General features: G+C 44.1%; 2 protein-coding genes across 8 annotated transcripts in view; both read left to right on the top strand.

The window, feature by feature from the left end:
• Nucleotides 1–6,904: 6,904 nt before the first annotated feature.
• Golga4 (golgin A4) lies at nucleotides 6,905–95,345 on the top strand. 7 transcript variants are annotated; one of them, XM_028862375.2, is made up of 26 exons: nucleotides 6,905–7,195; nucleotides 19,905–19,994; nucleotides 29,046–29,144; nucleotides 33,401–33,466; nucleotides 38,108–38,413; nucleotides 41,781–41,828; nucleotides 43,409–43,465; nucleotides 46,257–46,355; nucleotides 46,876–47,008; nucleotides 48,202–48,386; nucleotides 48,690–48,773; nucleotides 50,970–51,117; nucleotides 61,103–61,281; nucleotides 66,345–66,476; nucleotides 68,213–68,368; nucleotides 70,073–74,271; nucleotides 74,805–74,926; nucleotides 75,238–75,368; nucleotides 78,992–79,102; nucleotides 81,145–81,165; nucleotides 81,369–81,437; nucleotides 82,305–82,380; nucleotides 84,640–84,743; nucleotides 89,028–89,114; nucleotides 91,218–91,278; nucleotides 94,572–95,345. In XM_028862375.2, exons 1-25 carry the CDS (start codon nucleotides 7,124–7,126, stop codon nucleotides 91,245–91,247), a joined length of 6,804 nt encoding a protein of 2,267 aa, XP_028718208.1. In that variant the 5' UTR covers nucleotides 6,905–7,123; the 3' UTR covers nucleotides 91,248–91,278; nucleotides 94,572–95,345. The 7 variants fall into 7 exon arrangements, with proteins under 7 accessions (XP_028718208.1, XP_028718209.1, XP_037063912.1 ...); XM_028862376.2 differs by having other exon boundaries at nucleotides 66,348–66,476; XM_037208017.1 differs by lacking the exon at nucleotides 91,218–91,278.
• Nucleotides 95,346–125,493: 30,148 nt separating this feature from the next.
• Nucleotides 125,494–144,179, top strand: part of Itga9 (integrin subunit alpha 9) — a 279,440-nt gene continuing 260,754 nt past the window's right edge. The window contains exon 1 of the mRNA XM_037208241.1: nucleotides 125,494–125,916. Within this exon, the coding sequence (XP_037064136.1) occupies nucleotides 125,729–125,916 (188 nt within the window). The 5' untranslated portion in view covers nucleotides 125,494–125,728. The remainder of the gene's footprint in view (nucleotides 125,917–144,179) is intronic.

Below are 144,179 nucleotides of genomic sequence, written 5' to 3' on the forward strand. Positions count from 1 at the left end.
GATCACAGTTTGAGGACACAGTCCATTATGGGTGTAGACATGGCATCCACAGAAAGCAGAGACAAACATTGGTGCTCAGCCCGCTTTCAACTTTTCATTTAACCTCGGAGCCCAGCCCATGGGAAGGCTGCCCACATTCAGGGTGGGTCTCCCTCCTCTGTTAAACTGACCTAGAAATGTCCTCACAGACACATCCAGAGGTGTACTTCCCAGGTGACTCCAAATCCCAGCATGTTGGAAATTAGAGAATGCAATATATATTTTCAGCCAAGCCCTTTTTCCAAAGGACAATCTAGAGTTTAGAAATTCTACACTCTACTGTAAAATATTTTGAGTTTATTTCCTTTTGCAGATTCTGCAAAAGTTCTGAAATTCCCTATTCCTATTCCAAGGGCGAGGCAGGAAAGAGGCCCTGTTTTCCCCTGTTCAGCTCCATGTCTTTATAAACACTCAAAGTGTGCAGAAACACACAAAATGGATATTAAGCAGGCTTCAGTTCCCTGTTTAATTACACCATTTAAGGTTAGCACATCTGACATCACTTTATGATTTTTCTCTAAGCATTTATGGACACACACATACTTATTAGTTGGTGGAAAATGAATTCAAGGGGTCAAAATAATTTCCATATTTTCTTCTTCAACATGTTAAAATAAATTTTGGAGGAGGTAATACATGCTTAGAGTGTAAATTTAATATGTGTAAGGGATATAAAAGTAGTTACCATTACTGACCCAGCCCATCTAGTCCCTTTGCTGGGGACAAACACCATTACTAGTTTCTTCCTCATCTTTCCAGATATATTCTGTAATATGTATGTTAAGCCATATAAAATTAACATTCTGAAGTAAAAAATAAAACTCTTCAAGAGTCATATATTTATGTGCATATATATACATTTTTACTTTAATAATGGTATCACACCATATATATTGCAGTATGTATATATGTGTTTTGTGTGTATGTGTGTGTATATTGGCATGACTAAGTAGTAAACTTTGTGTGTGTGTGTGTGTGTGTGTGTGTGTGTGTGTGTGTGTGTGTGTACTGGCATGACTAAGTAGTAAACCTTGTGTGTGTGTGTGTGTGTGTGTGTGTGTGTGTGCTGGCATGACTAAGTGTTTTTTAAGTCAGGGTTTTGCTAAATTGCTCAAGATGCCCTTGAATTGTAATACTGTTTCTGTTCCCTGAGTGTTTGGGATTACAGGTCTTAGTCATCAGATCTGGATTCTAGAAAGTCCTTTAAGACTACTTTGAATTTGTCTATAATACTAGAGATTGAACACAAGGCATAGAACAGGTGAGGCAAGCATTCTACCCCAAGCTACATCTCCAGCCTTCAGTACTTTAATAATTTCATTTCTAAAAGTAGGGAATGAATCTTCTAAGACAATTTATAATCACAATAATCATTTTATTCTCATAGGAACTTTGTGATGGGTCACCATTTTAGAGTTAAAAAACCAAAAACAAAAACAGAAAGTCAAGTAAAGTAGTGTATGTCTGTCTGGAGTCCCAGCTATTCTGAAGGCTGAGCCCAAACTTTTGGCATCAAGCTGGGCAATGGGGTGCAATATCATTTTTTTTTTAAGAAGAAAGACAGGAAGAAAAAAAAGAGAGGGTGGAGGTTGAGCGCTTTCTTCCACTACAGGTAATAAGTAGCAAGCTTGTGTCTTCAGACCCATTCAGTTGACATTTCTGTCAATATGGTCATGCATTATACCCTCTCTCTTTCTAAATGATTTTGTATGTATGTGCACCATATGTGTGTCTGGTGCCCCAAAGACCAGAAGAGAGTGTCAGATGTGCTGGAACTGGAGTTACTTCCAGACTGCTAGCAGCAGCCATGTGGGTGCTGGGAACTGAACCCAGGTCCTCTGTAAGAACAGTGAGTGCTCCTAACCACTGAGCCATCATCTCTCCGACCCCACACTCGGTCTCTGTATAGAATCTAACATCAGTATAAAGCCAGTTTTTGCTTCTTTTTAAATAACACACAGGAGTGAATCTGTGTGCTTTAGGGTTGGCTAACAAGTGTTTACAAAGAGACAGAGGACCTGGTTCTTTCTTACCTCACTTCATCCCATCAACCCTAGTTAGCAAAATATGTCACTCTTTTTAATTTGGGGGGGGGTGGTTGGGATTTTTGTTTGTTTGTTTTTTGTGTTTTCAAGACAGGGTTTCTCTGTGTAGTCCTGGCTGTCCTGGAACTCCTGTAGACCAGGCTGGCCTTGAACTCAGAGAGCCGCCTGCCTCTGCCTCCTAAGTGCTGGTTTTAAAGGCGTAAGTCACCATAGCCTGGCTTAGACCTCATACCTCATTCTTAAAATAAGTCTTGTATCTCAGCCCTGAGGGTCGGATTTCCCCCTTTGAATGGCTATTATAACTGAATTTTTGCATCATTAGCTTTACAACTATTTTTGGATATAGCTAAATACAAAACCATTAATAACCGAATAGCTTTAAAAAATCCAAGCGTATCTCAAAGAAGATGAGAAAGTCCTAAGCCTATGCCTGTTACAGTCGAGGACCATATAAATAGTAAGGAATGGCACTGGCTCTCCAGCTGTGTGTAATCAGAAGCCTCTGGGTGATTGGGCTGTTGCTCCACCCCCTCCCTTAACTCTGTGCCTATTCATAAAATGGAGACAATAATGGTAATAGCATCAGCCCTCATTTCTCCTAGTTAGTCCACTTTTGGTCTACAATGATAATTAAATTAAAAAATGAAGAGGAAAAAAATAATCTTCTAAAGCGAAGTAACTCCAGGCCAAAAAGTTGGTCAAATGCCACGTTGAGTCACCATCTAAGTTTAGACTCTGATGCAGAGGCCTGGCTCCTGAGGGAGGTTTTCCAAGGTTTTATAGCAATGATTTTGATAGCCTTACTAAGACATCCAAAAGTAAATGTTCACAGGAATGTTCAAATGAGAAATATTCAAACAGTGTAGAAATACTAGTATTTTGATCTCCCAATCTCTGTCACCGACTCTAATAAACACAGGACAGTGAGTGCTATAGCTCAGTGTCTATGGTGCTCACCTAGTATGTGCAAGGCCCTGGAGTCATCCCTAGTGTATACACACACACACACACACACACACACACACACACACACACTCCAAGTCGTTTCCATCTGCCCTGTTCTAACATATATATGCATGTGAATTTCTTCCCTGATACCAGTGTCAGGGAATCTGGTATGGAAAGGAAATGCAGTGAATACACGTTACATCTGAGGATACTTGTCTGAATGTACAAGTTTAACACTGAAACACAAAGACCTACTACACTGATAGGGGAAATGGAACATTAATCACTCCATCATTTTGGAACAGAGCTGGAGAGTTTAGAGAAACAGTGTCAGTGGGAGACTGTGGGACAACGGCAAAGGATACAGAGGTAATGTGAGTGGTGGTGTGGGCATGGGCTTCACAGGAATGAAAACTCGAGTATTCGGTTGCTGCCTCAATCATGTGTAAGCTGTGTTACCTTGGGTAAGACGTTTAATTTCTCTCTGAGTCTTGGGCTTTACATTTTGATTTTTATCACATCTACATGTATATGTATTTTAAGAGATTAAAATTTACATTATGTATGTTTGCCTGCATAACATGTGTGTGCACTGACCATTTTCACAATTTTAACTGTGCTGATCCATGGGGAGGAAGGGCTTGCTGTCTCCTAGGATCCTTTTCATTTCTCTTTGCAGGGTTTTTAGTTTTTGCAGGCATCTCTTGCCTCTTTGATTAGCTATCCTCCAAGGTGGTCTGTTTGTTTTGTTTTGCGTGGTTACTTTAAAGGGAATCTTTTTCAGATTTCTTCCTCTTAAAGTTCATTATTGGTATATAGAAAACTACTGATTGTTGATGTTTATTTTGTATCCTATGACTTGACTGAAAGTATTTCTTCAATCTAAGAGTTCAGATGGAGTCTTTAGGGTCTCCAGTATGGGATCCTATCATCTGCACATAGGGGGAAATTGACTTCTTCCTTTCCTTTCTGAATCCCTTTTATTTCTCTTCTCTTAGTGCCCTGCTGCACAGAAGTGGATGGCGTGTACTCCCCACCCCCACCCCACCACGTGCCACTGCACAGAAGTGGATGCAGTGTGGCCCCATGCGGCATAGAAGTGGAGTGTGTGCCCCCTTGCCACATAGAAATGGAGTGCTCCCCCACCCCCTCTGCCCCTACCCCCCATCCCTCCCATCCCACCCCCACTGCGGCATGGAAGTGGAGTGTGCCCCCATGCTCTACTCCTGACTGCAGGAAATGTGTCTTGTTTTTCTCCACTTAGAATAATATTGTTTAGGTGTTTGTAGGATATAGCTTTCGCCTGCATTTCTGACTGTGCATTATGTGCATAACTGCTGTCCTTAGAGGTCACAAAGCAGTGTTAGAGCCCTTGGAACTGGACTTACAGAGAGTTGTGAATCACCATGTGGGTGCTGGGAACAAAACCAGGGGCCTGTGTAAAAGCAACAAGTGCTCTTCACTGTTGGACCATCTCCAGCCCCCTGGTCTACAAGTATTTGAGAATTTTTGTGCCTAGTTCATCAGGGAAATTGGCATATAGTTTTCTTTGTGTGTGTGTCTTTATCTGGTTGGATATTAGTATAATATTATCTTCATAGAATGAGTTGTTTTCCTTCCAGATTGTCAAGATTGCTAATTCTTCTTTAAAAGTACGGTAGAATTTGGCAGTTAATCTGTTCAGTCCTGAGCTTTTCTTTGTTGGAGACTCTTTACTACGGCCTGTGATGGCAAATCGTGATTATCAACTCCATCCAGACAGCCATTCTTGGGCTACCCAGGCCACATTCTGTCAGTCAACCTAATATAGTACCTTTTAGTGTGTGTGTGTGTGTGTGTGTGTGTGTGTGTGTGTGTGTGTGTTCATTCCATAAGTCTGTTCCTTTAGAGAGCCCTGAGTAAACACTGTCCTAATCTCATGCTCATGTTAGACATATTTAAGTTGTTAATATCCCTTTAAGTTTTGTAGGTTATATATGTTTAGAAATCATCCATTTCTTATATATTTTGCTTCTTTTTAGAACAGAAGTCTTCAAAGTTTTCCCCAATGATCCTCTGTATTTCATTTGTGTCTACTGTAATGCTCTCCTTTTCATCTCTGATTTTATTCATTAGATTCACCCCATTGGTTATTTTGGTTAATGGTTTGTTATTTTTATCTTTTCAAAGAACCAACTCTTAGCTTCATTGATTTCTTTGTATTCTTTCAATTCTCCGTTTCATCAATGTCTGTCCTCATCCTTATTATTTCCGTCTGCTGATTTTGGGTTTGATCTGTTGCTGTTTTCCTAAGACCTTGAGGTATTTTATTGGTGTGTTTCTGAGTCCTCTATGACTTTTAAATGTAAGCACTCATAACCTTTCCTGTATGCAAGTCTGTAGACGCACTGTCTTGCTTAATGATTGATGGTGGGAGGGCCCTGCCCACTGTGGATGTTTCCATCCCTAGACAGGTGGTCCTGTGTTGTACAGAAAAATAAACTGAGTGACAAGTGAGCAGCATGGTCTCTTGTCCATGGTCTCTGCTTCAGTTCATGCCTCCAGGTTCCTGCCTTGAATGCCTGCAAATAAACTATGACAAGGTAGTATATGCTCAGACAGGTTTCCTTCCCTCTGGTGTTTGGCTATGGATCTCCTCATCTGTATTCTTTGTCATACCCTTTTACGGAATTGGTAAATGTAAGCAAATCTACCAAATATCAGTAGGGAACCCCAGGAGCCTCCATAATAGCCAGAAACTCGAGTCACACAACCTGGGCTTGGGATTGGCATTGAGAATTGGGAGTACACTTATAGTACTGAGGCCTCAACCTGTGGGATCTGGCATATTCTCTCTCTCTCTCTCTCTCTCTCTCTCTCTCTCTCTCTCTCTCTCTCTCTCTCTCTCGTCTGCTTGAGTCAGGATCTCACTATGTAGTGCAGCCCTGGCTGGCCTGAAACTCACAGAGATCAAACAGCCCCAGCTTTCCAAGTGCTGGGATTAAAGGTGTGTGTCACCATGCCCAGATCTTAATGTACTATCTAAAGTATCAGAACTGAATGGGTGTCATTCAGGTAGTAACTGGTACAGAACCCAGAGTATTTAGAAATTTCACATGGGTCATGACAAGCAGAGGTCACAGAGATATTTTGTGTGTGCAAGTGTTGGAATCTATCTAGCAGATGGAAAAGCCCATGTGGGGGATGATGGCTTCTCTGGAGTGCAGTCACAAATATTAAGCACTAAAGGCTGGTATTTCTGACCAGGTAGAAAATGGTGCACCTGTAGACCTCGGCTACTCTGGAGACAGGCAAATCACTTTAGCTTAGAAATTCAGTCTACGCAACACGGTCAAATTGTTTATTTTTGAAGCAGGGTCTCATTGTAGCTCAAACTGGCATTTAAAGTCGTTAAGTAGCCAAGGAATGACCTTGAATTTATGGTCCTATTGCCTCTACCTCTGGATGTGGGGTTTATAGGTATACACCACTACACCCAGTTTATGCGGTGCTGAGGATAGAACCCAAACTCTCCTGAATATGTTAGGCAAGCACTCTACATCCTCAGCCCCATATCTTCTTTTAAAACCAACCAACCAACCAACCAACCAACCAACCAACTAGAAACCCTTAAAGAGAATTCTAAGAATAATTGTGCCAACCTACACTGAACACACTCCTGGCTCCCTAGGGCCATCCTTTCTCACCCTAGCCTTCTTCGCTTTGGTGCTCAAGGGTGGGATGCAAAAGATCCCAGCAAGCATGAGTGCCTGCCGGAGTCGCTGTGCGCGCGCGTTCACCCACACCGCATCCATCTTGTCCACCGCCGCGCTCCGTAGCAAGCTCTTGGCAAGCTCCACGTCGGCCGCGCAGGCGCCCTGGGCGCGTTCACCTGCTAGCCGTTGTCGCCGCCGCCGCCGCCGCCGCCGCTGACGGGGCTGGATGGGGGGCCGAGGCCAGCCAGTGGCACCCAGAAAGGAGAGACGCGGCGGCGGCGACGCCGACACGCGCAGGACGAGCGCCCCGACGTGCCCGCGAGCTCCACGGGAAGGCGGCGAGGCCCGGGCCCGGCCGTCCCGCGGGTAGAGACGCCGCCGGCCCCTCGCCGCGCCATGTTCAAGAAGCTGAAGCAGAAGATCAGCGAGGAGCAGCAGCAGCTGCAGCAGGCGCCAGCCCCTGCCCAGGTACGCCGTCCCTGTGCGCCGAGGCCCGGGGGCGCGGGGGAAAGTTCTGCCGTGACCTTTGAACTCCGGCCCAGGACTTCTCCCCAAACCGGAGCCGAGGATGGGCTTTGGACCGTCCTGGTGCTGTAGGGACCCTGGCCCGGTTACTCCCAAACTCCGTCCCCGTGCAAGGTGGCGGGACCCATCGTGACATCTGACCTCGGGGTGTTCCCCCTAAGGACCCCCCGGGCCTGAGGATGGGTGCGATGGGGTCGGGTCCTGTGTGGGGACCTTCCCCCGCCCGTGCCAGACCCCGACACTGGGGTGATGACGGGGGTGGGGCAACCCAGGTCCAGATATCTTGTGATCTCTGATCTCTGACCTCTGACCTCTGGCCGAGGTCCCCTCGGTGTCCCGTGGACATTGAGCTTGGAATGCCGGGCTCCTGTAAGTGTCCGGCTTCCGAACCCTGATGGAGAAACGAGGCCAGAGAGAGGGTCGAGCCGTCCCGGGCCAGGCTGCCTGCAGGAGCCCCGGGCCGCGTTCCAGCGTCCAAGGCGGTCACGAGTTAGTCTCTTCGCGTAACTTGGGTGGTGGCGGACAGGGCGGAGGGGCGGACACTGAGCCGGACAGATACGGAGCTTGCCCGCAACCCTGCTCTGGCTTTTCAGGAAGGTCGTTGCTTTTACGAGAATGTTTCCAGGGAGAAGGGGGCGTGTTCGTGCTAGACACACACTAAACCTCTGGCGCACTCAGGGTTTTGGTGCTGATGACGAGAAACTCTCTCCCCAGCTTTTCTGAGTCTCAGCGGCTTGAGCACTGATTTCTTCCCTCCTTTTAGGATTCCTAGAAAACTAGAGAGTCCGTGCTTCAGGAAAGGCCGCGTTTTGGCTAATCGGGGAGCAATTGGGTGTTTAACGATCCAGCATTCTGTTCCTAGAAACTTACTCTGAGAAGATTTAGGATGCAAAAAAGATTTAGTTATATAGTTTTCATTTTAATATTTTTTGTGTGTATTTGTCTGTGTGGGTGCTTGTGTACATGTGGAGGCCAGAGGACAACCTTGGTGTCATTCCTCAGGCATTGTCCTTTTAATTTTACTATTAAAAAAAAATTTTTTTTTGATTTATTTATTTTATGTGTGAGTGTTTTACCTGTATGTCTGTAAACCATGTGCATGCCTAGTGCTCACAGAGGCCAGCCAGAAGAGGGTGTGGATCTCAGGGAGCTTGGGTAATGCGTGGTTGTGAGCCATCGTGTGAGTTCTGGGAACTGAACCTTGGTTGGCCCTCTGCAAGAGCAGCAAGTTCTTTTAGCCTCTGAGCCATCACTCCAGCACCACCACCACCCCGCCTGGGACTCATCAAGTCCAGCGAGTCTCTGCCACCTGAGCAGTGGGAGTACAAGCATGTGCCACCACACCTATCTTTTATTATTTTTAATAATTTATTTTTATTTTATGTGCTTTGGTGTTTTGCCTGCATGTATGCTTGTGTAAAGATTCCCTGGAACTGGAGTTACAGACAGATGTGAGCTTCCCCTGGGTCTTGGGAATTGAACCCGGGTCCTCTGAAAAAAAGAGCAGCCAGTGCTCTTGACTGTTGAGCCGTCTCTCCAGCCCCCAAACCTGTCTGTTTTAACCTGGATTCTGAACTGGAACATTTTACCATCTGAGCTGTCTTTGCCAGCCTGGATGCTGTTTTAGTGCTAACACTGGGGCGGGTGAAGAATTGGCTGAATAAACTCTTATCAGGCAGCATTAAAAACAAACATCATTGGTTTGAGTCCCTGATGGGCATCTTAGTTAGCCGTTAACATAGGTTATTTTAGTATCACATACACCTATGAGGGAGATAGTATTCCTCCTGTAGATGAAGATGTGAGGCCCAAAGATAACCTAATTGCTACACAAAGACAGGTATTGTTTACATAGAATGATAGATGTTGCAAGAGACAAATGCAGCACGTAAATTCTGACCCACTTTTTGTGACAAAAAGAAATGTATGTGTTTTTATAAGTGGCATGGTGGCTCACACCTGTAATCCCAGCATTTGGGAGGTATGAAGGATTTCATATTTAAATCTAGCCTGGGCTACATGTCAAGCTCATATTCCCCAAAACCAAACCAATAAATGAGTGTATACATGTGTGTGTATGTGTATGTAGTGAAAATACAAGTTTAAAAGGATATGCTATGAGATATTAATAGGATAAAGTATTGATAAGGTATTTAATATACTTTCTCATATTTAACGTTGACCTTTTCTCTAAAAGTGAACTGCACTTGTTCAGTAGCCGGGGTGGGGGTGGGGGTGGGAGGGTGGGGAGAGGGAGTTGGGGGGTGAGTAATAACAACAAAAGCTTGTTGCAAGCTCAGCTATTAGAGCTTGCAGTTTCTGTAGCTTAATCCTGTTAGAGAAGTGTCTGGGTCAGACAGAATCCTATGTGTAAGACCTAAGAGAGTCTTTGGGTAGAAGTATCTCCATCCAGAACGGAAAAGTAAATGGCCAGTGTCTACTGCCATTAGAAGCTTGAGCTGCTTCTGCTTTCAGATCTGCTACTCAGAAAGGAGAAATATTCTGGGTTATTGTTTTCAAAGAGTTAAATGTATTTCAGTCAGAGGTCAGCAGGCCCTTTTGATGGCCTCCCTTATGCAGTAGGTTACACATCCTTGTTTTTAAAGCAAGGTGTCTTCAATTTGTGTTTAATCTTGGTTCAAGATTACCATTTTGGGATATAGATTGCTTTTTCTTGAGGAAATTGCCGAGCCTCGTAGGATTTTGTGGGGGTGGGTTTACCCCAGATAGGGTCTCACTATCACTCTGTAGATCAGGCTGGCCTCAAACTCACAGAGGTCCGCCTGCCTCTCCTCCTGAGTGCTGGGATTAAAGAAGTGCCTACCACCTGCCAGCTGCCTTGAAGGATTTCTTGAGCTTTGAAAGGCTCTATTTTGCACACTTCAGTTTGTTCTTGTCCACGCCTGCCCTCTACACCTCCAGTGCCTGCTTATCTTGGTTACATTTTGTATTTTGTAATGTTTCTCATGATGTGCTATCAGTTTTCTCCCTGCTTTCTGAACTATTGTGAACTTTGAAATAATACACATAAACTTAGTAGAATTTAAAGGTAATTATATGAAGGGTTCTCTAAGTGCATTTTAGTGCAATAACCTACATTTGGACATTCAGTTTGTTAGTTTCTCTCGAGGCCTTTGTGTGCATGCTTTCTGGTTGTTAGCTTGCTTTCCATAAGAGATACTGTCTGGTATGTTTGTTTTCAGTAGAGTGCCTGTCAGGTGCTGGTAGTTCTGGGGAAATATTTGCAGAACTTCCATACAGTAGCAATAGTGATATTGTATAGAGTGAACCAGCCTGCCTGCCTGCCTGCATTCCTTTCTTCTAAGGCTTCAAAATAAATGAACATGATAGCCATCTAATTCCTAGTAATTTCTCTTTGGTTGATGTTAGGTTATTTAAATCTTTTTGTGGCTATTATTTTAAGTAATCATTTGCTCATTAAATCCGATTCTCTATATGGTCATTATTATTATAAGCATGAATTAAAATAAAGTTAAAATGTTTCAAATCAGGGTTTGCTTGATTTTTTTTTTAAAGCAACACTTATTTTAGATTTTTTTTTTAACTCTGTATGATTAACTTACTAAAAGAAAAATTAAACAGGTGGGGCTATGGATGTAGCTCAGTGATAGAGTGCTTGCCTGGCATTCACAAGGCCCTGTGTTCATTCCCCAGCTGTGTGTGTGTGTGTGTGTGTGTGTGTGTGTGTGTGTGTGTGTGTGACATAAGTAAAAACATTTCAGCATTTTTATTCTCATACTAAGTATTATGAAAACTTACTTAAACATTGTGAAAATTAAGATATGAAAGGACAAATATTTTGAGTCTACTTATATGAAGTATATAAGGATAGCCAGATTCATCAGGCTAGAGAACAGAACCTGGCCCAGGCACTGGGGTAGGTGTCACTGTTTAATGGTTTGCAGATGTCAGTGGGAAAATGAAGCAGCTTTGAGATGAATGCTGTGCTGTTCTCATGGAGTATGAATGTGCTTGGAATACTGTATGCCTACACATGTTCAGAATGGTAAATTATATGGTACGCATGTTTTATCACAATTAAAACATTTTTAAAAAGCAACATATAAGCCCTACTTGAACCTGCAGACTTGTTTATTTTTCTTAAGTAGGGCCCTAAAATAATAGTTAGTGCAGTAGAAATTTTAAAAACAAATATAAAATTCCATCAAGGTGTCTCACAGATGGCAGAGGAGTCCCTTCCTGAAGGGGCATAGCCTTATTGTAAATTTGAGTTTATAGAGTGTCCCTGTCTTAAATTCCCAAAGAGAGCACAGAGATGGGAAGAATCCAAGTGTATCCTGGTTGTTTATTTTATTGTATCTGATTTGATTTTTGAGACAGGTCTCTCTGTGTAGCCTTGGCTTTCCTAGAACTTGCTCTGTAGACCACGAACTCAGAGATCCACCTGCCTCTGCCTCCCAAGTGCTGGGATTAAAGGCATGTGCCACCACTGCCTAGCTGTCCTGATTGTTTATAATCTGTGTTCCTACCAAAGAGGATTCAGTGCCCATTGATAATGCTTTATATAGAAATATAGTGTTATATAAATTTTATTTTTATGTACTTTTCTTTTAGGTTTGCAGGCTCTGTCTGCATGTTTACTTGCATGCCAGAAGAGGGCATCAGATCCCACTATAGGTGGTTGTGAGCCACCATGTGGTTGCTGGGAATTGAACTCAGAACCTCTAAGAACAGCCAGTGCTCTTAACCTCTGAATCATCTCTCGAGCCCCATTATTACTGTTTTTTGAATTCTCTATTTTGGTGAGGGGACTCTTATTAGTATTTTTGGGTAAACCTTTTTTTACATTTTAGTTTTGTTTATATATTTCCCTTCTTTAATGTTTATTCTGTTGCTTAGAGAGGTAGCTTCAGAATTTTAACCTAGCTGCTTCTGCTGATCTTATTCTAAAATTGTATTTTACAACTAATAGTGATATCAGGCAGCAGTGATTAGGTGCATAAGTTTAGTCTTATATATTAATTCAGTGTATGTGTCATCTAAACTAGTACACTAACTTAACGTGGGTTTATGGCACCTCTGTATGGAGCCCAGCACCCACATGGCAGCTTACAAGTATCTGTAATTCCAGTTTTAGGGGATCCAATGCCCCGCTTTGGCCTCCAAGGTTAACAGGCATGTATGTGATGCACAGATATATATGTAGGCAAAACACCTGCAACACATAAAATAAAATAATAATAATTTAAAAAACTATAGCTGAAATATGAATCTGGGCAATAACCATTGTTTTAACTATCGTGCTGTTTTTGTTTTTAGCTTATGATTGCTTTGTGGATTCAACTCAGCATTCAAGATCATAAGCAGTACATTACTCACACACTGACATGTATGGGCAGCTGTATTTAGGTTAGATATAAGCATGTAAACATTGTATTTTTTGATTTACTAGATTTTTTTCTGGGTCTTCATTCATGCTGATCATTTTGTTGGGGGGGTTATTTGTTTGTTTTTTTTTTAAGGAAGTCTCATGTTTTTGGTGGTTCATTTCTGTTCATGAAATCCTGAAGATTGATTTCCTTAGCTGACATGTTTTTTTTTTTTTTTTCTACTGTTACCTGTTAGTAGTGTGTAGAGAGCTAGAAATTGTGGTCTGTATAGGGATAGGGATAGGAACTAGCCAAGCTAGAATTCCTCACTGGCAGCCAAAACAGCCTGTCGCTACTTGGAAAGGTGACTCTACAATTACTGTGTCATCTAAATATTCTCTCTGTGTGTGTATATGAGTGTGGATGTGAGTGTGTGTGTGTTGCTGGCCATCAAATCCAGGGACTCGGTGTGCTAGGCACCGTGCTCCACACTGAGCTACACCCTCCAGATGGAAAGGAAACTGAAGGACTATGGTACTTACCTTGGAATCTGAACTGGAGTGTGCTAGGACAGAGATTGCCATGGGAGACTGGGCCACATTGTCTTCCTGTGTCACCGCTCCAACTAGTGACGCTCTTAGAAGGTCACTCATTGTACTGTTCTCTCTGGGGATGTGCTTGCGTTGGGGGCTGCTGACCTGAGCACCTATTTGTTGTATAAATCCTAAGTCTTCTGAAAGCAGTGATGGAGCAACAATCTTCCATTCTAGACCTATAACTCTTCCCTCCCCCTCCAGATGTTATCCTCAGGGAGTGTGAGCAGACAGTTCCACTATACATGCAGGCTTTGGCCTTATCTGCATACTCTACCCTTCTCCCCATCTCACTGTCCCAGAAAAGAAACCTGGTGTTCACTGGCTGTGGAGAGACAGGAGAGCTGAGGGAAGGCTTGTGAGCAAATCAGCCTGGTTTTGATCATGCCTCTGTATTTCCACAGCTTGCATATAACTTTTACTTTCAGCCCTAAAGCTCTCTGAGATTCTGGGGCATGCATATTGCTTTACCTCTTCATGTCAGCATTCCCTTCTGTGGATCCTGGGGTTTTGGTGCCTCAGCTGTCCCGGGTCTTCAGCTCTTTCTTACTTACCTCCAGTCTTCTGAAAATGGCTTGAGATTTCAGAACTCTCTGGGAAGGGCAGTGTATGTGTCTCATATTGCCATGTTTAACTGGAAGTTGCCTTAAATTATTTTTGATGAGTGAATTTCGTGTATTAAAAGATCATGTTCTGGAACTACTACTTTAGATTGCAGAATGACAAAGATGGTTGATTAAGGGCATGCTGAAAAGCTCCAACTAGTGACTGAAACATAAATGTTATGTGAACAATAAGCTCATGATAGGTAACCCTTCTTAACTGGAATGTCAAGTTGATTTGTAGTTACTAGAGCAGTGTAGTAATACAGAAAGGTCTAGTGGCCCTGTCCCCACCCTCATTGTGTGGGAGGAGTTAATGAGCAGGTGCTTTGTATGCTGGGGCAGCCTAACATCACATCTGTTTCTGACATTGCATCTGCTTGGGGCAAAACTTGAGAAGCAGGAGCTAAGTCAAAAGGCCTGTGAGCAGCCAAACACACTAATGGTTGCATAGCTGATGTAATCACTCATGAGAAGACACTGAGCACTCCCCCCACCCCCATTTCGAGCTTTCGAGCACTTGTTTTGTCTTCAGCCAATAATTAGAGCAGTCCAGTTCCTGGTAGCAGACTGGAGGGGTGAGAGAATGAGAGGACTTCTGTAAGTGACTAGCTGACCAAAAAAAAAAAAAAAAAGTTGTTTCATTTTTTTCTTAGAAAGCTGGAATTAGTTGATTTTTGATTTCAGAAGGTTACAGATTCATTAAATTGAACCTCACTGATACCTAAAGAGATTTGTATGTATAGCATTGTACCTGTGTTTCTATCAGTTCTACTGTCTTGAGTGGCCTTGAAACTCCCAGGTAATACAGCCTCTAGTAGAGTAAATTTAAATATAGCACATCCTACTAATATGAATATCCAAACTTTTTGCTTTTGCTATCCTTAAATCATGTGGATCAACCTGGGATTAATGCTAATTCCTTTTTAAAAGTCATAGTGAAAACCACAAAATCCATTGAAGTGTATAGATTTGAGAGTTGGTGACCAGATACAGGAGCTTTGAGCCTACAGAGATGACATGGTGTCATGAAGGTGCTCCAGGTGGCTTGTGAGCTGTAGCTGGAAGTCTCCTCTTGTGTTTAATGAAAATACAGTTAGAAGGCAGAGCTCATTAGGGAGGTTCTCTCCCGACCTTAGTGAGCAGAGTTGGCAGTTGACAGCTGCTGGGGGGGGGGGAGTCAGTGCACAGTCTTACTTACAGGTCAGTGGGGTTCTTACTGCTGGGTTCTCATGCTCTGAGATGCCTCATATCCATCCACAGATGGGCAGCACTAGTTCAGTTTAGAGGGTGTGGGGGGGAGGTTGGAGGAGGGAATGGATGGTGAGTATAATCATGTTTCATTGTATATGTATATGATTCGAGAACAACCAAAAGAAAATGCATCTCATGATATAAAGTTTACATGCTTGTAAAGACTGGGTGTGCACTCAGCAGTGGGGTGATTGGCTAGATGGTGAAGACGTGGGTTTGAGGCTTAGCTGCTATACCCTGCGCTAATTAAAAGTTCTGTGGAACTTTTGTTTTGGGGGTGTCTCTGAAGTGGGTAGAAGTATGATGGCATTATTATTTTTGCTGTGAGTCCCAAAGAAATTCGAGAACTAGTTATCTGAAGAGAACTGATGAGGCAGACAAGAGAGTTAGACGGCCTGTGTGCTAACCTAGTTCTTGGAGGTCTAACTTGGGTAAGCCATGTAAGCATGCTGAGTATCTATCTAATCTTACCAGGAGATTGGATACAATATCATGTGCCCTTTGTACCTTTCAGATTGATGTGAGGACCCAAAGAGACAAAATGTAAGACATTTGTTGTTGTCAAGGATGTTTTTGCTGAACAAGGCCTACAAGGTGCTGTGCTGGGTGTGACATTTGCCGTGACGAGCACATGTAGTCCCTGTATAGCCAATAGACAGGCATTTCCAGTATCATGGCGGCGTGCATGTAGAAAAATATTTTCAAGGAGGGTTAGGGCAGCACCCAAGGAGCCTCTGGTGGGTGATGAAAAGCCAAGGAGTAGAGACAGGGCCTAAAGCAGATCATTCCCCAAGTTACTGTTGGTCTTCACCCAGTGGTGGTGCTTCTCAGCCTGGAGACGCCACGGTTCTGTAGGTCAGCAGTCTGGGATGGCAGAACTGGGTCTCTGTTTTATGCTGTCAAGGTGTTGTCCAGGTTGGCTTCTTACCTAGAGTTCAGTCAGTGCTTGTAGGTCTTGGTCTCTGTGGGCTGTTGAAGAGGTCTCTTTCCTGGAGACTGCCAACACTTGCCATGTGCCCTGTAGGCATTTTGCTTTTATTCAGCATAGCAAAAGTACTCATTTTAGCTTCGGTCTCTGTCCTCTAGATCCAGATTTGAAGGATTTATGTAGCTAGGTTAAATTTATCTGGGTAGTTGTTTTTTGTTGTTGATTTTAATTTAGAGTAAACTCATTTTCAGCTAAAATCATGCTTTCAGAATCCCCCTTTCCATCTATGGTAATACAGTTGTGAGCATAATATGTCATTCACAGGGCAAGGGTCATGTGGGACCTACCACAGTGCTAGACTGGTTCTTCTTCTCCTCCTTTCCCCTCCTTCCCCCTCTTTCCCCCTCCCTTCCCCTCCCTTCTCTTCCTTTCTTCTCCTTTCTCCTCTGTAGACCAGGCTGGCCTCAAACTCACAGAGCTCCACCTGCCTCTGCTTCCCAAGTGCTGGGATAAAGGTGTGCGCCACCACCACCTGGCTAGACTGGTTTTTCTTTATACTGAAGTTGAAGCCTCTAGTCAGCTAGTAAGAACTTGGCAGGCAATGAATTATGAATGTGAGCCTAGATAGTACCACCGGTTTTTCTTAGCAAATAGTGCGCGCGCGCATGCGCGCGCGCGCGCGCGCACACACACACACACACGGAATTTAGGGCCTTTCCCATGTTAGGCAAGTGCTCTACCACTGAGCCCTTTAAATTCATACCTGTCTTTTATTGTGAGAGCCCATTAAAGATCATGCCCCAGGAGACCAATGTTTCCCTCATGATTCTTCTCTTGTAGCTCCATAGAAGATCAGTCAGCCCTTAGGTTGGATGTTGCCAGGTGCTATTTTACTATTCTGGTCACAGGGTGTTTTAGAGCTCACTATTCATCTTTATATACTTTCAAAACTTGAAGTCACTTTGTTTTACATTTATCCACAGTTGATGAGTCCTTCTGATCAGGCCCACAGGAGGCTGAGATGTAAGGGCGGTTTTAAAATTCACATTGAGGTAGTTTTTCAAGTGAGTAAAAGTCTCTATGTAGGGTGTCCTTTCCTGGCATCTGGGTATTTGGAGAGCTGAATTAATAACCCAGAGATTTCTTAGACATTATGGAATCACAGCAGGGAATTTCCTCTAGTCAGTAGTTTCTAGTTGGTTTTTCTAACATTTCATTACCTCTATCCCAAAGGGAGCTCTTCCCTTCTAGTGGCAGCTTCTAGTATCTCAGCCTTTGAGGCTTAGTGTGGAAACTGGCTCTAGGTGTAAGAAGGGCTAAGATGTGTACTGCTGTGCCCACATTTTACATTGGTGCCAGACATCCAGAAACTCGGACTTCATCTTTGTACAGCAAGTGCTTTGCCCAGGGTTCAGTTCCCTCAGCTTTGATGGAAGCTGTCTGTGGAGTAAACAGGGTTTAGTGCCCCCTCCCCACACTTCCAAAACATGGCATGGACTTTTAGTTATGTGTATTCTAGGTGTTAGAGCCATTGATAAAGGTTTATGTCACATTCACCTATTTGTCTGGTTAAACTTTTAAGGCCTAGTCCGTTCATCTCGTTTTGTCTTGGATGGTAGAGGATATCTTATCCCTTAAGGTGACTTGCACATAGCTGGTTTTAGTGGATCATGTGCTGATTTTAAGATCATTTTTAAAAGGAGTGTGTGTTGGAATTGTAACAGAATTCAGTCTGGGCAAGAAGAAAAGAGTTTGTTAAAGAATGTTTGGAACCTGACAGTTTCTAGAGGGTCTGTAGACTGATTTCTGCATCCTGGACGCTTAATGGCACCAGCAGGGCACCTCCCACTGCACTGCGCTCCCTTGGCTGTTTCCAGATCTGTGCCTATGCTTACCAAAGGGTGACCTTTAACTTCGCATTTCTATTTTCTTACCTGTGACTCAGTCTCACGTGGGTGTGTCTGATTGGCAGATCTCAAGTTTGCGGTTGAAGATAAGTAAGTTTTTAAGATTTAACTTAGGGCCTTATAAGATCTGTTTATTGAAGAAAGTTATTGAGCTTAGCTATACAGATGTGTCCCTGCCACTTAAACTCATTCTGCGCTCTGCTCTTGACCTAGACATCATTTCTCTTCAGAGGCTAACGTTTGTATCTTTCCTGGAGTGGATGGCCAATTGTTTCCACACTGTTTACTGAACATCTGCCCTGTGTGTGTAGTGTTTATGTGAACATGTATGTATAGGACTCCGCTCATGACCTCTCTACCCTGGCCATAGCAGTGTGCTCACACCTAGATTAGAGTTCCATCTGTCCACTTGTTCTCTCATGTGGGTGACAGGTATTTATTCAGTGTTTTCTCTGTGAAGCTGCGTAGATATGTGAGTAAGGAAGCAAACGTGCAGGGGAGTTCAGAGGATTTTGTCACAGTACAGAGGAGGCTTAATATTTTGGTTTTATGCTCTCCGGGCTGTTTTTAGCTCACATTAGAGTAGACTTCAGACACCAGGTTTAGTATTTGTGCTCTTGGTTCTCTAGTGAGGAGTCAAGTAATCCAGCTGTTCTTAGCATTTCAGTGTCCAGCTGGGCTGTACATGGAGATTCAAAGAAGTCTTTTGACTAAAGAGGGGAACATGCTATTGGCCTGTAAATTTCATAGTATTGAATGTTTTAAGGACTTCAGAGTTGAAATTGGCAACCTTTTTGTTTGTTTAGTTTTGGTTTTTCAAGACAGTTTCTCTGTATCCTTGGCTGCTCTAGCACTTTGATCTGTAGACCAGGCTGGCCTCAAACTCACAGAGATCCACCTGCCTCTGCCTCCCGAGTGCTGGGATTAAAGGCATGTACCACCACCACCTGGCTCAACCTTTTTGCTTTGGTTTTTAATGAACTTAAAATTTTTGAATCCATTTTGTTTCGTTTTACAGAAAAGTGGCAAAGAGAGCAGAATTTTCATGTACTTCACTTGACCTCAGTTACCTCTAGTATTATCATCCTAAATATAATCACAGCCTTATCTTACTTATATTTTGCTAAAATTGACTGTCAGGTCAGGATCTAGTGGGTGGCTAAGTCTTGTAGTTGATCTACTGTAATTATTTTTTCCTGTTTCTTTGTTTGTTTTTTTATGTCCCTTTCCTTTCTTTGGGTTCCTGGACATGAAGTAAGAAAAGAACTGCAGCAGCGGTGGCACAGCACACATTTAATCCCAGCTCTGGAGAGGCAGAGCCAGGCGGATCTCTGAGAGTTTGAGGCCAGCCTGGTCTACAGAGTGAGATCCAGGACAGGCACCAAAACTGTGCAGAGAAACCCAGTCTTGGAGAGAGAGAGGGGGGGGGGCGGGGAGAGAGAGAAGTGTAGCATGAATTGTTAGAAGTTCTTATTAATAAAAATAAACCCAGGGCCAGGTATTGGGTTAAAGCTGGAAGATCAGAGAGACAGAACAGGTCACAGCTAACCTCATCTCGCCAACTTCTCAGCTGATCCTGTTTCCTCAAACTGGATGCCTCTGAGTCCTCATCCAGAATGGGTCTCAGCTGAACTGCTGCTAAAAGCCTAAAAGTTTAACCAGACTCTAGTTTCTGGTTTTCACACCTTATATACCTTTCTGCTTCCTGCTATCACTTCCTAAGATTAAAGGCGTGTGTCACCATGCCTGGTTGTTTCCAGTGTGGCTTTGAACTCACAGAGATCCAGATGGATCTCTGCCTCCAGAATGCTAGGATTAAAGGTGTGTGTGCCACCATTTTCTGGCCTCTATGCCTCTCTAGCGGCTGTTCTGTTCTCTGACCCCAGATAAGTTTATTAAGGTGCACAATATATTGCGGGGGGGGGGAACGACACTATCACCACAGAAAAGAACCGCTCAGAGAATAATGTACTAGTCAGTGCTGTCTTCTAATTTGTACAATAATTTCTAAATGTAGGCTTCCTCCAGCTCTTCAACACCAACAAGGATTAGAAGCAGGACATCTTCATTTACAGACCAGCTTGATGACGGGACACCCAACAGAGAGGTTAGTGTGGCCTTCTGATGTACTTCCTTTAGGGAGTTCAGCTGTAGTGCTGCTGCTGATGACAATATGGGAAACGATTTTGACAAGTCACTTATTTAATTTCAGGGTACTGAATTTATTAATAACTCAACTGATCTTTTTCTTTTTAAAATACAAGTAGCAGCTAATTCTTGTAAACTGTTTCTTAGAGCAAAATAATTTAAGAAGATAAGTATGTTTATTTAATATTTGGAGCTATTAGAATAATTCAGTAATGTTTTGTTTAAATATGGGGAAAAGCCCTATATTTTCAAGCTGGTGGTTAGAAACTGAAAAGTAACTACCAATTCCATGTAACTAGCAACTGGCATAAAAATTGTTTTTGTTCCTTTTTTTCTGTGAAGTATAACATAAATATAGGAAGTTGTTAAGGGGACTGAAGAAATTGCTCAGTTGAGCATTTGCTGCTCTTATATGGGACTCAGGTTCATTTCCAAGCAACCACATGGGCATGCATATTTCCTTTAACACTCTAGGGGTTCTGATTCCCTAGGGGCACTACCAGAGGGTGATGGATCTGCTGCATCTATAGTAACAGGCAGTTGTGGGTGTTGGGAACTAAATCCAGATTCTTTAGAAGAGTGACAGGTACTCTTAACCACTGAGCCACTTATCCAGCCTAAGAGGTGTCCTGTTCTTTTTAACAATTATTTTATTTTACATTTATGGTTTGTGTCTGTGTGCTACATGTATGCCTGGTACCCACGGAAGCCAGAAGAAGGCATCAGATCTCCAGAACTGAAGTTACAGATGATTGTGAGCCATCGTGTGGGTGCCAGGGATTGAACTTGTATCCCCTGGAAGAGCAGCCAATGCTCTTAGCCTCTGAGCCATGTCTCTACCCACCCACCCCTAAAATACTTACTTATTTTTACTTTATGTATACGAGTGTTTGCTTGCATGTATGTAAGTGCATCATGTGTGGAAATTGCACTTTGCTTATTTGTTGGGATGGTTGTCTCTTCTAGTTTAACATAGAAATTGTCTTGTGAGCTGCTTTCTCTTAAGGGCACAATGCCCAGTATCACTCTGAAATGAGAGAAGAAATTGTTTTTTAGCAACAACTTGGAAGCAAACCAGATAAGGGAATACAAAATCAACTAAAGACAGCTACTATACCGTTTGAGCCCAGGATTTCTGAGACCATCCAGGGCATCAAAGAAAGACCCCTCCTCGAAAACAAACTAAAATGAATGAACTTGAACACATTCCCTCTAAGAACAGGAGAGGCAAGTGTGTGACATTGTATCTGTGGGTGCTGGGCAGGACCTGCAACAAAAGGCACAAGCTAAAGGGGGTGTAAAATCATGTCAGTCTGCAGAGGACTTATATATAGAAAATTGCAAGTTCAGTAAAAAAAAATATTAGAACAAATGAGTCTAGCAAATAAATGCAGATAAGATTGATTTACAAGCATACATTGCATTTCTGTGAATAGTAATTTTAAGAAGCCTCAAAGTGAATTAACACACAGAGGAGGTATTTAGAAAATCCAACTCTGGTTCATGATAAGAACAAAGTAGGAGTGGAAGGGAACTTGCTCACATGATAAAGGAGGTGGATTAAATTACCCACAGCTAGCATCCAGATTGCTAAGATTTAACAGTAAAAAGTTTATTACTTTATCTATTTTGTGGATGTATGTGTGTAGGTATGTGCATCACAGTGTGCATGTGGAAGTCAGAGGACAACTCGGGGGAGTCTATCTCTCCTTTTACCACATGGGTCCAGGGGATTGAACTCAGGTCATCAGGCCTGGTGGCAAGTATCTTGTTCAGTGAGCTGTCTTGTCCCCAAAGACTAAAGCAGCCTAGTGTCACTCCTCTGTGGGCCCACGAAGTCCTTCAGTGTGTATTGAAGTCGACCCATGGTTTTAATGTATTTCTGCAGACTGTGACACTTGTACTAACTGCTATTGATAATTAAATTTACTTCGCTTCCTGCAGGAATCTCATTTGATCATGGCATACTGTTTTCTGTGGTGTGATTGGTTTTGCTTTCATTAGTTTCATTGTCTTGAAGATTCTCACGTGTTCATAAGGGATGTCCATCAGCAGTTTCCCTTATTGTTTTGTGAGTTCTGATTTTGTTACCAGGCCTTATTGACCTCATAGAACAAATTCGTATTCTCCTTTTGTGTATTTTTTGGAAGAGTTTGTGAAGAATTTGATCTGGTCTTGGGCTGTTATAACTCCCTTTATCTCCCCATTTAAAAAAATGTGTTAAAGTGTTTTTATTACTAATTTAATCTCTATAGCTCTATTTAGATTCATTCAGTTTTTTTGTTTCTCCCTATAAATTTTAAAAAGTTGTTTCCATTTCATCTAAATTGAAATTTCATCTAAATGAAAATTCCATTTCATCTGATGTTAACAGTAAGGTTTCATTGTTTTTTCTTCTACCTCAGCTAAAGGTTTGTTGATCTTTTGAAAAATTACTTTTTGCTTACACTTTCTAGTTTAGTGATGGGCATTTTCAGAATTGGAGTGGCACCTTTAATCCCAGCACTCAGGAGGCAGAGGCAGGCAGATCTCTGTGAGTTCAAGGCCAGCCTGGGCTACAGAGTGAGTTCCAGGACGGCCAGGACTGTTATATGGAGAAGAAACCCTGACTCAAGGGAGGGTGGGGGTCGGGAGAAGCAAAGACAGAACTGGAGTGGCAAGTTGATGTTTGCAGTCTTGTTTTTCCTCATGTCTTAGGTACTTGGAGTGAAACCTCTTAAGGTCTATATTGTACCTTCATTCTCCATCCTTTTACGTCTGCGGTGTTTGTGTTGGGCTAGGAGAGTTACAGAAGCTTGCCTTTAGTTCTTTATGAAATGAGGTGGCCACATAGACGTGGTGGACCCTTACCTTAGCCTTGGCCGTGAACTTCAGCACCTGACTCCCTCGCTCACACTGCGCCAGTCTCTGCGGCAGGCAGTTGTGTCGTCACGGTGCTCGCTGAGGTGCACAGTGCTGTGAGGAAGAGTACAGTGCCTCTAGCTGGCCGTGTGGACATTGTGATCTAAGTGAGGTAAGAGCATGCCAGCCGTTGAGGCTCTCAGCTCCTTAGCACGGCTCCTCCACTCCTCTGTATGAGGGATGACAATCAGATTTGTGAAAACAGGAAAAAAGACTGAATCAAAAGAAATTAAACAGTTACTTGGAATTAGCAATGGTATCACAAGGAATTTCAGAGATGCCCTTTAAAAAGCTGCAGGCTGGGGCCTGGAGAGATGTTTCAGTGGTTAAGAGCACTGGCTGCTCTTCCAAAGGTTCTGAGTTCAATTCCCAGTACCCACGTGGTGGCTCACAACCATCTGTAATGAGATCTGGTGCCCTCTTCTGGCCTGCAGAGATACATACAGGCAGAACACTATGCATAATAAATAAATAAATTTTTTAAAAAAGCTGCAGGCTGTTGAAGCGGGCTGTGCACACAGCCAGCTGTGCTGAGCCTTCACCTGGAGGACTTGTGGTCTGATTGCCCTATGCACCCTTTCTGTGCTGGAGTCACAGACATAGAATGAACATTTCCTCTTGTTGAGGGTGTACCTGAGTTCACAAACATGGTAAACATCTCTAGGCCAAGGTGGACTGAAACCATTTCTGAGAGGCTTGGAGTTGAGGCCAAAGGCAGCTGTTTTCAACTGCAGCTGTATAAGAATGAAAACCCCCATGGTACTGTTCTGTCAGTCCTCCAGGGATGGTATTAAGCTGGCACCACATGCACACAGCAGTGAGGTGAACGGGGTGCATGCTTTAGTGTAGGCATTTACTTAAGTCTCTGTGTGGATAGATTGAGCAGAGCTGAGGTGCTCTGTGTCGGTGAGTTAGAGTGGGTTGTGAACGGCAGTGGAGCTGAGATGGCTCTCCTGGCTGCAGGACTTGGCTGCCGCTGCCAGGGTTCTGTGGTTTGTTAGGGGAAGCTTCTGTCCCTGGGGAGCAGCCTCATGATCAAGAACTAAGTCACACCTCTGTTGGGCTTAGTGGCTCAGCTTGCCGTGGTTCTTGCCATAGATTCTGACCTAAGCTGGTGGAGCCTTGGGAATCAGATGAACTGGATGAGAAGGGACGGTCACAGGAGGAATGAAAGACAATACCTTTTTCAAAATGATCCTGTAGAGCAGCGGCTCTCAACCTTCCTAGTGCTTCGACCCTTCAGTACAGTTCCTCATGCTGCGCTGACCCCCAACCAGAACATTATTTGTTTGCAACTTCATAACTGTAACTTTGCTACTGTTATGAATCATAATGTAAATGTCTGTGTTTTCTGATGGTCTTAGGTGACCCCTGTGAAAGGGTTGTTCAAACCCTCAAAGAGGTCATGATCCACAGGTTGAGAACCACTGCTGTAAAGAAATTCTAAAACAAGAAGTCAGCCAGCAAAACTAGACACGAAGGTATGAGTTTATAAAAGATGAGTTTCAAACAGTAGAGTGGTCTACAGTAAGACAAGTGAAGAAATAATTTCTTAAAATCAACAGAGTATTGTGAGAAAAACTTAGTCCAAACAAGACTAGTTTAGGTAGATATGAAAAAGAACTAATTAGAAATTCTGGAGAAGGAAAAAAAAAGATGGAAATGTGTCAATTATAATAAGACTAAGGAAAATAAGTGAATTCAGAAAAAATACTGACTACCCCACCATAGACAGACACAGTTGTGGAGAGATGGCATGCGTGAGATTTGCAGGGTAGGTCAGGATCCTCTGAGATCCTCCAGAGGCTTCAGGTTGACATGAATGCCAGGGCACATAATTCCACTCAGTGTTGTACCGTGATGACACCACTGGGGACCACACAGACCACACTGTTTTTAGCTGTTGTAGATTAAAATTTGAACAGAGTTTGAGACATTGTCTGGCTGGAATCTTGAGTGCTGGAGAAGAGCTGTTTGCTTTCTGTTTGGTGTTGGACCAATGGCCTTGTACCTGCTGTGCAGTTTCTACCGCTGAGCTGCCTGGGTAGCCAGGAGCTGGGGTGCTGAGACCCACAGACATAAAGAAGCAGATAAGGACAGGAGAAGGGCTTCTGAGGTTCTGGGGAGTGGGGTGAAGGGTGGGGTATGTGTGTGTGAAACTGATCTTAGTTGTTTTGCTTTGGTGAGGGGAAGGCTTGGCTCCATACTGTTCATTTCTGTGTGACCACCTTTTGGAATGCTGGTCACCGTTTCTCTATGATGGGCATCAAACTTGGGTGGTGCTCTCTTGAAACTCCACATATACTCCCTTTTAAACTTGCATTTTTTTTTTTTAACTTGCATGGGTAACAGTGTTTTTGTTTTTAAAAAATTGACTTTGGAAGCCTAAGAGAAGTGAATCTGTGTAGCTTTCAACTTCAAGTTAACATTTATTCAAAGCTTTTATATATATATATATATATATGTTATATATATATATATCTTTTATATATATACACATTTATTCAAAGCTTTTATATATATATACATATATACATACATATATATATATATATATATATATATATATATATATCTGATAATAACATTTAGAATTTAGTATAGAAAGTTCTTGGATTCTGTCCTAGAAGTGCTAGTCACCAATATGACAAAAAGAGCTTAAAAAAAAAATCTTGGGTTTGAGAGATGGCTTGCTGTACAAGCATGACGACTCAATTTGGATCCCTAGAACCCATGTAAAAAGCCAGGTGTGATGGCACACACATATAATCCTAGAGCTGAGGAAGCAGAGGCTGGAGGATCCCTGGAGCTCGCTGGTTGGCCAGTCTTGGCAAGATTGGTAAGTTTCAGTTTCAGTGAGAGACCCAGTCTCAAGAAAGTAAGATTGACGAGGCTGGACAGATATCTCAACAGTTAAGAGCACTGGCTGTTCTTCCAGAGGACCTGGGTTCAATTCCCAGCACTCACATGGCAGTTCACAACTGTCTGTAATTCCAGTTGCAGAGGATCTGGCACCCTTGCACAGACATACATGCAGACAAAACACCAATGCACATAAAAATAAATAAGTCTTTAAAAAAAGAAAAGAAGGTTGAGAGCAATAAAGGAAGACACTCAACATGAATTTCTGGCCTTCACATTTACCCACATGCTTATGTGCATACATACACCAATGTGCACATGCATTGTTCTAAAAACTTGTTTAATTTAATCCAGTTTTATTTTGTCTTAGTCTGGTGTAGTGACACCTAACTAATCCAGTTAGGGGGAACAAGAGTCAGGAGAGTCAGTGTTCAAAGTCATCCTTGCTACATAATAATCTGGAGGCCAGCCTGAAGTATATGAGGCCCTGTTTTCAAACGCCAACCAAACCAAATAAAGCAACATTGTGTCTGTCTGTCATTAGGATGTCTCTAGTATAGTGCTGGGTAAAGAATTAGTGTAGATGTAACCAACCGTCTTATTAAATAAGAAACACAGAAACAATGTAAAAGAGAAAGCCGAGAGGTCAGAGCTCAGAGCTAAGATCTCACCCTTCCGCCTGCGGTGTCCCAGCTTCCCGAAAGAGAGCTATATCCTGTCTATTCATTTTTTTTTATAGTATGTTGTTCTGCCTTCTCATTGGTTGTAAACCCAAACACGTGACTGCCTCGTCACTGTCTGAATGTACAGCCCCCTAGGTCTTAAAGGCATATGTCTCCAATGCTGGCTGTATCCCTGAACACACAGAGATCTATGGGATTAAAGGCGTGTGCCACCACCGCCACACTCTGTCTATGGCTCTAATAGCTCTGACCTCCAGGCAACTTTATTTATTAACATACAATCAAAATCACATTTCAGTACAATTAGAATACCACCACAAATTAGTGAGCACTTTTGTCTGTGTCTGTAGCCCTAAAGTCCTGAGGGGAAAGCGTATGTTTTTAAACTTTTGTACATACTTATTTTCAGACATGTCCTTTATAGGATATATGATTTATTGTATATTATGTGCTACATTATTTAGTGTATTATATACCATGGAGTATTATACTTTATTATATAATTTTTCTTAAAACAACTGCCATCAATATTTAACTTGATTTTTTTTAGCATTTTCATTTTGTAATAATTATATATGCAGATTATAGAAAATAGGGGGCAGCTTGTATACCCTCTCTCCAAATAGCAACATTCTGTATAATTGTACCATTGTATCCCCAAAAGCATTTTTTTTTTACCATTGAGAAATCTGTGACACCCACAGAGCTCCTATTCAAATCTCTCCTGTCTTACAAGTACTGATCTTGTGTGCTTGCATATGTCTTAGTAATCTGCAGTTTCACTCACGAATAGGCATGCAGTCTCATGAGGGGTCTGGGGAGGTAGCTCAGTGGGACAACACTTGCTGTACAAGTGTGAGGACTGTAGTGTAGATCCCCAGAACCTACACAAAAGCCAGGCAAGTGTGGTGGCAGCCTGTAATCGTAGCCCTTGGCAGACAGGGGTGGGACCCCTGTGGCCAGCTGGCTAGCTGTAGACTAGCTGGAACTGGCAAGCTCCAAGCTCAGAGAGAGACCCTGCTTCAATAGGTCAAGTGGAAAGCAATCAAGAAAGACAACGGATGTTAACTTATACATGCAGAATGAATCATTTTCAATAAAAATATACACCTAATTCAGGAGTTTGTGTACTGGTATAATAGCTTCTGGAAGAAAAATAAAGCAGAAAAGAATATATATCAGAAGAACTAGTGTTGGCCAGGCAGTGGTGGCGCACACCTTTAATCCTAGCACTTGGGAGGCAGAGCCAGGTGGATTCCTGTGAGTTCAAGACCAGCCTGGTCTACAGAGCGAGATCCAGGACAGGTACCAAAACTACACAGAGAAACCCAGTCTGGGGGGGGGGGAGGAGAAAGAACCAGTGTTATAGATTTTGTTTATTTCAGATGTTCCTTATGTATGTAGCTATGGAGCTGGTTAAGACAGGGTTTCTATGCATATCCCAGGCTGTCCTGGTACTTGCTTCTGTAGACCAGGCTGGCCTCAAACTCAGATCCTCTTGCCTCTGTCACCTGAGTTCTGGGATTAAAGGTGTGTGCCACCGTCGCCTGGCTCTTATGTATATATACTTTTGATAAAAGTAATTTTGCATATAAGTATTAACAAAGGTATTTTTTGTGTTTTATTATTCATGTATACTTTGGTACTGTCTTTTTAAGTATCTAAAGAAATCACCTTAGTATTTATAAAAGTTATGCCAAAGTTGTGTTGTTTACATTTATCTTCAAGCCCCTTGACTGAGAGATGATTGACATGAGTGTTCTCTATAGTTGGTATATATAAGTCAGTGAGTTGAGGATGATTCTATATCTGTAAAGCTGGCATGTTGGGGCTATAGCTGTACCCTAGACCATCACCTCCTGAAGTTTCTCCTGTCAGGATTTTGCTGTTGCTGCTGCTGAGGATGATGATGATGTCCGGTAAGAAGTGTTCATGTCATGTTTAAGATGTAGCCTCCTTAGCCGGGCGGTGGTGGCGCACGCCTTTAATCCCAGCACTCGGGAGGCAGAGGCAGGCGGATCTCTGTGAGTTCGAGGCCAGCCTGGGCTACCAAGTGAGTTCCAGGAAAGGCGCAAAGCTACACAGAGAAACCCTGTCTCGAAAAACCAAAAAAAAAAAAAAAAAAAGATGTAGCCTCCTAGGAAAATTTAAGTATGCAGTCTTGTTAGCTCTGGGTATTATTTTTTGTAGATCTTCAGAGTCTTCTTTGCTTGTCACTGATACGTGGCACTTTTGTGCATTTTTTTATATTGGAATGGACCTTTATATCCAGTTGCCAGATTTGGCACTGGGTGCCAAGATGCCTGCTGCAGACATCTGTATGCCAGTTAGCAAGTGGTGTCCAAGTTGCCCTTAAAAATCCTAAACTCACTAGTTCATCCCATTCCTGATCTTTCCCAGCAACTTGCTGTTTCCTTTTTGGAAGAGGGGGCGATCATTATGACGGTGGCTGTAGTACTGTGATGCTGTAGTGTTGTGCTGTGTGGTCACTTTGGAACATGCCATGATTTGTGTTCATCATTTGTTTGTTTTTGTGCCTCTGCTTATTACACCAACTGAGACAGGTACTAGCCGGGATGGTAGCAGAACCTGCCTTTCTCTCTGAGTATACTATCTTTGCTTTGGATTCCTCCAAACAGCCTAAAACACAGATTGACAGTGTGGTGAGTCCTTCCACCGCTTTCTGCCTTCCCTTGTGGGGAAGCAAATCTCTGGGTAGTTGTAGCAGCAAATCTCATGCGGTTTATCACTTACCTTCCCCCAGAGCATCTTCAGTGTCCGTGTTGCTAACCCTGCCCTAAAACCTTAGAGAACAAGTCGCTGAGGGTGGTAGCTAGCTGCTTCTTGGTAACTCTGCTAGCATCCCAGTAATATTCCCCCTTCCCACTAATGTAGCAAAGGCAACCTTCACTTGCTGGAACTAGCGCTTAAGTGTTACCCCTTGAAAATGTTTGCTTATACCGAAAAAGCCAGTATGCGTGGTTAGAAATCTGTTTTACTATTAGGAGGAAGCCAAGAGTGTTGGAGATGCAACTGGCTTTTTAAGGAAAATAATGCGTTGTGTAAATCAATAACAACACTGGATAGGTAGGTGGATTCTATTATAGCATGTTCATGTCTTTATTTTGAAACTGCAGTTAAGAAGTTGTGTTTTGTAATTATTAGTTTTTAAGTATGAAAGGAAACAGTTGTCTCACTTTAAAAAAAAGAATGAATTCACTTAATTTTAACTATATATGATTTATTTTTGGGAAAGTAGACATTTTTCTATTTGGAGTATCTGGTAAACTGATAATTTAATAAATTAAAATATATCAGTGTTTACTTACTAAGGATAGCTTTTGATGTTCCCTTGGAGGATGGCTGAACTGGGTTTGCAGTTTTTCTAAATGTTGAGAATTGGTTTAGCTTGGTAGCTAATGGTAAAAACAGAATATTTGTTCTTAAACCAGGTACCAGTGAAGGCTTGGTGTGCACATGGTCATCAGTGGTCTTCAGTTCTACTTCAAACTTGAGTCTAGGGAAGAAAACAGCTCAGGGTGGAGACAGGATGTCAAGGGATATTTGGAAAGCTGCTTTCTCTTTGTGGCTACAAGGAACATTTACTGTTTATAAAGATATTTGGGGCTGAGTCGGGAGTCCCAGCTACCTAGATTTACCAGTTTACTTAAGAAAAAAAAAAAAAAGACATGCTGTATTTTGCATATAGGAGTAATAGAAACTTAAAAGGCATAACTTTCATGAATACAGTATATAAAATAATTTCTTTTCAATTCCTATTCTGTTGTCAAAAATGCTATAAAGTAAAAGTGAGTGCTTTAAATTATTTAGAAATAAACTTAAGTAGACTAAAAAACCTAATCATATATACATTTTATATGCTCGTGATTACATTTCTCCATAAGACAAAGGGAAATTAGAATCGTTATTTGGTATCATAACACAAATTTAGTGGGGATGAATACAAGTTCACTAAGTGCTGAGTTTTCCCTATTTTAGTTTTTTTTTTTTTTTTTCTTAAAGGTTTTTATTTATTTACTGGGGGGAGGCAGGGTTTCTCTATTACTAGCTCTGGCTGTCCTGGAACTTACTATGTAGACCATGCTGGCCTCAAACTCACAGAGACCTGCCTGCTTTCCAGTTGCTGGGGTTAAAAGCATGTGGTACCCTGCCAGGGCTTAATTTAGTTTTGAAAACATACTTCTCTCTTTACTCTTAAAAACAACTGTATCCTTAGTGCTCAGCGGTCAAAAAATAGTTATAGAAAGATTGAAACAGATATAATTAGAGAAGATTGTAGAAAAAAATGAAAAGAATATATTTGAAAACAAATTTGGCAGAGAAGAGAAGGTGTATGTAGGAAAATCAGCTGAATGGGTTTTCCTTTTGTCTAAAAATTGCCCCAGTGGAAGGAAGTATTGGTGACTCTGATCATCAGTGTATGTTGAGTGAACCCCTCCACTTCTATGTGAAGGAGGTGTCTAGGCAAGGATTCAACAAGCCTTCATTGAGTGCTTACTGTTAGGATGGGAATATTGGTGTGCCCTGCCCCCGAGGGCTGATAGGTTAATGTGGAGACAAGGATGTCGATGTGCATGTATGCACAAAAGAGTCCAGTGTTGGAGAAGAAAACAAGCATCAGATAGATGTGTTGGGTCTGCAGGGAAGCCAGATGGGGTGTCCCAATGCAGGGACTGCAAAAGTTGAAAACAGAACAAGGCGGAAAGGAGGAGGACTCTACAGACAGTGGCGAAACCTCAAGCTTTGCTTCTCGAGAGCGCTGGTTTAGTCACACGGTCTGTCAGGCCAGGGTGCCCCTAGCTGTACTGTACTTAGTTGGCTGTATAACCCAGTATTTACATTTAAAACTATTTTCAAGGCTGGTCGTGCTTATGCATGCCTGTAATCTCAGCATTCAGGAAGTGAAGGAGGGAAGACCAGGAGTTCAAAGCCAGCCTCAGCAACTTAGTGAATTTAAGACTTTAGACTACGTGATACCCTGTCTCAAACGAACAAAGAGTCCAAAGAAAAGAAAGCTTTAAGAATTGTTTGAAGTATTCTGTGCTGTGAGCATGATTGGTGATGTTTAAATAGCTGTGGAGCGGCTTTCTCATGGGGACCACACTTGTGTGTTAGGTCATGGGACCTTGCCGCCACTCTTTGTCCTGACCTAGTGTATGGAGCCCTTTGAGGCCTTCCTTCATAATTTAAAGGTATTTTTGACCTTACAGTATATTACTATGATATTATGTAAATAACATGTCCCATGTAGTATTACTTTGTCATTGAAATGGTGGTGATCAGGAAGGTAGGTTAACCCTATGTTCTCCCAACATTTTTTCCTATGTAACTATAAAGAAATCTTTTAGACTGGTAAAAATTAAGAACTTATTTCAGAGGGAAGAGAAGGTACTTGAAAGTTTAACTAAGGAAAAATTGAAGCCTATTATAAATTATAAATAGTAATAATGTGACTATTCCCTCTCACCACATAGCTATAATCAACAATGAATAGCTCATATCCATCCTTTGCCATCTGTTATCACCATTTTCATACTTCCATGGCCACATTGTTTCCAACCTCCACATACACTCATTCCCCCACTTTAAATATTTTTAGCAAATTAAATCCTAAAGCTAGGGTGGTGGTACACATTTGTAACCCAGGACTTGAAAAACTGAGGTAGGAGAGGATCCTCTGAACCTAGGACTTTAAGACTAGCCTGGGCAACTTAGTGACACCCCATTTCATAAAACAACAATGCCAAAGAAACCCTCCATTTGTAAATACTTTGCTTTCCTTCCTGAAAAATAAGGTTAAATTATATGACACAATAAATTTATAATACCGAAAGATTACTTTGTTGTTGTTAAATACCTAGTTACCTTGAGAATACTTTGCCAAGTCACCTATTTCCCCTTTGATCCTTCCTTGGGTTAGCTGTAAAGGCAGGAAGGGTAGCATGTAGTTGCCAGACCCCTGGGACAGTGACCACTGCTCTGTGGGGTGCAGCGCTGTTGTGTAGAGCAAGGAAGTGCTTTCTCATGAGCCACTTCTGTAGTGGTGGTGGTCACAGAGGCAGTGTGCTGTGCGTGCTGCACAGAGTTCTGAATCTATCTCTGCAGTCCGTGTGATGAGGTAACCAATGACTGGTCCTGGGAGCACTGAGCTCATCAACAGAAGAAAACAAACAGCCAGTAAATGTGGAAGAAGGGTTCAGTAGAACATTTTTTTTCTGCAAATGTTTACATTGGTTTCATTTAAATTGCTGGATTAGAATGAATGAGGCATTTCAATTTCTTATTACAAGTTTGGTTTTTAAGATTTATTTATTTATTTATTATGTATACAGCATGTATGACTGCAGGCCAGAAGAGAGCACCAGATATCATTACAGATGGTTATGAGCCACTGTGTGGTTGCTGGGAATTGAACTCAGGACCTCTGGAAGAGCAGTCAGTGCTCTTAACCTCTGAGCCATCTCTCCAGCCCCCAAGTTTGGTTTTTAATAGCTTTGCCCAAATAATTTTAATTTGGATGAGGTTTTACTATAGGGAGCAGGTGACATAACTTCTTTTGGGATAGTTTTCTATTGGAGTGAGCTGTGCCGACAGACTCCCTGTAGTTGATTTTTGTCATGGGGACAAAATTAGGGATGTAAGGGGAGGAGTTTGTGATTAGCTTGAAATAAATTTGCTACACACTAATCTTTGCTATGTAATTTCATGTTTTACAGCAAAGTGATTTTTCTAAAATACTTAACCACACTACTTTTGCCTGCATGAAAATATTCTAATAAACAATTACTAATTTTGCTTAATAGATAGAAATGTCTACTAGGTCTTACTATTGTGTTTTAACAGCTTTTAAGCTTTAGTTTTCTATTCTCTTTTTTATGATGTTCTTTCTTATTCCTAGAATGCATCAACTCAAGCTACAAAGTCTCCAGATGGTGTTAACAGAAGCGAAGCATCCACTCCTCAGGTTTGTTACTAGTTTATTTAAAAATGTAAGTCCTTTCAGAGCGTTGGCCCGTCTGTTGTGACTGCCTGGAAAGAATGCCACCTAACAACTTTGCTAGGGCAGGGCGATCACTATTCCCATTTACAGATGGAGGTGTGTTGCAGAGGCACCCTTCTCCCTTCAACTTCTTGTCTCCCACTCTGTTTGACTATCGAATTCTTGATACTTTATGAATACAGGCTGGCCTTCAGGAAATAGCATCTCTGTTCTAACGTGTTCTATCAATAGAATGATAGTCATACCAAAAGTCCCAGCCTGTGGGCTTTCTTACAGTGTCTGTTATCAACTTTATTGAGTCTTAGAAAAGCTAAATTAGAGCACTATTAATTGAAAATTAACAGTATCAAGCTTTAATATCTGTATAAAAGAGTGACATATTCATCCTACAAATACACCTTTGCACTCAGCACTCAACCTGGTGTAAGGGCATAGTGGCTCAGAGGTAAAGGTGCTCGCCTGGTGCTTCGCCACTAGACCTGATGACCTGAGTTTGATCCCTGGGACCTGCTGGTGCAGGGAGGGAACTGACTCCTGCAAGTGGTCCTCTGACTTATGTGCTCTATCTCCTGGTATGCACAAATAAATTAACGGATACATTAAAAAACTAAAAACAAAAGTTCCCTAGAACCAGACATAATTAGTAAAAGCCTTTGGCTCCCTTCTGGTCCCTTCTCTCTTCCTCAGAGGTATTCACCATTCTTGCTGCTAGCACTGCAAGTTAATTTTGTTATTTTGACCTTTATGTAAAGTGTCAGGTTTCCCGCCTGCCCACCTCCTCCCTTCTCCTTTCTGCCATTTCTTTAGACCAGTGATTCTCAACCTGTGGACCACAGCCCCTTGGGTCAAACAACCCTTTTACAGGGGTCACATATCAGATATCCTGCATACGAGATATTTAAATTATGATTCATAAACTAACTCCAGAGGATCCAACACTCTCACACAGGCATACATGTGGGCAAAATACCAGTGCACATAAAATAAATCATTAAAAACATTACAATTCGTAACAGTAGCAAAATTAGTTATAAAATGAAAGGCTGACTTCAGACTAGCTCTGGCCCTACCTCTGCCTCCTGAGAACTGAAGTTACAGTGTGAGCCACCATGCTCAGCATGTCTGGCTGCTTTTGTTTCATACTCCATGAGATTTATCTGTATTGTTGCTATGATTTCAAACCATTTTAATTTTCATTGCGTCGTGGTATGCCAGTGGTGAACAGGATTGTTGGCTGATATTTCACTGGTGAACAAGACAGTTAAAAAGAAATTCTATGAACAGGCTGATTTGATTTGGGGTCATTTTGTAGAGTGTCTTTTGTTGACCATATTTACATGTTTCTGTTGGTGCATGGTAGGGATCATTATTAACTCATTCTGTTGGTTCAGAGGGCAGTTCCGTGTAGTGTCACCTGCAGCTGGCAGTTCTTCCCGGGAATTGCTCCACATCTCATGCTGTGTATTACCATAGTTTAAATCAACCTTCATCTGGACCGGTTGGGGTTGGGGTGAGGAGGTGGTTTGCATTTCTTGGGGGAGGTTTGTTGGTTGTTTTACTCTTTTTACTCTTTTGGGGGGCCTGCCATCCAGCTCCCAAATAAGTCACACATGGAGGCTTATTCTTAATTATAAATGGCTGGCGTTAGCTTGACTTGTTTCTAGTCAGCTTTTCTTAAATTATCTGTCTACCTTTTTGCCTCTGGGCTTTTACCTTTTTCTATTTTTTTATATCTTTTTTTTTTTTTTTTTTTTTTTTTTTTCTCGAGGCAGGGTTTCTCTGTGTAGCTCTGTGCCTTTCCTGGAACTCGCTCTGTAGCCCAGGCTGGCCTTGAACTCACAGAGATCTGCCTGGCTCTGCCTCCTGAGTGCTGGGATTAAAGGTGTCCAGCCTCTTTTTTTCTTTCTTACTCCATTGTTGGTTTTGTAGCTGGGTGGCTGGCCCCTGATGTCCTCTTCTCTTGCTCCTCCTTCTTTTCCTCCCAGATTTCTCCTATTTATTTTCTTTGCCTGCCAGCCCGTCTATCCTTTCTCCTACCTTGCTATTTGCCATTCAATTTTTTATTAGACCATCAGGTGTTTTAGAGAGGCAAAGGAACACAGCTTCACAGAGTTAAACAAATACAACATAAAAGAATGCAACACATCTTTGCATCATTAAACAAATATTCCACAGCACAAACAAATGTAGCACATCTTAAAATAATATTCTACAACAAGTGGGTTTTAATTTGTGTTTGAGAAGGTGAACATTTTAGCCTGGTTGTGGTGTTACACTCAACAAGATCTGGCTGTGGCAGGAAGGAAGAAGGACAGGTCAGATGTGTGAGAGTAGTACCTGCCTTATGGGAGCCTAAGTTCTTCACACACACACACACACACACACACACACACACACACACACACACCTCATGAAAAGGGACAGGCAGAAAGAGGTTGTGTCACTTCATCAAAGCCACATACACACGGTGGCAAAGCTAAGTAAGTCAGGCCCCATAGCAAATGCCCTTAGTTCCTCCAACCAGAAGAATGCATGCTCTACCGGCAAGCTACATCCACCGCCCTGATGATTCTTTTATTTCTACCTTTGCTTTTGTTTGAAGCTGTCTCTTTTACTCTCCAGTCCCTTCATGCTAGTTGTTGCAGCATGTCATATTAACTCATTCAGTCTTTCCTGTAGTCCTGCAGGGTAGATGGCGTCCTCTCCTCCTCCTCAGGTGCTTTCCAGCCCCATTGTACAGAGGAAACAGGACTATTGAGCTTAGTAACTCGCACCAGGTCCTGTAGAACAACAGACGAGTTGGGACTTGAGCAGTGGTGATCCTGACTCTACCACTGAAGGGATGAGTCACACTCTGTTCAGAAGTGTTACTCTGGGACTAAGGCTGAGTAGGCAGAATGATGCACACTTGCCAAGCACTCCTCAGTCCAAAAATAGACAATCAGAGTTACTGCCAGCCAGAGTAGACGTGGCAGCTAGAATGATTAGACTCTGCAAATGCAGACTTTGACACTGTTCATTCACTTCTGGAGATCCTGGAACAGCAGCTCGTTTTAGGGTTCTCCACATGTGCTCGTCTGTCTCAGGGCTAGAGACATGGCTCATTGGTGAGGTCTCTTGTAAGGATGCTGTGTGCTAGGAACTGACCAGCATTTTCCCATGGGTCATAGGACTGAGAATGGACTTACCAGGGAAAGCAGTTCTTGAAGATTTGTACAGGAAGGCTCTTCTCTTCCTTCTGGCCCTCCCTCCATCATGAGGGTGAAACTTGCACATTATAAAAACAAACTAGAAAGTGCAGAATAATGTAACACAAAAGCTAAATCCACCCAAAATCTTACCACATGAAGACACTGTTCACCTCTGCATGTGCCTTTCCTTTGTGACGTGTTCTGATGACACCTGTGAAAATATATATAGAAATTAAAGAGTATCTATAAAATTAGTCAAAATGAGCTCATTGTATATATTCTGCTTTTTTTCTTTTTCTTTCTGCTTTTTTTTTTTTTTTTTTTTTTTTTTTTTTTTTTTTTTTTGGTTTTTGGTTTTTGGTTTTTTGAAAGACAGGGTTTCTCTGTGTAGCCCTGGCCATCCTAGAACTCACTCTGTAGACCAGGCTGGCCTCAAACTCAGAGGATACACCTGCCTCTGTCTCCTGAGTGCTGGAGTTAAAGGCATGTGCCACCACCACCCAATTGCACACTGCTCTCTAGCTTGATCTTTTTTATTTATTTACTTACTTTTTAATTATGTGTATGTATACGTGTGTCAGGGGGATATACACATGGCTGCAGGTGTTTAAGGAGGCCAGAGGCATCTGGAGCTACAGGTAGTTGTGAGTCACCTGACATGGGTGCTGGTCCTCTGGAAGAGTAGTACATGCTCCTCACCACTGAGCCATGTCTCTAGCCCTCTAGCTTGATCTTTTAGTAGTGCATTGTGAACTTCTGTATACCCTCTGCAGTGTGTTCTCTGATGTATTTGGGTGGTTTCCAGGTTGTGCTATTACAAACAGCCTGAGTCCATAGGAAGAGGCTCCAGTAGAGCTGTGTGTCACAGGTCCACCCCATTCCCCTGCTAAACAGAATTGGCACATTAATGCATTACTGTCTTCCTCAGCCCATTTTCCTTTTTTGGTGAAAAGAATGATCTGGAATCATTAACTCCATGAAGACTCACCAGATAAAACCATCTTGAATTGAGCTCCTCACCTCACACTTCACCCTGGATGCCCACACTTTAGGCTGGTGTGCTGTTAAAGGGTCAGACAGCAGGTGGGCACATGAGACTTCACAGTCCCCTGGGGTCAGCCTGCTGACCATGCTTCCTTCTGTGCAGATGAAGAAACGGGAGGGAAGTGACTTAGGGAGGGCTTGTACTGCTAGGTGACAGCGTGAAAGTCAGAGCCCAGTTCTCTGACTCCAGGTCCAGATTTTTCACAGAAATTGGCCAGTGTCTTTCATTTTTCAGAAAACAGTGTTTTGTGTTACTTATCTGGGATGCAAATTGAATTTATTAGAGCTTTTACTAGACTACTGCTGGTGACAGGTAGTAGATGTCTAAAGTGTGCATTTTAACTCTTGCTCCATTGGGCTTTGGTTACAGTCAGGCGACTCGCAGACTCTGGCGCAGAAGCTCCAGCTCCGAGTGCCCTCAGTGGAGTCTCTGTTCCGAAGTCCCATAAAGGAATTCTGGTCTTCTAAAGAGTCTCTGGTGCGGACATCTTCCAGAGAGTCCCTGAACCAGCTTGACCTGGACTGCCCTGCTGCTGCCTTTGATCCACCCTCCGACATGGAGAGCGAGGCTGAAGACGCACCGGGGAGTTCCGACAGCCTCAGCAGAGAGCAGTTGCTTCAGAGGTTGCGAAGAATGGAGCGAAGCTTAAGTAGTTACCGAGGGAAATACTCAGAGGTAGGAGCAGGCTCTGGCCCACACTGCTCATACATTCCCCTTGGGCTATTCTCTCGTTCTTATTACTGCATTGCTCTTAGCCTGAGGCTGGCTGACCCTGGTCCTGGTTACTGGGGGAGGGTAGTTTGTGGCAGGACCAAGTTAGGCCTTCTGTGGTACAGGGGCCTTGTAGCAGACTGACATTGGGGAGGTCAGTGTGTGTAGCCTGGTTTTCACATTCCTGCAGTGTCTGTGGACACCTAGGGCAGAGGTCATTCTCTTTCTCTCTCTATCCCCCATGTTGCTCATCTAACTAGAGTAACTTCACAGTGACCTCTTCTGACTGCCATGGTTCAACTCAGTGGTTCTCAACCTGTGGGTCTGACGACCCTTTCACAGGGATTGCGTATCAGATACTTACGTTACAATTCATAACAATAGCAAATTTACAGTTATAAAGTAGCAACGAAATAATTTTATTGTTGGGGGTCACCACAGCATGAGGAACTATTTAAAGGGTCACAGTATTAGAAAGGTTGAGAACCACTGGTTAGGTAGTCTGATGACCTCAAAGATTTGGCTCATTCTCATTGTACCAGTATATAATTTAAAATTTGTATTGTGTATTGTGTATTTGTATGTGCATGCATGAATGCATGCCATAGCATGTGGGAGGAGGGGTTAGAGACTATCTTGTAGGAGTTGGTTCTCTCGTTCTACCATATAGATCCCAGGGGTTGAACTCAGGCAGTCAGTGCCCTTGGCCACAAATGCCCTCACTCCCTGAGCCATCTTGTCAGGCTGTCTTTATTTTTTCGACATTTAAAATTTTGTTAACATGAATCCTAAAAAAAATAATTTTTACATATATAGGTGTTTTGCTTGTATGTATGTCTGTGTACCACTTGTATGTTTGGCGCACTTGGAGACCAGAGGAGGTTCTCAGAGCCCCTGGAACTAGAGTTATGATATGGCCAGTTAGGAGCAGCCATGTGGATGCAAGGAATTGAACCAGGGTAATCTCAAAGAGCACTCAGTGCTCTTAACCTCTGAGCCATCTCTCTAGCCCTCTAAATGAGTCTTTTAACTGCTAAATCCTTGGTGACTCACTCTGTTTGGGGTAAGGGAGGAAGTAAATAGTGCTTTCCTTTTTTTCTTTTTTGTTTGTTTGTTTTGTTTTTTTCTTACCTCAGGAGCTGAAATGTGCATTTGCCCCCTTAAGTCCCTTTCTATCAAGTGCAGTTAAGAAATTCCGCTTCAGGAAAGCCTTTGTTGTCTGTGGCTCTTGTTTATCATACCCAGTGTGCTAGTGAATCAGTGTCACATTCATGTTAATGACTAGTAAACTTGAGGGTTAAAGTGTAAAGTTAGTCCAAGTTTCACGGTTTATGTAGCTGATTCACTACCCATACTGCCAAAACCAAAGTGAAGTGAAAACCTTGATGAAATACAGAAATTCCCTTTTTATTAAAACTAAAATGCTGGCAAAATAGAAAGGACTCTCATGGACCCTGGAGATGTAAATGGGACATTGAAGCCAGGGATCTCATTCATAGCTGTGGAACTAGGTAATTTTTCCTTCAAAAATTTTAAACTATTATTTTATATTTCTACTAATATTAGTAATAGTTGTGGTGGTATTGTGTTCCCCAAAATATTGTGTACCCTAATAAAATTACCTGGGGTCAGAGAACAGAACAGCCGCTAGAGAGGCATAGAGGCCAGAAAATGGTGGCACATGCGCCTTTAATCCTATCACTTGGGAGGCAGAGATCCATCTGGATCTCTGTGAGTTCAAAGCCACACTGGGAACAGCCAGGCATGGTGACTCACGCCTTTAATCCCAGGAAGTGATGGCAGAAAGCAGACCGGTATATAAGGCGTGAAAACCAGGAACTAGGCTGGTTAAGCTTTTAGGCTTTTGAGCAGCAGTTCAGCTGAGACCCCTTCGATTGAGGCCTCAGAGACTTCCAGTCTGAGGAAACAGGATCAGCTGAGGAACTGGCGAGGTGAGGTAGCTGTGGCTTGTTCCGCTTCTCTGATCTTCCAGCATTTACCCAAATAACTGGCCTTGGGTTTGTTCTTATTAATAAGACCATTTAAAATTCATGCTACAAATAATCTTAAATATTTTTGTTTATCTTTATGCTGCTTTTATAGATTTATCCATAGTTTTATGTCTGAAGCTAGTACAATAGTACAGTTAGCATTTAAGTATGCCAGATACCATTTACATTTATAATGGCATTTAATTTTGTACCATCCTTATGAAGCGAATGTGAGTTTGCTCATTTTTGTAGAAAAGGGATTAGGAATTCATATGTGGCTTAAGGCCCCATGGGTAGCAGTTGATGGATTCTGTCTGGTTCTCAGTCGCTGTGGCTGCTCTCCCATTCTAGGCTATCTCAGAGTCAAGCAGCTTCTCAGGTGCAGAGAGACTTCATAGCCTTTGCCTCTGCTTTTCCTTGCTGCCACAGGTACTCAGGATGAAGTGACTTCTAACTCTTGAGCTGGTCTTCCTCCCAGCCCACCGCTTTTTTGAGTACCAGTAGCCTTTCCAGCCTAGAGTTAATAAGGAAGTCCTGCTCCTAAGCAGAGTGTATTTCCAAATTCTTAGGTCTGTTCCTAGACTCATTCTCCCATACATCACTGACTGCCTTTTGACTCAGACATTAGCAGTGGCATTTAGAGGCACACATCTTTTCCTAGACTTTAACTAGACCATGCTTCCCTACAGGTGCCTTGAGCTCGACAGAGCCCCTGGCTCTGCTCGTCAGCTGGGTAAAACCTACAGGGTTAGAAAGATGTTCGTCCATTGCTTCATCAAGATGTATTGGAATGTTTATCCTGTTTAGGGTTAGGGCTTGGATTTCTCATTTCTATCTGTTGGTTATGCATTTCTTTCCTCAGACATTTTTATTACTTTGTTTAATATTGTAGTCCAAAACAAAAAGTCACCTGCAGAGCTTTTAAAACAGCTTCCTGTCTTCCGTTGTGTCCCTCAGTTCTCAGTGAGTCAGGTTTGGTTAGGCCCCAGAATTGGTTCCCAGCAGACACTTGCTCATTGCTGTGTGTTGCAGATGTAGTCAGTCCGTGACTAGAGTTGGGTAGCCTTCCACCTGCGGGTGGATTGGCTGTAGTTCTCACCTCCAAATTAGGTGTTGAAATCTAAGGACGTGCCTGGAGATTGACGGGTTTACAGCAAAACTATGACTTCCGTCATTTAGTTTGTTGTGGTTGAATTAGGCTCAGTTGTTTATACAGGACTGCTGTGATTGGTTTTTGACTTATATAAAGAGAAAAAAACGTTAGCAGCTTTTAGAATAATGAATTGTTGAAAACAACTAATTTATTGAGAAACAACTAATGTTACTTTGGTTTGTTTTAGCTCGTCACAGCATTTCAGACTCTTCAGAGAGAGAAGAAGAAGTTACAAGTGAGTGATTTATTGACCATTGTTGACTCATATTTGATTTTAAAGTTAGAAAAGTTCTCATAGAAATATTTATTCTCTTTTTAAATATTCTGTATAGTTCCAGACTTAACCTGTTTAACCATTACTAGAGGTTTGATAAAAGAATGAGTGATGGAAACCCCAAAGATGTGTCCCATGCTAAAGACCACAAGTAGGCACGGCAATCGCAGCAGCCAGGGTCCTGTTACTGAGCCTGGGCAGCACAGGAGGAGCCACACAGTCTGCCTGTACGAAGCAGAACGTGTGGTCAGAGTGTCTGCCCCAGTCACAGCAGACCTTCCTGCAGAATTGTATTTGTACTAGTCCTGGCAAACAAGGGGCCACATTTATACCTCTCAGGAGAATGAAGGACTGTGTATGCGACAATTGTGTACTTTCTCCTGGCCTATTAGGGGAATCATTTTCCTTTATGTAAATGGCTGCAGGTCATTTACAGTTCACCAAGGCTCGTAGGGCTTTCACCAAAGCTCAGCACAAACTGAAACCATCGTGGCTAGGACATGGACCTTCAGCACCTACACTATGCTTTGGCCCCAGGCTCCTGAGTGTCTGTGAGGGTTCAGAGTAGCTGGTGCTGGCTGACAGCTGTCTGGCCAACTGTGTGGCTGATAGCCTGTCACTGACTTGGGTACCAGAGAATGGTCTAAAACTGCCAATTAAGGAGTCCCATTGCTCCACCTCCCAGCATTTTTAGCTTGTTTAAAAGAATAAATACTAAGGGTGCTTATAGTAAAGGTTTATCATTAAGCTTAATAGTAGTCGACAACAACTTTTGCCCCAGTGCCTCTATATCAATAAACAGACATTTCACCTGCCTATACTCTCTGCATGTTGTTCGTGAAAATTAGATTTGTTTTGTTTTGTTTTGAGACAGGGTTTCTCTGTGTGTAGCTCTGGCTATCCTGGGACTTGCTTTGTATACCAGGCTGGCCTTAAACTCAGAGAGATCCATCTGCCTCTGACTCCTGAGTGCTGGGATTAAAGGTGTGCACCATCACTGCCTGGCAAAAATTAGATTTTTAAAAGAAAAGTTTTATTTTACGGGCTGGGCGGTGGTGGTGCACGCCTTTAATCCCAGCACTCGGGAGGCAGAGGTAGGCAGATATCTGTGAGTTCGAGGCCAGCCTGGTCTACAAAGCGAGTTCCAGGAAAGGTGCAATGCTGCATAGAGAAACCCTGTCTCGAAAAACAAAAAAACAAACCAAAAAAAGTTATTTTACATAAACCTTTACAGCATGATAATGATAATTAACATGCTCTGTGAACTCTAAGTTATAATGAAATCATTTGCTTTTGAAGTTTGAGTTTACTTTACAGATTTCCTTTTGTTAAAGTTAGCATATAGTTAAGTTTGTAGTTTGATTTCCATATCTGTGCATTTTATTAGCAAATGTAACTACTCACATAACCAGAATTCAGAGTAATCCTGTGCTATCATATTTTAACTGTTAGCAGATTTCCCACTTGACATAGCCTTGCTTTTTTTTGCATGACTATGCCGTATAGATGTTAACCACCTTTTTTTTTTTTTTTAATTAAAGGGTATATTGAGTCAGAGTCAAGATAAATCACTTCGAAGGATCTCAGAATTGAGAGAGGTAAGTTTGGTGACTAGTACTTGAGAACAGTGATTTAACCTCTTAGTTCAGTAGCAATGCTCTGCATGCTAGGCTGGTGGCCAGCCTGTGAGCTCACACACCGTCTCTGTAGTTTTATTCGTCTGGATTTCTATGGAAGATGTTGTTGTTGTTGTTGAAATTAATGAAAAAATGTGTAAGTCTGCAGTGTGAGTAGTCAGTGTCCACTCCCAAGACTTAATTGTTCCCACTGCTAAACATCCTAGGCTTCTTTTTGCCTTTCCTAGTCAACATGGTTTTGTTGAAAGAAAAGAACTTGTAATTTGGAGTGGTAATTCTTCATAGGGTTAGATTGAGTTCCTTAATGTCCCTCTTGGCAGCATTTTACCTTTTCAGTGAGCCTATACTGAGGGGGCTTTTCAGATGCCTCATTCTGGTCCCCTGCTCCTCTATCTTGTCCTGCCTGAAGCCCAGCAATAAGCAGACATTTACCAGAGCTTTCTCCACACCTACTTTAGTATTGCTGGGAATGTCTTGTTAACATGTTTTTGTTGTGAATGTTCATAGGTATCATTTTGCTACCTTTGTTATTAAGAGTTATGAAGCAGGTGATTTCAGGACAAATAATAGTAGTTTAGAATTTTATGTATTCTGAATAGAATTTTATTTATGGAATTTATCAGTCTAAGGTATATAGTATGTTAAAAGTACAAATATGTTTAAAAAGTAGCAGATTGGTAAATTTACAAATGGCAATTGCTAGTATAAGACTGGGAATATAGTTTAGTGGTAGAATAGGATTGTGAATGTAGAGGAAGACACGGAGGGAGAGAGGGAGGAGAGAACTTTGTGTCTGTGAGAGGAGGCAGAAGAAGAGAAGAATCTCTCCTTTGAGTGATTGATGTCACCAAGAACAGCCTATTGTTCCTTAGAGAATTTGCTACCTTTAAATGATACATTGTCTGTATTGCTCATATATGAATTTCTTGTATCACATTATTGTTTCATTTGTATTGAATTTGTGTTTAATTTCTAGTCTCTTTACATTTTGTATAATCCAGTTCTTATTGCTTTATTCTTTAAAACATTCTAAACATGACTTTGAACTAGTTTATTTTTGTTACTTTACCAAGAATGGGCATTGACCCTTATCATACAGATAACGGTAGTCATTCTTCCTTTGTGAGACGTGTCTTGAACTAATACCCGAGAAGAATGACTTCTCCCTCTGAAGTGATAGTGAAGGGGTGGAGCTCGCCCTAGTCTCTCCGAGTCCACGTTGCCACTTTGACCTAGAAGATGGCTGGTGCTGGAGAGGGCGGACTGGGAGTGTAGTGAGCAGGGTGCGGGGAGGAGTCCCCTGACGATTTTTCAAGTTACAAGTTACAAGCACCTTTGCTTTTCTTGGAGAGACATTAATGGCTTTTTGCTTAATGTATTATTTGTTCGTTTTCTTGTATTTTGAGAATAAATGAAGGTCATTAATTGATTCTGTTTGGGGCAAGAAATTCAGTGTCCAGGTTTTATGCATGTAATGATTAGATAGATGTAGCAATGGAGCGCAGACCTGTTTAAAATCCAGAGAATGTCTGTTAGAGGTGGGCACAAGTTTTGAGGGGTTTATAACGGTATTTATCTAGAGACACAGAATACTTTTTTTTTTTTTTGTCCTGCCGCATATCAGTCTGCTAAGGAGTCCCTCACTGAGGGAGCTATCCTCAAGAAAATGGGGCGTGGACCTCTGCTTTATTAATAGATGGGTAAGCACACGTGCCATTCCTTATTGCTGCCTGTTCACATCTTAAGTGCAAGGGAGACTACAGGGCACCTCAGAACACAGTAGTGTGTGAGACACTGCAGGGATGGGGATGATAAGGCCCTGGGATAGTGTCCAAAGAGAGTGCCCAGAGCACATCTGTGAGGGAGGGGTTAAATCAAAGGGGGCTGACATAAGTCTCCAGAACCCTGTTGATGGAATTAAAAATCAAGCCTTGGCGATCTGGGCCGTGTTCATAGTTGGAGAAGAGAGAACCCAGACATTAGAGAGCAGTTGGTTAAAGAACTGGGTCATATGCAAGTGTCAACAAAACACCTAAAAGAGAACTTTGAATATTTTAAATTTAGGGAGTTAGTGAGGTAGCAACCCCAGAACAAAAGGGGGATTGGTGTCATATCTAATATATTCCAAATGTTAATCTCTAATGGTCTAAGAAAGTGTGACTGAGGGAAAATGGAGAGGATAGAATGTACTGACGGGATAGATAGACTCAGTAAAGGACAGAGAAGCCTGGAGCTGGGAGGGCATTGTGGTGAGCAGGTTCCTAGATCCAGGAGGCCATTCTTGTGCCAGCTGCAGCAGATAAACATTGATTTCTGGTTAACAACCTTAAGACGTAGCATTTGCAGTAATTTCAGGAGCTGGAAGTTTTCTTCCTTGGTGGCCGGCCAGTTAGTTCATCCTCTTGGCTCTGCAGATGGGAGTGCTGTGATTCAGGCGGATGGGGAGGACACTGCTGGCGTTCTGTTTGCAGTGCTACAGTTTAGTCCCACATTGAATCTCAAGTCTACTTTTTCCCTTGTCCATCACTCTCAATCATTGCAGGGCTTTACAAAAATACTTTTTCTCTGGAGACCTTCATATTGTTTAAGGAACAAAATTATTTACTAATGTCTTCCATTCTGAGGATTCTCTACTTATTCTGTATATGTTATATTAAGAGCGAGGCAAATCTGTAACGATGATGTTGTAAACTTGAAGTTTGCATCTTTTGCTTTATATTGAAAGCTACCTGTAATACCTTCTGTGTTTTAGGAGCTGCAGATGGACCAGCAAGCAAAGAGACATCTCCAGGAAGAGTTTGATGCTTGTCTGGAGGAGAAAGACCAGTATATCAGTGTTCTCCAGACTCAGGTAAAAGAGCGAGCCAAAGCGTGGAAGCCAGTGCTGGAAAAGCAGGAACTGTAGCCGGGTAGCCGACGAGTTCCAAATGTGCAGGGAAAAGCTTGTTAAACCTACCCTTCTTCCGTCTCAGCGCTATACTAAACTGTTTAGGTTCCTTTGGACTGGTTGTGGTGTCCCTGCAAATGGTGCATGTGACAAACAGCTGCACTGTGCTTGCTGCTGTGGTGAACATACTGTTCCCCACTCCTCACTCCCCCTTCTTGCTCCTCTCTCTTCTCCTCCTCCTCCTCCTCCTTCTTCTTCTTTTTGTTTTTTTGTTTTTGAGATGGTTTCTTCATGTATCCCTGGCTGTCTTGGAACTCCCTCTGTAGACTAGGCTGACTTTGAACTCAGGGATCAGCCTGCCTTTGCCCCAAGCACTGGGACTAAAGGTGTGGGTCATCACTGCCCAGGTTCACTTTAGTTCTTAAAATTTTAAATAAAATATTTCTGCCATACTTTTTTTCTACTACTGATTTTTTTTTTTTAGGTTTCTCTCCTAAAGCAACGTTTACAAAATGGCCCAATGAGTGTTGGCCTACCCCAGCCTCCCACCCCAGTGGAGCTCCAGGCAGAAGTGGACGCTGACAAAGAGAAGATAGAGGATGTCGGGGAGCCAGTGGGTAAGCCTTGTCTTTGTCAGAGCATAATTTAACAATCAGAGGAGAATGTTGAAAGGTCAGGATTTGAGCTGATAGAATAGATTGAGAGGAAGTAAGGTGTCATTGACCCTAATGTTTCTTCAAAAATTTAAGTTAGTTTTTAAAAAAATTTACCTTTTTTTTTTTTTTTAGGAAAAAAATTGATTTAAGACTTGAAAATTGCATAAACTTTAAGAAGACCACATTTTTAAATAATTGAAGTACATAAATTATGTTACACTATTTTAGTTTCTTGAGACAGGGTCTCATGGAACCCAGATCACTCAAGTTGTGATTTTTTTTTCTGATGTAGCCACCAGAGTCCTGGCGTACACATTTGCGTCTCCACCCCTGCCTTAGGGCTTTTTTCTCTTACAAAGAGACTCACAGCAGACTTTGGTCCACTCAGAGAAAGTAAGTTGCCAAGCAGCCAGTCACCTGAGCTGTGAACTCTAAAGAGCTCCTCTGGGTGTGAAGACACACTCCTAAATGTAGGAGGTAAAGCCTGTAGTAACCAGAACTCCTTCCAGGAAGAGACTAGAGTGTGGCTGGAAAGAATACTTAGGAGTGCTTTCGGGATGGGAACTAGTGGGAGCTTAGGAATGAGCCTCGTAAGTAGGCGAGCTCCAGTGAATGCCAGCATCTGTGCCGCTCCAGAGTGAGGTTGGACCACTGATGGTGGGAGTTTATACGTGGCGTCTCCATGTAAATAGCACACAGTAACCTGAGAGTCGAGTCTGAAGAGTGCTACTTGGCTTCCTGGGGTGTCTGTCCCTTCTTGATTTGTCTCAGAATGTAGTTAGTTTGGGTAGAAGAGAACGCTGCAGGGGCTGGGCCTGTAGCTCAGTGGTAGAGTGTGTTTAGCTTGCAGAAGGCTAAACACAGCTCCCAGAATCCCTGCCTGCCTCTCCTCTAAAAAGCTGAACTGTTGCCAGAGTTCTCTTGTATTCCCTACATTTTTGTTTTTATTTCATTTCTTTTATTTATTTAGTGTCTGAGTTTTCATGTGTCATGATGTGCATGTGGCAGTCAGAGGGTTCTCTCCACCATGTGGGTCTTCCGGGGGATTGAACTCAAGCTTGGTAGCAAGCACCTTCACCCATTGAGCATCTCACTGGCCTGCTCACTTGTGTGTTTACCAGCTGCCCCTGTTCATGCTGCTTTACCATTTGTAGGAGGTGGAGCTTCCGCTAAAACACTGGAAATGCTTCAGCAAAGAGTGAAACGTCAGGAAAATCTGCTTCAGCGTTGTAAGGAAACAATTCGGTCCCATAAGGAGCAGTGCACACTACTGATCAGTGAAAAGGAGGCACTGCAGGAGCAATTGGATGAAAGGCTGCAGGAACTAGAAAAGGTCAAGGTGAGAGACCACTGAGTTCTGTCTTGTTTCAGTGCATAAAACCAGATCCACAGGCTCCAGCGTGGCCTGTGCCTCCTCTGGGGAGCCGCCTTCACCCTCCCACCCATAGACAGGGTGGAGAGGGTGTCCTTGTCTGAGCACCCAAGTGCCCTGGGTCTTAAAGCACTTACCATACATTGGAGATTTCCTGTGTACTTCTCCCATTACACTGTAAGGTTTATCTAGACTAGATAAGCTGCATAGAGTTCTCAAATGAGGCAAAACTTTATTAGAGATGGAAATGAATTTCTAAAACTTTTTTAGGAGCTTCATATGGCTGAGAAGACTAAACTTATCACTCAATTGCGTGATGCAAAGAACTTAATTGAACAGCTTGAACAAGATAAGGTAAAACTCCCAAATTTATGATACTGAGGTTTGTCAGGGGCCCCCAAATTCGCTTAGAGAGCAGTTGTTAGAAGTATTTTTATATACACCTGCTTTTCAAAATTTTTGTAGCGGCTTCCATGAAAACTATTTTTAATTTCTAGATTTATGTAGTTTTAGCATTAAGAAGGCTGATTCTCTGATTTCTTAATACCAATTAGCATTCTGTCTTAGAGACAACAGTAATGGTTACAAAGGAAATCTGTTTGCAATACATACCTATTTTTCAGAGAAAAATTATTTAAAGTTAAGATATGCTGAATACAAATGGTTTCAATATTTTCATTCACATTACAGAAGTAGATTGATCATTTGGATGAGTTGCCTGAAAAGTAAAGAAGTGATAATATGTATATTAGCATAAAACTTTGTACATGTGGGCTCCAGGGTGCTTAGGTTGCTGGAGGAGTGAGGAAGGGCTGAGCTCACGGTAGGTACCTTGGAGTTAGAGCAGCAGCTAGCACCTAGCAGAGACAGCTGGGAGACTCACAGGTGAATGAACAGCTCTTCCCTGCTTCATCCCAGGTTCTCCGGCCCTTTTGTAAAACATCTCCCTGTTCATTTCACTCCGTCCATCATTTTGTTTAATATGCTGGTTCATAACTATAGTATTTTAACCTAGCTTTGAAACAAAAGTACAACCACTTAATGATCATATCTATCAATTTAACAGTAGTTCATGATACCATCTGCTATCTAGTTATTTTCTTATTATCTCATATATTTTTCTTTTTACAAATCAAGTAAACTTTTATTGTAATTGATAAGATTCTTAAGATTTCTTTTAATCTATAGGTTTAGTTGTCCTTTCTCTCTGTCGTTTTCTTTCCTTTGTGATGTGAGTTTTGGAGACAATGAAGGCCCACTACTTCATTTTCAATTTTCTTGACTATGCTTTACTTCCTCGGTTGTTAACGTTAACATTGGCCATCTGGAAGAGTCATACTCCACAGTAGGGTCAGTAGGCCCTGCAGGTAAGGTCTGAGTACCTTTTCAGGAGACTAGCTGAACTACTCAGATTTTTTGTTTGTCCCAGATGACTGCTTTTATACATGATGATTTGATTTCTTCCCACACATTGATCTTTATTTCTGTAGAGATTCTCCACAGAGGGAAGAGAAGTCTCGAGCAATGTGGAAGGAAGGTGGGGCCTTCCTTACAGTAGTCGGGTAGTGATGGGAGGGAGTCACGGGAGAAAAGAGAACTAGGCATAGTTGGGCACAGCGGGGCTCTAGCCTTGCTTTACCCAGCTGTGGCAGCAGCAACCCTAATAGTGTACCAGGCTTTTTCTTTTAGGCCACCAACCAGCTTCCATATAATGACACAGAGACTTTGTATCAGTTGTGAATGCTCGGCCTAGCTTAGGTTTATTTCTGGCTAGCTTTTTTAACTTAAATGAACCTGTTTCTCTTTCTCTACCTTTTGCCTCAGGGCTTTTTACCTTTCTTTCTGTATGTCTTACTTTCCTGCTTCCTCCAGTGTCTGCCTGGCGGCTGCCTGCTTTCTGGCCTCAGGCGTGTCCCTCTCTTTCTTCCTTGTTCTCTTCTTCTCTCCTCCTATTTATTTTCTGCCTGCCAGACTGGCCTGTCCCTCTCCTGCCTAGCTATTGGCTGTTCAATTCTTTATTAGACCTTAGGTGCCTTAGGCAGGCAAGGTGAAACAGATGCAGCATAAACAAAACCAACACATCCTTACATCATTAAACAAATGCAGCATAAACAAATGTAACACATCTTTGCCTAGTTAAAGTAATATTCCGCAAAAACATAGTGTCTGCGGTTATTTGTGTGTGAAACCACAGATGTTAACTGTGGTTTATTCTGTCCCCGAGTCACATTTTTGTTCATTACTATTTATTAAGATGGGAATTACTGCATCTATAGCAAGATTGTAAAATAAATCTTGTAACTGAAATGTGGTGCTTAAGGGACTAAACTTACTGTTAAATATTTCCATATTGAAACACCTGGTCTGCTAAGGCACAGAGTGAAAACACAGACTTGAGTTTGTGAGCTACTGGGAAGATTCTTCCACTGTCCTTAGTAAGAAATGCTTGTTCTGCCTCTCACATCATTTGAGCTCTGCTGTGTGGTGGTGATGCAAATGTTAGGTTATGTTGTGTTATGCAAATGCTTTAGAATCTGCACTTCTGTTCAGGGAATGGTAATAACAGAGACAAAGCGGCAGATGCATGAGACCCTGGAACTGAAAGAAGAAGAAATTGCTCAGCTTCGTAGTCGTATCAAACAAATGACTACCCAAGGAGAGGAATTGCAGGAACAGAAAGAAAAGTCTGAAAGAGCTGGTAAGAACACAGGGCTTATATTTTATATCATCTCACAAAGTCGCAAAGTATTTTAACAGATGAGTTAATTGTTGACATAGATGCTTAAGTGTAGAGACTCCTTATAAGTGCTCGTTAGAGAAGGCCTAATGAAATATTAGTATCTATCCATTACAGAAAGTGTTTGTTGACCTCCGCCTTAGAGTATTAAAATTCAGGCTTAAGGAACTTACCAGTCATCACAGCATGGGGCTTATTTAAAATAACTGCTTCTTTATAGGTGGTACAAGGTAAAAACAGAAAGCATACAGTATGTATCTGCTTCCACTGGTTCCAACAAGCAGTTCAGTATTAAACATATTAGCTGAATAGAATACAGGCCAGAGTAGAATTCATCACATTTAGTACTGAGTAGTGCTAAGAAAGGAGAAGAGAGTGAGCAGGTCAAGAAAGGCCTCAGTTAGTGAGCCGAGTGGAACTACAGAGAGGCGGGCTGCATACGTGTCAGTCACTCCACGATTGTGAGTAGGCAGAGGAATGGGTGGACATCAGCTGGAAACCATGTCTGCTGAAGTGGGAAACAGTCGAAATTTGAAGGAGCTGGCTGTTGGGATCTTCAAGGTGAGTAGCTGCATTTGAACCTCTGTATAGGACAAGAGGAAGCAGTACAGGGGAACACAGTTTGATGGAAGCTCACGTTGTATGTGGGAAGGAAGTGAAGTTAGAGCAGAGTAGGAAGTTCAGGTCTGAGGAAGAGAGCACTTTGGCTGCCTAGGGTGGTGGCTCTGGGGAGGAGGGAAGGGGAGAGGAGCAGAAGAGAAGTTAGGATCTCAGATGGTCAAACATTTCAGTCTAAAGAGAATGCGGGACAGTAAGGGATTCTAAATTAGGAAATTGGGGCTTGATTACTAGAATGTTTGTTTAAGAGATTTCCCAGTGGAATTGACTTGTGGGGTAAGCATGTGGAGGTAAGAAGTTGGAGCATCTTTTAAGGGTCATTCGCCTCAGGTCGCAGCCTGTGGTTAAATCTGTGGAGGGACTGTACAGGTTACAGTAGCTTTTGTGGTGAGGCTCAAAGCCACTTCAGTCTTCATTGCTGCTGGTGTTTGTTTACATTTCTACAGTAGTGGTTACGTGTAGTAGCAAGGGGCGTGTTAGCGCTACTACGGCAGTAGTTATGTTTGATAGCAAGGCTCCGCTGTTTTGACTTACACCTACATTTAATGTCAAACAATACTATTGTTCTCACTTTACAAATAGGAAAACCTAAGACTAATTTGTCTCCATTTATGCACAGAAAGTAAATGTTTAGTCAGGGTTTTAACTCAAGCACTGTGGCTTCAGAGTATATGTTGAAAGGTCTTGAGTTTGACTGATAGAAATAAATGAGAAGAAAGAAGTTACTCCAGGATGTCACAAGAACTGTGAGTAGTTAGGTTTTAGGAGAGTACAATAGATGTTTCATGAAATAGGGGTGGTGGATGAAGTTTTATAAAGGTCTTTGAATTTGATGAGGATTTGATTTCTAGGACACACTTTTGAGAAATGGTCTTAGAAAACACATTGTAAGGTACCAACAAGGGAAATGGAGCCACATGGGAGAAATAGTTGGTTAATACCATCTGTACTTGTAAATGCATCTCTGTCTTCTTTGTGTTGTTTTATGGCATGATTTGGAGATTTTAGTTGATGAACTTGTTCTCATTAAACCTAAGAAAATTCTCTGTGGGGGGTAATAGCTCCTTGAAGAGTATAAGCTCCTAAAACACAAGTGTTGTAAGATACTGCAGACAGGTTTGCCTTCAGTGAACAGAGAGAGGCCTCTGTGCAGCCCCAGTGTGTAGGAGCCCATGCATAGCACATAGTGTATATATATCCCCAGCTCCTGCCATCAGGCCTTCCTGCTCTAGATCTTGTTATTAACCACAGAGCTAGTCCAGAAGAAATGATGGCCAGGAATTGAAGTTTTCTTAATGAGTTGCACTTTGTGGTGAATATTAAGTTGAGAAGTGTAAATGAGTAAATAAATAAGCAGCCAATTAATGAATATCAAAATTCCCCCAAAAACTTTCAGTCAGATCTTAATGGTACAGTTTTCCTTCCTTGTTTCTCTAAAGCACGACTGACAGATGTATTTTCTCTTTAGATGTAGGTAGGAGAGGTGACTCAATGGTGAAGAGTGTGTACTGCTCCTGCAGATACCTGAGTTTTGTTTCCAGAACCCATGTTGGGCATCTTACAACTGTCTAATCCAGTTTCAGGGTTCCTACTTTTGGGGGTGCTAGAGATTGATCTTAGAATTTCATGCAAGCCAGATGTGTATCCTGCCACTGAGCAGCAGCCTCACTCCCAGAACTATGCTTTTGTAAATACGTTACCATCGGTAGGCTGAAAACCTTTCTGTTCATGTCAATATCAGAAGAGTGCAAATTAACAAATACTGAAGAAGAGAATAGAGGTTTAAATTATTTATGGGTCCATTAATTTTGGAAAGCATCTAGACAACATAGTTTACATGTTTGTTTGTAATCCTAACTATTGAGTGCTGTGGTAGACATCTGTAAGTAGACTGATTCCACAAATCTATCATGAGAACTAGTTCTGTCCACCACCTGTACCTCAGCCCATGGCCTTAGTTGAGAAGCGCTGTCTGAACAAAACTGGTCCTTAGTTCCCAGCGTAAAGCATAGATACCAGTCAGAAGAAAACTCTAGATGAGTGCTAGCCACAGGAAACAGCCAGTGTCCAGTAAGTAGAGCTTCCATGAGAAACAAGTGAACACCATCCAGCCTTTGTAGACTTCATTTGCTCTGTTAAACATCTGTCTTCTGTCTTTTGAGTAAGAAGTCCCTGGACACATAAAGGAAACAGTAACATCATTGCAGCTGGATGTTGGTATTTTAGAATCAGATGTGTCCACCTAAAATTGTTACCAAAGAAAAGAAACTATCCTGATGCATTTTCCAGTGTAAGGAGTTTAACTGTGATAGTACTTGTGGATGTGTGACTGTGGATAGGTAACTGGCTCTGTTGACTCTTTCTTTCTGGGTGTCAGCACTGACTAAAGAATGGTCTCAGTTGCTTTTCTTGAGCCCAGTTCATCACACTGCTTCTTACATGCTTTTATACAAATGAGTGCTGCCACATGTTCGAGAGCAGAGTCCAGGTTGGTCTCTGATTTAGAAAGAATAATTCTGTTTCAAATACTAAAGCATGAGCCAGGGACACACTGAGTGAATAAAAGCACTTGCCACAGAAACCTGAGAAATGCAGTTCAGATCCCAGAATCAAAGCAGAAGCTAGGCACTCATGCCTGGAGCCTATAATCCCAGTGTGCAAGAGACAGAGACGAGATCCCAGGGGTAAGCTGGCTAGCTGGACTAACTGCAGTTAGCAAACCCCAGACTCAGTGTAAGACCCTGCCTCAGTAAAGAAAGTGGATAGGAATTGAGGAACATTTGATGCCATCTTCAGGATTCAATACAAATGTTTATATACACCCACATACACGTGTGTGCCCAAATACATGAGTGCACACACAGCACATATACATGTGTAAAATTACTAAGCCATGAGTGTAACGATGTGCTTCCACCAGGACACTACAGTTTACGTCTAGCACTTCAATGTCTCCTGGGAAGGCTGGGTGCAGTGCTGAGGTCTCACACTACAGCACTCTTGCTTTATTCAAAATCAATACACCTGTGGTGCTGTAAGCTACTGTGCAACAACTGTGATTGCATATCTTTCTAGATGTCACCTAAGAGGACGCCAAGATGAGTTAGCATCCAGTAACCTGATTGAAAGTGTGGAGAAATGTAATTATTTAGCTTTAGATATGCCGCCGTATTTAGATGCTAGGAAATAGTGAGAATTGTCTTGGAAAGTATATCCTTATCAATGTAGAAAGTTAATGTGACCAGCTTAACACTGAATCCTGAGAGGTGTGTGTGTGTGTGTGTGTGTGTGTGTAATAAGGTAAGAGATAGGGGTGGATGGCTAATTATTAATGAACTATATATATATAGGAAGAGTAAAAGTATTGAAAATAAAAGTATATCATTGAGTATACTTTATTTAACTCTTTATATAATCCATAGTTTTATATTATAATAGTATTGCACATTTAACTTTGTATGTTTTATGCCATCATTTAGCACAATATTGGGAATCCTTGTATATATATTTAACATGTTTGAATGGTTTGCATCATAGTGCATGTACATCATTTCCTTGGTTACCATTCCTCTGTTGATAACTAGTAGCTTGTTAAACTTTTGCTCTTGAAAAGATTAATTTGTATCTTTGATGATTTTTCTTCTCTCATGAATTTTTTTACCCATGAAGCTTGTCTTTTTTTGTTAGTTACTGTTAGGTGATTCAAATGTAGCTATTGCAAAAAAGAAAAAAGAAACCATAAATCCTAGCATTGACTCTCTTCCCAAGTGAAAGGAAATAAGATGGCTCAGATGGTGGTGTGCTTGCCACACCAGAGTGGTGAGGAGTTCAGATCTCAGATGGTGGTGTGCTTGCCACACCAGAGTGGTGAGGAGTTCAGATCTCAGATGGTGGTGTGCTTGCCACACTAAAGTGGTGAGGAGTTCAGATCTTGAGCACCCGGAGAAGCAGCTGACCTGGTGGTATGCACTTGTTAATCCCAGTGCTGGGAGGTAGAGACAGGCCGCTTTCTGGGGCTTGTTTGCCAACGACTTCGACCTGCTTGATGGGCCCCTGGCTCCTGTTAGAGACCCTGTTTCCAAAAAGCAAGGTGAACGGCTTCTGAGGAACAAAACCTGAGATTGATCTCTGGCTTCTACTTGTATATGCAGAAACCCTCCCTCCCTCCCATCCTCCCCCCCTCCCTCCCTCCCTCCCTTCCTCCTCCCTCCCTCCCTCCCTCCCTCTCCTTCCTTCCCCCCCCACAATCATGCAAATGTGTAAAATATTTCGCATGGACTAGGAAGTTTCTCAGAGTGCACTAACTTTCATAAGCCTTTTTGTCACGCCCCATCTTTGTTGAATTTATGTGTTTTAAATGATTGGCTGCATGTAAAAACTTGGGTTAAGTCATAACATTCTTTGCTTTGTTACTGTCATGTGTTTCCTTTTGTATAGTGCAGCCTGATAAGCCAGACAGAAGTAGAAAATGTACATTTGAAGTCTGGGGAGCCTTCGAAATACCTGTGTCTTTAATGTGTCAGTTTTATGCATATGCAGCCAACCCTAACCACTGTGTATAAGTGCTGTGTTAGCTGTTGATGCTTAGGTAACAGTTTCCTTGAGTCTCGAGTCTCAAATCTCACTGAACATCTTATTTTTGTGCATCCACACATGCCAATAAGTGAATCCGGTGCCTTTCCCAAGCCTTGTATGAACAGGACTGGGGTAAGGCTGGCTTTCTTTCTGTTTTTTTCTTATCATGGGTACTTAGAATGAGCCTTTAAAAGAAAATCCGATGTTTCTCAGGCAAAAATAAATAAATAAATAAATATATAAATGTGAATTGAAGTAAACTTTATGCTATGTTTGAAGTTATTTATATTTATAATTAAATGAGTATCTGTTAGCAGGACTTACTGTTTTAATGGGTTTATTTATTCATGGGTTTTTATTTTTGTCCCAGACACAATCATTATTGCTGGAAAGCCTCAACATCTGGAAGAACAAATTTGTGGCTAATCAGTTAAATTTACTTAGCTTTGCTTTGGCGTGATATTTCTCAGAATTAGAGATGTTTTGAGGTAGTGTTAAAAACATGACACATTGGATAGATCTGCAGGTGGTTGAAAGTCAGGCACAGTGATTAGAACAAGAAGCACTACTTGCTTCTGCCACTGGGGGCTGGTAGTCTATATTTTCATAGTTTCTTTTACATAAACCATAGCAGTCTTCAAGCTTTTTAATTCCAGAAAGGGACCTCTTTATACACTTCAAAATCAGGGCAGTTCCAGGGATGCTGTACTCCTGTTGGTAATGCTAGTAACTTAAACTGAAAAAATTTTAAGGTTTTCACTTATTTTTAAAATAAAAATATATGCCTATCTCTTGTTCTCAGATTTTTTATGAAATATAACTACTTTATAAAATACAATCTAATGTGTGTTTATGTATTGTGTTACTGGCATAATGGAACACAGCTGGATTTCTGTGCCTCTTCTAGTCTGCAGTCAGTCTGTTGAGAGGTAATGCATTAAGAAGCCCACTTCATACAGACAGACAGCTATCCGAAAAGGAGAGCGCCTCCTAGGTCCTCCGAAGGTCTTGCCCCTGGCCACTGCTGCTCTGGGTGTGCTGTGCTGTTTGTACATAGGGCTGTGGATTGGGTGGGGGTGATAGAAGTCTTGGTGCTTTCAGTACTGATTTGCATCCTGTTCACTCTGTAGTTTTTTCCTAACGACACATGCATTTTTTTCCTCCCCAGGAATAAAGACAGAGAGGCCAGCTTACTCATTTTGATATCGTTAGCCAGTGTCTTAGGGTCAACAGTTAATCTAGAGGTCGTCATCTTTGTTTACTCCCTGAAGTGTGAGAGAACTGGTCCTTTGAGCTGTCTACGGCGTGCTCTCTAGGATGGGAGCAAAACAGTGACACTCTGGAGCCCCAGAACTCTACCATTTGCTTTAGTGATGGATTAGGATGCTCCAGGAGGAGAGGGAAAGGCTGTGGGCTGTTGAAAACAGTGGTTTCTCTGGGTGTTTGTTTTTATTTCCTTCATCTACTTGGTCAGCTGTCTTTGTGAAGGTATTTTCTGTGTTGCTCCCTAACATACAGTTGGCATGTGGTAAACATTTAGTCAGAATTTGATGAGTAAGTGATGAGATTATTGAACTGTAGGTAGCCAATCCTGCTCACATAACTCCTGTAGTACATAGGTATCCATTTTTATAATCTCATAGACAGGATAAATCTTATCTGAAGTGGAAAGTGAAGAGTTTGCAATAACATCACAGCCCTGCATCTCATTCAGCTCAGAGAGGATTGTGCAGCCATATTTAGTTGGTTACATTTTTGCCTAGTAAGTTTTGAAAGTATATTCAGTGTTATTTTTTTTTGCTTTCTATTTTAAAATAAAAATTGCCTGAGGTACATTGGATTTTGTTTTGGAAGAACACAGTGTGTGTTTCCAATACCGTGGCTGTGTGTGCTTCGCCTTCCCGCCCTGTGTGCCTTGACTGTGGTTTTCTGCACTCCTGCATGTTAGTGAAGATGACTCATCAGCCATGGCTCATGCACGCTTTTTGTCTCACTCGCTTATCCTTTGTTGTAGCTAAAAATAAATGACATAGGCATCAGAACATACTTGTGTAGTACTTTCATTGAAATTCTAGCCTACTTTCACTTAGGAAAGAATTGGGAACTTACTTTTACATTACTGTAGGATATGGCTACCGCTTTACTATGTTTGGTGTCTGCAGGCTCACACAGACAGCTCTGTTCCTCAGTCCACTCCCATTACCTCCTGTTTAAACACTGAAATGGGCTCCACTGTTGGAAGCAGAGTTCCTGTGAAAAAGTGGTTTTCATTGTGGTATAGTGTAGAATCCATGGTAGGGTTGAATATGTCTTATCTGTTTATTATATGTGGAGATTTGAAATTTATTTTAATGTTTTGGAAAGAATGCTTAGTATTTCTTTAAAGCAGGGAGGAGATAGCAGGCAGGGAGTTTTGTGTCTGTCAGCACATGGCACAGTCGGTCCTGCCAAGACCTGGAAGCCTCCTATGGGTAACTGGTTCAGAAATCCTGGTTAGGAGAGAGATATCTACTCAACTGAGCTTGGTCAGTATCGGCACCTTAAGATTTCAAAATCCTGCAAAGCAAGGGTTATTTCTCCCTTTTTAAAGTTCTCCCATGGAGTCCATGTGTTAAAGTTGATTTACCATCTCATGGGAAGATTGGGCTTCCGCCATTACTGCATTGGACTGAGGATATTAGATTAGAAGATTACAAAACATTATTTCTAGTTGTGAAATCATTTTGTTTCTCTGATGTAACAGGAGAGTAAATTTAAGTGAAGAATCATGGAATCAGTCTATTCTGTCATCATTTCATCTAAATTCTGAGTGAGTGTCAGAGCATCTTTAGGTTCTCAGAGTTAGCTTAAGAGATTCTATGATGTAGACTAGAAGGTTGATATGGATGGTTTCATGAGGAACAGTAGCAGAAATGTGCTGGTGACTTCTGCAGCCTTCCTGTCCCACCCCTCCTCCCCCCAGCCTTAATCTTCAGTACAAACTACCAGGTGAGCTCTGAAAGAATCTCCCATACGCAGGCTGAGTTTTAAGAGAGGGAACTAATGATTTGGGAGTAGCAATAGCTAACTTGCTATGTGCCTGATGCTAGAATTAACAGTGAAAACACAGCTAATAAAGCAAAGATACTGTTTTTCTTAAATAGTTTACTTCTCAGCATCCTCATGTCTTAAGAATTATCCTGGTGTTTCCAGACAAATGTATAATTAGACTAAGACTCTTGAAAAATGATGTCAGCCAATGTCTTATTCCTTTGAAATACAGAGCTTATTGAGCCTCATTTTTATACTTTAAGTATGCAAGATGAATAAATTGAGTAGATTTGCATTTTATATCAAAGACTTGTTAGTTGTCAGAAAGATTAACTTTTCAGTGCTGTTGAGTTCAGCCATACGCCTTCTGTACATAATGCTATTTACTACTAAGAAATTGCTTTAGAATAGGTGTTTGTGCTCAGGTATTCCTTTGCCTAAACTGTTGTCTGAAACCAACCTGGGGTCAGTAAAAGGCCTTTTTACTATGATACTTTAAATTGAAGCCCCCATATTTCTTAAACAACTTAGTTGTACAAGATACATTACATATGTTGGTGAACTGTCTCCTGTGGACTGTTTTTTGATGGGATTGAATCTTGACCACTGAGTGTGTAGTGGGAAGTCTCAGGACTTCTGTAAGGGCTAAAAGAAACAATCTAGGACCATAGCAATGGGATTTTCACAGGGTGTTTGTTTATAATGTGTACATGGATCTGCACATATATACACACGTGCATATACATTCACACACATATATCCACAGGTATACACACACACATACACTTTGGTACCTAGTCACCCAGCTGTTGTACCCATTGTATGACTTGGTTGGATGCTGGATGAGTGATTTTGTACCCTTAGAGCCTTATAAGTCTACATGGCCTGAACTTATCTTCCCTATGAGCTGTTAGTAGAGCCTTTCTATATACCATTGAATTAGGTAGTTTTCTTTCTAATCAGCTGAAAACAGCCCTAATTTGAAACTCAGGCATGTAGTAAGTTTCATTTCAAAAGTACATTGTTTAAGTATACGATTTACCCAGTAAATGTTTTTAAAAAGAAACCAAACCCCTGATCTTTTATATTATGGTTAAAATGTCTGAGAATAAGATTTGCCAAAGAACTGTTTTTCCATTCTTAAAAATGTCCTAGTGAGCCAGGCATAGTGGCACTTGCCTGTAACCCCAGCACTCAGGAAGAGGAAGCAGGAAGATTGCAGTTCGAATCCAGCCGGGCTACATAGTGAGACCCTGACTCAAAAAACAAAAAAGAGAAAGAGTCCTAGTGAGTACACACTGACATTACCCAACTGTTGATGATAGAGAAACTAAGAACTGTAGAGCAAATGGAAGCAATTAAAATTCATAGTACAGAATAGTGATCTGACCTGTTTCTTGAATTTGTTAGCCATAGCATGCTTGGTGGGGAGAGCAGGGAAATGTTAGTGATTTAATATATTTTCAGAGTCTGAGCTTAGGCTCACATAAGCAGCCGTACCATTCTAATCCAGAACTCAACAACAAAACATCCATCTTAGTGACGGGACACTTGGTTAAAGCTTTGATGAACAGCTCAGAAGTATCTCTTGACTTAGACCAGTGCTGCGTCTTCTAGCCTGTCCTGCTACAGCTGCTTCTAGATCCTGTAAGTTGATTGTGAAACACTTGAGGTCAGTGGTAATATTTCTTGAGATACTTGTTTCCTGCTGCTTTTATTATAGCTTTCGAGGAACTCGAAAAAGCCTTGAGTACAGCCCAAAAATCTGAAGAAGCACAGAGAAGAATGAAGGCAGAGATGGAGGAACAGATAAAGGCTGTTGAGAGAGCAAGCGAGGAGGAGCGCCTCCGTCTTCAACACGAACTGAGTCGGGTGAGGCAGGAGGCTGTCAGCATGATGAAAGTAAGGATGCCTGATCAGAATGGCTCTGTCCGATGCTTATCCCCAAGTCTTTGACTGTAAGAAAGAGTCAGTTTGTAGTTTAGACCCTGAGCGTTTATTTAGTGGTGGTCAGGATGCAGTGAAAGAGCACTTTGGTAGAGAGAGGTTCCTATTTAGGCAGGTCTCTGGGCCTTCAGAGTACTGCCTCTCTCCATCTGCAGTGTTCCTTATTGGCTCCCTGGTCTGTGGATTGCTTAGCTGCTTCAGTGCATATCCTCAGAACTCAGTCAGAAAGATGCTCAGCTAATATGTGTGAATTTGAGGGAACTTGGGAGTATAAGACTAAGGTTGGGTATTTAAATATTTTAACTGGTTAATTACTGGTTTATTGGGTTTTTATGCACTGGTGGGGATTGAACCTTTGGCTTCACATATTGTTTATCACTGAGTTATAATCCCAACCCCTGAAAAGATAGTCATCAATGTTCTCATTACTCTTAAAAATACAGATATTTTCAAAATGAGTAATCTTTATAAAAAGTTGTCTTTTTAGAACTTAAAAAGTCATTGCATTTGTGTGTGTGTGTGTGAATAAGTCCCTCAGCATGTGTGTGGAGGTCAGTACAAATTGAGAGAGTTGGTTCTCTCCTTCTACCATGTGGGCTCTACAGATTGAGTTCAGGTCAGGAAACTTAGGGGCAGGTGCCTTTTCCCCCTGAGCCATCTTTCAGGCCCATAAAGTTGTGGGGGTTTGTTGTTTTCTTTTTTTTTTTTTTTCTTTTTAGGATTTCTCTATGTAGCTCTGGCTGTCCTGGAACTCACTTTGTAGACCAAGCTGGCCTTGAATTCACAGAGATCCACCTGCCTCTGCCTCCCAAGTGAGTGTTGGGATTAAAGGTGTACGCTACTACCACTCAGTTTATAAAATTGCCTTTAAGAAGAAGGAGTCTGAGGCTGAACTGACCACTAGGTGAGAGTGCTTGCTCTCCAGGCATGAGGGCCTGAGTCTGAATCACCAGCTCGCAGGTGGAAACTGGGCATGGCTGTAGATTGGTAGATCCTGAGAGGTGGCGGGCCAGCATAGTTGTGAACTGCAGACTTCAAGTTTCTGACTCAATGGGAGGCCTTGTCTCCAAGGCAGTAAGTTATAGAATGAGAGAGGAATTCTCCCAATGTCCTCCTCTGGCCCCCACATGTGTGCATGTGGGCAGCCACACTCCACACTTACATGTAAGCATCACACACAACAAGCAAAAGAAAGAGTAATTTTGAAAATCCCATAGGTTTCCAGTTTTTCCAGCCAACTAAACATGTAAATACAGTGCCTGTTCCCTGTCCCATCTCCCTTTTCTTCATTTCAGACTTGCCTTCATTATTTCTCCATTTTATACCATTCATTTATTGATTCCTTATTTCCATTCTTGGTGTTTGATTATGGCCACTAAAATGATAAATCAAAAAATTGCATTTCTGGCTGGGCGGTGGTGGCGCACGCCTTTAGTCCCAGCACTCGGGAGGCAGAGCCAGGCGGATCTCTGTGAGTTCGAGGCCAGCCTGGTCTACCAAGTGAGTTCCAGGAAAGGCGCAAAGCTACACAGAGAAACCCTGTCTCAAAAAACAAAAAAAAAAAAAAATTGCATTTCTGAATCACGAGGCTTGGATTTAAAACTGAAGAGCTACAACAAGTATTTTACAATGACCTGGATATAGAGCATGGAAAAATTAAATAATTTTTACACATTTACTTCCTTCTGTGGGACTATAAAAACATCTCAAAAAGTATCAATTAATTATGATCTATTACTGGATATACAAGGCCTTGGCCCAAACTGACTGTATTTTAATTTTTTTTTAGTAGGGAAAAGCAAAAAGGGGAGTTATTTTATTTAATGTTGCCTCATTGGGATGAGAGACCAAGAGGTTCGGTGACCCCTCTTCCATCTGGGAATGTAGGCTTAGGAAGAGCCAGAGCTGCTCATGCAGTCCTGTCCAGCATCGACCGTCTTCGTCTCGGTCCCAGTTTCTCCTGCTGGACCGTCTGTCTTAATGCAAATCTCTTTCCCAGAGACAGTAAACCCTCTGTCTGGCCCAGTGTGAGATTCTTAGAGGAATTCCAATATATTTTCATTTTTAAGTGGTCATGTGATGTGGTAAGTGTTAATATTAGTATGGAATCTAACAACAGTAATATTTTATGAATTACTTTGAAGATAATGACATGACTATATGACAAAAGTCAAAAGATGAGGCTGGGGAGATGGCTCAGTAAAGTTTTTGTTGGGCAGATATGAGCCCTTTGTTTGGATGCCAGCACCCAAGGAGAAAGCCAAGTGCAGCTGTGCATGCCTGCAATCCTGAGGCTGGGACAGCAGAGATACGGGGTCCCTGTGGCAGAGCGGCCAGACAGTCTAGTTGTGTCAATTAAGGTGTAGAGCAGTTGAGGAAGACACTGGACATGGACCTCCACATGTATATAAACACATTTGCATGCACATTAAGCACACACACTTACAATTAAAAGATAAGAAGTATACAATGAGGGCTGGAGATGCAGCCCTGATGATGAGTACTTGCCCAGCATACACAAAGCCCTGGGCTTGCTCTCCAGCACATAACACTGGGTTTCAGTTTTTCCAGAAAGAACAAGTTTTCTTTTTAAATATGCTTACAGAGAAGGTCCCACATTTGGTTTCTCGCTGTTGCCTCGTGCCCTTTAGGGTCAGAACTGTCTACATTGATAGCTGATCATGGTGCCATTTATTTTAAAGGCTGCTCAAGATCCCGTCATATAAAGTTCTCATACTTGAGTCAGTCTCCCCGTGATGGGTGTTAGATTCCCAGGGTTTGCTGTTGCTGATTGATTATATGGACTGGCTCTCTTGTCTCTGTCTCTGTCTCTCTGTCTCTGTCTCTGTCTCTCTGTCTCTCTCTCTCTCTCTCTTCTCTCTCTCTCTCTTCTCTCTCTCTCTCTCTCTCTTCTCTCTCTCTCTCTCTCTCTCTCTTTCTCTTTCTCTCAAGATTTATCTATTTATTTTGTATACAGCATGTATGACCAGAAGAGGGCACCAGATCTCATTACAGATGGTTGTGAGCCACCATGTGGTTGCTGGAAATTGAACTCAAGACCTCTGGAAGAGCAGCCAGTGCTCTTACCTCCGAGCCATCTCTCCAGCCCCTCTTGTATATCTCTTTATGGTGGCTCCTTTAAAGTGAATCTACCCTTTGTCCAGAAGAACATTATGTGTATTTTTAATTATTGGTCTGCCTTCTACAAGCCTTATGACAAACAGTTTAGATGTTTCCAGCTAGGTATTGGAAGTTCCCTTATTCACAAAAACTGTCTGCTTCCTTTCTCCTCTGAGATCTGTTGTCTTTTTATTATTTGTTTGTAGAAGTTCTTTGCTGATAGTGGGAGCTAGCCCTTTGGACATAAGGAACTTATTCAAATACTCTTTTTCCATTGAATAGAAAGTTTTCTTTTCTTGGTATTTAAGATTACTAGTTTTATTCCTAAACTGCCTCCTAGATTTTGTTCTTTTTAATTTTTTTTTTTTTTTTTTTTTTTTTTTTTTTTTTCCGAGACAGGGTTTCTCTGTGTAGCTTTGCACCTTTCCTGGAACTCACTTGGTAGTCCAGGCTGGCCTCGAACTCACAGAGATCCGCCTGGCTCTGCCTCCCGAGTGCTGGGACTAAAGGTGTGCGCCACCACCGCCCGACTTGTTCTTTTTAACTTTAATTACGCTCGTTCATTCATTCATTCATTCATTCATTCATTCATTCATTTGTTGTGTGTGTAGGCTAGAGGACATCTTGAAGGAATTGGTTCTCTCACACTACAGGGACACCAGGACTCCAGCTAAGGTTATAAGTTTGGCTGCAAGTGCTGTGAATTGCTGAGCCATCTCAGTGGCTTTCAGTTCTGTTTTAAAACACATGTGGACTGGGTGTTGAGGTCAGTGGCAGAGCACATGCCTGGCACATGTAGAGCCCTGGGTTCAGTCCAGTCATGATAAAAACCAGAACACACACATGCCCAATTTTGAGACCACTGTTTTGTTTTGTTTTTTGTCCCTTGTGTGTTTTTATTTTGGGTTTTGAGGCAGGATTCACCATGTAGCCCAGGATAGCCCCTGTCTGTCCTGCCTCAGCCTCCCAGATGCTGGGGTTACAGATGTGGGTCATCATACTTCGTGGTTTTTGGTTTGTTTGTTTGTTTCAATTCTGTTGTTTTCTTTTGACATTTGGATACATTTCATTTATGGTGGCATCTTTATTCTGACTGAAATTTATTTGGTATGAGGAATAAGGTTGAAATCCAACTTAGTTTTTCCCAGGGCGCTGCTAGCAGCCTCTAAACCATGTATGTAATAATGTGCCCCAGGGGACTGCCATCAGACTCTAACCACGTATGTGACCCCCGACCTGCTGTTATCTCTGTTACATAATGTGTAAGATGTTGAGCACCTGTCTTTTTCTCTTTTTCTGTTGTGAGTGCTGGGTGCTGCCTGTGGCCCCGGGCACTGTGCGCTGCTGCACTGAGACAGTCGCTGTGCCTGAGGAGCCGCTGTCTGCCTGGCGGCCTCCCTTCACCACCACCGCCATTACTCCCGGTAGTGCTGATGGGGCATCGCTGGCTGTTCTGACGAACATTTTTGTCTCCTGAGCAGCCTCCCTCATTCTTTGGGTGTTTGATTACATTAACTTTTTAGATTTATATAAGGAAACTTGATATTTTTATAAAGTTGAGTTTTCCATTCCAAGAAAGAACAAAGCCAGTAACTCTTTATAAATAATGGCTTCCTAGAAAGCTAGGTGCAGCCTGAGCACAGTGAAGCATCTCTTCTGAGTGCAGCGTTCTTGTCTCCTGTCTTCCTCCCTGCCCTCTGCTCTACCCTGACCAGCAGTGCTGCAGCCCCAGAGTGCAGCCCCTCAGCCTTCAGTGGGCTTTCTTTTCACTACTCTGACTTTGGAGTAGGTTCTCATGTTTCCTTTTAACAAGTTACTGGCGTGATTAGTTTCAGGAAAGTTGTGGAGTTACGTGGCTTTTCCTGGGTGTTTGCACTTACCTTTCGGCTTGTTTTTAGAAGACCTCAGAAGAACAACTTGCTGAACTTCAGAAGTTGCATGCAGAGGAGCTGGCCAGCAAAGAGCAGGAACTGGCCAGGAAGCTTCAGAGCCGAGAAAGAGAGCTGCGTGAGCAGATGAAAATAGCTCTTGTAAGTGCTGTTTAGTCAGAGGTCCACCTCAAAGCTGCCACCACGCAGGTGAAGTGGGTTTCCACAGCCTCGACCTCAGCGTCTGAGAGGATTAGGCAAGCCAAAAGGGCTTGTTGGCTTAGCGTTTAGTGCATGAAATCACATGTCTGACGTGCCCAGCCTTCATCCATGGTGATTAGGAGGGAAGGAAAAGATGATCGATCGATTGTCTCAAAGCCCAGCACACTGGCTATACCGATGGGCTCCCAAAGGTTATTCTGAATGAAGTTTAAAGAGCAAAACTTTGAATTCATATGATGTTTAAAAAGTAGAGTTAAATTAAAAAAATAAAAATAACTACTGGATGAACAAAGTAATAGTCAGAAAAGCAAAGATTCAAATTTTTGCTAAAAATGTGATTTAAAAATTTTAAATAAAAAGTAATTTCCCTCAGTTGTGAAAACCTTTTATATGAGCCACCATAAAAAGTGCCAGTGCTAAAATGTAGTTTGTTTTGATATGAAATTATCCAGAAAATGCATGAAATCACCATCCATAAAATAGTGTATGATTTTTAAACATGTTCAGTACAGGATGGGAAGTGCTGTCTGGAGTTGTAGTCCCTTCCCTCCCTCCTTCTCTCTCTCCCTTCCTTCCTCCCTCCCTCCTCTCTTCTTTCTCTCCCTCTTTCTTTCCCTCCCTTCTTTCCACTGTCTTCTTGACTTCGAGTGTCCGAGTTTCTCAGCATTTCCAGTAGCATTGATTCTTGCTTAGACAACAAATTTTCTAATCTCTGGAGGGGAAATAGGCATTTGGATTTAGAGTATACCTATGCAAGACTAGGAAAATAGTGTGGTTGAAATTGCACCCACATGTGGTGGTGTACACCATTAATCCCAGCACTAGGGAGGCAGAGGAAGGCAGATCTCAGAGTTCAAGACCAGCCTGCTCTACAGAGTGAATTCTAGGACAGCCAGGGCTACACAGAGAAACCCTATCTCTAAAACCCAAAAACAGAAAAAAAAAAGATTTTGCTCCAGAGAGAAATTAAGGTAGCTTATAAGAACATTTAAAGTGTATCAGGACAGCATGAAGTAAAAATAGGGGCATGGAAATGAACGAACAGAATGAAGGGACAGAGATGAAGCTGGGAACAGTGCTAAAAGGACCTGTTTTGGGTCTTGCACTGGCATCAGTACTGTCGTCTAGGAACTGACATGCTCAGCTCTATTTCAAGTAGAGGTGGAAAGACATACAAATGTGATCACACACAGAGGTTTAACCCCTTCTTAAATCAACAGACTAACATTTCCTCTATCAGCTATACTGAAAAATACTGAAATGGAGGTTGTGGATAATTCTATCTTGTTGGTTCATTCTGTAGTATGAATTCATTTTGTAGAAACCTGTCTATTACCATGGTATAGCCATGTGTAAATACTGAGTCAACACTCACTCTGTAAGTTTCAGTATAGATAAGCACACTTAAAGTTGGAGTGCAATCAAGAAATTACTGTTCAGTGTGCTCATTTAATGTTACAAGTGCTCTTAACCTTTGCTGTGGATGTTTATTGAACTAAAAACGAAAGGTTGTCCGAGCTAACCACCCTGGAAAGCCTGGAGTCTGCATTTGCGAGGTTGCTGCTCCCCTCACAGGGCTGGGTGCAGGTCGAGCGGAAAGTGTGATTCTACTGAAGTGCTTTGGGAATGCCCAAGACTTAGTGGGACTAAGATGGTATTCATTGTTTTTGGCACAGGAAAAGAGTCGATCAGAGTACTTGAAGCTCACCCAAGAAAAAGAGCAGCAAGAATCCTTGGCTCTAGAGGAGTTAGAGCTTCAGAAGAAAGCAATTCTTTCAGAGAGTGAGAACAAACTCCAGGAACTTGGGCGAGAGGCAGAGGTTTACCGGACTGTAAGTTCACGTGCTATGTGGGCTCCAGAGCTGGGGAAGCGCGTGTCTGTGGAGACTGTCCCCGGAGCTGAGGATGTGTGTGTCTGTGGAGACTGTCCCCGGAGCTGAGGATGTGTGTGTGTCTGTGGAGACTGTCCCCGGAGCTGAGGATGTGTGTGTCTGTGGAGACTGTCCCCGGAGCTGAGGATGTGTGTGTGTGGAGACTGTCCCCAGAGCTGAGGATGTGTGTGTCTGTGGAGACTGTTGTCTCCAGTCAGCATAGGCTCTGATAAGCTTCTGGCTCATGGGGTTGGGTTTATGTGCGCATGCTCTTCATCTTGAGTGGGAAGTGTTCATGGGAGTACTATTGGCTTAGGGCTTCTTTGTCAGCTCCCGGTGCTCTGGCAGCCTTTCACTCTGCCCTCAGCACACAGACGCTGCAGTGTCTCCACTCTGATGCTGTCCACCTTTGATCGCTAGGAAATGGCCTCCCCTTGTAGGCAGCCTCTGTTCTGCACCCTCCTACTGCCCAGCTTCCTCATATATGTGTCCTAAATAGAATCCATGCTCTGCTTTTGTCATAGTTTATTACACTATGCCCTACTTTTTTAAATTACCCATTTTTGCATATTAAACGTGGTGCTGGGCTGAGGTGTTTGATTCCATGTTTCCATGTGCATAGTTTTAAGGCTCTCTGGCCCTTTTCCTTCTCAGTATTAGAGATGTGCTGCCTGTAGTAAAAACATGCTGCTGATATTTGGATCTTCCACTCTTTAAACAGTCAGTCAGCCATACTCTTCCACAGTTGGCAACCCTTCTTTGTCTTCCTTTACCCATACCTCAGACGTGTAGCTGTTGGGTAAGCACCACTGAACACCCGCCCCTTTGAAATATATCGCCCCTCACTTGCTTTGCCAGCCACTGAGAGATTGGACTTGTCAGTTTCTTAGGACTTCTCTAGCTCTGACGTTCAGAGTGAAGGTTAATATTCTGTGAGATAGCAATAACCTTTGGTAAAATATCTTTAAGAAGCATCTTTGAAAAAATCCATGTCAGGCTAGTGAGGTGGCTCAGAGCAGAGTGCTTGCTGCACAGCCCAGAACCTGAGTCTGGTCCTAAACTCACAGTGGAGAGAGGACTGGTTCCCAAAGATCTCCTCTGGCGTCCACAGCTCGGGCTTGCCTCCATCTCTCCTTTCCTCTCTCCCTCTCTCTCTCTCTCTCCCTCTCCTCTCTCTCTCTCTCTCTCTCTCTCTCTCTCACACACACACACACACACACACACACACACACACACACACACACACAAATAACAAAAGTTTAAAAAGATTTTTAAGTGTATGCCTTTGGGGATAGAAATGAGATACTTTTTCTTCCAAAATGAAATTATGAAAGTAATAAAATACTATTGTAACCTAAAAGCATGGAGTGTGCCATTATTATTTGTTTTGTGATTTATTTTCTTTTTAACTTTCCCATTAGGATATTTTTTGAAAATAGAGATAGTTGAAATAGTTATCCAAGTAAGTAGAACAAATACAGAACTGAGTTTACGTTTGTGGTCCCATTAGTGACTGAGCACAGTGTATTGTCTGCCTTTTCTTATGTTTGGTCTGGTATGTGAAGTGTTCAAATTGCAGCCTTTAGGTAGGCCCGAGTAATCTGTGTGCCATTGCTAATAAACAAGTATGTGTGTTAGTAAAAATACATCCATTTTCATTAACAGAGAATTCTTGAGTTGGAAACCTCTTTGGAAAAGAGCTTACAAGAAAAAAAAAATCAATCCGAGTGTTTAGCTGCTGCGTTGGAGGCTGAGAAGAATAAGCACAGTAAAGAGCTCACGGCCATGGCTGAGAAGCACAGGACAGAGCTGGAGCAGCTCCAACAGCAGCAGGACAGCCTGTGCACAGAGAGACTCCAGGGCCTGGGGCAGCAGCATCAGGCTGCAGTGCAGGAGCTCAGAGAGAAATACGAGCAAGAAAAAGATGCGTTACTGCAGGAGAAGGAGAGGCTTTTCCAGGCCCACATACGAGACATGAATGAGAAGACCCTAGAGAAGCTGGATGTGAAGCAGACAGAACTGGAGTCCCTGTCCTCAGAGCTGTCAGAAGCACTGAAAGCCCGTGAGCAGCTCGAGGAGGAGCTTTCTGTCCTGAGGGCTGATGCGGATAAAATGAAGCAGGCCTTAGAAGCGGAGCTGGAGGAGCAGAGACATCACCACCAGCGTGAAGTTGACAGCATCAATAAGGAACAAGAAAGAACTGTCCAGAGGACTGAGAAGGCCTTAAAAGATGAACTCAGTCAGTTGGGCCTTCTTCTGAAGGAGAGAGATGGGCACCTGAAGGAGCAGCAGGATCAAATAGAAAATCTCGAAGCTCTTCTTCAAAAGTCTGCCGGGGAACTCCAGCAAGCCTTGGCTAAGCTGGATCTCCTCCACTCACAGCAGAGCACCACTCATGAGCAGACGGGTGCGTATGAGGAACAGCTGGCCCACATGCAGCAGAAGATGTTGGATCTGGAAACAGAGAAGAACCTTCTTACCAAGCAGGTAGCTGAAATGGAAACACAAAAAAAGCATGCGTGTGTGGAATTAGACACTCGGAGAGCCCAGGTCCATCAGCTTGAGGAACAGAAGCGTGTGCTGGAGGAGAAAGGCAGGTCATTAGCCCAGCTCCATGAGTCACAGCTCAAGGACAGTGACATGGAGAAGGAGCAGACAAGGCAAATCCTGATGGAAAAGGAAAACGTCATTTTACAAATGAGAGAAGAACAGACCAAAGAAATCGAAATCCTCCAACAGAAACTGTCTTCTAAAGAGGAGAGTATTAGTACTTTGCGTGAGGAATATGAAACCAAATTTAAAAATCAGGAAAAAAGGATGGAAAAATTTAAGCAGAAAGCAAAAGAAATGCAAGAAGCAAAGAAACAGCTGTTGGATCAGGAAGCCAAACTTAAAAAAGAGCTTGAGAATACCGTCCTAGAGCTCAGTCAGAAAGAGAGCCAGTTCAATGCCCAGATCCTGGAGATGGCACAGGCCAACTCAGCCGGGGTCAGTGACACAGTCGCCAGACTGGAGGCGAACCAAAGGCAGCAGATAGAGAGCCTGACTGAAGCGCACCAGCGCAAACTTGATGATGTCATAGAGTCCTGGGAAAAGAGACTCCGCCAGCAAGCTGACGAACTTGGGGCCAAGCATGCGAGCCAGATGGAGGGGAAGGAACAAGAGCTGGCAGAGCTGAGGCAGAAGATCCTCACGTTGGAGTCTGAAAGAGAGGAGCTGAACAAGGAAGTGATGGGGCTGAAGGAAGCGCTTACCAAGCAGGACACGGCGCTAGCCAGTCTGCAGGAACAGTTAGAGCAGAAGGCTGCTCACATCATTTCACTCTCACACAGTGAAACTCAGTTGAAATCCCAAGTGGAAAAGCTGGAAGTTGATCTCAGTCGTTCTCTGAATGAGAAGGTTTCTCTTCAGGAGGAGCTAGCTGAGCTGAAAATGCTGGCCGAGAAGGGGAAGCTCAGGGTTTCCGAGCTTACGGGCAAGGTGCAGGCTGCAGAGGAGGAGCTCCGGAGCTGTAGGGCTTTGCAGGAAAGCAGTAGGAAGAGCCTAGAGGACAAAGGCTTGAAGCTCAAAACCCTGCTTGGGGAGCTAGCATCTCAGCTAGACATTCGCTGTGCGGAAACCAAAGCCTTGTTAGAAGCTAAAACAAGTGAGCTCCTCAGCGTCAGTGGAGACAAAGTGGACGCCGTTCTCTCTAGACTTTCCCGTTGCCAGCAGCACATGGCCACAGTTAGGGAGGCTCTGCTCAGGAAAAGGGGCCAAGTTTCTGAATTAGAAGCACAACTTACGCAGCTGACAGAGGAGCAGCACACACTCAAGAACTCTGTTCAACAGCTTACCCATCAGTTGGAAGAAAAGGAAAATCAGATTAAGGCCATGAAGGCCGATATCGAAGGTCTCGTCACAGAAAAGGAAGCCTTACAGAAGGAAGGAGGCCAGCAGCAGCAGGTGGCCTCAGAGAAGGAGTCTTGCATCACACAGTTGAAGAAAGAGTTATCAGAGAACATCAATGCCGTCACACTGCTGAGAGGAGAGCTTTCCGAGAAAACGTCTGAGATTGACAGCCTTAGCAAACAGCTAAGTGATCTGAATGCTCAACTTGAGAACAGCGTCAGCCTGGGTGACAAAGCGGCAGCCATGGCGTCACTGAACAAGGAGCACGAGGAACAGCAGAGGGAGCTGCAAAGTCAGCTGCAAGACCTTTCCTCGAAAGTCGATGCTCTGAGTCAAGAGAAAAAGTCTGCTCTTGAGCAGGTAGAGCATTGGTCCAACAAGTTCTCCGAGTTGAAGAAAAAAGCACAGCCCAGATTTGCACAGTACCAAAGCACTATTAAAGACTTGCAGACACAGCTTGACGTCAAAGCCAAAGAAGCTAGTGAAAAGGATGAGCAGATCCATTTACTGAAGGAAGACCTTGATCAGCAGCAGAAAAGGTTTGAATGTCTAAAGGGTGAGATGGAAGACAGGAAGAACAAGATGGAGAAGAAGGAGTGTGACTTAGAGAGCGAGCTAAAGGTGCAGACTGCAAGGGTTGCTGAGCTGGAGGACTGTGTTACTCAGAGGAAAAAGGAAATCGAGTCCCTAAATGAAACACTTCAGAATTACAACCAACAGAAGGACACTGAGCGGAATGAGCTGGTTCAGAAACTTCAGCACTTTGAAGAGCTGGGAGAGGAGAAAGACAACAGGGTTAGGGAGGCTGAGGAAAATGTCCTGAGACTAGGAAAGCAGGTGTCTTCCCTGGAAGCTGAACTGGGAATTATGAAGAAGGAACTAGAACATGTGAATTCAAGTGTGAAGAGCAGAGACGGTGAGTTAAAGGCTTTAGAAGACAAGCTTGAGTTAGAAAGTGCCTCGAAAGTGGAGCTGAAGAGGAAGGCAGAGCAGAAGATCGCTGCCATCAGGAAGCAGTTACTGTCTCAGATGGAAGAGAAAAAACAGCAGTATGAAAAAGATACAGAAAGCCAGCTGAGTGAACTGAATGCAAAATTACAAGACAGAGAAAAGCAAATTCACATTCTAGAAGAAAAACTTAAAAACCTAGAAAGTTCTCCACAATCAGAAATGCCAGTTGTGTCCAGATCCATACAAAATGTGGCAGCGTCTTCCGAACAGGAAGCAGCAGATTCCCAGGGCTGCACTCGCAAGGCATGTGAAGAAAGACTCTCCGCACTACAGAGAAGATTAGTTGAGAAAGAAAAGCTGCTGCACCGGCTGGAGCAGGGAAAAGGTGAGTCGATGTTCTCTCCATCTGAAGTGAAGCTAGACCACACCCAGGCCAAACAGCTCGATGACCAGGTTTTGATAGGATGTCTCCAAGATGAACTGGAAGAGAAGAAGATGAACTGTTCCTTCATTGTGTCCCAGCCCATGGGAGAGGAAACTGGTAAAAACGACACGGGAGTGAAACAGAACTGGGCAAGTGTGCTCGACAGTGTCCAGAAAACCCTCCAGGAGAAGGAGCTGACCTGCCAGACTCTGGAGCAGAAGATAAAGGAGCTGGAGTCAGACTTAGTAAGAGAGAGGGACTCACATAGACTGGAAATGGAAAAGCTGACCTTAAAAGAAGAGAGTTCGCAAGCTTCACAGCAAGGAATGGATGGGAAGAATCAATCCGTGGAAATTTTGGAAGACAGTTCTGAGGAAAATTCCAAATTACACGTGATCCAGCCAGAATTGGGGAATAACATGGACACTCAGCACAATGCCCTGGAATCAAAGTTAGCAGGGGTGGAGCGGGAGAAGCAGAAGCTGAGCAGGGAGGTGGCGAGGCTGCAGAAAGATCTGCGGGTGCTAAGAAAGGAACATCAGCAGGAGCTGCACATCCTGAAACAAGAGTGTGTGCAGGAAGCAGAGGAGAAGCTCAAGTAAGTGTCGTTCCCACGTCGTGTGTGTGTGTGTGTGTGTGTGTGTGTGTGTGTGTGTGTGTGTGTGTGTGTGTGTGTGTGTGTGTGTAATGCAGACACTTTTACCTGCCCGAAGTGTTACATCGCTCCAGTAAGTTAAATACCGGGGAGAAATGAAAAGTTTGGGCAGTAGGTGGTGTTGGTTGTTGGTTCATATTCATTTAGGGGAGACACCTTTTCTTACAGGTGGGATCCCAGCTGCTAGGTGCATGTCTTGAGCAATGATCTCATTGTTGGTTGTCTTTAGTAGTAGCCCCTATGACTGCCATGCATGTGTAGTGGAGAAGTTTCAGGTGGGAAAGAACCATTCCCCAGACCCCAGAGGTAGTCACTGAAGGCATCAGAGTCTCTGTATCTCTAGTTTTCTCTACCTGGACACATGCACACTCAGAATGGCCTCCATAACAGCGAGAGCACATTGTGCAGACTGTGAGACCTCTTTGTAACTTGCTCTGTGGAGACAGCCGTCATCGCTGTCCACTCTTGTTACTCAGACAGGAGCAAGAAGATCTTGAGTTGAAGCATACTTCCATACTGAAGCAGCTGATGAGGGAGTTTAACACCCAGCTGGCACAGAAGGAGCAGGAACTGGAAAGGACCGTCCAGGAGACCATCCGTGAGTACAGCTTTCAACCCGGCAGGGAAACCACCCTCGACTGAGGCCATGGTCCAAGCCTAGTCTCTTTTTGCCCTTGTAGTAGGTGCTGTATGTCATTAACTAAAGGGAAAATGGAAAATGGCCCTTGATCAAGAAAGTACTCTTCCAGGGCCTCTAGACCTCTAGAAAGTTCTCTAACCTGCCTCGCACGTCACCATGCCTGTTCTGCTGAATTTCATGAACATTCATTTGAAATGAGAATTCCTACTGCTGCTGGCATATAGATAGTCACAAGCATGTTTTCTTATGTGTCCCTTGTCCTTAATTAGATAAGGCCCAAGAGGTGGAAGCTGAGCTTCTGGAAAGCCACCAAGAAGAGACGCACCAGTTGCATAGAAAGATCGCAGAGAAAGACGATGATCTGAAAAGAACAGCCAGGAGATACGAGGAGATCCTTGACGTACCTTATTTTCATTTTCTTTTGAAATAGTCTGTGTTTTATGATAGAACTGATGTTCTTCAGCTGTGGAGACTTTTTTTTCTTTTGACAGAAATTAGACTAAAATGAGGCTTTGTGCTCGGATGAAGTCTGGGAGCTAGAGCAGTCAGTGTCTAAGGCTGCTCGGCTTGGCTGGGGTCTCCCAGGACAGCCAGCCCACCTCATTCTTTCTCCACTCACTTTCAGAGTTTTGATGGTCCAGGGTGGAGGTGTGTGTGGAGAAGGGGAATTTATCAGCTAAGTGTTTTACATTTAGTGGGTGCTTCTTCCTCTAATGGCATTGCATTAGCAGACTAAAATAAATCATAAATACTAGTAATAACTTGGGACCCAAGAATGTTTTCAGATATGAAAGAAGTCAATTATTCTCTGTAAGGCTACTCCAAGCTTCCTTCATCCTATGCCAAGAAACATTTGTTGTTCCAAAAGAGCCATAACTTCAGCTAACTGTGTCAGCAGTACATGTGTGAGCTAGGAACAGATTGTAATAATCATTATTTTAGATGTCATTGAATTGAGTGAAATTATGGAATATGGAGTGCCAAGTTTGTGTAATTTGTAAGCTTTAACTCTAATTAGGAAAATTTAAAAATAATTGCAAATTTTCTTGTACTTTCAGAATATATTTATGATAAGTTTTTAAGAATACAGCCAGGGGACTGGAGAGATTGCTCAGTAGTTAAGAGCTCTTACTACTCTTGCAGAGGATCCAGGTTCTATTCTCAGTACCTACATAGTGGCTCACAACTAACTCTAACTACAGTTCTAGAGGATCCAGTGCCCTCTTCTCTCCTCTGTGGGCACTGCACATTCATGGTACACATAAGTTCATGGGCAGTTGCATGCACATGGTATATCTAATTTCATGTAGGCACATACAGATAAATAATAAATGCATTTAAAAAAAAATCTATTGAGGTGTTGGTAGGTACATGCCTATAATCCGAGCACTTGAGAAGCTGAGTTAGGAGGATCAGGAGCTCAAGACCATCTCTGGCTATATAACAAGTCCAAGGCTAGCCTGGGCTGTATGAAACCTTGTCTCAAGATACATAAATACAGTCACTTGTTGACTCCTTATTGAATGTTTGAGCATGCAGTGTACCTAGTATGCCTAAGGCACCTAGTTTAGTTTTATCTTCTGATATTTGTTACTGTGCTTTTGCTGTTTTGTTTTTATGCAAAAGGGAAGGCAACCTTATGTAGCTAATTATTTGAGTAATAATATATCTTGAGTTCTGGAGTAGAGATTAATCATTACCTTCACATATTTCATAAATAAAGCTGTCTTCCCAAGGAAGGGACTTTAAGAAGGTAACAGCTATTTAGTGTGAATAATCAAGCCTGAGAGCTTCAGGGAGAGGGTAAGCTCTTTTTTCTGATTCCTTCTCTGTTTGTGGATGTATTGGTCATTATTGTCAGACTTTTTTTGCGGACTGCCAGCCCCCAAAACTTATTATTAATTATGAAAGCTTGGCTTTAGCTTAGGCTTGTTTCCAGCTAGCTCTTATAACTTAAATTAATCTGTTTCTATTCATCTCTGTTCTGCCACATGGTTCTTTACCTCTCCTCCATTTTGTACATCCAACTTCCCTTGAGTTTCTCTCTCTGCCCTGAAGTCCCACTTAATCTCTCCAGCCTAGCAGATCAGGACGTGGCTCTCAGCTACAGTTTTAGTGCATGTATGTTGCCATACTTCCGCCATGATGATAATGGACTAACCTTCTGAAGCTGTAGGCAAGATCCTTGTTCAATGCTTCTAAGCGTTGCCGTGGCCGTGGTGACTCCTCACGCAATAGAACAGCAGCTAAGACAGCGGGGCTGCCAGTGTCAGGGCTCTTCCTCAGTTGCTCTCCATTTTGCTTTCTGTGGCACACTGAACCTGGAGTCCACCACCAGGGTCTGTCTTCCCACCAGCACTGGAGGTATAAGCCTTGCGCCACCAAACCGGCTTTTTACGTGGGTGCTGGAGTCTGAGCCTGAGTCTTCCTGATTGTGTAGCAGGTGATTACCAATGAGTCGCTCCCCAGCCTCTCTGTGCTGCATCTTTACAAAGCTTTCAATGAGATTTTAGAGAAACTTGAATCAAATGCATTCACATGTATATTTGAGAATGGTGTATAGTGAGATTCACTTTCATTCTTGTTTGTTGTTTTTTAAAGAATAGAATCAAGAAAACTAAAGCTCTCCACTCATCCCTCTCTCCTCCCTTTTCTTTCTCTCTCTCCCCCCCCCCACTTTTGATGAACTAGGGATTTATGCAAGACCTGGTACCTTGTTGGCAGCCACCCTACCACTGAGTTGTCCCCCAGATCCAGAACTAATTTTTAAGTTAGCAATGATTCATTAGGGATTCTTCTCCAATTCTTAGAAGGCTTGCCTTAGCTTAGTTAGGAGTTTGCAGCTATCAGAGGCTGTGTGAGACATAGCTGAATGTCCAAGTGCGCCTGAGGAGGTAGCTGTGGACTCTGAGCCACTCTGACTCAGAAACCATAGGGATGTGCGATGGTAGACTCAAGACAGCCATGACCAAGGCCCAGTTCCAGGTTGATGGTGTTGGAGACGGGGCTAGGTCAGCATGTGCCTCGGTGAGGAGACGGCTGAGCACTGGCCAACCCTGAACAGGGTTGTGCTATTTTGTTCCCCATTAGCCTTCTTTACGAGAAAGCATTTAAAATCAGACTTGTGGGTCCTCTGTGCCCAACCATCCGGCTGTTGTTGAGAATGGCGTTCCTCATGTTTCTGACAGTCAGTGTCTCTTAAGTGACACCTGTTGGTGGTGGTTTCCCTCTCACGTCTCACTCAGCCCACACTCATCTTCATACTCGAGCCAGATTGATATTCTAGCTCTAAATGTTCTTTAGCACAAAGCTCTTGCAAGATTTATGGCGGAGGAGGGCCGAGTGCCCTCGGAACAGAACAGAAGGTGATTTGTGTGGCATCATTTCTGAGGAGGACCATGGGGATGAAAACGGCTATAAGTATTTTTTCTTGTTCAGCCTTGTCTATTTTTTGTTGATGTTGTTTATGCAATGTTTTGGGAAAATGGAAGTTGCACTGGTCGCCAGCAGGTTAGGTTAGACAGACTGTTTGTATTATATGTCACTTAACTGCTGACTTGACGTGGAGACGAGTGAAATGTGTGGTGCTAGTAGATAAAGACCAACTCCTGAGTTACACAGCTCCTCCATAGTTGGTGAAGAAAATGAGACCAAAGCATTCCACGCTGCCTGTGCTCCGTCACTTGCCAGTGTGTATGAATATCGCTTTATCTCCTGACACCTGAGACACCACTGTAGAAAGAACCGAACCTTATAGCCCGAGACCTGATCCACCCAGGGTGAGAGGACCGCAGCAGCTCGATGACCTTAGGTGATGGGCAGGGGCATGTTCACAGGAGCCATGGCATCCTGGGAGAGTGAGCAGCACTGGGATGGGATTAACTTGGCTCAGAAAGGTGGCTAGGAGAGCAGAGACAGGAAAGACAGCTCTGCGGCGTGTCTCACCGACTTGGTGAGTGTTCTACACTGCTCCTCCTCGCATGGTTGTAATGTCATTACCACACTGCTGTTTTCATTCTAAAGGCCCGTGAAGAAGAAATGACTGCAAAAGTAAATGACCTACAGACTCAGCTTGAGGAGCTACAGAAGAGATACGAGCACAGGCTAGACCAGCAGGAGAGCGCGGAGGACAATGTGAGAGGACTTTGAGTTTCTTCTTGTAGTTCTTGAAAACACCACCATTTCCACAATCTGGCTCACCTGTTGGCATGCATTCACCTCATTTAATCCTGAGGAGCCCTTTAAGGATGCTGGCTTTTTTTTTTTTTTTCAGTCAGTACGATTGAATCCCAAAGAGCTTAACCAAATGTCCAGCTCTCATGTTAACTGTTGTAGTGGAATTTAAATCCAGGCTCCCACACTCAAAGCCCGAATTTCCTGTTTGTCAGAGCTTCCTGGGCTTTCCACAGACTAGAGCAGAGCACACTGAGCCTTTTTAAAAATGTCTGCTTTTTTGTTTTTTTCTGTTTTTATTTACTCTTTGACAATCGCATACGTGCATGTCGTATATTTCTGTCACTCTCACCCCTCCCTGTCCCCTTAGCCCTTCCTACTCTCACAAGCCCTCCCTTCCCCTCCTGACAAGTCCCCTCCCACTTCATGTCATTTGGTTTGTTTTGTGACCCCCTGAGTTTAACCTTGGACATGGGCATGGGTGTGGGTGTGAAGCAGCCCGTTGAAGCGTGGGTGACCGCTCAGTGGTTACACTGCTGAAGATTGTGGACCACCCCCCGCCAGCGCAGTCACCTGCCTTTGCATGTATTCCATCTGTCTTCTCCTTTATAATGTGTCCTTCCTTAGCTGTAGTGTGGGAACATGATTGTTTTTCAGTCAGTCTCTGCTGGTTCATGTTTCCTTGGCTACTGGACCAGATACAGATCCAATGAGAGGACTGATGTGACAGAAGTGGCCTGTGTCTTTGTTTTTTTTTTTTTTTAAATAATCCCAGTCTTTAATTAAAATTGATGTTCCTTGGCTGCTTGTCCTGCTGTATACTCCAGCAGTTACCCACAAAGCATGTGGGTCCCAGATTGAGAAGCCTGACACTGAAACATTTCTGACAGTTATCCCTTCTCTAGGATGTTCTTTTTTTTCACAGCATTGTCATGGGGCTCTTGGGAAGATGGACAGACACCGTCTGTGACTCTACCTTTAAGAAGATTTCATACAGATTATCAGTTACTGATAACAGCAGTTACAAGGGTCTCCTTACCAGAATTCTGAGATGAAGCCTTTATAAAAAGGCTTTGCCGAGCATCACTTCTTACTAGATACAGCTGTATGAGCACTGAGCAAGCAGAAAGGTCCTTCTCTTCAAGGACAGCCATTAATACCGTTCTGTCTATTTAGCGTGTGATCATGGCTGTGGGCATCCTTGCTATTAAACATTACTTCTATGAAAACACATGTATTTTACTAAAATGAGCTTCAGAGTATCAATCCTGCATCCTGACTACCATAGAGTGTTGATGTGTTGTGAAATTGATATTAGTGCTCTGAGTCCTTTACCTTGTTGCAAAAGAAAGGAGAAAATAATAATTACAAACACATTTGTTCCTTTGTAGTCTCTTAATTCTCCTTGAGCATGCTACTGTGCCTCTAAATGTTTTGATTTTGTTTTTTACTTGAGATGGTAGTCCTGGCACGTTTCCCAGGCTAGTGTGAACGTTCTACTCAAATGGTCCTCCGGTCTCAGCCTCCCAAATAACTGGCATCACACTGATGCAATATTCCTTCTGGACTCTAGATGGTCCTCAGTCAGGTGTACCTGTGCTGAGCTTCATGATCAACAATTTGTAATCAGAGCCCAGCATGAGCCTTGGGGGTTGTGCTTAGAAATGTCCTAAAGGACTTTGAAAGCTCTGACCTGAGTGGTACATGAACATAGTCTTGTGTCCCTTAACCCTGAAGGGTAAAGAATCCAAGAGCTGTCACAGCTTTTCAGCCTCTCCTCTGTTTATGGATGTGTGCATGTGGGCATTACTATAACAAAAATAGACCAGGTTCAAAAAGAAAGGTTTGAAATTGCTTTATTTCAAACCTGCTCACTCTCCTAAGATGGGAAAGCTGGCTTTGTACTATGTTGTCATTTCATAGTGCTGTTTTATTGTTTCTTCTACTTGTTGGTTTTATTGTTTACAATATTATTTGTTTTTGTGTTTCTTTTCCATCTCCAGGTAACAATTATGGAGCTACAGGTAAGATCAGTTCTTCATTGAAGTTTACTCAAGTTAGTACATTTTAGGAACGCCCCCCCCCACCCCACCCGACTCCCTCCTTTGTTAACAAGTTAAGACATAAAGATCCTGTTTCTGTAAAGGAAGTTTTTTTGCAAGTAGCACAGAAACATGTCCTGGATTGATGAAGCACACTCACTCCAATCTGGCGTCTGTTCTTTCAGACACAGCTAGCCCAGAAGACCACACTGATCAGCGAGGCCACGTTAAAGGAGCAGGAGCTGAGAGAGCAGGTACGGACGAGCGCAGCTTCTGGTGATGAGTGCTTGGGTCTCGGCCACTAGGGAACACATGACTTCCTGCTTTCCTAGTTGCTTTGTGTGTAGCCCTAGCTGTCCTAGAACCCACTCTAGACCAAACTGGCGCAGAGATCCTCCTGCCTGAGTGCTGGGACTGACGGAGTACCCACGCCTGAACTTGTGTAGCACTTTTTGCTTGAACATTTGCCGTTCTTCTAGGTAGGAAGGGGTGGAGTTGCTTTCTGTGTTAAAACTTCTTGAGAAACTGCCACTCCGCTTGCCATAGCTTCTGCTCTGTGCACATCAGTGGTTTATAAGGACTCCATTTTCACATCCTTATCAACAAGATTGTTATTATAGCCTCCTGAGAAGGTAGGAAGTGTTTCACTGTGGTGTTAGTTTACATTTTTCTAATGATTAATGGTATCAACCATCTTTTCCTCAACTTTTTGGCCCCTTGTGTCTCTTTCTTCTTTGGAGTGATGTAGTATTTACTAATGTCCTGTGGTTGTTCTGGGGTTGTGTTCTCTGAGGTGTAAGGGCTTACTATGTATTCTGGATGCAAAGTCCTTACAGGTATGTGATTTGCGAATATTTATTCCCATTTTGTAATTTGTCTTCACATTTTTTATGTAATCTTTCAATATAAAAAGGTTTTTATTTTAATAAAATTCAATTTATGTATTTTTCTTTCATTGAGTATGCTTTTAGTTTCTGCCAAAGAAACGTTTTTTTCCATTTTATCTGCATGTAACGTTCCTTCAGCATTAAAGAGAATCTAGTACTTCTTGTATAGCTGCTCTTTTCCTTACATGGGATGTTCATATTAATTTTATGGTATGGTTTGACTATTATTTTTAGATCCATCATTTAGAAGACCGTTTGAAAAGACATGAGAAGACTGTGTGTGCGACAGCTGTGGGGACACCGTACAAAGGTGAGCTGACTTCCGCCATGCCGCCCGTGTGCCTCTGCCACCCATTACCTCACTTGCTTCACCTTTGGTTGTGATGTGTCTTAGTTACTGCTCTGCTGTGCAGAGCACTGTGAGCAAAGCAGCTCATTAAATATAATGTTTAATTGGGACCTTGCTTCCAGTTTTAGAGGGTTAGTGTCCATGACCATCATGTCTGGGAGCATGGGAGCAGGCAGACAGGCAGGCTTGGTGCTGGAGCAGCAGCTGAGAAATTAGATTCTTATCCACAGACAGCAGGCAGAGAGACAGACACTGAGCTTGGCATGATTTTTGAACCGTCAAAGCTTTCTTCCCGGTGACACACCACCTCCAGCAAGGCCACGCCTCCTACTTTTTCCCAAAATAGTTCCACCAACTAGGAACCAAACCTTCAAATGTATAATCCTGTGCGGGGCATTTTCATTCAGACCAGTACACGGTGAGAACACTCGAAATCTAGTCCTGCTGGTTTTTAGTAGTATAATATATCATCACCCCAGTACAGCAGCTGTCTTGAACGTGTTTCTACTCTGACGCTGAAATTTTGTCTCCTTTGAACAATGAACCTCCACTCACCTGACCTCTTGGCCGATGGTAACTACCATCTTACTCTGTTCTTTGAATCTTGCTTGTGTAGATTTCATATGTGAGTCAGATCCTACATTACTTGTCATTCTGCGTCTGGCTTGCTTTGTTTCCTGTAGTGTCATGTAGCTGCATATCTTACATACATAATACTAAATTCTAGTGTCAGACATTGTTTTGTACACATTGCATATATCAGCACATTTAAATGATTAAAAGAATCCAAAAAGTCTGGTGGACTGTGCTCACTGATCTTCTCCATGCTGCTGCTTTTAAGATTTGAGTGATCCCCATCCTATAGGGAGAAATAAAGCATTTCCTGTTCCATGTAAGCTCCTGTGGTACTTCTGTAATAATATAGTCAGCACCTTCATGATGCTGAACCCTTCTGACACTGTGTTACTCATTCTTGTGCCCTCACATTTAACATCCATGTGTGAAGTTTCCAGTGACATTTTGTTTAGATTTGCTTAGCTGGGGAATTTACATGATCTGTTTCTTTTGTTTAGTGTAAGTTTGAGAGTCATCTTGGTTGTAGATTTTATTCCATTAGTTTGGTACATATTTGTACATGTTTCCTATAGTCTACATGTGAAAGATTTTCTATAGGATACACAACTAAGAATAGAATTGACACATCACAGGATGTGAAATTTTTTGGCCCACTGTGGCCTCTCTCCTGCTAATGTGTATCATAGTCCTTCAGTGCTTAGCTGATTTACACTTGATATAATGTTGTCGGGATTTTAATTTTGTTTCTGTTCTTAGTAATAGGTTGAGCATGATTAGATCATATTGTTTGTTCCTCCCTTGTTCTAGCTGTGTGCATTTCTTCCTTTGTGGAATGTCTTATATTCCCGTGTCTTCTAAAGTTAGGTTGTCGTTTTCTTTTTTTATAAGATGTTAAATTTTCTGCTTATTGTATTTGCCTTATTTTATTTTTATTAGCATATTTAATTATGCAAATTAATGAGCTCTCAGGACATTTCCATGTATGCATATAATATACATTTATCATATCCCTAAGAAAGAGCAATAATAAATTATTATTTATACATTACTATTTATTACTACTCTTTCTTAGCCCCCTCTCCGCTTTCTCCCTTCATATACTTAATAGTCTCCTAAGCCCCCAAGTGGCTGGGGTTTCAGTCTTGTGCCACTGCACACAGCTCACATAAAAATATTTGAAAATCGCAATGACACTGATACTTTGCACACTTTCAGGTTTGTTATTTATCTTATGTTTCAAAACTTTTTTAAAATTGGATTTGAACTGATATTGGAGTACTTAAAAAGAAACTAAACATGTTTGAGATACTGAGTGGTTGCTCAAATGAAGATGGTGATGTTAGTTGCTGGGATATCTGCCGCTGTCCACACGCTGTTTAGCAGAGATGCCAGTATTAAGGAGCTTTTACACTGGCCATGTGATCTTAAGAGAAGGATACGGGAAATAAAAATTTTGTGACGGTTCTTATTTTTACTCTATCAAGCGGCTGGGAATGTCCACAGTGTGAATGTGTGGAAAGCGTAGTACAGTGATAGGAAACAATGTCTCTTTCTATTCCCTTCTTGTGTCCTAATGTGTCTGTTTTCTGAGTGACCTGTTACCTGGCTTTGCTTTTGTAATTTTGATTTTATCTTTCTTGACAGGTGGCAATTTGTACCACACTGATGTCTCACTCTTTGGAGAACCTACTGAGTTTGAATATTTGAGAAAAGTGTTGTTTGAATATATGATGGGTCGTGAGACCAAGGTATGGATCCTGCCTGGTGACTTGGTGTGAGACTCCTTTTAACACACTCATTAGATTGTTACACGCAGACAGCATTCATAAAAACGAACTGACTGGCAGTCTTGTTCTGTTTATTAAATACCAACTTAAAAAATACTATTGGATGTTACTAAATACTACTACAATGAAAATTTCATATACAATGGGTTATTTTTAAAAAGTGGCTAGTTTTTGTGTGTGTGTGTGAAAGAGAGAGAGAGGGGGGAGAGAGAGAGAGAGACTTCATATCTTAAAAGTAGGAGAAGCGATTCCATTTTAAGGAGGTTTTACTACCCTGTAGATAGCACTGTGAGTCACCATGCTATAACCATGACAGCGACAGCTAAGGAACATCAGAGACAGTTTAGTCTGTTATAAGTCATTTCTGCATGGGTGAGATATTGATCGTGTTTAAACTACCACCCTGTGCAAGTAGGAACAGTAAGTCAATTTGTTTTCTAGAATGTAGCTCCTACCTAAGACCCTTGGTATAGAGTCTTGCCTTATTTGTGTCCTCTACTGTTTGTTTGTTGTTTGTTTAAAACCTTATGTTCGACATTTGGTAAATATATCTTGAATGGAATTGAATGTTGTTAGGGAATTTCATGAGCTTTTTTATCAGTAAAAGTTTTTGTTGTAGTCAGTTTCTGTTTTTGACACTTGTAGACTCTTCATGGGATTTACATTGTCTTTGTCATGACTGAGATGGCATAATGAACTTTTTGTCCTTGGAAACAGTCAATATTTTGCTGTGTGGCTATGTGCTGAGTCATAGAGATGCTAGGCCAGTTCAGACAGTGATCTGGAAAACATACAGGGAACCAAAACAGAGCAAGGGCATAGACAAGGACCTTAAACAGCACCGCAGGTTTGTAGATTGGAGATGCAGAGAAGTGCCAGGAGCCAGAGGTCATTTGAGTCCTTAGTGTCTGGAGAAATTATGTTTTGTTTATATCAAGCAGGTTTAATTTTGTTGCTTGGTTCTGGATTTGGGTTTTTGAAGCGTGGTCTTGCTGTGTGACCTGCTTTGCCTTCCAGGAGCTGGGATTATAGGCATGTACCACAAGGTCTGGCTACCAAGTCCTTCCAAATAAGAGTTCTGTTAAAGTAATGTGGTCTTGAGCACATGTCACAGAGAGGGGTGCATTAGTTCGTGGTGGTCCGGGGTCCTTTATCCTTCAGGACTTTCACTAGTTTTTCTCTTATCTTAAAGTGACACTGATGAACAACTGCTTTCCCTTACTGCACTCTTATGGAGCTAGAGCAGCAGCCTGAGCTCGGCAGCTTGGGAGATGGTTAACATTACGTGCATGAGCAGTAGGTAGGAGCCTGAGCTTTGAGACTCCTCGCAGGACTGTAGACACTTGGCACACTACAGTTGCAGGGCAAGTGCTGTGACTAACAGACTGCAGCCTTCCTTCATCTACCACACTGGCTACCGCCGCCTGTTGCTCCTGGGGATTGCAGTGCTTGTGAAATGTTGTTTCTAAGTTTAAACCTTGGAAAAGTGACAGAGCCCAAGCCAGATGTCATCTTGTGCTTTCTGAACCTGTGGCTCACTTGAGGTTACAGTGTGGAAGGCAGTGGAGAGCTCTCTCCAGCAGCCTCAGAGGCTCACAGTCTTCATCCGCCCTTGTCTGCATTTGTTGTGATTTTCTGATGAATGACGATAAACAGCCTATAATTCTTCCATCACATTTTACATGGAAACGTTGAAGCTAGTAGTGTTAATCTCCTGTTCATTTATTCATACATGGATGTGGAAGCTGACACCATTCCTGACTCTGGAATTGAACAGTGCTTAGTTCTCAGTTAACCACACTGTGGAGCGGAATGCAGTTAAGGACAGTAAGAGCTTCCCTTGTGTGGCTTCCAGGTATACCAGGCTTTAAACAGGAAGAGGGTTAGGTTTTGATCAGGAAGCTCAGCACTCAATCAGGATGGACAGCAGCTCAGAGAGAAGGCCCAAGAAAATGATGTGTGAGTTCCTTGAGTTGCAAGTTGTCTGGTCCCGCTGAACACTGTATCTGTGAGTTGCAATTGTTCCCAACTAGGACCAGACAGTCTTGAAGGCTAGATGGTCTGAAATATTTTCAAAATTTTATGTGTGTATATCACAGAGGAGATGGCCCCGAACATTACCAACAAGAATGACGCTGATTTTAGAAACATCTTTGGCTGATTTGCTTAGTTTCTGTATATTAACCAAGAACTCAAATTGGAGAGCAGGTTATATTTTAGACTGAGCCAGCCTATGGAGGACTGGGTGGTGTATCAACCTACCATTCTCTTCACGTTCTTTGACTACAGCATTTTTTAGGAGGCAGGTGCCTGAAGAACACTCGTATAGTACACACAGTCTTGTAGGATGGAGCTACTCGCACTGCTTTCTCCTCACGGGTTTTGATCCTCCACTGTTGTGATACTGAAATCTTGTCGGCCTTCCTTTTTGCTCTGTAAGCTTCATTGAAGAGGCATTCCCTGAGGAAACAGCTGAAGAGCTTGCTTATAAATCAGGTGGCTTATTTGAACTTTTCCTTACTTCTCAGGGCCTGAGGATGTGGTTTTTTTCAAAGGTATAGCAAGTACCTGGGCTTCTCCATAAAAGTTTTTTTAGCAAGTGGCGGCTTTATTGAGTGTCAGCTATAGATTCTGGGTCATTGATGAATTTAGGGGTGGATTTTCCATTTAGTGTTGCCTAGAGTGTGAAGAGACAACTAGTCACAGATCACAGTTATATCTTTATAAACATGTTTCCATATGCAATGTGTGGTTTCAGAGTGAATTGTACTTTGGTAGCTTGTGTAATACTGAAATTAAGGAAATGTTCCATATAACTGTGAATTTTAGAATTTTAGATTTTTGGTACCTGGGGAAAATAATCTTTATAAATGGAACACAGAAAGTCGCTTCTCTGTTAACAAAAAGAAAACATTGAAATAGTTACTACTTCTTACTTCTTTTAGCCAGTTCATGACACATACACTTGACCTCTATACTCAAGTTTAGCACACTAGTTTGTGTCCTGTCTAGTATTAAGTGAGAGGTGTTGTCAAATGCCTTTGGAATCCTCCAAGAATGTGACTGTTTTAAATAGCATTTTAGATTTTTTTAAAGCTATTAGAATGGCAAAGGCAAAAACAAGAAAGCTATCTGAAAGTAAAGTCATTGTGTGGGGTTTGCAGCCAGAAATGCTGTCGGTTGATCTGTTAGGTAGAGTTATTAGGAATCACTTATTAGGAATACAGAATGTCTTGCCTCGGCTCTACAGGTAATAGTTTTAAAATGTTAGTTTCTTTCCTTTCTGTTAATTATTGAATGTTTTCTAGTGATATGAATAAAGTTCCAGAAGTTTGGGTTAATAATAGTATGCTGATTTTTTTTCCCACGTTTCCCCAGAACCCCTTGCAGCCTCCATACACACAACCCATTCACAAAGCACACGTAGCCACGAGCACTAGTTCCCTTTTCTGGGATGCTCTACCATGCACTGTAGGAATCCCCAGGAGAGTGTACCACCTGACTTGATGTAAACGCTGATCTCCTTATCCTTCTTACATCATAAGTGACATCTTCTTTCCTCTCTGTCTTCTTCATGACATCTCATCTTGATACACAGTAGGGAGTTTCAGCCTTTGAGGAGAATTTTCCAGGAGCTTTTGGGTGACAGTCTGACTTACGGTATATTTATTCTGATCTGCACAGTTTATGAACTTGTTTTGCAAACCTCCATGTGTAATGTTTTGATTCATCATGTGTTCTACCAAACAAAACATTGTGTTCCTTTAATATGTATTTCCTATTAGGCCAATGTGCTGCATGTCTTGAAAAGTAACTACTAAGCATGTTCATGTCCATGCAGTAGCCCATGTTTATGAGATATATGATGTGATTTAGTTAGAGCTGAACCCTGGGTGGGGGCTTCTAATCTTTGTTATTTAGAGCATATGTTTGGCAATGCATCACTGTAGGTTACTGCAAATATGAGGCTTTTTCAGATGAATTCGTAATGAAGTTTCATCTTAATGAGACGAAGGACTAAGAGCTAGATCCTTGTACAGCTTCATGCTATTGGAAATGCAGACCTCGTAAGGGACGCTCTTGAGTTGAAATGCTAGTACTTCCTTGACTGATAACCTTCACATCATACTTCTTTGTTCGTGGCTTCCATTGAGAGCACTAAAGAATCCCTCAACAGAACATGTCAGACAGTGTGAGACTTCATTACCTTGTGTCTACTAATGTCCTCTTTCCTATCACTTCTAGACCATGGCGAAAGTTATAACCACTGTCTTGAAATTCCCTGATGATCAGGCTCAGAAAATTTTGGAAAGAGAAGATGCCCGGCTGATGGTAAGTTCCAGAAGGAAGGTGTAGGGAGGCAGCTTTCTTGCAGTTTATATTCTGCCTCATTTGTATAAAAGAAATTTAAATGTTTTGAATGTCTTTTGTACTACAACTTAAAAAGTGGCGGTGAATGGACATGAAGAAAATTTAAGCCAGATGTAATGGGGACACTCAAGGGAGAGAGTGGTCTTTCTCAGTAGCATGGACATCTGATGTCACATGTACGATGTGGAGTTCCCAGAGCTTGAGTGCTGATGGGAAGGATGGAGAAGAGTTTGTCCTTTTGCTTCACAGACAGCACAGTGTTCTTTCTTCTATTTTAAAGTATTTTCATGTGCATCGATTCTAAAGAGTTTAATCATCTTTTGGACCAAGATGGCTCAAGAGATAAAGGTAGATAGTGAGCAATACCAAAACCAAAAAACTCTGAAGACAGGACTAAAAAATAGTTAGTTAAGCATATCTAAGAGAAAACATTAGATTCTTTGTCCTTGAGTAAAGCAGTATTCATTCTAGAAAGGGATGAAGCGGAAGCTGGTTCTTGTGTTAATTTTCCTTTGCCCCTGAGACTGACCTGCCCAGGCTTTAAACAAAGCCTCACATCTCTTCACACTTCACTTGCTGAATAAATTCAGTCTGCAGCTACCTACTACTTTAGTTGTTAGAGAATATAGGAAATTGGGAGCTTTGAAGAACTTGGAATCTTTAATTTTAGGGGTAAGTGGTAACTTCCATCCAATCACATATGAATGAAAATAGGCCCCATAGATCATTCAAATGATAAAAATGGGTAGGAATATGAAGTAATTTATGGGTCTGAAGTAGGAGAGATCTTAATATATAAGTTGAAAATTAATCAAATTGATTTGCCCTCCTTTTTTTTTTTTTTTTTTTTTTTTGGTAAGTCTAAAGAGATTGTTGATATTTATAGAGTGACTCAAGATGATTACCTCTATCTTTAAAGGAATTTTATTAATAAAGTATAATGTAGTTGGTTGAAATTGGAACCAAGAAATTCTTTTGTTATAGAGAAGCCTCTTTTTAGGTTTTCCTAAAAGCACATTTTTCTCACTGAAGTACTCCAGACACCAAAGACGTAAATCTCTGGGTCTATTCCCCTAATGACTGCACTAGCAGAGGATTTCCTTTCCTTGTTTGGGAGGGTTTGTCGTCTTCCCTACTCACTCGCTTGTGCTTGGCCCACACTCATCCTCCATGTTGCCTGCTTGTTCTGTGCTTTGTAGAGACTCACACCTAGAGCCCCATGCATGCTGGAGCCCTGCACCACTGAGCCCCATCCTCAGCCTTATGTTTATTCTGGATCAGTCCTTGACCTTGATCATTCTAGTATTGTTGGTCTCACTCCCTTCCATTTGAGTCAGAACCTTTTAAATCTCCTAAGTTAATAAACCATCTTTATAGCATTTTAGGTGAAGTTTTCCATGCATGCCAGGTGGAGTTGGAAAACAAATTCAAATAAGAATGACACATAATGAAAAATAATGCATATGTAAATGTGTGTTTAACTGAGAGAGTAGTTTTAACTGATATTGTTAGACTAAGACTCTATCAGATCACTTTTTAAAATGTTGCAAACAATTCAGAAAAATTACGTAGAAAATCTTTCATAATCTTCAACATCCAGACTGTTTGATCCATGCCAAGATCATCTCTGTTAATAGTGTGGCAAGTGGGGGAACCTGCCGAGAACCCCAGCATTAAGGTGGATGAAGCAGAAGATTCTCAAGTTCAAGGCCATTGTGGGCCACAAAGTGGGAGACTTCCAAAAGTTTGTGGGGGTGGACTGAAATTATGTAAATCAAATTTTAATTTATACTGTAAATCACTTCATAATTCCCTCTCATTTACCTGGCAGTTAAATACACCCTTCGCATGAAGTGCATCTTCAGCATTTAAACTTTTAAATGAAATTGAAAGTAAAAACTCAGGATGGGGGAAGTATTGCATAGTCCTATGCTTTGCCTGATGACCCTCAGTTTGAAAAAACGTTAAGTACTGTCTGTAACTCCATCCACTCCGTATACCTATATAACTATGTACTGTTGGTCTGAAAACTAACCCAATAAGCTTTTCCTCTTGGCTTTGTAGTTTCCTTCACCTCGCAGTGGCATCTTCTGATAACCCTGAGTCTGTGCTTAGTGAGCGTGTGGTGAGTGGAGAGTCACATGTCTGTATCTTTGGGACTGAAATCACGGGTATTGCATGCGATTAACCATTTTGCTGGGATTATTTTCTTTTTAATGAACATGATTATGACATTGGGTTAATGTAATTGCTTTCTGTTGATTCTGTTAAATAGATTGATACATATAGACTAACAGCCACCAAGAATGGCATTTAAAATTACTACAGATTATGAGAAAGAAGTGAAAAATAATTTCTGGATGTGAAATGATGAAATATAGGGTGTACTGTGTTTCAGATTCAAATGGAGAGATGTATTTCACACATCCAGAACCTAAATTACTACAAAGCCTAATTAGAATGATAGTTTGAAAAAAAAATGAAAACTAATAAGGTTGATTAAAATAAAGTTTTATTGCACCTAGGATCACACAGCTTGATGCAAGATAGCACATGTGTTCTGTCAGATGCTCCTAGGCAGCCTAGTTTAATCGAATAATGACTGCTTCTGAAGAACATTTTATTACAATGAAACATAATATCTAAAATGTTTCCCATGATTTACTATTTTCTGCATTTAAAGATTCTCAGCCTTATACAGTATGCATGTCATTCGCTTCATTTAATATTGCCTTAAACATTTCAGGTACACATATACCTCAAACTTGGCCATAATTTTCACAAATAAATTGAATCACAGTGACTAAGACCTGAGTATACTTGATGATGGTTTGTTTCAGTCATGAACAAATGTAGAAGGATGAAGGGTATAAAGGCTGAGACATATCTTTTAAAGAAGGTTTTTAAAATGTTTATTTCATTTAAAAATATTTATTTATTTTTATTGTATGTGTCTGTATGTTTGTCTACATGCATGTGTACCACAGAGGCCAGAAGAAGGCATTTGATTCCCTGGAATTGTAGTTACATGGTGGTTGTGAATGCAGTGTGGATATTGAAACCCAAACCTGGGTCCTCTATAAGAGCAGCTAGTGCTTTTAAACTGTGGAGAATGTCTCCAGCCCCACTGTTTTTTAAAGGGTTTTTGTTGTTGTTGTTGTTGTTTGTTTTTTTAACTGCCTGCATTGAGTTTCCTTTTGATTTTCATATCTTATCATTTAATTTGCTTGCATGGTTATTCAGAGCTGTCTCATTCCTGTCTCCATTACAGTGACTGGCAGTGCAGAACACGGTTTTATTAGGTGGCTGTAATAAGCCTGGGGGACGGCTTATGGAATCACCTTCAGAGGCAGACAGAAATATAACAGGGGCAGAGGCACTTCTGTTCAGAATGGCAGGTCTTGGCCTTCCCACAGTATGCCCACCTGTCCTCCAAAAGTCCCTTTGACAGCACTTTACCATAAGCGAGGCTGCGGAAGCAAGGGTTAGTGCTGCTGGGAGTGGGGTAGGCAGGGAAGCGAGTCAAGACTATCCTGCCTGTCTCCTGGCAGTAGGCAGGTCAGGCATTGACCAGTAATGACCTCTGTTTTGGTTTTGGTTTTTAGACAGGGTTTCTCTGTGTAACCTAGGCTGGGATCTTCCTGCCTCAGCCTCCCTAATGATGGGATTACAGGCATATGCCATGAGGCCTGGCTGGAATGACCTTTATTTTGCTGAGTGGCCTCTATTCTGATGTCAGAGATTAGATTTAAATAGAGTAGATCTAGCCATACAGTCTTTGGGAGACAATTTTCAAAGGGAGTCTTCTAAAACCTCTCAAGTGGAAGTCTCAGTTAGCATGACCTGTGGCTCCTGTTGAGGGCAAAGATGGCTTCAGCATTCACCAGACACTGAGGAAAGCGGGACGAGGAGACCAGATTACAGACAATCTCATGGACATTTGAAAGTAACTTGTTACTTCAGAGACTAAAATCCATGCTGGGAGCTTTTAGTAAAAAACAGTAAGCTTATGAGACTTGAATGGCTGTGAGTGTGAGATCTACCTGGTAAGTCACGTAGTAGTGTGGCACTCACAGGGTGCTGCAGATAGCTGCTCTCTCACCCTGGAAATGCCTGTCTCAGCATTTCTGCTAACTGATTGATTGTCCAGTCAGCTTTTGCGTTGAAACATTTCAGACCTAAGCTTTGCAAAAATAATTGAGTGAATGCCCAAGTCCGCCATTACTTTCCAGTTTCGAACATTTTGTGAAATTTTCTCCCAGTTCTCACTCTTGGTTTCCCTCCATATATTTATTTCTCCCTTTTGTAACATTGGCAGTTTACTGTAAATATCATGCTTACAAACGTTTGACAGTACAGATACAAATGAGCAGAGGTATTTTTAAGATTACACAGTAAGATTATCACACTCAATAAATTTAATGCTAAGATAATACTAATATTATTGATATTATGTATAATATTCAATTTTTCCATTTTTTGAATGAGCTCTCATAAATGGTTAAAACCCCAGGCTCCACAGAGCATCCATTGCATCAAGTAGCTGTGTTTTCTGAGTCTCTTTTAAACTGAAGGTCTTGGTCTTTTTGCTTTCATGACATTCTGTTGTGCCACTTAGTTGAATTGAATTTTGTTTCTGAGAGGTGTTTGTGCCAAGGTTTCAAAGTAATAACTGAAAAGGAGTAACCTTAGCAGGATTTTCACATCTCTCCCTTCGGTTCTCGGGCCAGCAGTTGAGGTAGCATATAAACAGACACTCAGGACACCTTAACATTTCCCTCCACTGAATGTGAATGACACTTTGTCTCTTCTACTTAACCTTACTTGGAAATTTATTTCTCTAATGTTTTAAACAGCAAACTCAATCTGAGTCCTAGCATGTAGCATTTTAATCCAGGAGACTCTTAGGAAGACTCTGGGTTTGTGTCTCAGCATTTTTTAAGTTTTGATCTTTAGGTGAAGCTTTTACACCACAATGCCATGTGTCTTTTCTTTCTGCCATGCATATCATGCTGAGAGAATTGCAGGATGTAGGGAAAGTGGGACCACCTTCTACCCTGAAGCACAGTTTGAAGAGCGCTGTCTCTGGGGCTCTCCACCCAGTGCAGGTGGTGCTCTGGGTGGCTTTCCTCAGGGCTCAGTAGCACTGGATTCATGGTCAGGGTCTCAGCTTCAAAGTCTACACCTAAATTCTGTTCGCTGGGATGGCTCAATCAGTATAAATTACTCTTAACAGCAGTTTCTAGAAAATTCCATTAGAAATCAATATTTGAAATGTTTTTACTTTTTTAATGTCATCCCTAAAGTATTAATTTATTTTACCTTGAAAAAACAAAATAATTCTCACAAAAAAGTTGGCTATAAAAGCTTGTTTGTTTATTTTTCTTATCTCACCTCAATTTCCTTTCTGTTTTTCAGTCATGGCTCCGAACTTCATCTTGAAGAAATGGGGAGAGTGATGTTGGGCAACTGCTGCCTGGCAACTGTCCGTGCCTCCTGTTTTTGGAGAAAGGCCTGCCGTTATGGCCATTTTATCATGGAGACAGGTCTTACCTGGCCCACAGATGCACTGCTCTTGAAGCAGATGTGTTGTCATGGAGACGGGCCTTACCTGGCCCACAGATGCACTGCTCTTGAAGCAGATGTGTTGTCATGGAGACGGGTCTTACCCTGGCCCACAGATGCACTGCTCTTGAAGCAGATGTTCTTGGTGGAGAATGGTGATGATTTTGTTCTTTTTCATCAGTTTTCTCGTGGAAGTTTTCTGTGGTTTAGAGGCTCTTCTGACTGGCCTGGCCACTCGGTGTCTCTTTCTTCTGTTCTTTCCTCTCTTTTTAAAGAACTGCCTGTCTTCCTTATTTATTTTAGGGTGATTTCTCTTTCTTCAGAAGACTTGTGCAATATATTTTGAGGTGAAATTTAGTGGATTTTTTTCTGATAAATTAGAGAATTTAACTGACTGTTTCCCATATTGATTTTTGGATATTTGCTAAAACCTAATTCTTTAAGCTATGATAAGTCCCAAATGGCAGCACCTCATGTTTACCTAGCTTTTATACTTATATTATTTTTCAGAGGAAAAAATACTACTGTAAATTGTAAATAGTCAATACATAATCCTATTGAATGCAGATTTGTGACTGTTGGCCATATTATCTCAGAGGATCAGATAAATAAAGTTTATTTCCTATATAATATTTCTCGTGCTTCTTCTGAGGTTGAAATCACTTCAAGCTAGTTAAACATCCATGTTTCAGCTGAAGTGAATGTAGAGATACTATCGGGAGAGCTCATCAGGGAACATTAGGAGAAAGGTTTGTGTGTGTGTCTGGCATTAACATGGGCAATGAGAAAGGAGACATGGACACCCCCTCTGGTGTGTTACAGGAGGCTCTGCAGACTCTGGAGGTCACTGATTCTTCTTAAGTGTAACGAGAGAGAAGATTCTGGACACCAAGCCGTGGGAACTGCTAAGAAGGATTCCTATACCCTTCATGTTCTGGGGACACAGTGGTCAGTCAGACTCTTAGGTCTGTAGAGCGTCTACCTAATGTTGAACCTCGGTTATGCAGCCCGTTTGTAGCTTTGCTGGGGGTTCTTGCACTAGGATGAAGGGTGCAAGCTCTGTGGAGGAGGGGAATGGGGCCACCCACACCCTACAGCTGTCTGCTCAGTGTTCTTTAGAGAGAAGACAGGAAACCACCCCACCACCCACCACCCCCGCCGCCGCCGCCGCCTCTTATTTAATTGGCACAATTGTGTCCCACTGAAGGTTCTGTAATAAGTAATATGACTTATCTTTTTGATGCCTCTTTCCAGGGTAGAAGTGATAGCCTCTTCTGTGTAGTCAGTGCAGCTTGTCATTTCTCTGTGACCCATTCGTGGAGATGCCCAATATAAAAGAGCAGGGGTCGGTGTTAATCCTGAGATTCGCCAGAAAAAAACAGTTCCATCATTTTGGCTGAATTTAAGAAAGTTTTTATTAAAATATTAAATATTGACCAAGATGGGATTTGGTCAGGACCACCATCTGGAAACTTTCCAGTTGTGTGGCCTCGAGATATGTGTTGGCAGGGCTTATATGAGCAAAACCCATAGGCCACTGTAATTTCCCATGAGGCTTTGTGGTTATTTTCTAAGAACTCCAACTCCCATAATTCTAGGATGTTACCTAGTCTTTGGGCAGGTGGGGCTTACAGGTTAACTTCAGGTCTAACATCAACTGGCAAAAATTTTCTATAAAAGGGCCATATAGTGAGCATATTTGGTCCCAGATGCTGTGTGTATCAGTAGCTGGAGGGCCAGCCTCCAGCTACCCAGGGTATGCAAAAAAACCCATGAGTGCAGCGAGGACTTAGGAAAAGTTCTCATCTATCTGAGGGCTAGACTTTTCTCTCTCTGAGGGGGAGAATAAGGAAACACATACACTTTCTGATGGTAACTTTCTCTTTTACTTCATCTCTGTCTCCACATAGTTACATTCTACACTGTTACATTCTCCATACAGTCTCCACACAGCCACACACCTCTTTTGCAGTTACATCTCTTTTCTGTGCAGCTTCATTTTTCTTGTCTCCACAGTTACAGTTCTCCACACAGCCACAGCTATGTTTCATTACATAGCTCTCTCACCACACAGCCACATCTCTTCCTGCACAGCCGTAGATTTCTATACACAGTTTTATCTTTTTTATATGGCTCCACATCTCTTCTATACATGTTTCTTCTCTCTACCCTGCTACATTCCTTTACACACTACCAGATCATTCACTCACTCTTTACTCACTCACTCACTCATTCTCCTCTACACACACATCTCTCCCCTACATCTCTTTTCTATATAGTTACAGAAGCTCTCTCTTCTACAAACCTACTTGTCTTCTACCCAGCTCTCTGTACACATCTTCTTCTCTCAGCACAGACGCGCGCGCACACACACACACACACACACACACACTCTTTCACCTCTACCCAGGTATTTATACAGACAACATCTCAAATCTCTTTCTGAAAATCTCTCTTGCTCTCTCTCCTGTCTAGCTACTCATCCTCCCTCCTCAGCTCCCTCTGCACACACACTCACACACTCACACATTCTCTCCTCCTTCTCCTCTCACAGCCAAATTCTGTTACATTTTCAGGGTCTGACCCATGGTAAGTCATACAGTTTTTCTCAGGCTAAGAATGTCATGCTGACCGGCCAGTGAATAATGCTTGGCCATGCACCCAGCTCTTTCCCAGACAGAGAATGACATTGAAATTCAGGACTTAACAATAACAGTAGTTGGCTGAACCTTGAGTGGTTGGGGTACACGCAAAAAGAGAATTACTGCAGGGGGTTATGTCTGCCAAAATTGCTTCAGTTCTGACCTTGATTCAGTAATAAACATCTGGAACTTATGTTTGTGTATTCTCTGCGGGGGCAGCTAGTCTATTTTAAATTTGTTCTGAAATCTAAAATTAGCTGTCTTTGTGACTAAGAATACTGTTACTTTCCTCTGTCAGTAAAGAAAAATATTCTAGAAGTATTAGGATTATAGAGCTTAAGCAGAAATCATCTTCCTGACCATCCACATCAGTATGTCTGCCCATAGATGTAAAACACACTACCAGTGGACTGTGGAAAGACCCCCACAGCTGTTCTTTTTAGGGAGGTAAGTGGTAGCCCATGAGAAAGTTACAGACAGAAACAACTGGTCATTTACAGTCAGTGACTCCATGGCCTTGCCAGGTGGGGCTCCCCATCCGGTGGTCGACCTGTTAAATACTAGTTGTCACCTGGTGTATACACCCACATCCTCCTGCTCATGTACTTGTGTATTGTAACTTCATAACTCTTTCCTTGTAGTCAGAAGCAACCACAGATAATTTTTTTAAGATTTATTTACTTATATTTGCATGTATGTCTGCACGTCAGAAGGGGGCACCAGATCTCATTACAGATGGTTGTGAGCCACCACGTGGTTGCTGAGAATTGAACTCAGGACCTCTGGAAGAGTAGCCAGTGCTCTTGACCTCTGAGCCATCCCTCCAGCCTCACAGATAATTCTTAAATGAGTGAATATAGTGTGATTCAATAAAACTTTATTTTTTATTAAATATTTAATGTTCATATGTGCATAAATGCATTTGGATGTTTTACCTCCCCATTCTCTTCCCCTTTCCCCCCAGCATCATGTGCTCCTCTTTTTAAAATTACTAAATTTAGTACCCACTGAGTCCATTTAGTGCTGCTTGCATGTGCGTGGATATGGGACCATCTTCTGGAACATAGGAAGCCAGCCTCTCAGGACCCACATCCATTTCCCAGCCATCAACTGCCAGTAGCAGCACCCCAGTTCGAGGTGGAACTTCACGCACCCCTCCCCCATCCGGGCTGGGCTCTTGGCTGGCTTGTGAAGTATTTATCTAAATTGTTCTATTATCAATAAAAACTCAAGAGACAGATATTAGCATAAAACCTTGACAGATCAAAAAGCAGTGGAGAACCACCAGATGACCGTCTCCATGTTTCCCAGATCAGAAGGCCCAGCAAATCTTTCTAAGCCCCTCCCTACTCTTTCCCGTGGCTCTCTCTTGTATCATATGTGTCCTCCAAAATCTCTGGCTAATTCTGGTCAGTTAGTTGTTGACTCCACCCCTGATTCAAGGTTAACTTTATTAACAGTCTTGGAGTGTCACAGTGCCGTCAAATATCTCCCCACAGGCTTAATCTTGGCCAAGTCTTGTGCTTATAGCCCAGGCTTTGTGAGCTCATGGGTGCACCTGTGTTGTCATGTCTTGCAAGTACTTTGTAAAATGACATTTTCAAAGCAGGTATCAGGAGGTGGAGAGCTAGCTCAGCAGTTAAGAGTATTTTCTACTCTTGCAGAGGACATGGGTTCAGTTCCCAGCTCCCACTTAGTGGCTCTCAACCATCTGTAACTAGTTCCAGGGGATCTGACACCCTCTTCTGACCTCCATGGATACCAGGTATACATATGATGCACATACACACATGCAGACAAAACATTCATACACAAAAAATAAATCTTAAAAATTCTTTGTTTGTTGGTTTGGTTTGGTTTGGTTTTTTTTTTTCAGACAGGGTTTCTCTGTGTAGTTTTGGTGCCTGTCCTGGATCTTGCTCTGTAGACCAGGCTAGCCTCAAACTCACAGCGATCCACCTGGCTCTGCCTCCCGAGAACTAGGATTAAAGGTGTGCACCACTACCGCCCGGCAAAATATTCTTTTAAGCAGGTATTGGTTCTAGGATATAGTTTCCCAGCTCCCCAGAAAGCAGTCAAGCTGGGCTTTAAGCATGGAAAGGAATAACAGTTAAACTGCAGAGGTTGCTTGCATTCTTCAGTGACTCCCAGTAGCATGGTCTCAGCTTGCTTTGTCCAGTGGGAAGCTGAGCATTTGGTTGTGCTTCATGCCAGCACCTTGGTTCCAGGTGAGAACTTTCAACAACTGTTTCTGATTAGAAGTTGGGGGATGCCAGACTTTTCTCAGTGGTAGTTACAGGACATGTTGACACCACAGGTGGTGTAAGCTGGGATGCTTTGTCTTACAAAAGTGTATAATGGCTGCAGGTAAGCTGTAGACCACAAAGAAGAAGCTGTCACCTCAGGGTTCATTCCAGACCCAGCTCAAGCCCAGCTGTCCCCAAGAGATTGTGATTGTGATATGCAAAAACATCTGCTGCCAAGAAATTAGCGTTTAGTGTTGAAAGGTGTTAGAATCCATTCTGTTGATACTTCGGCACAACTTTTACTTGCAATAATTTGTGGTTACTATTTTTTATGTAGGTGCATGTGAATCTTGGTAGAGAGTGACCTTGTTATTGGTTACTGTTAGAAATTGAATTCAGCCTTTCAAAATTACAGGATGAGAACATTAGTTTTTATTTTATGATGTGTATATGTTAGTCTTTTAAAGACAGTTTTTTAGTGTTACTTTATGTGTGTTCATGCATCATGATAATGAGTCAGGATGCATGCCATGGCTCATGTACAGAGATCACAGCACAACTTTGTGGAGTCATTACCCTCCATCCACTTTGATGTGGTCCCGGAGATGGACTCCGGTCGACAGGCTTGCATGGCCAGCACCTTCACCCCGGAGCCATCTTGCGGACTCCATAGCCTCTTTTCATGTGGTGCTGGGAATAAACCCAGCCCTTCATGAATGCTAGGCAAACACTCTGGTGTTTTTGTTTGTTCGTTTGTGTTGTTTTGCTTTATTTTTGTGTTTTGTCGTTCCCCTTTCAAAAACCTTTGGACTTTAAAACCAGCCTGTCTGTAAAAGTGAGCGTGTCTCTTCCTGCTACAGGACCAGAAAGAGGCATGGTTTCAGCTTGTTCATCCTCTGCAGCAAGGTGGAGGAGAGTAGGCTGCTCCGAAAACATTTCTAATGTTGAAAGAAATTGAGGGTCATTGTAAACGGTATTTCTACTTTGGAAATTCAGGACATTTGAAAAGCCAGCTGCAGTGATGCACGGCTGTGACCCAGCTACTCAGGAGGCTGTACCAGCACAAGGCTAAGCATGGCAGTATAGCAAGACCCACTGTCCTCTAGAATGCCCTACCAGGAAGTCATTAGTATGTTGATTCATAGGAATATTTCCCCAATATGTGATTAGAAAGATGGAAGAATAGACTCTGTGTGTGTGTGTGTGTGTGTGTGTGTGTGTGTGTGTGTGTGTGTGTGTAAAGCCATTTGTAAATCTATTGAAAGTCATTAAAACTTAGTTCAAACTGTCTTTACTCTTGGGGCATTTCATTCAGAGGCTCTGCTGCTGTGTAACCGTCTCTCAGCTGTCGAATGGGTTATTTTTGTGCTTGCATTAAGTATACCATGATGAACTTACTTGGACTGTTGGAGAAAACAGTTCAGGATAACCAGTCTACCCCAGTAGCCTATGCTGCCAAAGTGGGTACACTTCAAATCTCTTTGTGCCACATTTGTCTAGCACAGGCCCCTAGCATTCCAAAGCTGATTCTTAAGTGGACATTCTGAGTCACTGCCTTTTTAGACCTCACCCTATGGCTTGTTTGCTGGAACTATGTGTACCCTATTGCTTGCTGCCTGGGTGCAGGAGTCTGGGGAGGATGACCCTGATCCAGACAAAGTGGCCTTACCAAAGTGGCCTCCAGCTTTGAAGGGCTGGAGGTGATTTACGCACATCTCAAGCATACACCATGGTGGTGGCAGGCGAGGACAACAGGGGAGGAATAGCACACCTTCTGGCTTTGAGCCACATTGCTTTTGTGCAAACAGTGTCCCCACCTTAATTTAGAACATCGTTAGTTGGGTTTTTGTTTTTTAGAAATATTCAATCTTGAACACTTAATGATAATACTTAGTAAGCAATATAGGCATTTAAAGTTTTAATTTTTATGTAAGCATTCAGAATAATGGGTTTCCTTGTACATGGACGTTTAGAAGGTTAACAAAACAAACAGCCTGAATCATTTTCCAGTTAGTTGGTGGGGCTGGAGAGATGGCTCAGCGGCTAAGCACACTTGCCACTTTTGGAGAGGACTGGAGTTTGGTTCCCAGCACTCATATAAGGCCGCTCGTAGCTACCTGTAACTCCCGCTCCAGGCATCCCACACCCCCTTCTGGCCTCTGTTGGTACCACACACAAGTGCATATGTGCACACAGGTTTTGAAGTTGTCTGCCTTGTTACAGTGGGAAGGCATCTGTCTGCCCCTCTTCCAGATGGGGCAGCTTCTCCTTTAAAGAAGTAACTTGTTTAATCTATAAACACTGGAGAGTGGAGTTGTACTTAGTGGGAGGAAGAGGCAAAGCACGTGTATCCTGTTTTCTTAAAGGCAGGAGTTTCCTATAGAGACTGCTGTGTTCCAGGGAGTCATCTTAGAAGCCTAGAAGTTTTTTTTAATCCTAAAAGTGAGCTAACAAGCTAGCTATATCCTTGCAGAAGGATTTGGTTGTCTGATGCTGCCACACTGACAAAGTTAGAGCTAGCCTAGCCATCAGTACTATCAGAAATCTGAGGATAATATCTGAGTGCAGACAAAGAAGCTTCCAATCCTATAAATTACAGGGACCAATCCCTACCCAGGTGTCCAGAGCGTTGGAGGCACCAGCATCAATCTTCTTTCACCATCCGGCCCATTACGATCCTGTTTCCTGCCTTCAGCACCAGCGGCTCCGTCACAAGCTTCTCATCAGCTCCTTCACCAGACTCTAATGTGACCATCATTTCTCCATCAGGCTGGGGGATGCTTCGGAAGAGACAATGTTGCTCCCAGATGAACTGTCCAGTCAACTTGATGGCCATATCTACCTGGCCAACCCTGGTGACATTATCTCTGATGTGGTAGGGAAGACACTCAGACATCAAGGGGTCCTCATTTAGATTTACCAGGTGGGGAGTCTTTTACAGTACCACCATCCTCTCGGACAGCCACGCCCATCTTAGCCAGCAATGTTTCTCTCTCCATTCTGAGGGCTTTTGTCTTAGGAGGCTTTTTTTCCCAGGTCTCATTTATCTTGGCAATAATCTTTTCCATCTCCTGTAGCCTCTCTATGGCCTCCTCAGGCCCAATCTGGGGCTCAGCACTGGGGGAGAAGGAGGGCTCTAGCTCCCCATTGTGTAGAAGAGGACACTAGGGTGAAGCTGGGGTGGGAGGAGATGATACAGCCAACAGAGCATCTCCAGGACTGTCCTCTTTTACCTTTAGACCTCTTAGGGCAGAGGCTGAGAGTTCCTGAGCCATCAGCAGATTCCATAAATGTGCCACCTCCTTCTGTAAGCCAGGCATTGGGGCATCTTGCCCTGTGGTCAGTGTAGCCATGATCCAGGCAGAGACGTTGTGGTGCCTTGTATGTAATCTTCTTTGGAGACCTTGGGTCACTGCTAGGATCTGGAAGCCTGTCTGATATAATAAGCTTTTAGATCAACATTTAAATGCCATATTCTGCAGATCTCTGAAGTATGAGGGCTGTTCAAGTGTATCTGAATAGACAAACTTTGATTCTAGTTACTTGTTTCAAGCTCAACCCTGAAAACATGGAAGGGATTGAGTAAATAAGTAAACATATCCCTGTAATATTATATCAGTATTTACTTACCCTGAGTATAGTTTAAAAAACTTGATTATTTATGACTGACTATTTATGTTCTTTAATAGTCAATAAAACAATGCTTTTAAGTTGAAGCTCTTCTAGCATCAAATATGGGTTCAGTAAAGAAACCAAAATGAAATATCAATATAAAACATATATGTATCATTTTATCTAAATAACTTGAGCTTAACAAACTTAGCAAATACAAGGAGGCTAGACAACATTTTTAAACATTTTTAAGTCATTGGTTTTTAATTATAAAAACTTTTTAAAAGATTAAGATCTCTCAAATGTCTTTTGTAATATCAGCAATAATATATATATGTATATATATATATTTATTTATTTTAAGGGGGAGAAAACATGGCATAAATTACAAAGTTTAGCTGCCAGAGCAAGGTATATTCCTGTGTAAAAAAGCATTTAGGTGCAGCTTTAATATTTATCAAATATCTTATTTATTAAACATATGTTGTTATCTATTTAAATTTTTTTAGAAACTTGTTGTTAAACACTTGATAAAGACATAAGTACTTATGTGTTAACCCAAGTAGATCTTTATAACCTTAGTAAAAGATGGCTGCCAGCCACATGGCTGCCCATGAGGTCACCAGCCAAGATGGAGGAAGCCACGTGGTTGCTGTTTAAAGCATGTTTTTTTAAAATGATAATTACTTGCACATATACATACAGTTGGATCCAAGTTATATATATACATACGTACAGTTAAAGCTTGTTTACATTTTTAAGTCACATACCTGTACATATACATATATAAGCAGTTTGCAGAATCATTAGCCATTTTTAAGATGAAAACCAACCAGAATTAAATTTAGTATTTGCAGGTATAAGAAATCATAACAAACAGTTTATATTATATTTTTGACCTTTGACCTTTTATAACCTTTTATGTACCCTCAGTCCGTTTCTTTGATCCTTTAGACATTTATTCTAGACAAATTTCACTTTAAAAAAAAAAAAAAAAAACAGAAACTCTTACCAAAGTCTTTTTTGTGATTTTCTTTAGTAATCCAGAATATATTGTAAAGTTGCAATATTTTAAACAAGAACAGAAATACATGCATATACCATAACAAGAATAACTCTAAATTTGCATCAGTACTGTACCATAAACAAGAAACTGTTGGTTAAACTTATAACATAGCCACGGTAGCTTATCAATCATAGGCAGTGACATTCCATTCTTGGAGCCAGACCTTGATCAGGTTTTAGCCCCAGGGCAGGTCTTGGGAGGCCCACCCAACAGCATCGAAGAGGAAGAGGACTTAGAAGGTGTGCACCATGGGAACAAAAGATTTCTGTTAACCTCAGATTTTTTTTAGTACACGAGAATGGCAGACTGAAAGTGACTCCATGTCCTGGCTGGAGGGGCAATTAGTTTTTTACCAGCTCCCACATTCTGAGCTCCTCCAGGCTCCGGCTGGCTTCAGCCCTACTGCAGCCAAGATCTGCGTGGATGTCTGAGTCTCCTGTTAGCATTGAAGGCCATGTGGATGCTGGAGATCTGGGCCATGTTGGTGTCAGAGGGCCATGCTGCTGGGGGGGCTGTGTTGATCTGAGTGGCCTGCACTGTGGCCTGTGGCACTGGTGACATCCAGACCAGGCTGCTGCTGAAGACCATGTCTGGGTCTGTGGTCCTACTGTGGCTGAGGTATATGTTGAAGTCCAAGGCCCCTGTTGCCACCAAAGGTCACATGGAAGCCAGGGGTTGAGGCAGCAACCTGTGGCTTTAATGGTGTCCGGAGGCCATGCTGCTGCCAGAGCCATCCTGATCTGAGTGGCCAGTGCTTCCACCCAGAGCCAGGATGTCATCTGGGCCCAAGCTGCTGCTGAGGGCCATGTCTGGGTCCATGGTCCAGTTGCAGCCTGGGTCTGTGTTGATGTCTGTGGCCTGTGTCACCTCAAGAGGCCATAGGAGTCATTTGTGATGAAATCAGAGAGCCATGCTGAGCCACCCTTTGCTGGCCTGGGAAAGCTGGCCCTGCCTCTCACAGGACACTGCAGCAAGAGAACTGGTCCCTGCACTCAGGAGAGATGGCCCCGCCCCTCACTACTGGAGAGGAAGAACTGACCTTGATGGCATTGGCATAGGGGAGCTGGCTCTGCCCCCTCACCTGAGGGGGGTGGCCCCAGTGGCCTTGTCTGACCAGCTCAGCTACCACCCAGGCCCACAGCCTGGCCTTGGGTTGGCCTATTCTAACATCTGTCCCATCTAGGCCCTGCTGGAGCTCGTGAAGGAACTGGTCCTGTGGAATGATACCAGCAGGACTCCATGACTCGGGGTGGCTGCACGATATCCCAGAGGAGTTCCAGTGAGGATCCAGTGATGATGGTGTACCAGAAGCCAAAGGCCTTGAATCAGACCAGTAACTCATTGCAATGATTCAACTAAAGGATCTACTATGTGACACACCACTCCCAAAGCCACCAGGACGAATGAAGAGGTGTTGGAGAGGCAGAAAGGACGGAGAAGTGAAGAGGGTTTTTTTTGTTGTTGTTGTTGTTGTTGTTGTTGTTTTATTTTGTTCTCATTTTTGTTTGCTTGCTTTTTTTTTTAATTCTCTTTGGGGGGCACTGCAGGGGTGAGGGGAAAATATGGGAGACTGGGAGGTGAGTGGAATTAGGGTGCGTGACATGAAATTCCCAAAGAATTAGCCAGATGGTGGTGGCACACACCTTTAATCCTACCACTCAGGAGGCAAAGGCAGGTACCCTCTGTGAGTTCCAGGAAAAAAAAAAAAAAAAAAAAAAAAAAAAACAGAAAAATTCCCAAAGAATCAATACAGGAATTATATTAAAGACAAAAAATGACCAGCCTAGGACACAGTTTCAGTTTCAGGCCATTTGAGGCTACATAGCAAGACCAGGAATTCAAAACAACAGCAGAAAACAATTGAGAGAGAGCACAAATGAATAATCCAAGGATGGCCTCTTAACCTTTGAAAACCAAAAGCAAGGTAAAAGGCTGGATTAACTGAGAAGGAACAGAATGAAAAAGCAAGGAAGAAATAGATGACATAAAGACAGGAATGATACAAAGAAGGAAATAATACTTGGTTTTTGGGAAAGATGAATGAGCTTGACAAAGCATTAGTCAAACCAAAAAGGAAAGAAGATGCGAATTAATATGCTTAAGGAAGAATGGAGGACCAAACAGAGACCAAGGAATCCAGAGGGTGATGCAAATTTTATATTCCTCAAAACTAAAATCTCTAGAAAAAATTATATATTTCTAAAAGCATGAATTACCAAAATGATGGCAACAGGCTATAAACAAACACGTGTAACTGCCAGTGAGGTTGAAACCGGGGGAAGCCAGGCCAGCATGGAGTCACACCAGAATTCTAGCACATGCTATGGAAGAATGGGCATCTATGCTCCTCCAAACACCCCACACATAGAAAGGGAAGAGCACCACCAAATCTTTTCTATTAAGCTGGTTTATTTATCTCCCTCCACAAGATTCCTCCCACACATCCCTGGATCTTTGGGGACTCACCCAATCCGTGGCCTATACATAATAATGCGACCAATGAATAAAGCTGATTGATTTTCCAAACCAAGGAGTCATGGAGAATAGGGACAGCACCTCTGTCCTCCCCACTGCTGAAGCCTTGAGTTTGGCTAGGTAGATTCTTCACAGACCATATGAGTCTGCTTGTGGGCCACCACCCAGATCACATGAACCAGTCTTGATTCCTATCACACTCAAGAAGAGATAATTTTCAATCTTAAAGCAAAACACTATCTTGTACAGCCTGAGAACCCTCTACATCCTTGGAGATGTTGGCAGAGTATGGGGACCCCAGGATGTCAACACCCTTCATCCTCTGCCTCCTTCAAATCACCAGTCCACCATCAAAGATGAGTCCAGCCCCAACCTTTGAAAGGGCCAAGAAGATCAAGGCAGAGGCTGGCACTCTGTCCAGGAGGTGAGAAGAATGTCCTCCAGAAGGTTTGCACAGTGTCCACATCAGCTTTGTGCAGTGAGAGCCCTTACAACTCCAGACACAAGAGCCATGGGATGATGCATGTATGAGCTTTGTTTTGTTGTGCTGAGACTGGACCCAAGGCTTCATGCGAGGCAAGCATAGCCACTGAGCTCCTTCACAGTCCTTCACTAAGCTGCCAAACTTGAACTTGCCTTCAGCCTCAGCCTCCAGAGTAGCTGTGATTGACAGGTGTGCACCATGACGCAGTCAGGGGTGGGTGGAGGAGACGCTGGAGCTCAGCAGAACCTAGGAGGGGGTTTACAGAGACATGGGCTGACAATGTTCCAGATTCAAAAGTCAGATAGAAAAGGAGAGCTGAAGAACATTTCGGAAAAGATCAAGAAGAACCAACTGTCAGCTGGAAGTTGGTTCCTTGAGATGGTGCCAAGGCCAAAGCATGGCAGCAAGACTACCAACCAAGGCCAAAGAACCGGAGCCCCCTGGGGAGCTGGTAAGAGAATGAGTGAGTGGACAGCAGAGATCCTGAAAGCGGAATGGCAGTGGACACTTCCTGCTCACACAGTGGGGCCCCTGAAACGTCACACACACAGCCCCTTCTGTGCTAGCTCAGAGGCTTCCAAGATGGCCCAGTGCTCACCCTTCACACTGAGGAGTGGAGGGAGGTCAGCCTCTGAATTCACGAGGAGGGGATTTTGCCTTGGATGTACAGACTGTCCTGCCGCCTCCTTCAGTGTCTCTCCTTCCTTCTCCTCCTGTATCCTACCCTTCTCTCCCCTCTTCCCCTCTTTGTTTCTCCTCCAATCCTAGTTTCTCCCCTCCCTTCTCTGCTGTGGGATGGTCTGTATGTTCCTCTGATTGGCCAATAAATAAAACACTGATTGGCCAGTGGCCAGGCAGGAAGTATAGGCGGGACTAACAGAGAGGAGAACTGAGAACAGGAAGGCAGAAGGAGTCACTGCCAGCTGCTGCCATGACAAGCAGCATGTGAAGATGTCAGTAAGCCACGGGCCATGTGGCAAGGTATAGATTTATGGAAATGGGTTAATTTAAGCTATAAGAACAGTTAGCAAGAAGCCTGCCACGGCCATACAGTTTGTAAATTATATAAGCATCTGTGTGTTTATTTTACAAGTGGGCTGTCAGACTGCTGGGGCTTGGTGGGACCCAGAGAGAAAACTCCAGCTACACTTCTCTCTTCTTGTCTCCTCTCCCCTTCTCCTCCTCCTTCCCCTGCCTCTTCCTCAATCTCCCCTTTCCTTCTGTCCTCCCTTCCTTTCCCGGTTCCTCCTGTTCTTCCTTCCACTTTCCTAAACAAATTTGTGTTCCTGTTTCCAGGGGCAGCCATGCAATTGCAGCAGGGCACCCACAGAGGGCACTGCTCTCCACGGAAAGAGAAAGAAAAGTGTGCCTCCTCTGGTCAGCCTTGACTCACAGACCTGTGGAAACCTCCTGAGGACGCAGAACTCCCCTTTAGCCTAATTTAATCTTTACAAAAAGTTTCGACTGGATTTTACTTGATAATGACAGGGATGGAGCTTCAACAAGAAAATGCTCAAGGGTCAGAAAACACCAGGACCTTGTGTCCTGTGATAACGTAACACCCTAACTGTTGGAATCCTAGCTTAGGAATTTCTCAGTTATAGACAGTGTGGATGTGGGGAACACTCAAGTGTGCCGAGAGAAAGAGTTCTTGCCTTGAAAACAGCTGATAAAATGGCCACCGAAGCATATTAAGTGTGGCCCTGGCCACTTTATGCCAGGTGCTTCTCATGTCTCATTTCCTTTAGCTTTTTCTGATCTGTGTGTAAGAAGCCTGGGTCATCAGAGAGGTCCAGAAATGGGCCAGAAGCTAGATGGTGATAATCAGAGAAGGTAGGAATTGGATCCTAATCCAGGACAGCCAAAATTTGTTGCCATGGCAACCCAATAGCTGTCCGAGGGTACAAATTGAGAGTATACAGCATCTTTAGGCCTGGGTTGGGATCCCACACTGTATCACTTCTCCCTTCTGTTAAACAGAGCAAGTTTGAAGGCTACTCCAGAATCAAAGGCTGGGGAAGCTTGCAGCCACTCCTTATGTCAAGGAGTGTGGGTCACACTGACGATACAATGTACACACCACTCAACTATGGGCCATGAAAGTGAGAGACCTTTCTGCTCCCACTCATGCCTTCTGGTGTGTGTAAATTGTGACCCATTGCTCTGCTTTATGGCATTTGTGGCTTCTGTGAGCCAGACTGCCTGTCTAACCTATGCAGTCGCTCAGATAGGCTCCCTGGAAGCTCTCAGAGTCGTGATTTTGCTTAGGGCCCGCCTGATTCTCTCCAGTCAGCTGTATTGGTTGTAGCTCACTGGCAAGGCTTCAGCTGTTCATATCTAATCCTACATGCTAATCAATGGAGGTATTTCACTTTTATTGTCCCTCTGTGGCAGCCTGTCTCTGGTGGCAGTGCTAGAAGCCACTCACAAGTCTGTGGCCATTTATGGGCAAAGCCAGAGCCCTGCTGTCCTCATTCAGAGACTACTGGGTCCAGGAGTGGGAGTCATGTCCTCCATGGTGAGCTTTGCCAATACCACCCTAACATCTGCTGACTGCCTGCCTTGTCTTTATTTCGTGTGTGTGTGTGTGTGTGTGTGTGTGTGTGTGTGTGTGTGTGTGTTCACAAGGGTGCAGACAGGGTCTCTCACTGGCCTGGATCTTACTGATCCAGCTAGGCTGGCTGGCCAGCAAGTTCCAGGGTTTCACCTGTCTTCTCTTCCTCGGGGCTGGGATTGAAAATGCACACCACTGTGCCTGGCTTTTTTATGTGGGTTCTGGGAATCAAACTCAGAGCATCAAGTGCATTACAGACTCAGTCATCCCCCAGCATCCTCATCTTTATAAACAGAAGGTAAGAACTGCTTGTCCTGTATTTTCCTTCTTTCCCAGGTCATTGCCATCAGTGTGTGAATATGATGTCATTCATTGCTTCTGTCTTACAGGGCTGACTGTCTCTTCTCTCTGTGTTCCCCTGCAGAAAACAAAAGGTCAGCTTTCCCACTGCTCTTTAAAGATGATCCCTAAGCAAATGTCTGTAGCTTGAGTTTTTCTGCCTTGCCCACAGTCAGGACAAATCTCTGTCACCCGCCAGTCCCACAGCCGCTCAGACCCAACCAAGTAAACACAGAGACTTATATTGCTTACAAACTGTATGGCCGTGGCAGGCTTCTTGTTAACTATTCTTATATCTTAAAGTAACGCATTTCTACAAATCTATACCTCGCCACGTGGCTGGTGGCTTATCGGCGTCTTCACATGCTGCTGGTCATGGCGGCGGCTGCAGCTAGTCCTTCTGCCTTCCTGTCCTTTTATTTCTCCTCTCTGTTAGTCCCGCCTATCCTTCCTGCCTAGCCACAGCCGATCAGGTTTTATTTATTAACCAATCAGAACAACTTGACATACAGACCATCCCCCAGCACAGCCAAGTGCAGACCATCTCAAACACCTGCACTCAGGCCCATGGTCCTAATCATCCTCTATGCGGACCTGCTGGGTAACGCCACAAAGAACCCAAGAAGGGCTCCCACAGGACATACAGATCATCCCACAGCAAATGTCTTTGCTCCGCTGCCACACAGGGGCTCTCCACCCCTTCAGACCCCTCTAGTTAGTAACTATCCTCTTTTCTGTCTCCCCTCTTGGAAAAATCAATGCCAAGGCCAGTGGGCATTCTCTGTCATCTACTGATTCTCCACAATGTCCTTTCTCCTGGAAAAACTCTCCCCTCGTCTGGTGTGATGTTTCATCATCACTGTCAATGAGACTGGATTTGTAATCACCTGGGAGACTCACCTCTGAGGGTGTCTGTGTGGGCATTCCAGAGAGGATGACTGGGAGGGAAGGTCCACTTTGAATGTGGTAGCCGAGCACCAGCATTCATCTCTGTTTCCTGAGGGCAGATAATGTGACCAGCTGCCCCACATGCGTACCTACGTGCCTTCCCCACCATGGTGGATTGTATCCTCAAACCCTGAGCCAAGAGAAACCCTCCTTCCTTTAAGTTGCTTTTGCTAGGTGTCTGGTCACTGTAAATGGATTTTTCTTTGGACCACCAGCTTGCATAAAACAACATGAAGACTTATTATTAATTATGAAAGCTTGGCTTTAACGTAGTCCTGTTCCTAACTAGTTCTTATAACTTAAATGAACCCGTGTCTTTTGTTTTTTTTTTTTGTTTTTGTTTTGTTTTTTTTTTTTTTTTTTTTTTTTTTTTTTTTTTTTTTTTGGTTTTTCGAGACAGGGTTTCTCTGTGTAGCTTTGCGCCTTTCCTGGAACTCACTTGGTAGCCCAGGCTGGCCTCGAACTCACAGAGATCCGCCTGCCTCTGCCTCCCGAGTGCTGGGATTAAAGCCGTGCGCCACCACCGCCCGGCTGAACCCGTGTCTTTTAATGCGTGTTCTTTTATGTGGCTCAGTTACCTTTACTATACTGCCTGTCCTGCTCCCTCTCCATCTGGCTGTTGACTTTGCTTTCTTCTTCCCAGAGTTTTCTCTCTGCCCTGAAGCCCCACTTACACCTCCTGCCTAGCTAACGCTGTTCTGTTTTTTATTACACCAATCACAGCAATTCATTTCCATACAGTGTACAAATACCCCACAACAGGCCGCAATAGTAAGGAAAATAATGAATAGACAGCTTCTAGGATGCCTGGCCCCTGCCTTCCCTGAAGGATGGCTCACACTCTTTTCCTTGATCATTGACTACTGCAGGATCTTAAGATCTCTTCCTCTTCACCACATGATCTCATCCTGTCTCATGACACTACGCACCACCTGTATGCACATGAGTTTTATGATTGAGTGTCTAGCCTACCCAACCCCAAGTCTCCACACTCACAAACCCAACTGTGTGTCTAACATCTCCACCAGGATAGAGATCAAACCAGAGTCTCAAGTGGGGCACTTCCAAGCCTGAACCCCCAATTATCCTGTCACTCCTGCTCCCTCCATGGTGGCTCCCATGTCAGGATGTCTCTCTTCTTTTTTGCGACAAGGTTTCTCTGTGTAACTTTGTGCCTTTTTAGGAACTCACTCTGTAGCCCAGGCTGGCCTTGAACTCACAAAGATCCACCTGCCTCTGCCTCCCGAGTGCTGGGATTAAAGGTGTGCACCACCACCGCCTGGCAGGATCTCTCTCTTCTTTCCACACCAAATGTGAAATTCTGTAGCTTTACCTATGGTTCTACACTGGACCTTACCCAAAAGGCCAAGGAGCAACACTCTCAGTTCTAGAATATGTACTAGGTATTCAGGGACATCTGAGCAGGATTCACTAGACACTAGAATTAAATCTGGACTTTCGACCATTAGAAGCGATACAATTCTTTCATGTTGCAAGTCATTTAGATGTGGATTTTCTTGTAAGTCCTTGACCTATAAGCTTGTTGTAAGGTTTAAATAGGATAGCTCTCAGCAATGGTGATGCTCTGAGTAACCAATATGATTAATATGGTGCAATGATTTTTCAGTTATGTGACTTAAAAATGGTTATAATTAAACGTGTATGTTGGGAGGGTGTAAGTGTGGGTGCTCATGGAGGCCAGAGCAAGCATGGATCTCTTGGAGTCGGAGCTACAACAGGCATTTGTGAGCTGGCCAATGTGTGTTCTGGGATTTGAACTCTGGTCCTTTATAGAATAGTAGCCACTCCAAACTGCTGGCCCCTCTCTCTAGCCCCCTTTGTGTGACTTTTTAAACATTCTATCCCCCACTGTGATGTGGACTGCTGCCATAATTCCTCCCAGCCCCGTCCTCAGGTGTTGGGGTCAGACATCTCTATCGAGCTTACACACAAGCGTTTTCGGCAAAGACCCCCGGTGCCTTCCCCGTGAAGACTGTGGCAGCTGGACTCAAGCCTTGCAGAAGGGCCTGAGTTGGAATGTGTCATCAAGAGGTTATTATGTGTCCGAACTTTTCACACAACTTCTGGAAGCCTAGAACACAAAGAATAACAAACAGAGGCGGGCAGGCTAATGCGGAGCACATGGGACTGCCGGCCCCTCAGCATTTCAACAGCCTTTCCCTCTGGACTCGGGATGACTGTGGCTGGCTTCCTCAGCTAAAAATAAAGGCAGTGCCATTGTGGAGTCTGCAAATATGAATGCTTTCATTTCTACAAGGCCAGTAGACTAAACTTTATGAGAACCCACCGTATTCTGCCACAGGTATTGCCATTTAATTCTGACTGCAGCTCACTTTTAAAGACAAAACAAGAACAAAAGGCCAAGGTGCTGAAAGACCACATTGAAGAGGCGAGCACAGCCAGTGTGAGGCAGAGCCTGGGCCAGGTGCTGGCCTGTCACATCCTGTCAGCCACAGTTCTTCAGACTGGGGTATCAGATGAGCCGCGGGGAGAGAGGTCGCACAGCACACAGCAACAGCTGGATTGAGCTTGTGTTTATGTGTAATAAACTGCACATAGTCCAGGCTAGGGAGGTAGCTCGTGGGGTAAAGGCACTGGCTGCAGAATACTGGCAACCTGAGTTGGATCCCTGGACTCTGCAAGGCAGAAGGAGAGAGCTGACCCCACAGAGGTCTCCTCTGACCTCCTCACATGTGGCCTAGCCTCCTGCTTTCTCCCTCCTTCCCACCATGTTAACGATCTATCCGGACATTACTCATGACTCTGGTCTTTCCGCGCATGAGCCATGAGCCTTTTTGTGAGATTGGAAGGACACTTCAGAGCCAAACTGTAGCATCCAATGAGTTACTTTGGTAGTTGTTGAGTCTAGGGGTTCCCCCATACTTTGGATAGAAGCCTTTTGTTAGAAAAATGTTTTGCTAAGATTTTCTCTGGGTCTGGTTTATATTTTCATTTCTGTCTAAAGAGTAAAACTTCTGATTCTGGTTAAGTCCTGTTTGTACTCTACATTTCATAAATTCTATTGCACACTTTAAAAATCTTAGTTACATTCTGGAGTTTTCTTTGGTGCGGTGGTTAATATTGTTGATGTGTCAGGCTCTGGAGTCATCTGGGGGACAGTCTCCCAGCCCTGTCTTTGAGGGACTTTCCCGATTGGGGTGCAAAGACCCATCCTAAATATGGGTAGCACTACTCCATGGGTCCCTGATGGGGTAAGGAGGAAGCAGAGTGCAAATGTTTATCTGGTTCCTGACCGGGGGTGGGGGATTAATGTGACCAGTTGCTACCAGTTCCGCCTTCATGCCTTCCCTGCCTCGATACTCTCAAACTGTGAGCTAAATAAACCCTTTCATGCTTAAACTGCTTCTGTCGGGTTTCGTCATAGCAGTGAGAAGAGTATTGGACACTCCTGTCTCGATACTGTCACCCAAATTTACTCCTTTGGCAGGCCATTCTACTGCTTAGCCCATATGTTGATTTTCCCCCAATTATCAATTGTTTAATCTTTAAGCCAAGGACCATTCTTCATGTTGGAGTGTGGGAATCTCGTGTCTTTCTGAGAATACTAACTAGTCAGATCCGCTCAGTCTGTTAGCTCTGTTTCCTCAGAAGTAAGCTTTTTATCAGGTAAGATCTCTCTTGCGTGGAAGTTGCATTTCCATGACTTGTATTTCTTGGTGTTCCTTAGGTGAGGAACCATCTTGGTGCGCAGGACCTGGTCCGAGTGGCAGCGGACAGAGTGTTGATCTGAGAGTGTCTCCTCCGGCAACTCAGCTCTTCTTCTACTAGCCACGCAGGGCCACGCAGGGCCACGCAGGGCCCAGTTCCTGGTACCTATAGGTTCTCTTTCCTGATACTTCCCGTATCTTCTGCTTCCAAACAAGAGTCCTTCATGTGTGTGCTTCAGTCCAGGGGTCCCTTAAAACTAGATTCTACTGCCTGTCATATGCCAGGGCATCTTAAGGGTTTTATATTTCTAAGGAAACTGTTTCCAGTTTTCCAACATGACTATGGCTCAAACTTCATCTTGTCTCATTTATCCTGAGACTTGTTGGGGGAGGGAAGTCTGTAGCTGATGCTCATTCCTACAACACGAAAAAGCTGGAGACAAGGATAGCACATACACAGCTTTTGAAAGTCCGAGTGTGCAAAATATACATCCCATGGACTGGTGTGAAATTTGCAATTTATACCCTCCTGTGTGTGTGTGTGTGTGTGTGTGTGTGTGTGTGTGTGTGTGTGTGTGTGTTACCAAACCTAGGGCCCTGAACACACTAAGCAAGCACTCTACCACTGAGCTACATCCCTGTCCTGGTTTGCAGCTTTGATGCTTGCCCCTTTTAACTGGTTCAAGGAGATGATCACAACCATGCACTGGAGCCCAGTGACTTGTCATGGCGTGGGAGGAGCTGATACTTAGAGACACAGACAGAAAAATAAAGTGAATTGGGCTGTCTAGGTACTTTCCAAAAACTGTTTTTAATTCTAAATTAACTCCAAATTAAGCGTATTTGAAAAATAAAAATAATCTCAACATGTCACAATCAGGAAAGTCATTTAGATAAGATAATAGTCAGAGGGAGGGCAGCATGGGCCTTGTGTGTCAGGCCTGTGTGGGCATTTTTCAGGAAGCTCTTGGCAACGTGAGGCCAAATTGCTCAGCAGCTTGGACAAGTAGTCACAGAGTCAGTTGTTCACGCTTGAAATAGTTTTCTGTGTGTGTGTGTGTGTGTGTGTGTGTGTGTGTGTGTGTGTGTGTGTGGTGTGTGCACCTACAGGGTTTGCACACATGTGCACTTAGAGACCAGAGGTAACAACATCAGTTGTTTTCCTTTGTCATTCTCCACCTTAGCTTTTGAGATAGGGTCTTCCTGAACCTCAAGTGTACCAGTTGACCTAGACTGCCCCGCAGGCCCCATGGATCCTCCCGTTTCTGCCTCCCCAACACAGGGTATACAGGCACGCACCACCACACCCAGCTTTTTCTAGGTGCTGGAGATCTGAACTCAATCTTCATGCTTTCCCAGCAAGCACTGCCCACTGAGCCATCCCTCCAGTCCTATAAATGTCTTTCATTATATACCTTCTGTTATCGTTAGCGTCACCTGTCAAGTTGACTCACCTGGGAAGAAAGCCTCAGTGGAGGAATTGGCAACTTGATGTAGGAGGGTCCAGACCACTGTGGGCAAGGCCCTCTCTGGGTAGATGGGCCTGGGCGGTATAACAAAGGCATAAGCCAGCCAATAAACAGCTTTTCTCTGTGGTCTCTGCTTAGTTCCTGCCTCCTTGACTTCCTCAGCCGGTGGACTGTAACCTGTGACCCCCCAAACACCCTTTCCTCCCCATGTTGGTTTTTGGTCATGGTGTTACCACAGCAACAATAACCAGACCAGAGCCCCCTCTGTGTGACCTCAGCCTTTCTTCCGAGTGACTCTGGTTTGGATGTCTGTTCTGTTTAGCACCCCTCATAACTGAGGGGGCCGTTAGTGTTATCTTTCTGCAAAGGCCTAAGTAAGGTGTCGTGAGAAGCCCGGGGCCTGGCAGTCAATGATAGATCAGGACTTTGCTTCAGGCCTCAAGTCTCTCAGGCAATATCTGCTTTGGTCCCTCGGCCACAGAGCCATTCCCACAACAGAGGCATTAGGACTGTCCCCTCAGCTCCCATGCAGCCCGACTCAGACAGCTGGAAAAGTGTAAGTCTGTCATGAGGCGCTAACCATTAGCTCACGTGCTCGTCACCAAAGCAGAGAGAGAGACCCAGACTTGTCAGTTGCTGTCCACACACCACTCTGTGACATGCGCTTTACATGGCTTATTTAATTTAGTCCTGATGGCTACCTAATGAACATGATGCCCTGTTTACAAATGGGGAGACGGAGTCCTCTAGAGCCTGTGTTCTCAGGGTCACATGCTGATGCTATCAACCGAGTATGTGTGTTTCTTTAACACACACACACACACACACACACACACACACACACTGTTGAAACCTTAACTTCCTGTGTGGCTGGATCTGGGGTAAGAAAGTGGCTGAAGTCATGTAGGTGGGGCCCTGACCTGGTAGGGTTAGTGCCTTTGTGAGAAGACATGCCAGAGTGCACTCATGGACCTCTCCTTTCTCTTCTTTCTCCTTATGATGCTGGGGACTGAACTCAGGGTCTTACACATGCTAGATATGCATGGTCACTCAGCAGCTTCCTCAGTCTCCCCTCCCTCCTCCTCTCCTTTGCCAATGCAAATCCAAGGAAGAGGCCACGTGAGGACACACCAGGCGGTAGCCGCAGCCCTCTGCAGCCCTGGCAGCTGCCAGTCCTGTCGACACCTTACTCTCAGGCTCGAGGCTTCTACAGGGGAAAACTTCTCCTTCTGCTGTCTCAGCTGGGCGCTGTGTGGTGTTTTGTTAGGGCAGCCTGAGCTGGCAAATGTGCCTGACCCGTCACTGGGATCATTCTTACTCGACATCCTAAACTGTCTTGGAAGTCATATATTCTCCAAGTTTCAAAGTGATTACATCCCAATGAACCCATTGAAAGCTGAGAACTCCGAGAGTGGAAAGGGCACTTGACACATTTGGTGTTCTGAACATGAGGGCTCCTCCTCGCCCACTGTAGACACCCAGAACACATAAGTCAGTTTGCAGTCGGGCAGAACTGTCCAACACCAGCCTCTTCTACAACAAGATGCTGAATTTCTTGCATGAGGTAGTGAATGCTCTCTTGCAAGTGGAAAAGCCTACAATTTGTAAGGGAACACTTCTACACTATTGTAAAGTAAAAAAAGACATCGTTTTTATGTCTCTGTATTTTGACAAGTGATAGGTGGTTTTATTATTTAAATGAAAGCGAGGAATGCTTTTTAAACCTATCACTTAAGAAGGTGTGTGAATCTATTCTAATATCAATGTTTGTACTAAAAGCAGTTTCACTAAATGTGGATCTCTGAGCCTGGAAACAGATTGGAAAAGTTACACCCAACGGTAACAGTTGGACTTTGGCTTTTGAATACCTCAGTGGGAAAGTATTCACTTCAGTCTCTGCCTGCTATTCAAGTTGAAGATTTGGCGACAGGGTTTACCTTCCTCTTGAACTTACCAGGTTTCAAAAACCGTGGAAGTATCATTTGCCTTGTGTATTTAAAAAAAAAAAAAAAGTCAGGGGATGTTTGAAGACTTGGCTTCCAGAAGTGCGTTTAGCCACCTGCCAGTCACTTAGGGAGGTGTTGCCCCGTGAATGATCTAGATGACCTTTCTCTTTCTCTCCTTCTTTTGGAAACACCACAAGGAGCCATCTGGATACTGAGCATTTTCCTTCTTCCACATGGTGTTGGCTGGCCTCCTCCTCGGCTCTGCTGGCAAAGTTAGCCCCTCCATAGAGGCCAGGGCGTAGGGCAGGGCTGGCCAAGAGACTTGCAATGGTGACTACTCTTAGCTCTACCTGCTCCCGCTGTCCAGCGAAGGCCGGGTTTCCTTCTCAGTTGGAGAGCAGGTGGCTTTGTGTGAACTGATTCCAATGCTTCTCTCCCTTCTTCACTTTACCCCTCTTCCTCCTTCTCATTCATCTTGGGTTCGAGATGGAATTTTACCGTGTAGCCCTAACTGGCCTGGAATTCCTTATGTAGAGCAGGATGGCCTCAAACTTACAATGATCCTCCTGCCTCAGCAGCTGGGATTTGAAGGTGTACATTACCATATCAGGTTTGGCTTTCTCTTTATGACAGACTTCCATTTTGACTGGTGACTTGAGCTTTATGGAGATACCATTTTCTTCATCCATGGTAAGCTATCTGCAGACAATTCAAACAATGCAAAGGATTAATAGATGGATGGATGGATGGATGGATGGATAGATGGATAGACAGACAGACAGACACACAGATAGATGATAGACAGTCTCAACTAAAATCATTGTCTCTTACTTGTCTATCACTAATAAAATACTATGACCAAGGCAATTTATAGACAGACAGGGTTTAGTTGGTCCCAGAGGGATAATGGACCATAATGGTGGAGCAGAGGCAGAAGCAGGAAGCTGAGGGCTCACATCTTGAACCAAATCAAGAATCAGAGAGCAAACCTGGAATGCTGCTCAGAGGCTGCCCCAGTGACATGTCCTCCATCAAGGCCACACCTCCTAAACCTACCTACCCAAAACAGTGCCACCAACAGAATCTCAAATGCCTGCAACTATGGGGGACATCCCATTCAAACCATCACACATTGCCAACACAGTCAATTCTGGCTTTCTCTTTATGAGCTGTGTGCTTATAGATGCAGTTTGCACATATAAGATCTGAGTGTGTCATTTGAGGAACTTGAGTTTTACTCGTGTATGCTACAGCTATCTGCTTGTAGGTATGTAAGGTTGTGTGCTATCCATGGATAACACACTTATTGGAGGTGCTGATCCCAACAGCAAGTGGCTGCGCTATGTACTACAGTGTGTGTCCGAACAGTCTAATTGTTGGGTTCTTTGGCTAACCACATAGAATACTTGTCTGGGCCCCACGAGCAGGATGAACCTACCTGGCGAGCCTGCTTTTGTGGGTGGACTAGAACTGTTAGAGATTGTTTGGGGGAGGTCTGGAGTGTTTATGAAGATAGTCTGATCCAGCTTCATGTTCCAGAGTCCCATATGTACGCTGACTCCTCTTTATGGATTTGAAATAGGAGCTGGGAGATGGAGGCAGGAGGGCCCCTGAGACTCATTGGCCAGGCAGCCTAGCCCACACAGACAGTTCCAAGCCAGTGAGAAACTGTCTCAAAAAATAAGGTGACAGAGCCTGAGGAACAACACCCAAGGTTGTTCTCTGGCCTACACACACACACACACACACACACACACACACACACACACACACACACACATACACACACAAACAGGATTTGAGATAAAGTGAACTTCCTCATAAGCAGTGGGGTTAACACATGATTAAATTATTCAATGACTTAAAATTAGTGAATTTTTCTTTTTGGCGGTTTAGCTGGATAAATACCCAGATGTCTAGAGCTGGTTTCCCCACCACCACCACAAAACACTTCAAATTGTTGAATTAAATATAAAACTGAGCAAGAGATGGCTTGGCTGGTAAGAAAGTAAATACTCAGAAGCCAAAAATAATGAAACATTCTAACACAGAGGAGAAATGGGTGATGAAGTCAACCTCGGTCTTGGGGGTATCTGGATCTAAGTGGGCCCCACACATGCCAGGGAGAAGAGGCAAAGCCAGGGACCCAAGCCTGGGGTGTCGCCAGACCGGTGGCCCCAGGTCAAGCCCAACTTCTTAACAGGTGAACTGGGATAGCCTGCTCCATTGAAAGAGACATCCAACATTATTCTAGTTTGTTTTTTGTGCTGTAATAAACACCAGACTGTCTTTCCTGGTGGGGTTGTGACTCTTGGAGGATGTAAATGAATACAATGGAAGGCAGCCTTCAGGAGCACAAAAACAGCCTGTGTGATGTTACATCTGTTTATTTATCACCAATATCTGTCTGCCTGTCATCCATCACCTCTTATCTATTGTCTGTCTACCTAGCTATGATCACCTAGTACTTACCTATCTGTGTATTCATTGTCTGTCACCAGTCCCCTAGCTAAGCCAGACATTAGGTCACAGCAAAGGCAGATCAGCAGTTCCCAGGTGACTGCCAGAAAGAGGCGCAATTTGTCTATGAAAAAATATGTTCTGAACAAAGACAAAAATCCCAAGGAACATGACATTGCAGCCCAAGCTTACAACACACACAAGGCAACAAGCCACGGAGAGACAGTATGCAGAGGCTGCAGCTGGAGAAGCACACTTGCAACCTTCACATCCTGGATAATCAAAGCTGGAACATCTAAAGACCTGGAGGAAGCAGAATATGACTAGGAGCTGGGCATGGGGACAACTGTGAAATCACAGCCTGGAGGCAGCAGGAGGAGAAGTGAGCGAGCATTTAAGGCCACCCTGGGCTACATAGCAAGACCCTGTCCACTGAAACGTACTATTAAAGGAAAAGAGATTAGCCAGATTGACAGTTTCTAAGACCACAGGGATGTGACTCACAGATGAATATGTGCTTAGCATGTGCAAAGGCCCTGGGCTAATCCCAGCACAGAAGCAGAAGGCCTACACACAGTTCTTTAGTTAAAAATACAGCCAAGTGTGAGCCAGCAGCTCCTGCCCCCCCCCCAGGTGCGTGTGCACGACCTTCCCTTTCAGATTATATACTTCTTTTTAATCCCACTGGGTTCACTTTGTGCTGCCACGTATGGACATTCGCTAGAGCTTGAGCATCCCATGTGGGGTCACAACTCTGAAGAAAATGGACTCCCTTCCCCAGTGGCCATCAATTGCCAGTAGCTCTGCAGCAAGAGGTGGGAGCTGGGAGCCCCTCCCCCATCTATGCTGAGAGTTTGTCTGACTTGATCTTGCCCAGCTCTTGTGCATGGCGTCATAGCCACGGTGAGGTCCCGTGAGCTGCTGCTCTTTCGGTCCAGTAAACACCACTTTGCAGCAGCTCTCCACTCCTTCTGGCCCCTACAGTCTTCCCGCCCTTCTTTCCGCAATGATCCCTGAGCCTAGGGGAGAAAGGAAGCATGAAATGGATGCTCCATATAGGGCTGAGCACCACAGTGTTTCTTGTTCTTTGCACCTTGACCTGGGAGTCTCATCACCATCTATTGCAAAAAGATGCTTCTGTGATGAGAGCTGAGAGTTACACTAATCTGTGGGTACAAAGGAAGAGGGACATTGGGTTGTCATCTCTTTAGAAAATTGGACAAGAGGTGCAATTTCTAAAAAGACACAGTGCCAGGAAGCAACTCTGTCTCCTATGTGGACAGGTTTGAAGAAGAATGCTTACCCTGTGTGCATTTGTCGTCATTGGCAACTTGATTGAAGACAGAGCCACCAAGGAGACAAACCTTCAGACATGTCTACTTCTGTGGAGGTTTGACCGAGGTGGAAGATCCATGCCCAGTGTGGGCAGCAGCAACCAATAGGCTGGGATCCCAGACTGAACTTAAAAGGGGGGAAAGAGGAAAGGCAGCTGAGAGGTATTATATCCCCTTTTCTCTGCATCCTGGTCTGCCCAGATGGGAGGGGTCTGAGCTGTGAGCTCCTGCAGCCATTGGCTGAGCCCTGCCTTCCCCACCACAGTGGGCTGTGCTCTGACAAACTGAGCTGCAGTGAACCCTTCTTCCTGTAAGTTTCTTCTTGTTGGATACTTTTTCACAGCAATGAGAAGATTCATGAACACGCCAGCCCTCTATTCAGCCATTCTAGAGACAGGAAAGCTGATTCTGGCAGCGAGGAAATTGAGCTCACTGCTGACTACACATGTCAGACAACATGAATAACTAATAACCATTCCCTTTTTATAATTTTTAAACTGCCTCAAACAGCTCATCAATATGTTTCAAAGGCTTATCAGTTTATTGGTATCTTTGTTGCATTGACTTACCAGGCTGCCACAGCTGGTCAGACCTGGTTAATTAAGCCCATGTTTTTTTTTTTTGTTTTTTTGTTTTTTGTTTTTTTTTCTTTTTTTCTTCAGAGTCTAAGGTTTTCCTGCCATAATGTCGCAATGAAGAACTGGGGATCTCTTTCCTGGAGACATGTCTTCCTAACCCCAGTTGCTTAACAGTTTGACTCTTGGTCCTTACCCTTAGTGGCCCCAACCCGACTCACTGCTTGTGCTATGTATTTATTTTGTTTTTAAGTGATTCCCTGGAACTGGCATTACAGATGGCTATGAGCCACTGTGTGGGTCTTGGAAGCGAATCTGGGTCCTCTGAAAGAGCAGCAAATGTTCCTAATGGCTGAGCCAATCTCTCCAGCCCCAAATCTGGTGTGTTTTTTTTTTTAATGCTATCCCTGGATTCAGATGTATGGTCATGTTTAAGAGCCCCTGTTTTATGAAATGAAAGGGAACAGTTTTAGCCAGTATCATTTTTAGGTTTAGTTTGTAAAGATTGTAATCCGTGTGTTTTAGACAATGGATTCTAACCTCTTTTGAAGGTCCATTTACTTTTATTTTATGTGTGTGATTGTTTGCCTGCATATATGTATGTATACAACATACATTCAGTGCCTGTGGAGAGCAGAAGAGGGTGTTGGATCTCCTGGGACTGGAGTTGTTTGTGAGCCAATATGTAGGTGTGGAGAATTGAACCCAGGTCCCCTGCAAGATTAGGAAGTGCTTCTAACCTCTGAGCCGTTTCTTCAGCTCCCAGTTCCTAACCTTTTAAAGGCTACCTTACCTCTTAAGAATTTGTTAAAAATCTATGGGTCTTTCCTTAAGGAGTACACACATCACACACACACACACACACACACACACACACACACACACACACACTTTTACATAGAACTTAAGGCACTTTACTAGTTAGCATTAACTGTCAACTTGATACAGACTGAAATCACCTGAAAAAAAAAAAAAACCCAGTTGAGTAATGTCTTCATCAGATTTGTCTGTGGGCATGACTGTGGGAATGGTGGTTAATTAATGTGTGAGGGCTCAGACTGTGAGTGGTACCATTTCCTGAACAGGTGACCTATGTCATATATAAAGCTAGCTGAGCAGGGATGGAGGAAGCCAGCGAGGAAGCCAGTAACATAGTTCTCAGTGATTTCTCCCTCAACTGTTGGCTTGGCTTCATGCCCTGCCTTTTGATGGACTAACCTGTAAGCTGGGATAGTGTGGTGGTATTGTGTTCCTCAAAATATTGTGTACCTTAATAAACTTATCTGGGGTCAGAGAACAGAAAAGCCACTAGTTAGGCAGTGATAGCACACGCCTTTAATCCTAGCATTCCAGAGGCAGAAATCCATCTGGGATCTCTGTGAGTTCAAGGCCACATTGGAAACAGCCAGGCATGGTGACTCACGCCTTTAATCCCAGGAAGCCAGCCTTTAATCCCAGGGAGCGATGGTAGAAAGCAGAAAGGTATATAAGGCGTGAGGACCAGAAACTAAAAGCATTTGGCTGGTTAAGCTTCAGGCTTTTGAGCAGCAGTTCAGCTGAGAGCCATTGGGATGAGGACACAGAAGCTTCCAGTCTGAGGAAACAAGACCAGCTGAGAAGTCGACCAGGTGGGGTTAGCTATGGCTTGTTCTCTGATCTTCCAGTTCACCCCAATACCTGGCTCACAGGTTTGATTTTATTAATAAGAACTTTTAAGATTCCTTCTACAGGATAGACTCTTTCCTGCCCTGAGTTGCTTTTGGTCATGGTGTTTATCACAGCAACAGTAGCCCTGACTAAGACAATACTTAACGCATCAGAGCTACACAAATGACCTGAATACAGTGGCTTAGGACAACGAAACCTATCGTCAACAATTCTGCAGGTCACAGGTCTATGGGGCACCAAGACGTCCCTGGGCTGTGTTCCAGTGGGGGGCTGTGTTCCAGGGAGAAGACACTTCACTGTGTTTTGAAGCTGCCTGAATTTGGCTCATAGACCCCTCCCTCCATCTCCAAAGACAGCAGTGTAGCCTCTTTGTGACCCTGTTTCTGATGACAGCTAGGAGAGGTGTTTCACCTGTACAGATCCATGTGTTTAGACTACCAGGTGACTAGATAATTCCAAAACATGCTTCCTCCCCTACACACACACACACACACACACACACACACACACACACACACACACACACATAGGTTGTTATAAGGACAAACCTGATTAGAAAGAAAAAGACCAAGCAAAGCATGTGTTCAGTATGAATGAGACTTTGGCAGAGGAGGAGGGAGAGAGGGAGTCAGGGGTAGGGGGTGGCGAGTCCGGGGTGAGGTGTGTGGGTGGGGGTGGGTGGGAGTTGGGGGGAGGAATGTGGTCAGATTTTACTTGAGCAAAGAGTCAGTTCAGTAGTAACATTAAACTTGGCCTAGTCAACTTCAGAGAGTCAGAGGTAAAAGTTTGCCAGGGGCTGGCTGCGGTGTGGTGGGTGCTTGTTGAACGTGAAAATAATTTGATTTGCAAGATTTGGCTGTATTTCGTGTCTGCCAAGTTGAAAAACACTTGTCAGGTCAGGGAGACTGGAAGGATGCGCTGCTTGCTTCCATGTGACTAATTCTCTAACACCAACTGATTCAAGAACTTGAGTGTTTGCCTCCGAAAAAGAGCTTCCAGATGGGCAGGACCAGAATATTCACTCATCCTTCGCTCGGGTGGCTTTGGAGCTTTGTGTGAGGCTCACACGGTAACACAAAGGGAGAGAGACTCAGCCAGCTGGGCCCCCACAGAGCCAGGGACATTGGAGAGGATGGAGATCACTGGGGTCCAGCACCGGGTCCAGCACCGGATCCAGCCGGGGTTCGTGGCGCCACGTCCAGCAGGGGGCGCTGCGGGCCTGTCCCGCCCGGGCCTCCCGGGCCGCCCACCCCGCGGGCGCGCCTCTTCGCAGTTCAGCGCCGCCCGGGCTGGGACCCGCTGCTTCCGAGCGCGCAGACCTCTCCACGGGGATCAAGAGGACCCTGCGCGCTGGCGGCCGCCCCTGGCCTCGCTCCGGCTCACACTGCAGCGCATCGCCTCGTCCCGGGCTCCGACTCGGAGCGCACGGCTCGCGTCCCGGGCAGCGGCGTGTCCCGGGAGCCCCGACTGTGGGGCAGGGCACAGGGCGGCGGCCGGCTGGGGATGGGCGGCCGGGCTGCGGCGTGGACCGGCGCCGGGGGGCTCCGAGCGCTGCTGCTGGCGCTGGTGGCCGCAGGGGTCCCGGCCGGCGCCTACAACCTCGACGCGCAGCGCCCGGTGCGCTTCCAGGGCCCGGCGGGCTCCTTCTTCGGCTACGCGGTGCTGGAGCACTTCCACGACAACACGCGCTGGTGAGTGTCTCCGCGGCTCCTCGACCCCGGCGGCCACCCCCGCCGTCCCCCAAGTCGGCCGCTGCCTTTCCGGCCTCTTCCACGCCGCCTCCCGTGGGGCCGATTTAAATGTCTGGCGGCCACGCTGACATCCTGGCCTGCTCCGGGAGGCCAGGGGAGTCGCCGGGGTCCCTGCCCTCCCGAGGCTATCAAGCGCAGCTTCGCTCTCACCACAGCAAAGTTCCTTGTGCTGTATGCCCTCGAGGGGCCGCTGAGCTGGCCAACAGCCCTGGGTCCCCAAAGAGCCCCCAGGAGGCCAGGCTGCTCTTGGGGACCACTTCATATCTCTCCTAGGGCAGCTGCATGCAGGAAACATGGGAATGTGGTGGGAGTAGGTCCTGGGGACATGAGGATCTTCAAGAGAGGTACCCATGGGCCCCCCACAAAGTCCTGAGAGAATCTGGGATGCATGGAAGGAAGGCAGGGAGTCCCCCTCCCCCAAGGAACAGACTGTGTGGCTGGTGGGCAGCCTGAAGCTCATCTCCCATGTGCCACACCAGTCTAGAGATGGGGCTTAAGAGGATGGAGTTTTGTTTGGATCAAGGGGTCCATTTGCTGACAGACGAAATGGGTGGGCCCGCAGAAAAGAATAAAAGTCCCTCCTTCATTAAGCATTATTAGCGAAGTCAACTGACCCCACAGCAGGAGTGCTTAGCGAAGATGGGTACCCTCCTAGCCCACTTCCTTGGAATGAAGCAGTCGCACCACGCCCACCTTTTCATGGCAGTTAGAGTTGGGATGTCATTAGCTTCCCAACCTCGTTTTAGGTATGTTCCTGTGGGCCCAGGTGACAGCTAGTTCAAGTTGATGACATTATCCAGTGTGAGTGAGCATCGTTAGAGGGAGCAGACTGGGAGACGGAGGTTAGTACTATGTGTGCTCTAGGCATGTGATATACCGGGAGTCTGCTCAGAACGGGACAGGGGCTGAGGGTAACGAGGGTTCCTGGACGGGGATCCTCCAGAACCCTGCAGGAAGGAAACTCTGTGACCGGCCTTATTAGCGATCGTGAGTTAGGAGAGCAGCCTCCACGAGACCCGGTTTTCCAAGTCCTGGTGTGTCGTTCTCATCTCCATCCCTTCCTGGCATTGATTGCAGTCCCAGAGCTACCAGCCTCCACTGCTTCCTGCGTTTGCCAAACCCTTCCTTTTCAAACAGCGGGCAGAACGTTTTCCTATGTTCGGCAGGCTCGCAGTGGGCTTGCGTTTGGTACAGATGATGAGTGGATAGAAACAGTTTGTAGAATACACCCCAGAACCCCATACAGTGTGGCCTTGGCACTGAGCATATGGGAGGAGCCGTCAAATATGGAAGGGCTGTTCTGGGTAGGGGGCTGCTAAGGGAAGGGCCGGTGGCTGTGGGAGCCAGAGCTTCTGTGGGAACTGCAAGCTTGGGCTGGACTGTGCCCTGCAGCAATCCCATGGGAGAGGGACCAGGCTCCTGTCACCTGGATTTGGATGGCCCACAGGTCACAGCCTCTCCAGCTGGAACAACCAGATGGGAGCAGACCCTCCAGAGACGAGGTGTCCAGCTTGCTTTGATTTTGAAAGAGGTTGTGAATGGATTTCACAGGGAAAGATGCACGGCTTGATTCTCAGCACCCAGGCTGCATTGTAGGGTGGGGATGCTGGGGCTTGACCTTGTCAGGAGAGGGTCAGGCATCTCTGTTGGGACAAGCAGCTGGCCTGCTGATCTCAAAAGTGTCCTCTCCTGCCCAGCCACTCCCTACACTGAAGCGCTGGTCTCTCAGTCTTTCAGGGACTCTGGATTTTACTGTAAAAATCTCTTTGAAGATAATTGCCCTCTCATCACAGTGCCTTATTTTTTTTCTTGATTTCTCTTGCTGCTTAAAAAAATCTTTTCCCCTGAATTTTTCTCTTCTTCCTTCATCTCCCTAACATTTCTGTCTTGGCTCTTAAGTATGGCTTCTTCTGATGCTGCTCCCTGCTCAGAGGCATGTGGACTTAGAAGCAGGAGAAACTTCTATCTCCTTTCTCCTCCCTTTCTCTAGAGCTAGACCTGCTTAAGGTTAATGGAACTTCAGACAAAGCTTACACGAGCCCCTATGGCAACCCTGTGTTTACTTTTATTCCTCTAATTTTAGAATAATCTTAAAGCTAGTCACTGTAAATCTGTAAGATTCCAGTCTTGTGAAATATGCATCTACCCTAAATCATGCCTTAACTTTCAACTCTGGGGTTGGTTGATTGACTTGGAGACTGTAAGTTTCTCAGTATCAGGCAGTCCCTGGGCCCCTTGTCCTCTTGACTTACCAGATCGTTTCCAGTTGTTTATCATTGTAATAACGTATGTAAGCATTCTCACAATAAAACACTATGGGCATTCTTAATTATTTCCTTCCAATCAATTCCTGGAATCAGAATTCCTGGGTCAGCAAGGATGACAGTTCTACAGTATTCTGTATTGTATTACAAAAGTTCCTGTGGAACGGGAAACTCACAGGGCATTCAAGTCCTAGAGTTTGGTAGCTGATTAGCCAAAGACTGCTCTGGTGCAGTGGGAGAGAGGAGAAAATTGCATAGAGTACCTTAGAAAGTTCACAGTGAAAAGGTGAGGAAGAGAAGGGGTTTCTGCAGGAGATATGATGTGGAAATCTGTGTAGATGACTAGTGTAAAGTAGTAACATTGTACCTTCTGTCCCTCTTCCGGATGAATCCTTCTTCATCTTCTTAGCCATTACGTGATTTGAAACATTTGTTTCATGCCAATGAGTTCCTTGTTTTACAGGTGAAAGGATGTGTTGGACACAGGGCAGAGAATGTGCTAGAAAGGACAGGGAAAGCCCAGACACCAAGTGGCAGAACTGAGCTATCCTGGGTTGTGCTGGCCAGTGTCTGTTACTGTAACAAAATGTCCAGGATAGTAAACTTACGGAGAGAAAGGGTTCTTTTTGGCTCACATCCATGGCTGTTGGTCCTGCTGCTTTTAGCTCTGTGGTGGGGGAGTATGCCAAGGTCGAAGTACCTGAGGGGCCAAAAATAGAGGAGGAAGCAGGGGCTGGACCGTCCTCTGTAAGAGTAGACCCCTGTGATTGTCACAGACCTAACCCTATAAAGGTTGGACACCTCCCAGTGGTGACAAGCCGGGCCTAAGCCTGATGTGCAGCATGCTTTACGAGGCCCCCATGTGGGTGTGTATCGCAGAGAACACCAAGAGACTCCACAGTGAAGCTGTCAGCCCTTGGGTCTGTAACTGCCCTGTTTATGAACCCAATCTGTTTCTTCTTGGGGGAGGTCAGTGTCTGTGGAAAAAACAAGGGTGACTTTGCCTTTCGGGACCCCTGTGTTGAGTCTGGCCCCTGTAACCACATCCCACTCAGGACTCAGCCAGACCCAGCTTTGTTCAAAGCACTTGTCTGATAGACCCTTGTCACCATGCCTTGGACAGCCAGAACTGTCCTGTTGTGGATGGACCAGGATAACCCAATGACATTTGTATCAGTTTTGATGCAGACATGAAAGGGAGTGAGCTTCGTTTTTTCTAATGACACCCAGAGAGCGTCTGCACACTCAGAACTCTCCTGTCCCCACCCTCCCCAACCCTGACTCTTCTGGCATCCTTTGAACAACAGAAGTAGGTGCCAGGGAACATAGACAAAGCCAATTTCTGTCCCTGTCCCTAGCAGTTTCTCAGCTGCAGAGCCGACAACTGTAACACTCTGTGATATAAATAAATGGAGCCTGCCTGCTCACTCCCCCCCCCCCAATGCTCTAGCGTCCAAAGTGGTTGGGTGCGTGAGCTTCCTCTCTGGCGACATGCTTCCTGCTTCTCCTGGACAGCAAGACCGCTGTGCTCAGGCACTGAGCAAGCACTCGGAAGTGGCAGACTGGCGGAGCATCACTGAGTAAGGCAGCAGGCGTCAGAGCAGCTCCAAGATTCCATTTGCATTTAGAGCTGAGAACTCCAAGTTCTGTTGACTCCTGCCAGAGGTATTGTGACTTTCATAAAAATGGACTAAAACTAAAATCAAGAATTCAGTCTCACAGTCCTGAGTGAGCAGCCACACATGGCTAGTAGCTATGTCTGGGACAGCCCAAATAGGGAAATGCTCATCACACCCAGAAGGCACTACTGACGAAAGTCTTCAAGAGCAAGGCAAGAATTGAAGGAGACCCAAGGAACAACAAAAAGTCGATCCTTAGCATATTTAACTATTAAAACCTCAGCAAGGTGCTTACATCAAAAATGTGTGGAGCGTGGAAAGGGGTGAGCTACCTTTTCCTTTGTAAAACGTTGAAGCGCCTGTTTTGTGCTAACAGAAACTTCACCCACTGTTTTGTGGGGTTCTCGCCTTGTGCCTCACACAAAGTATTAGCTGCATCATATGCTCCAGTTGAGGGGAGGCAGACATGGCATGTTTGTTCAGAGGGAGGAGGGAGATTCCTAAAGAGGTGAAGGATCTGAAAGAGGGCCTTGGGATTTGGGGCCCCCACTCCACAGCCCCATCTGGCCTTGTCAGTCTTTGAGAGGAAACACGGAAGTGGTGTTAGCCCTGTTTGGTGAGCTCGTCTACTCAACTCTGAGTTTGCAAGGGCAGGCATGCAACCACTTCCTCGGAGGCTTTTCTGGACATCCGTGCTCAGACCAGGCCTCCCGCCGCCTGCAGAATGTGCTTTCTCAACCTCCCGGGAGGGCGTGCGGAAAGTGCTTGCATGGGATCCAAGTTCTAAGGGGACCCAAAGAGCATCCTCTGGAGGGTTTCCCTGAAGATCCTGCCAACAGGCAGGGGTGCTGTTTCCCCGGTTGGTGCTGAATCACCTTCTTGCCCAAGGGAGAACTTCCAGGGCCAGAAGACAGACTGTCTTCTCAGCCAGCCACGGACAGCCCTGAATGTGAGAGTGTGAAAGGCCATCCCCAGCCAGCGCCTGTTTCCCAGTGATGTGTGTCTGTTCAGAAATGAGCATCTTCTGATATGTGTGTGATCTGTCCTTAGAAATCCCTCTTTTCGTGTTTATCTAAAGCAGATGCAGTGTTATAGGAATCTTTACCTCCAATGGAATTGACTGTGACTTTAAACAGCAAAATGAATTCCACCAGAGAGTGTTGCTGGGTGAGGCTGACAGGTCAGCCATGTTCATAGGCATATTAACTTTTGTTTACTGTGTATATGTGTGTGCCCATGCACATGCATCACGTATACAGAGGCCAGAGGACAGCCTGAGATGTCATTCCTCAGACACTGCCATTTTGCTTTTCGTGGTTGGGTCTCTCACTGGCCTAAAACTTGCCAAGTAGGCTAGACTGGCTGGCCAGCCAGCTCTAGGAATCCCAGAGCCATGATTATAATCATATGTCATCACACCTGGCTTTTTAATGTGGGTTCTGGGGACTGAACTCAGGCTGTCAGGGTTGTAAGGCAAACGCTTTGCCAACTGAGTCATCTCCCCAGCCCAATTAGCTCAGTCTCGCCCCTCCTCCGTCCACTGCAGACAGCCCAGGAGACTTAGAAACAACGATGGGCTTTGGAAACGACCTGGAAGCAGAGTCCACGTTATTCTTGCCACCAGCTGCCTCTTGGGGTCTCGGTTTCTGATGCCAGAGGGCTCAGGAGAGGGACACTGAAGGCACAGAGTGCTCCCTAACTCTGAACCACTGAGGTCTATGAATTGTAAATCTTTGTAAGTACGTAGATGTGGCTGACAACAAGGCAGAATAAACTGTTTTATCCCCCACCTTCCTTTGTGGCAGCCGAAGTCTTAGGGAGTGAAAGAGAACCCACCACGGGGGGTGGGGGGCTGAGAGTCCGAACCCCAGGGCTCACTTGGTCTCCAAGGTCTGCTCTTTGGAGCCAAAGGGACTTGTGTCTTGTGCTGAGATTAGCAACAATGGCCACAGCAACAGGTGGAAGAGGAGGCTCCTGGGTGGCCTGAAAGGCATGGGGAGGGGTGAGAGGAGAGGGAGGAAGGAAGTTCTGTGCCCTTTCCATGTCCCTGCATTTGGGGCAACGACCCATCTTTCTGCACGTATTGTCAGCCATGGGAGCAGCCGTTTGCTCTCCAGACAGGAGCTTCCTCATTCACTGGTGCGAGCTGGAGGACCCAGCATGGATGTTGATGTGGAAACAAGGCAAGAGGCTAGGTGAACACAGGGGATATTCTGGAATATTCCATCTTTCCAAGAATACTCATCTTAATGCCAGAAAGACTTGATGTGACAGCAGGATCTTTAACCAGAGACCTATAGGACTCTAGGTCCTAGAGTTTTGGATGTCCCGCAGAGCTGAGAGCAGGTGGAGTCTACCTCTGTCACGGGAGCTCTGGCTTTCACGCCAGGCTCCGCACAAGTATGGAAAGTAAGTTGCTATTAGTCGTTTTTAAAAAAATCATCTCAGAAATCAAATACCTGACAGAAACTTGAGGGAGGAAAGATCTCTTTTGACTCCTGGCTTCTGAGAGTTAACTGGATCCGTGACCAGTTGGCCAATGCACGTGGGTAGATCATGTGGTTAAGGGTGTGTGTGGCTGAGGTACTTCTTCTTAAAATATGATATAGGGGGATCTACTTCACTGTATTGCACAATAAGGTGGGTAGCCCAACAATGGCTGTCTACATGGAGAAGAGCCCAAGAGCTTGCTAGCTGTTTAGTGAGATACCTCATCAGGCCCAGACTCAAGCTGATGATCTGGAAGATTGTCTGAGAGTCGGACACACATCTTTCATTTCACTGCGCAAGGCAGAAGAAGCTGGGTTCTGATATCAGTGGAGGAGGACGCTAACAGCAGGCGCCACCACAAGATAGACAGTCACCAGTGGGACCGGAACCAGTGGCCGGAAGCGGGGCAGGCAAGCAGCCAGAGGAACTGTCTCACTTCAGGGAAGGGAGTACAGAGTGAAGCAGAAGGGACAGGAGCAAAAACGTGTTCTCCAGAGACACCCGCCCAGGGACACAAGTCGTCCAACTGGACCCTGACTCCTGCCTTTCCCTCCCAGTGACGTCATTGGAGGTGTGAAGGGACGAGCTCATCCGTTAGGTCAGAGCTCTCAAGATCTGGCCATCTCTGGGAACGTCGTCACAAACACCCCCAGAACATGCTTTACTAACCCAGGTGTAGCTCATTGCAGTTAGGATTAACCATGGGGCTGAGCAGCTCAGTCGCCGCCACACGTGCGCGAGGACCCGAGTTCCATGAAAAGTAGGATGTGACGCCGTGTGATTGTCATGGCAGCCACTGGGTGAGTTCCAGGCCAGCGAGAAAATCCACCTCAAGCAAAGATGCACAGTGCCTGAGAATGCAAATCCAAGTTTGTCCTGTGGCCTTTGCACACCTCTGAACACTTACATGTACACACACAAGCATATACACAACCATTATATATGCCTGCAATTCCAAGGGGAGCTAGAGATGGTGAGAATTTTCTATTTCTACCATTTTACAGACCTCAGAGTGGGGGAGTCTTGCCCCGTTTTTCTCGGAGAAGAAGATGATCACAGGAAAACAACAGGAGGATGCAGAGACTCTGGCTTTGATCCCCCAGAGGTCTAAGCGTGTGGTATTGTTCCCAGATATGTAGTTACAGCCCATGCCCCAAGCCAGGCTTGGCCACCCATTCTCCATTAGCCAATTAAAACAACCAATTTAGTAGTGAAAAGCAGACAAATGTTTCCTCAGTGCAACCACATTGGGGAGAGTGAGGAGAGATCAAGGAACATCCCCTCCCCCAAGTCGGTCTTCAGGTCTTGAAGTGAGGTTACCATTGAAAGAGAGAACTGAGTTAGGCGTGTCCCAGCAAGATATGTTCCTACCTATCAATGTTTTAGGGCTCTGGTCTCTCCAGGAAGATGGGCCCCAAGTTGTCAACACTGTGAAATCTCTTTCCGAGCGAAAAAAAAATTTCCTTCTGACTAGACCATACTTTTTCTTCTCCCAGTGTGAGGTTCCTGAGGGAATTCCAGTTTCTGGGGGGTCCATTGTTTTATGGCCCAGTAGTCAAAGTGTGGCACACAAATATCACTTAGATCCTCATCCCTGCCAGGCAGTTTCTTTGGGCTCCAATATGAACTTGATATTCTCCGCTGTGAGGGGAACATGGCCTTGGTCATGATCCCTCCGCTACCTGCCTCCCTCGGTGGCTGAGGTCCCTCCATCCCGGCATGGCCCATGCCACCCCGAGTCTTCTCTCTTCATCTGCTTCTTTCGCTGATGACTCTTCTTCCTCTTCTTCCCTCTGTTTTCTCAAAGCTACAGTTTTGTTTTGTTTTGTTTTGTTTTGTTTTGTTTTGTTTTGTTGTTTTGTTTTGTTTTAAGCAGCCTTTGATGGACACTTCCGTGTGGCAGTCAGAGGCACCCTGTGTTGTCAGCCTGATGCAGCGGAGGCTACCAGAGAAGCTGTTATCTGTCCAAGGTTACCCACCAAGAACATGGGTGGGGGTGTCATTTGAATCCAAGTTGCCCTAATTTGATGCTAATCCAACTACTTTGTGGATCAGCATACTGCCCACTTTCCCTTTACCCCAGTCAAGCCCCTGTTCAAGGAAGTAAGGTCCCAAGGAAGAAAGAGGTGGCCCAATACCTCTTTCAGGGGCATTTTTGTGAGTATCTAGCCTTGCAAATGAAAGACCCCAATCCACCTACCTTATGGTGTGGGGTCCCCAAACACTTTGACACCTGCTGTTTTCTTTTGTGGCCCATTATACCACTGTGTTGGAAGGGGGCCATGAAATGTCTCTATCCAGAGACAAGGAGACCTGTCCAAGGTCACATGGCTGGAGGAAACTGGCCAGCTCCTGGGACAGTGTGGTAGTTAGGGTTCTAGTTACTGTAACCAAGTACCTGGCAAGAAGCCATTTAAGGGAAGAAGTCTTAGTTTAGGTCATAGTTTAAGGGTGTACCGTCCATCATGGTGGGGAAGACGTGTCAGCAGGAGCTTGAAGTGCCTGTCACATTGTGTCCACAGTCAGGAAGCAGAGATGAAGGCTGGCATGCAGTCCACTTTCAATTTTAGTCTTTACCTGAGTCTATGGGTTGGTCCTGCTCACATTTGGGGTGGGTCTTTCCTCCTCAGTTAATCCTTTCTAGAAACAGCCTCATAGACACACCCCGAGGTGTGTTTCCATGGTGAATCTAAATCTAGCCAAGTTGGCGATGAAAACTAACCATTTCAATGGACTTTAGGCAAAGTGTTCAAGACTTTCCCAGTACCTGAGATGCCTCTCACAGGTCAGAGCCCTCAGTGACAGGTTTGTGGTCGTGGCTGGGGATGAGAGTCCTTTGGAGGAAGGACAGTATAGCAGAAAGCAAGAGGAGCCATAGAAATCCTTCTCAGCAGCCGGTCAGGACTGGATTAGACTCAGCAGCCAATGGATGAGCGACAGTTACTGAAGCCCAGTTCCCTTAAAAAAATGAGCTCTTGTTTCCAATGACCCTAAAACCCAATGGCTGCCACCAACCATCATTCTGAGCCTCAGGATTCTGTGGCTATCAGGTAATTCTGGGATCAGCAAGTGTTCTATCCTGATCCTGGCTCTCTCAGGTATCGGTGGTCAACCTCTGTGGTGGCTGGTTGGCCAATGATGCAGGATTGGCTTCAGCTGGATGGCTCCTCTCTGCTCTCTGTGACTTTGATGGTCTAGCGGGCTGACCTGGGCTGGGCCCGAGGTGGCCGAGCAGGGTGCCAGGACTCAACCCTTCATCTTCCTTCACATCCTATTGGCTAATGCAAGTGTCAGAGAGGAGGAAGCAGACATCACCTTTCAGTGCAAGGAGCTGGAGGATTCCATTGGCCAGGACAGGAGTACAGGAAGGGTGGAGGACAGCGGCTGCTTCCCTAATGTGACTGGTGGTGAGGTCACCCTCACCATCCCTGGGTTTCTGTGAAGTCAGCGAAGCCTGCATAAATGCCTGCCTAGCATTAGCAGAAAATGGAGCTGAGTTCTAAGGACCTGGGAGACCCTGGGGTGCTGCCAAGGGTTGGAGCTAGGACAAGTGAGGTGTCAAAGTGTTTGCCCACTCCCACCTAGTGTCTAAGCACCTCTCGGAGCACCTGCTTTGACCCAGGCACCGTGCTGGGTGCCTTAGAACATTCTCTTAGCCAAACCTCATATGAATCCTTTGTGGGTGTATTTTCAGCCCTCCCCATTTGATACCAGAGGAACACTGAGGCTCAGTGCTCAAGAAACACACTGGAGGTCATATAGCTTGTTGGAGGGAGAATACGGTCTGTGCACCTTATACTTTACCATGAGTAATTGGGCCACGGCGCTTAGAATACAGGTGGAAGCTAGGAGTGTGGTTCAGAGGGTAGAGCGCTGGCGTCACGCGTATCAAATTCAGCGCTGCATAAAACCAGGCTTGGTGGTGCACAGCTGTAATCTCACCATTTGGGGGTAGAGGCGGGAGGATCAGGAGTTCAAGACCGGGCTGATGTACAAGAGACTCTATCTCCAACAGTGGGGGTGCTTGTGAGATGAGTCAACCCAGAATGTGTTTGCTGCGCAATTGTGGTGACCTGGATTTGATTCCTAACATCCGTATAAGAAGCAGGGCAATGTGCACGTGCCTATAAGCCCAGGGCCGGGTGTGCAGAGACACACCACCATGCACTCACATGCCCAAAACAACCCAGGTGGTACTGTTGGTTTAAAGTGCCTAACAAGCCCACTGCTTAGCCATCTGGAGCCTTGCTTTCCTGAACTGTAAGTGGGACTTCCTGAGGCATTTCTGGTCCATGGCTCCAGGTGGTAAGCGCCGGCCTCTTGCTTTCTCCCCCTGGGATGAAGCCTTCCGTTCTCCACTCTGCTTAGCTGTCTTGTGCCTGGTGAGGGGCAGGCAGCACTTGCCGGGGGTCTCTGCATTAGACACACTGAAGCTCCATTCCTGACACTGGAACGTGGGTCCCTGGGCAGCTTTGGTTTGGAATCAAATGCATGAAAACAAACCTAATGGGTTGGAAGTTTGTAATCCCCACTCGGCATCATCAAACTGACTGTAACTTCACCCTGTGGTGTGGCTGCTGGGAGACGGAGAGGGAGGGAGGGAGGGAGGGAGGGAGGGAGGGAGGGAGGGAGGGAGCCTTGAGACACTGCTGGTCCCTGGCCCTCCCCAGGAAGCAGCTGTGCCTCGGCCTAGCCCTTGCTACCTGCTCTCCGAGGAACTGACCTGCAGATGTGAGGGGAGAGTTCAGAGGAAGGCGGGGCTGCGATGGAGCCTTTGCAGCCTGCTTGACCTCACACAGAGCTGAGAAAGCACATCACTAGACACATGGAAGACACTGAAGCCAGCACTCACGCGGGTCCAACCTTTAGACATTGTGACATGATCATCTGCAAAGTACACACACACACTGAGTTACACACACACACACACACACACACACCAGTCTCCTAAGTGGTGCTGGGGAGATGGCTCAGTGGGTAACATGCTTGCTGTGAAAGCATGAGGACCTGAGTTTGATCCCCAGCAGCCCCATAAAAAGGTAGGCCTGGTGGTGTGTACTTGTAATACCCGCAAGAGGGGAGGGGTTGATCCTGGGGCCACACTGGCCAGCCAGTATAGACAATTGCTGAGCTTCAGGTCAGTAAGAGATGGAGGAAGACACCCAAAGCCAACCTCCGGTCTCTGCAGGCACGCACACTCATGTGCACGTGTGTGTGTGTGTGTGTGTGTGTGTGTGTGTGCACACACACAAATCTCAACTTATTTTAAGTAAGTTTATGATTTTGTATTGAGCCTCATAGTATACTGGGGAGCATGTGACTGCCTGTTAGGAAACAGGCAAAGGGATTGGAGGACTGGAGAAAGAGTGTCCCTGGACATGGATGCTGGGCTCAGAGGCCACCACTGTCTGGTACAGCAGCACAGCCTAGCCTCCCAGGGTGGAATACCAGCAAGAAGCTGCCTGCTGGATTTGCTTTCATCAGGAACCAGGTCCATGTAATCCTAACTGTTGCTGGTGGATAAATAGGTGGGTTATGTATCCAAGGAGGTTTATGAGCTACTCACTAGCGAGGTGGACCTGCGGTTAGCACCGCTGGCAATGCCAATGTTTTAGAAAACCGAGATGGTGGCTGGAGGGCACCTCTTCCATCCTGTGAGCCTGAGGGGATAGAAAGGCTTGAAGTGACATGCTCCAGAGCCAAGTTCTAACCTCAGAGTGCCCACAGAGCCTCCTTGGGCTTCCTCGGTCACACACGTGAGCAGCCGGCAGCGGAGGAAGGGCACTGGGCACCTGCTGGCTTCTCTCCCTCCTTCCTGGCTGGCATGGTCTGAGCAGGAGGGAGCGTGGGTGACATGATGCTGTGGGGGCACATGATGCAGCAGGCAGTTAGGGTCTGTGACAGGCTCCAGGGGCAGCCCAGTCAGCTCCTAAGGCTCCATCTGTAAAACAGGGATAATGTTAGCAGTTCGTAGAGGTGCTCCATGGGACCACACTTGAAGGAGCAAGCAGAGGTGGGAAACAGCTTCATGGCTTGTTTGATGGGAGACTGTGGCAGGGACATGTAGGTACCTGTATAGAGGAAAGACATGGTCTTCTCTAGGGTACTGGTGAAGATGTGAGGATGTTTGAGATAGTCAGAATATGACTTTGTAACCCAGAGGACAGAGAAAGAAAGCGCGGGTCGCATCCTGTCGGTAGCGCATCCTGAACTCTGAGCCCTTGCCATCTCTGTCTCAGAATCAACTTGGCCAGCAGCCAGCTGAACGGGCTTCAGACAGGCCGCACTCCAGGGCTGGCCTGTTGCAGCCGTCTTGCTGGATTGTAGCCTACGTAAAGAGCCAGCGCTGGGCTGCTACGGAAGCCACAATGTTCTATAAACACAGAGGCAAGCGTTCTCCAGTGCGCCATCATGTGTGTGTCAGGCACGTGTGTATACACACGTGTCCCTGTAGCTCACATCACAGGATCCAAGGAAGCTTTCTTGTTAGGAAACTGCCAAGTATGCTGACAGACTGCTGCAGTATGAACCAGAGGGATGCTAGCAGCTTTGAATCAGCGGCTGTCGTTAGAACCACTGAGTACTTTGGACTTGAAAAGGCATTAGAACCCAGCAGGTCCTTTCTCTGCTTTCGATTCTGGTAAACATTTTGTCCCAAGTCTTGGCTCTAGGATGGAAGAAGCAAGTACCTGAGAACTCTGCTCTCCAGGCTTCTTCCTGACTGGCCATCCTAGGAATATGTCTGAACTGGAAGCCGTGTGCCAGCTGGCAGTTCCAGGATTGTGGTGATAATGTTGGGGACATGCTGGACCACAGCCCGCTGCTTCCTGTAGCCACTTTCTGACCCCTGTGGGTGATGATTTCTCTCTCTTCTTTATTTATTGTGACTTCAAAGTTATTCATTCTTCAAGAATACGTCTTTATAACATTTGATCGCATCCACCCCTCACTCCACAGCGCTATTTCTCCTGACCCCCTTCTTCCCATATTCCCCATAACAACTTCGTTCTCTTTTATTTTTTAACTAATTGATTAATTAACTTATTTATTTATTTTGAGGCAGGATATTTCTACATAGCTCTTACTGTCCTGAAATTCACTATGTAGACCAGACTGGCTTTGAACTTACAGAGATCTACTTACCTCTGTCTCCCTAGTGCTTGGATTAAAGGCATGTGCCACAATGCTCAATCTATTTTCTTCTTTAAAAAAAAATGTATAACCCACCGAGCCCAGTGCTTCTCAATGATCAGGGTCACATACTTGAGGATAACTGATTCTCTGTCTCTGCCCCTCAGTGGCCATCCTCGGCCAATAGCTTCTCAGCTAGGAGCTTCTCCCCATCCATGCTGGCAATCTGACTGGCTTGATCTTTTGCAGGTCTTGTGCAGACAGTCACAGGTGCTGTGAGTTCAGGGGTACAGCAGTTCCGTTGTTTCCAGAAGATGCTTTCTCCCAGCAGCACCCCCCAACCTTGCTCTTAAAATCTTAACAGCCCCCTTCACTGATGTTCCCCGAGCCCTGGGGAGGAGGGGTGTGGTAAAGATGCCCCATTTCCAGCTGAGGGCTCCAGTCACTCGCTTTCTGTACTCTGACTGGTTGTGGGTCTCTGTATCTGTCACCCAGGGCAAGCAGACACTTCTTTGATGAGAGGCAAGAGCTGAACTGATCTATGGGTGTAAGGATACGTGTCTAGATGGCAGCTGGATACAACGGTGACTTCTTTATTTTATTTTTGGTGTGTGGTGCTGGAGATGGAACCCAGGGCCTCGGACAGGTGCTCTACCACGGAGCGACACCCCAGCCCCCATTGTTAAATGAGTTACAAACGGTAGTCGTTTGATGGGCTGATGGGAAACCTGAGTGTGTGAGAGGCTTTGGGCCCAGCACTAGGGTTTTTCTATCCCCAGCCCCTAGGGCTTGACAGGGCAGGCTGCGGATGCTTGAGTTGTTTTCAGTTGTCAATCCGATAATTCCTTTCACCTGTGAAAACAACTGGCGCTCTAAGGAAGACCCTTTGACTTACTCCAGTGGCTCAAGCTCGGCCCGGAGGGAAGGGGTGGGGTGGGGGAACCACCCCGTAGTGTGGCTTCCTTCTTGGGTTTGATTCCGAGTGTCATTATGGATTTGAGTTAGAGCATCGAAGAGCTTGCCAAACCTCCCTTGTGGGCTGAGCCAGGCGGTGAGTCTGGCCTGCTTGGGAAAGGACTCCCTTCAGCATCATGGACACAGGACTTCTGCTAGGGAAATGCTGCATTTGAGGTGCATTGTGGACAGGCTGGAGGAGTGTGAGCTGTCCCAGCCAAGATCCTGCAAAGGGCACACGGCAAGGTTGCTGGAGTGAGGGCCTCCTCATTGGAGGTTTAGCTCCTCCACACCCCAGCAAGATAGCCTTCCAGAAGCACATACACCTCCCAGGGTTAGTCTGGGAAGACATACAGAAGACTGGGGTGTCCCTGGGGTCCTCAGGCCTCCACCAGGTTCTGGTGGGCGGGATTAAGACAGAACCGTCATGCCTTCCTGTGGCGCCTGACACCAGGCCCCGGAGCCAAATCAGTGACAGTGTCTGTGAGCCTTTGCTGAAGTCTGCTGATGTGTCTGACGTCAGGTACACGATGTGGCAGCTTTGTTTGCCAATCTCTCTGCCTCACCAGAGCATTGGCAGGGAAGGGGCCAGTCACTGCGAGGTCTGAGTGGGATGGAGGTGACTGGATAAAAGAATGAGACCCCTTGTTCCACATCTAGTATCCTCCTATGAGTGAGTACATACCATATTTGTCTTTCTGAGTCTGGGTTACCTCACTCAGGATGATTTTTTCTAGATCCATCCATTTGCCCGCAAACCTCATGATGTCATTGTTTTTCTCTGCTGAGTAGTATTCCATTGTGTATATGTGCCACAATTTATTTATCCATTCTTCAGTTGAAGAGCATCTAGGTTGTTTCCAGGTTTTGGCTATTACAAACAATGCTGATATAAACATAGCTGAGCAAGTGCTCTTGTGGTATGATTGAGCATTTCTTGGGTATATGCCCAAGAGTGGTATAGCTGGATCTTGGGGGAGATTGATTCCCAATTTTCTAAGAAAGCACCATATTGATTTCCAAAGTGGTTGTACAAGCTTGCATTCCCACCAGCAGTGGAGGAGAGTTCCCGAGTTCCACATCCTCTCCAGCATAAAGTGTCCTCAGTGTTTTTGATCTTAGCCATTCTGACAGGCGTAAGGTGTTATCTCAGAGTTGTTTTGATTTGCATTTCCCTGATGATTAGGGATGTTGAGTAATTCCTTAAATGTCTTTCAGCCATTTGAGTTTCTTCTGTTGAGAATTCTCTGTTTAGTTTTAAAGCCCATTTCTCAATTGGACTGTTGGTCGTTTTGATGTCTAATTTCTTGAGTTCCTTATATATTCTGGATATCAGTCCTCTGTCAGATGTGGAGTTAGTGAAGATCTTTTCCCATTCTGTAGGCTGTCGCTTTGCCTTGTTGACCGTGTCCTTTGCTCTACAAAAGCTTCTCAGTTTCAAGAGGTCCCATTGATTGATTGTTTCTCTCAGTGCCTGTGCTACTGGTTTTATATTTAGGAAGTGATCTCCTATGCCAATGCATTCAAGACTACTTCCTACTTTCTCTTCTAGCAGGTTCAGAGTAGCTGGATTTATGTTGAGGTCCTTGATCCACTTGGACTTAAGTTTTGTGCATGGTGACAGATATGGATCTATTTGCAGCCTTCTACATGTTGATATCCAGTTATGCCAGCACCATTTGTTGAAGATGCTTTCTTTTTTCCATTGTACACTTTTGGCTTCTTTGTCAAAAATTATATGTTCATAGGTGTGTGGGTTAATGTCAGGGTCTTCAGTTCGATTCCATTGGTCCACATGTCGGTTTTTATGCCAATACCAAACTGTTTTTATTACTGTAGCTCTATAGTAGAGCTTGAAGTCAGGGATTGTGATGCCTCCAGACATTGTTTTATTGTACAGGATTCTTTTGGCTATCCTGGGTTTTTTGTTTTTCCATATGAAGTTGAATATTATTCTTTCCAGATCTGTGAAGAATTGTGTTGGTATTTTGATGGGGATTGCATTGAATCTGTAGATTGCTTTTGGTAAGATTGCCATTTTTACTATGTTGGTCCTGCCTATCCATGAGCATGGGAGATCTTTCCATTTTCTGACATCTACTTCAATTAAAAAAAAAAAAAGAATGAGACCCCAAGAAAAGGGTGGCTCTGGTGGCTCCTGGGACAGTGCAAGGGGATCCAGGGTCGGCTTTCTTTACCCCAGAGAGGCTACTAACCTCTACTTTGCAGAGAAGCCTGAGAGCAATGCATTCTATCCTAAGGCCTGCTGTATCTAATACCCTGGGATGCTCAGCTCTCTCCTGTTTCCTAGCTGCTAGGGACAAGGACCAGCTGGAGTCCTCACTGAGCAGGGCCTTGGGATCTGCAGCTCTTTGAGCAGCAGCTCAGATCTTATCCAAAGTGTCCTCATGCAGTGCCTTCTCCAGTGGCTCATGCTCAACGCACATAATTGTGCCTGACTGTTGTTACCTAGTCTTCTGGGCTGTGGAACTTTGGGCTGCTCTCCCTGAAATTATGCAGAACACTCCAGAGCTGGAGAGACGGCCCAGTCGGCAAGGAGCTTGCTGGGCAAGCCTGGGGGCTTGAGTTCAATCCTCAGTACCCACTTGGAGCCAGATGTGGTGGACCTGAGTTCAATCCTCAGTACCTACTTGGAGCCAGATGTGGTGGATCTGAGTTCAACCCTCAGTACCCACTTAGATCCAGATGTGGCGGATCTGAGTTCAATCCTCAGTACCTACTTAGATCCAGATGTGGCGGATCTGAGTTCAGTCCTCAATACCTACTTAGATCCAATTGGCGGATCTGAGTTCATCCTCAGTACCTACTTAGATCCAGATGTGGCGGATCTGAGTTCAATCCTCAGTACCCACTTAGATCCAGATGTGGGATCTGAGTTCATCCTCAGTACCTACTTAGATCCAGATGTGGCGGATCTGAGTTCAGTCCTCAATACCTACTTAGATCCAGATGTGGCGGATCTGAGTTCAATCCTCAGTACCTACTTAGATCCAGATGTGGCGGATCTGAGTTCAATCCTCAGTACCTACTTAGATCCAGATGTGGTGGATCTGAGTTCAATCCTCAATACCTACTTAGATCCAGTTGTGGCGGGTCTGAGTTCAATCCTCAGTACCCACTTAGAGCCAGATGTGGTGGTTCTTGCTTAGAGTCCCCACACTGGGCGGGTGGAGATAGGTGTGTCCCTGGGGTTCACTGGATTTGTGAGTGTCAGGCCAGTAAGAGCCTGTTTCCAAACAGAAGATGGATAGTGCCCAAAGAGTGACAAACAGGGGTAACCTCTGGCTTACACACACACACACACACACACACACACACACACACACACACACTTAAACTCTAGGGTAGATTTATTTTTGTAACACCCTGAAGTGAACTTAATGTTGCATCCCTCTTTGGATTTTGCACCCAGCAGGCCCAGACTGATTCCTCTACCCTACCCTACCCTACCCTACCCTGTGCTACCCTAATCTACCCTCCCCTACTCTACCCTACCCTTATCCTGTGCTACTCTACCCTACCCTACCCTGTGCTACCCTACTCTACTCTACCCTACCTTACCCTGTGCTACCCTACCCTTACCCTGTACTGGTAACTGGTAACTAGTGAAGTTGAGCTTCTGTTCATATACCTACTGATCGTCTCTGTCGGGGTTACTGTTGCTATGATGGAACACCATGACCAAAAGCACCTCGGTGAGGAAAGAGTTTACTTGGCTTATACC

This window comes from Peromyscus leucopus, chromosome 7 (genome assembly GCF_004664715.2).
Source record: "Peromyscus leucopus breed LL Stock chromosome 7, UCI_PerLeu_2.1, whole genome shotgun sequence".
Lineage (NCBI taxonomy): Eukaryota > Metazoa > Chordata > Mammalia > Rodentia > Cricetidae > Peromyscus > Peromyscus leucopus.

What these genes read in the sequence shown, in the direction of transcription:
- Golga4 (XM_028862375.2), top strand. Translation starts at nt 7,124, where the DNA reads ATGTTCAAGAAGCTGAAGCAGAAGATCAGCGAGGAGCAGCAGCAGCTG. An exon ending in AAACACAGATTGACAGTGTG is followed by an intron (nt 29,145 to 33,400) that starts GTGAGTCCTTCC and finishes TCTTATTCCTAG; the next exon opens with AATGCATCAACTCAAGCTAC. An exon ending in TCAGTGTTCTCCAGACTCAG is followed by an intron (nt 46,356 to 46,875) that starts GTAAAAGAGCGA and finishes TTTTTTTTTTAG; the next exon opens with GTTTCTCTCCTAAAGCAACG.